The sequence below is a fragment of the Ornithorhynchus anatinus genome, chromosome 1 (assembly GCF_004115215.2).
Source record: "Ornithorhynchus anatinus isolate Pmale09 chromosome 1, mOrnAna1.pri.v4, whole genome shotgun sequence".
NCBI lineage: Eukaryota > Metazoa > Chordata > Mammalia > Monotremata > Ornithorhynchidae > Ornithorhynchus > Ornithorhynchus anatinus.
The window spans coordinates 19,911,903-20,055,234 of record NC_041728.1 but is presented as its reverse complement, the minus strand read 5'-3'; the positions used below and the strand labels follow the sequence as shown (position 1 = coordinate 20,055,234).

General features: G+C 43.6%; 1 long non-coding RNA gene across 1 annotated transcript; it reads left to right on the top strand.

The window, feature by feature from the left end:
* The first annotated feature begins 34,921 nt into the window (after positions 1 to 34,921).
* On the top strand, positions 34,922 to 108,174 carry LOC103165033. The gene is made up of 3 exons (XR_484425.3): positions 34,922 to 35,040; positions 35,579 to 35,706; positions 107,724 to 108,174. It is a non-coding gene; the product is annotated as an uncharacterized LOC103165033 (long non-coding RNA).
* The last annotated feature ends 35,158 nt before the right edge of the window (positions 108,175 to 143,332 follow it).

Sequence of the window (143,332 nt, the reverse complement as noted above, 5' to 3'; positions counted from 1 at the left end):
GAATAGAACCCACTTTCTAGAGAGAAATTCCATCCATCAATTCCCCTATCATTGAAATGTTCTAGGCAGACCATGGATCTCGACTACAATGTAGCCGTGAGCAAAAAGCAGTCTGGGAATTTCAGAAAGAATGAATCACTGCAAACACATCTGGTCATGTTCCTCATTAGAACTACCAAGTGAGTGGACAGATGGACTTGTGATAGAAGATGGAGCTCTAGCAGCCAATGAAAGCTTAGGTATAAAGTTAATTTAAGCAGGCCTGAATGGAGAGATTGTCACGTGACCAAGAAGATGGCACCAGAAAGTTGTGGAGGATGGGGAGGAGGGCAGTGGCTAATGAAGGGCATCGAGGACAGGTGTGAGGTGCCGTGTTATTTAATGACTTGGTAAATGGCTGAGGGAAGGGAACAGGAAGTGACTGAACCAGTTGCTGGGTGGTGTCGTATGGGATGCGAAAATAAAAGTGAATTCAAAGCAAAGGAAATCCAGTTTGAAAAGGCTCATCCTAGCCAAGAGCCATCCCTCTGCAGGAAAGGAGCCAGAGGGAGAGAGTGATGAATAGCAAAAAAGGTAGAACTACAGCACTGAGACCATCCCTTATCTTCCCAAGTGCCACAGTAGCAGAGGAAAGAAGATGGATGGGTCGGGGAAGTGGGGGTAGTAGAGAAATGAAGGAGAAATCCAAAAGAGGAAGCTACTGGATGACTACCTTTATGATAAAAATTAGGCAGTCTAGTGTATGATTTTGAATTGGAAGTGAATACAAATTAATTTATGCATATCTTAAGAATATACACATGAAGGAAGGAAAATACATGGTAAAAGAGGCCTGTGTAGAACGTAGGAAAGAAAAAAATTCGAGAAATAATCTTGGCAGTGGCACTGCCAGTTTGTGAAGCAGTTTAATATGCACTATTTGTGGCTTTTTTTTTTCTGAGAATTTGAAGGTAGTCAGGGTCAGATATTTTTTGTATTTATTTAAAACTCCTTTATCAGTTAGACCAACATATAATAGTCAATATTTTTTCCTGAGAAGTTAGTTCTAACAAGTCAGGTGAGAAGGTAGCCTACCAAATGTTCATTCTTTTAGGATTTGCGGCTGGGTCAAGCCTGGTCATCATCCAGCTTTCTATGTTCTTGTTCTCTCTCTGTTTCCACTATTGGTAAACAATTTTTTGTCTGAGTCTTCCGTGACAATGTGAGCTCCTTAAGGACAAGGAATTAGTGTTTTGTTTCTTTCAGGACTCTCTTAAATGCTAAGTCCTGAGAAGCAGTGTGACCTAGTGGATAGCATGGCCTTGGGAGTCAAATGGATCCATGTTCTAATTCTGATATCACCACAGCATGGCCTAGTGGCAAGAGCATGGGCTTGGGAGTCAGAGGAGGTGGGTTCTAAACCCAGCTCTGCCACTTGTCTGCTATGTGACCTTGAGCAAGTCACTTCACTTCTCTGTACCTCAGTTACCTCATCTGTAAAATGAGGATTAAGACTGTGAGCCCCATGTGGGACAACCTGATTGCCTTGTATCTACCCCAGTGCTTAGAACAGTGCTTGATACATAGTAAGTACTTAACAAATAACATTATTATAATTACTAAATATACAGGTCTGCTGTGTGACCTTGGGAAAGTCACTTTATTTCACTGGGCCTCAGTTCCCGTATCTGTAAAATGGAGATTACAAATTCCATGACTATGAACTCCATGTGGGACAGGGGCTGTGTCCAACCTGATTTGCTTGTATCCACCCCAGCACTTCATACAGTACACAGTAAGTGCTTAACAAATACCAAAATTATTATTATTACTATGCTTGCCCGCGATTGACTGATAAAGCTTTCCGAAGATCAATTCGACATTCCTACCACCATTCTAAAATGAAACTTGAGGTCAAAGCCTCAGGCTGCATCTGTTTCCCCAGGTGGCTCCACCACAGCCACCCCACAATAGTAGTCATGCCCCTGCCCATCATTCTATCTGGGCTCTCAGTGCAGAGTGGTGCCATGTTCTTCAGTTTCCAAAGCCCTCCGATTCCTAGATGAGACTTTAGTAGGAGAAGGTCAATGTTTCAAAGGGAAAGAGTATTTTCCCATAGAAAAGGCAAGCTATTTTGCCAATTCTTTCAAAGCAGATCTCTTCATAACATAGCCGGGTAGGTTAATATGTGTGCTATTGATTGGGCACTGTGGGGCCTGCATAGTTGATCACTCCATAGATCCGGGGATGAGGAGGGGAAGTTTTGGGTTGAATTCAGCCTGACCAAGAACTCTGGTCCTGGCTGGGGATTTCGACAGGCATTTGGTAAACTAGAGATAGCGTCATCTCGGCAGTATAACCAAGGCAACTGATTTATTTTCAGATTTTTTTTTGTCTCATAGTGCCCATTGCCAAGGACTAGGGATCCAAAAAAAAGACATAAACCCAAAATGAAAATGACTAGGCTATCCCAGAAGAAGATGGATTTTCTTTCCTGGCCAAACTAGACTCTCCTTACCCAACTGGGCTGGCCAACTGAAATAAGACGAAAGTTTCTTTTAGGCCAGCACAGTTGGACCTGGAAGAGTAAGGGAAAGTTCACAACACAGCACCAGCAAAAGGAAAATAGCCTGCTTTCCCGAACCTCAGTGCCACATGGGAAATTGCTTGCCTCTAATCTCTGCAGTTGTTTTTATCGACCTTGAGAATGGAAAGGGAGAGCACCAAACACATAGCTTATGGGGATTTTTTAAAAGAAATACTTCAAAGGTAAAGCTTCTGTTTACGGTTTTTATTAGACTACTAGCAATATGGGAACTCGCCATCTCTCAAAGGTTGTACCCTGGACTCTGTGCATGTTCTTTCAATGTACTCACTACCCCTCTGTTTGCCACAGGAGGAGGGGGTGAGAGTGTGGGTGGCTCAGTGCAACCCATCACCACACTTGGAGAAAGAAATCAAGTACATATTCTGCTGGCCATAGGAAATATCCATTTCCCTGTTCTCTCCCCTCCCCAACAACAATCCTCAAACCCTATGTCATGTAGGTAGTCCCATTCTGATCTCTTGTTGATTAAGTGATAGTACATTTTAATAACAATTCTAAAAGGTGCAGTGCTCACTTATATAGGCAAGGGGCTCAATTTTTTGGCTGCTGCTTCTTTGAATCCTATTACGCCTACCTGACAATTAACCTCATCCACCTATCTAGCTGATATTGACCTTTCTGCCCTGGTTGCATTTTTGTGTAACGTTTACCTTCACCTCATTTGACTTTGTGCTCTCCTAAGGACACCTCTAGAAACTCTGTGACAACAACACAACTTCATTGGAGCAAGAATCCTGTCTATAAGCCTCCACTGAAAACATGTATGAGCAACTCTGCTAGTTAATACCCAAATGGAAGCCAGGATCATGGCTATCTCCATACACTGAAGCCATGATCACCTTGACACAGCTGCACTGGATGAGACATGTGAGGAGGATGGACAAAAATAGTAATATACCCAAGAGCTACTTTATGGTGAGCTGAAATTGGCAAGCCTAAAAGCAAGGAAATGTTTTAAGAATACAAGGAAATAGAGCCTTGGATAGCTGAAAACTGGGAGTCATTTAGAGCAGCATGGAGTACTGTAGCCAAGAAAAGAGCAGTTCTTTTTGAAAAGAAGTTTCACAAGGTTCATGAGGCAAAAGCTTCCAGGAGCTGTAAGCAGCAAACATGAGAGCACAACAAAGTCAGTCATTGTGTGTGTATGGTGTGGTCAGGACTGTGGGTTCCATGTTGGCCTTTTCAGAGAGAACCACGCACCCTCTGGTGAATTTCACTGTCAGTGGCATCTTCTTGGAACAAGGACAATCATATACTATAATTTATCTGTCATTCATAAATAGCCAAGACTGGCCCTTGAAAATGATTTGGGGATTGACATCAACTAAGCAAGTAAATCCTCAGGCAGCTCCTCATATATACAACAGAAATGGAAACATTGAGAAGCAGATCAAATTGAGGAACAAGCGTGACCAGTGGCAAGATGATGATGTTGAGAAGTGCCAAGACTTCAGAAAATGGCAGCCACCAGCTGAAGAGCTTCAGTGCAGTCCTTGCAAGGTTCCTATGGCTCTCTACTCTAGCACTGCTAGAAGTACAGAGGGCTTTGTCCTCATTACAAACTGAAGGAATCCAGCACAGGAGGCAGTAACGGTTTTACAACTTTCTGAACAACCCTTCCCCCATCAAGGCTGAAGCCCCTCAAAAGAGAGAAAGAGAAAGTGCTGTATATCTTTTGAGGCTCAATCCTACAACTAAGGATATCACCCCCAGTTAGAGCCATAAAAAATGGCTCTAAGCTTGCAGAAGACTTACTGCGTGGAACTTTGCACCAGTTTTTCCTTGGCATCAGACACACTATGGAGATGCCACTTGTTGTTCAAGATGTTACTCTCATCGCCATCTTCAAGAAAGAAGGTCAGACTTATCTGGACCCTCCATCAATGATAAGATCTTTGCCAGGATCCATCTGGCCTGAAGACTGTTATTAGCCATGCACTCCTGGAACTGCGGAGTGGCTTCAGATGGAGATTTTCTCAAATATGGATGGCTCTGAATATATGTAAATACAGTTGACTAATTCTACCTTATACTTTCCCACCTGTCCTAATTATTCCTTGTTTTCCATCCATGAGTTTCTAATATATTGTCTTGAAAAGCAACTCACAAGCGAGGAGAAACCAAAATGATCACTCACCACTGACTCAGTTATTTGCCGGCCACAAGATACAGGGTCTAAAAATAGAGTTTTAGAGATTCAACTCAAATCTGAGAAATAGAATTTTTCCCATGGGGGTTGGAAACTTCCTTACTAAAGCTGCAAGACTCTATTACCAGTGGAGCTGTGAGGAAAATGGCTTAATGTTATTTAAAGTTTCAAAAAGACTTGACATCCTACCCCCAGACTCCAGTCAAGGGTTTCCTACCCAAACACTGTCTATAGCTTATAGTGGATATCCACTGCAACAACAGGCAGGTTTTTTTAAACCCCATATTTGCATATGGGAATAATCTGTTCAGTTGGAGAATTCATCAAACCCACAAGAATGATGAAACATGAAATCAAATAGTTTGGGAATGGTGTAGGCAGTTTGAAGATGATCTGAAATTCTGTGTGAAAAATGTGAAAAAATAATAATCATGGAATCCCCTCCCGTAGCCTCTCCCACCAAAAAAAACTGACTACACCCCAAAGGATATTTGGTCTTTGACCTCAAATCTAGCATCTCTTTTCCCGGAATTTACAGTGAATGCTGAAATCTTTAACCCGACATTTGACTTCCTAGTGGAAAGCCTGCTGAAATTGCCCATCAGTCTTGACAATGCAGTGACAGTGACTCATAATGTGTGTCCAAATCCTAGAATGTATAAAAAGCTGCTTACATTGGTTTTGTTTAGCTAGACAATAGGTTCAGACATAAAAAGACATCAAAAATGATTTTTAATTGTGCTTCGCATTTGGTTCAATGTGAAGAAAATCCATAAAAGCGACATGATGTTTAGTTCAAAGTAACCCAAAAATGAGCCACTGCAATTTGATGCATAGCCACCTGCCCAGGGCCAAGAAGAAAGCAGCTAGAACTGACTGCTGTACAGTCATTAGACACAAGGGAACTATTGTTAGCTAAAGTTGCACTGGCCAGAGTCCTATTGATTGGAAAAGTCTAGAATCTGTTTGTCTGCAAATCCCCTAAAGAAGATAAATCTTCATTGGTGTATAGTTGGGGAAATGCCTACCTCAGTTTGATTCCTCCTAGAGATAGGATTGGGGAGTAATAAAGGCAAGTTGTAGGCAGTCTTAAGAGTCACCTTAAGTTGTAAGGTGTCTTAAGAGGACTGTATTGGGTGATAGAGTAGAGAAGGAACAAATGTTTAGTCATCCCTCAAATCAACAGCTTTAGCAGCTGGTGGTGAAGCCAGACTTCCATGGGCTGCACGACCACCAAAGATGTTAAGTCTGGCCATGGTTCAGTTAATTTGTGAGCACGAATCCCTGCTCTTCACAACCTTTTCTTATGCTAATGGGCTCCTGTATGGACCTTATTCCTCATGACATGGCTCTCGGTAGTCCTTGATAGGAGTTAAGCAAAGCCTCATTTTCCCAGGTAGTCCTGGTCTAAATAACTGTAATCTTTGACTCATTGGGATCTTCCATTCCTCCCGCATCTTGGATAACAGAGAATGTACTGGACACTGAAAGAACATTGGACAGTGGGCCAAATAGAAACGTAATCCAACCCCCACCTCTCCTTTCTCAAGCTTTTCTTAAATTTTCCTGGGGAACCTATGGTATGTGAGAGAGAAGAAAATAAGGGAGGGGTAGCAGAGTGAGCTTGCCATAGTCAAGTGCTTGTTTTCTCTTCTTGTTGATTTTTTTTATGTTCGTCTCCCCCTTTAAAGTGTAAGATCCCTGAGAGCAGGTAATGTATTATTTCTTTATTTTGCACGTATTTTCTCTAGTACAGGGCACCTTACCAAGTGAGTGCTCAATCAATGCTGCTATAACTACATGAGAGCAATGGCAGAGCCAGTCTGTGGTTTGAGAGAAAAGGTAGTGATGTTACAATATGCTAAGCATTGTACTAAGTGCTGGGAAGAGCCCTGGGTTCTGCTATCTATGAGGAGGGAGGGCAGGCACATAGGGAGAGAGAAAAAACACAGATAAGCTCCCCTAGAACTTGCACAGGTTTTGAGCATAAATGCCCCTATAGATATACTATTTAAATTGGAAAAAAGGACCCATTTGATATATTTCTGAGTTGCGAAGGAAGACCATTTCTTAAATTGTTTGCATTTATTTTATCATTCCAACCCTACAGACAACTCAGTTAGTTTCTTTTTTCAAACATCAGAGACCTATTTAGTGTATAATCTTGCCACCATGTAGCATGGGGCAATTTCATACACTGTCAACCCACTCGAGTATCCATTTCGGACCGTGAAGACTTTTAAAATGTGAAACAGTTTCAGAACTCAGTTTCAGAGCTCAGGGCTCTGTTATAACTGGCACATCAGTTTTGTTTGCAGATTCTAGATGTTTGTATAGGACATTTTTAAAAGGTTTGGAGTTGTTCATGGGATCAGGTATTCAAATCCAGTGGACAGAAGGGGATTCTTTTTATGAGCCTTTCATAGTTTATATGTGTGCTCTCAACTGAAAGCCCCGTGGGCCTTTATCGAAGATATGTTAAAACTCTTCAAAGGAGTATCAAGGGAAGAGCACTTGGCTTCACAGGGTTGAGGCACAGATGCTGGAACAGGTGCTTCTAGGCTGCCAGGTTGGTACTGACAAGAAGCTTCACGGCTAACAGGGGGTTGCTGGATGATCAGAGTGTCCCTCTCTTGCCCCTCCCTCGAGGGGATCCACCCTTCCCCAGATTTCCTTCGCCAGGCTGGTCTGTCTGCTTCCATTTCCCCACAACTGTCCACAACTCTATCCCACATTACTTGAGGCTCTGATTTATCGGGACCTTCATATGTGTCTGCTCTCCCTGCATGCATCTTCTCCGCCTTTCCATCTAACTGTGTAGCAGCTGCTTGGAGACGCTGCTTTCATCATCCATTTCCACCGATGCCTTGCCCCCGTGAACCTGAGTTGCAGGAAGCTTTGCGTTAATGCTCATGGACCGACTCATTCTAGATGCTGCCACTGCTGGAGAACCTGCCTTGCCCTATGATGTTGACTGTGGCTCTTGGGTGATATCGACTGTTGTTACCCGTTGTTGGGTAGGGATTGTCTTGATCTGTTGCTAAATTGTACTTTCCAAGAGCTTAGGATAGTGCTTTGCACACAGGAAGCATTCAATAAATATGATTGAATGAATGATGAATGTTTTGAGGAAGCTGGGGATACCAAGCCTGCGGGGGACACGGCCGGGCAATTATAAAGGAGGTTGATCACCAGTATGGCTTTGTAGGGCTTTATGACTGTTCAAGCCTTAGTATGCTTGATTGCCATCAATCAATCAATCAATGGTATTTAATGAGGGCTGACTGTGTGCAATGCCCTGCACCAAGCATTTGGAGGAAAATGATACAACAGAGATAGTAGGCCTATTTCCTGCCCACAAATGGCATATACTCTCATCTACATTCTCAGGAATAGTTGTGGAAAAGCGTGGGCCTGGTGGTCAGCAACTCTGGATTCTAATCCCAACTCTGCCACTTGCCTGCTGTCTGTACTTGCGCAAGTCGCTTAACATCTTTGTGCTTCAGTTCCCTCATCTGTAAAATACCTGTTTTCCCTCCCACTTAGACTTTGAGCCCCTTGTGGGATAGGGACTGGAACTGACCTGATTATCTTGTATCTGCGATGCCTGGCTAGGCAAATGTTTATTTTTATTATTATTATCACCGAGTATTGCATTTTCAACACTGGTAGATGTTTTCACTTGCCCATAGCCCGATCTCTCTTGTGCCCAACCAATTTTGGGCTGGCCCCGTGAAATCTTTTCAGAAGAAAGTGAGCTTGGAGGGGGTGGGGCTCTCTGCCAATATCTGGGAATGAATCGGAAGATTTTCAGTGATGCTGTTGCCATTGCTTCTGTCGCTGTCTGTCGGGAGAGGTAGAGAATCCTGTAGGTGGCAGGCTCCAAGCATTGCTTGTAAACTAATTTGTAATTCCAGTAAAATCTTGGCCAGGACTCCCAGTCATTCACTGTGTATCAGCCTTCAACAAACACTTCTAGGTTTGCAGGCTTACAAGCTCAGCGAGGAGCCCATCAGATAAAAGAAGAATGTGGGAAACACCATTGAAATCTTTCCCTCTTTTGGATGGCTGGATTTAGCCTTCAGTAGGTTCAGAAGGTTTAAGAGTGACAACATTTGGGTGCTCACTTCCCACTCCATCCCTGCTGGAGCCTTCCACTAAAGGTTAGCGTGCCTTTGGGTTGCATCCTGCCTCCATTCATTCATTCAGTCGTATTTATTGAGAGCTTTCTAGGTGCAAAGTGCTGTGCTAAGTGCTTGGGAGAGTACAATATAACAACAGACACATTCCTGCCCACAGTGACCTCCAGATATTTCTCTGCTGCATCTGGGCCTTAGCCTGGACCCAGCAAAATGAACGGGCCATCCCCTCTTCCAGCTGGCAAGCTTCTCCCTGTCTCTCTTCTAAATTGCCAGGACCACCTCCGAGAAATCTTTTTTGACTGACACCTCATATTGCCTAACCCATCAGCATTATCCCCAACCCTCTCTTTATCAATCAATCAATGATAGCTATTGAGCATTTACTAGGAGCACTGCTCTAAGTGTTTGGGAGAGATCAATACAAGGGAATAAGCAGACCCCTTCCTTTTTGTGCTCTTTTAATCATTATTTTGTTCTGTATATATTTATCCTTATTTTCCTTTTGAATGGTATTTGTTAAACACTTACTATGTGTCGAATACTGCTCTAAGATCTGAGGTAGAAACAAATTTATCAGGTTGGTCACAGTTCCTGTCTCACATGGAGCTCACAGCAGGACAGAGTAGAATTTAATCCCCACTTTACAGTTGAGGAAGCTGAGGCACAGAGAAGTTAAGTGACTTTCCCAAGATCACACAGCAGACAAGAGGCAGAGCTGGGATTAGAACCTGTGTCCTCTGACTCCCAGGCCCATGTTCTTCACACTAGGCCACGCTGCTTTCAATGCTTGGCCTTATATAATAGAGATTATGAGCCCCTTGGGGGCAGAGACTGTGTATTTTGCTCTGCTGTTTGTCAGCATTAGCCCAAGCACTCAGTACCATGCCTAGCACACTCAGTACAGTACTTGACACTCATTATGTGCTTATTGAAATCTATTATTTGTTATCAGGGAGCATGACAGACCTTTATTGTGTTCCCCAAGAGTCTAATATAGTCCTGGGGATCACAAACGCTTTCACTGTCTTCCTGGTGACCGTCTGGTTCCACAGAGTGATTTCTCAGCGTTTGGAGTTGTCTCCTGGCAGCTGGTTTGCTTATCTGATTCCTTCTGCTTCCCAGAAGTGAGGTTAAATTTAATCTGTCAGATTGGCCCTACAGTTTAGAGGCCAAAGCCTAGATGCTGGTATTGGAGGCGGGCGAGAGTAAGGAGGAAGAGGAGTAGGTGATTGCTTCTACCACTCTGGAGTGCTCCTCGCCTGCCCTGCTGGGCAGTGGGAGGGTTTGGAACCAATTTATGGAGGGAGCCCTGGAGGTGTTCTTCGGTGGGTGTTTGGTGGGGAGGGTGTGGTGGGCACGACAGGGTTTAGTTGAGCATCTCCATCCATTTATCAAATATTTTGTGTCGGTTCAGCAAAACCCAGCATGTGATTTGCTGGGAACATTTCCCCTGGATTTTTAAACATGTGCCTTTGCAGGCAAATTTAATCCATATGTGTCTGATTCATTTACCCCTTAAATCAGGAAAACATTGTTTAAGAATAATTTGTTGGCCAAGAAGTCATCTAACCTTTATAGCAATAAAGAATCCTGTGTGGTTTTTCCAACGGGCAATCAGACCCCCATGCCAGGATGCTCAACCTGTTTCCCTCCGTCCGCCTCCGGGGTTGGAGGTGATTCCCTAACCTGCCAGCTGATGCTTTCCCTGGGTCTTAGGCGGGTCTTGAAGGGAAATAGGAGTCATGCAACTGGTCCGATTTCGAGCCAGGCTTTGATTGTCTTGGCGGGAGTGCCGGGCTGCATATGACTTTACTCCAATCCCTTGCTTCACTGGGTCTACTGTATGGTGCAGGCCTAGATCCCTTAAAGTCCTTCTGGTAAAACTAAATTTAAGGGAAGGGGCCTAGGAAGCCCCAGGGGTTGGAGAACAAAATCTGAACTATAAAAAGCCTGGGATTGGGGCCAGTCAGTCAAACATATTTATTGATCACAGTATTGTGAGCAGAGCACTGTGCTAAGCACTTGGAAGAGTACAATACAACAGACACATTCCCTACCCAGATTGGGGTTACACATAGGTGGTTGTGAAAGGCCTGGGATTGGAGTGACGTGTGTGGTGGTAAAATATACTGTGTTGGTGTGTCAACAATTCTAAAATTACCCCTATGCACTCTTCCATCCTCCAACTCCCCAATTTCCCACTGCTTCCTACTTTCTTCAAAAGCTTACCATTTCACTTTCTTCTAGCTGGCCCAGGAAATCTGATTAAAACATGATTCCCTCCTTCTTCTTACTCACCATCTCTTTCTTTGCCTTCACTTTCTTCCCTTCCACTTACACTTAATAATAGTAATAATATTTCAATTACTACTATTATTACTATTGTATTTGTTAAGCACTTACTATGTGCCCAGCACTGCACTAAACTCTGAGGAGGATACAAGCAAATTGGGTTGGGCACAGTCTCTGTCCCACGTGGGGCTCACAGTCTTAATCCCCATTTTACAGATGAGGTAACTGAGGCACAGGGAAGTAAAGTGACTTACCCAAGGTCACACAGCAGCCATATGGTGGATCAGGGATTAGAACCCATGACCTTCTAATTCCCAGCCCCGTCCTCTATCCATTACACCATGTGGGTCTGCTTTTCATTTTCCTTATGTCCTGTTTCCCTTATCTCCCTCCTTCTTATTTTCCTTTTTTTTAATATCTCCTTTTTGTTTTTTACTTCCTCCTGCGTGCTTTTCCTGACTTTATTATTAGTAGTAGTAGTAATAGTAATAATAATAATCGGTATTTGTTAAGCTGAGGAGCAGTGCTAGTCTTGAGCTGTTACATGACCTTTGTTGATTCATCATCACCATCATGAACATGATCCATATTTGACTGCCTACTGTGTGCAGAGCACCCAAGCATTCGGGAGTACACATTGAAAATAAAAGACCCGGTCCTGCCCTAGAGAAATTTATCACAAACAAGCATCTGTCCCTGATGTTTCTCTGGGTAGAACCACCAGTTGCATACAACTGAATCTGTCACTCACCTAACAGGCATCAGCAGAGTGCCAGCCAAGGAGAATTTTGTTACAGTAATTTGGCAGTGCAGCTATAGGTGGCGGGCTGGGCATCCTCCACCTCATCCAGGCACAAGTATTGTTTGACCAGAAAATAGGTGAGGTGGGTGGAAGGAAGGTCCGTTCTCCTCTGTGTCAGAAGGGTCCACAGTCAGTGCTCTTCTGGGCTCAAGGTGAAGATGTGTTTTTTCCTTCTGCTGTACTTTCCCAAGTGATTAGAGCACTGCATTTCCCCCAGTGGATGCTCAGTAAATACCATTGTACCTATCACTGTCTTAGCTCAATCAGTCAGACTGTAAATACTGTCAATCTGAAAGTCCACTTAGCATTTATGAAAAATTTGCTTTTTCCATTTTTTGGTTTACTTATTTATTCCTCTACTGATATTTCCATACTTTACCACTACTAGCTGAAGCTTTGTGCTCGCTTTCCTGCTCCCACAATTTGTAAATACATTTGGTCTCCTGTAGACATTTTAAGCTCCTCGAGGGGAGGAGCTGTATCTTTTGATGTGATCCAGTTTCTCTAAGGAGGTAGTACAGTGTTGTGCCCAGAATAGGTCCTCAATAAATGCAATAGGTTGACTGAAGCTAGAACAGTGGCAAGATAGAGCAGCTTCTTTGTTTGAACTGCCTTTGTGCCAATTTTTCCCCAGAAGACTGATGCCATGCTCTAGTTGATATTACATGGTATCTCCCTTTTGCATCCTATTCAAAATAGCAGTGCCAAGAAGAATATCTGACTAAGGAGTGATGTAGGGTTCTGGACATCACCAGCATCGGAAAGCTGGCTTCTGCCTCACACAAAATCGAGGGGAAATTTTGAATTTCCTAATGTTTTTGTCTCATCCTTAATTGAACTTGATCCTTGGCTACAGTAAACTTCTTAGGCCTGAGGCATATTCGGTTCAACAGTATTCAAACAACTTTGTCAGATGCAATTGGAAATTAGCCAGATTTCCAAAGATGAAAAATTGGGGAGCAGAGAGAGCAAAAATTAAAGAAGGAAGAATGCCTGTCTCTTCCAGAAAAAATAGCAATCTCCCCAGGAATTGTAAAAAAACAATAAACATCTTTGCCCAGTGAATGAGGCAGTAGGGTTTGACCAGATGTCATACTAATAATAAGAACTCATTATGTTTACAGCAAAGGGGTAGATATAAGATAATCAGATCAGACACAGTCCCTGTCACAAAGGATTTACAGACTAAGCGAGAGGGAAAGCCGGAATTTAATTCATATTTATAGATGAAGAAACTGAGGCACAGAGAAGTTAAGAGACTTTCCCAAGATCACACATTTGGCAAGTGATTAAAACCCTGGTTTCCTGATTCCTAGTCCTGGGCTCTTTCCACTAGGCTACACGGCTTCTCAAGCAGCACTCAGAACCTCAAACCTCCAGTAGTAGCACTTTCAGAAGGGGATGGAGGAAAGGAGAAGAAAGATCACAGGCTCTGTGGGAATAGTCAGGGCAGGAGGAGAGTGATGTGGAAAAAGGTCATGGTAAACCATCTTAGAAGTGCCTGGGAGCTGAAGGTGTACTGGGGAGACTGGGAAGAGGGAGGCTGAAACAGCACAGGGAAAGACTGGCAGCTGGAAGGAGGGAGACAGGAGGAAAGAGAGGAGACAGGGAGGTTGACAGGATAATCCCAGGCATGCCTGATGGGCCTCAGCTAATCTAAAAATGTTTTTCCATTACTAAACTAGCTAGAGGAGAAATGGTAATTAATTCAGGCTGCAGGACAAATTCAGAACCATCCTGTAATTCAGAGAGTTTCCCTCAAGCTTCTAAGAGGTCCAGGGTTTTGACAGCGAGTAGCAGTGGGAGGAGGTTGACCCCCAGGGAGATTCCCAAAGACCCCATAAAAGTGTCCGTAGAGGAGTGTGTGTGGCAAGGTACTTGGGAAGGGCTGAGGAGGGCACAGAGCTGGGGTCCCATTCAGTCATCTTCTCTCTTCTGGAAGCCCGGCCCTGGGTGCCACGGCTTTGGCATGGTGAGGATGATCTGACCTGCTCGGCCAATATAGAGGAGCCCTGTGCCCATTCATTCCTCAACTCAATAACCCCATCTGCCTCCCAGTCATAGAGTTCCATTAGGAAACCCAGACTCCTCTGTCAGCCTCCGGCTCCGATGTCAGTGGCCAAGATCCCAGGGTCAACACGAGCAGGGTCATGCTCGTGTGGTTCCCCTCTGCTAGGCTGCTCCCACTCACTTGGATCCCCTGGCCAAGGATTTGGGACCAATCCAGGTTGGAATCAGGCCATGTAACTCCCCCCTCCAGACCCCATCTCACAGGTTCCAGCTAGAATCTGATCTCATCCTCCCCTACACCCACTGGCACCAGCTAGACATGAAAAGACCAGGCACAAAGAGTGGATTGTTTATAACAAAGAACTGCCAGCCCCCTCACCTTCCCAGAATCCCAGAGCTGGGATTCCCCCAACTCTAACCAAATTGATTTTTAATAATAAAAGTAAATTAAGTCTCAAAACATCAAAAAATGGGGGATATTATTTAAACCTCCACTGTCCTGCTTCACATGCCTCATCTGGCTGGCAAGTGTAGTTTTGAGAACATCTCTCCTTTCTGGAGCATATAAATGATGGAATGGTCCAAGCGGGCATTTGGTCACAGATATCGGCTGGTACAAATTGTGATGTTAAGGCAACGTGAATCAACTTGGAGCATCGGACTCCAGTGACAATCTAGAACTACGCAAGAACCTAATCCTGGTTCGGAGGTGAGGGATAATTCCAGATATCACATTCCAAAACACCTGCCAATTCCATTGACAACAGTGGTGATACTGAAATCAACCCTGGCAGAATTTGGGTGGGATTTGTAAAATCGACATAGATTCTATTTGGCTGTGTAAGGCTTGAGAAAAATGAAATGACATTTTTTGTTTTTAATTGGTATTCTGGGGTTTAACCTAAAGTGACTAGAAATCCCCAGTTTAGGTGGGACAGTCCTAAAAATTGGAGGTCAGTATTACCTCCTATTTTGGGTTCCTCAGAAGATATTTGTTTCCCATAAACATAAAGGAAAAACAGGCATCTGTAATGTGTGCACGCAGCTGGTGGGAGTGGTCCCAGGGAGAGGGAGATGTGTACCACTCCAGCACACATCTCGGGATGGGGTTGCAAGGGAGGAAGCTGCTGCCACCTGTAGCTTTGGGTCACAGGTCTGAGGTAGATTCTGGGAGCTATAGTTGCCAGAACCTCAGCTCCCTAGGCCTTGGGGCCCAGACAGAGACATGGCCCAGCTGGAGCCCGGGTGAACTGGCCCCACTTGAAATGGCTCATCCTGGGCTGTGTCCCCTCAAAGACTTGGCTGAAACTAGCAGAGGATGCAGTAGCAGTGAAAGCAGGTGAATGGAGCTTTCCCCCCTTTCCTATCCCCCTTCCCCTTCTTTTTTCCCCCCATTTCCTCTCCTTTTCCCTCTCTGTTTCCTCCATTTCCCCTTCAACTCCACCCTTTCTCATCTCTCTCCTTCCTTTTCCCACAGTCCACCTCCACTAAATCTGCCCCTTTTCTACCCCCTTAGCTTTTAGTTCCACCTCAGTCCTTCCCAGGACAACCCAGGTCATCTTACTCAACAGGTAATTACAGATGTAATCACCACTGTCAAAGGCTGACAACCCTAATTTGCTGCCAAGTAGTGACTACATTGAGCCCTTAGGGGCTTGCCTGTTTGACCTGGCTCTCAAACACATCCCCTGCTTTGCATGTTATCCTTTTGCTATGGCCTTTGGGCAAGAAAATAGAGGCCAGAGGGTTTCTTTGGGAGACCGACAATGTGAGATTAGCTCCTGGCCAAAAATGGAGTACTTATGGAAAAAGGGGGATGAAAAGAACTCTACTTTGGGAGGCAAAGAAACTCACTGCAAGTAAATGAGAACTAACAAGGAGGGGTCAGGAAGAAGCTGGGTGAGGTTCCCTACCATGTTACTATTGGTATAGTGGTGTTCCTTTTGTCATTTAATGAATCAACCAATGAATACTATTTATTGAGAGCATAATGTTTATAGGACACTATAGCTAATGAGGGTGTTGGAATGCAGTAATCCATTAAGTCAAAGATCTACTTTGCCAGGAAAGACTAGGATGCTGATTCCCCCAGATCAGGTTGGACACTTTCAACTCCACCCTACTTGGTGGAGAGTTTTGGCAGCTGCAGATTTAAACCAATATCACCCAGAGAGGAGGTTCTGACCAGACCATCACTGCCTGGCGGAGTCATGGGGCAGTGGTAATCTTGCATCTCTGTCAACTGGGAAAGAGGGCAAGCCTGGGCCAATAGTATTTAGTGGGGATCTGCTGCCATCATAGAGGTGAGTGCCAAGATCAGGACTGGGGCCTGTTGGCAGAAGGGTCACACATGCTCTTAGGACAGTCACTTGGCACAAACTCCAGTAGCCACGGGTGCCCCCGGGACATGCACAGGATTTTGGAGGGTTGTTTGAGCTATGCTATCTATAGAAGTGTGGTCCGAGGCACCGGGATAGGCCTTAGAGATGCTCCCCCGACTATCCCTAATTCATGTTTTCAAGTGGACGTGGCCAGTGATATTTCTAGCACCAACTGGGGTCCCAGGCTTCTGGCTGGAGATTTGAGCTGAGGGCCAAGGGTTCCCCAGGGTGGTGGGGAGATCATCTTTCCTTGCTCAGGAAGAGCTTACCTAGCAGGAAGCATATGAAATTGGGAGACAGGAGATCCAATTTCTAGTCCCAACTCTGCTGCTGGCCTGCTGTGCTACCTTGATCAAGTCACTTAACCTGTCTGTGCCTCAGTATACTCATCTATAAATGTTTTGGCACAGTAAAAGTTTCTTAAATGCTCTAATCATTAATGCATTTGTTTAACCTTTGTCTTTAGAAAAAAGATTGAAGGGAGAAGTTAGGTTAAAAACCCTACAGCCCCTCACTCTGTGTGATAAATGGTCCTGAGTGCCAAATCATGATTTTATGGATGCTTGCGATCAATGCTTTGGATAAAGCATGAAGGCAGCTCTGGGTGGCAGAACTATGATCGAGTTGGTCCTTGAATTTGGGTCTGCAGCCTGGAAACTGACCAAGCTCCTGCCTGAATTAGCATTAGATCTCTGTCTGCACTAGCAAATCTTCAGGAGAGAGGGGAAACAAAATTGGTTTCAACTTTTGATTCACTTTCTATTCGTTGTACAATTTCCCTCTGTCTGAAAGGTCCTTCCTCTGCTGGAGGGCCCTAGCCAGCCTCTCTCTCATTCTGTAATAGTGTGGCAGCTGCAGGCTTAAACCAGTATCTCACGGAGAGAAGTTTCTGACCCGATCATCACTGCCTGGTGGAGTCATGGGGAAGTGGTAATCCTGCATCTCTGGCAACTGGGAAAGGGGGTGATCCTGGGTCAACAGTATTTAGTGGGAATCTGCTGCCATCATAGAGGTGAGTGTCAAGATCAGGACCGGGGCCTGATATCAGCTAGGGTATTTAGGATGACCTTGTTATCCCCTAGGTCCCTCAACCCTTACCCAAATGCAAACATGCTCACTTGCTCTCTGGAACTCCCCGAAACCTCTCCTTTCCCACAGCACTCTTTGCCAATTTGCTGATTGAAACACTATCCACTCTCACTCTGTGTGCAACCCCAGTTACATGGGTTCTTTCTCTGAAACCCCAGTATGTGACTATGACTGTTCTGACCCAGTGTGTGTGTCTAGATGGACAAGACCTATGTTTTACCAGAGGGGGCTGTCATATGCTCTACTAGTTAAGGCAAAGCTTACTTGATCACTCAGACACTGTCCACTGCAGAGACACATGGAGGGGCTGGTGGGAGACAACTAGGACTAGCTGTCTCCAGGACCTCATTTAGGGAAGTTGGGGCCGTGGGTTGAACCGTGTCATGGAGCCTATTTCACATGACATTGATGATGTCATTACTGTGCCCCCAGGCAGAGGGGCAGCAGAGATGTAGGGAAGTTGGGGGCAGCATTGGGGAAAGGAGACCTGTTTCTGGTCAGGGAGAGGAAGGAGAGAGCAGAAGTTAGGAGACTGGTATTTCCTGACTCCCCTTTCCCTGATCCACCTTATGATTTTCTTTTCCAGAGGTAGCTGTGGGGTGGGGTGAAGATGAAGAGAGATGAGCTGAGTTCCCTTCTCTCCATTTATAATGATGCCCAGCAGGGCATCCAGTGAATAAGCAAGCCACTGGCCAATCCAATACACATGCAAGCAGTTGTCACCCCTCTAATGCTTAAATATCAAGCACACTTTTCATTTCCTATCAGCTTAATGACTTCTCTCAACCAAAGAATCAGTAAGATTCCTCAGAGAAATGAGGAGCTAGGGGCTGTGAGTGATAAACCCCATGATTAGCACTATTTGTGTAATCACCATCCCACACCCCTGAGGGGTTAAAGAAGCTCCTGAGACTGGCAAACTACTCCCTCTTGTTTCCCCTTTCCTTATCATTTAGAGGGCAATATCCCCTTTAGGAGCCAGACAGGTCTAAATAGGCTGCCTTACAGCGGCTGTTTTGAGAAAAACCCTAGTTCCGTAATACCCCCAGCAGAGGCTGTATTGGTAAGGTCAAAAAGGCATATGATTTGTGAGGTCAGCTGAGACCCTGTAAACCCAGGGTTGGGACTTAAATCCTGTGAGCCCCTACTTTAATAATAATAATAATAATGGTGGTATTTGTTAAGCGCTTACTATGAGCAAAGCACTGTTCTAAGTGCTGGGGGATACAAGGTGATCAGGTTGTCCCAAGTGGGGCTCATAGTTTTAATCCCCATTTTACAGATGAGGTAACCGAGGCACAGAGAAGTGAAGTGACTTGCCCAAAGTCACACAGCTGGCAAGTGGCAGATCTGGGATTAGAACCTACGACCTCACACTCCCAAGCCCGGGCTCTTTCCACTGAGACACGCTGCTTCTCAGAACTTTAAGCAGGTTCTGTCTGTCTCTAAGAGTTCCATGTAACCCCCCAGCTTCTATGGAGACCCTTGAGGTAGCGTTGCTGCTTCATTTTCAGGGGATCCTCCCTTCTTATCCAAAGATATCCCATTTTCTCCAGCATCAAGGAAGACTTCATGCTAGTTCCTATTATTCAGGGAATTTCCCCTGGAGCCTGCGTTAGACCTTCAGGAACTGAATTCGGTCTCTGAAAATGACAACCGCTTTCCTGGGCCTCCTCTATGGAGCTGGCACTTTCTGAGGAGAAAGTGCAGGGAGGGAGGAAATTAATCCAAAAGCCTCAAATTGAATTGAAGGGAATGCAAACTTGCCAAAACCCCACCTCAGTTCAGCAACCCAGGATTCCATTATCCTGGCCTGTTCTATAATACAGACATCGGGGCCATTTGTCAAAGGCAGCTGGAGATTCACGAGTAACGTCTGAAGAGGAGAAGAGAGAAAGAAAATAGGTTCATGAGAAGAATATGGAGAAAGCTTGAACTTTTGATGCTCTCTTGTGCGATCTGCACAACGACAGCTAGGAGAAGAAATGTTTCATTCATAATAGTTCATTTCAGCTGCAGTTACAATGGCTCTTTATCATCCTCACAGTGGTGTCATGCAAAGCTAAACACAGACCATTTTGACTCTAGAAAGAAGAAACTAAATTTAACTTGGACTCCTGCAAGTTTCATGTCTGGCTGGCTTGGGTTTCCTACTTAAATAATGCCGCAGAAACTTAACTGCTTGAAGGAACTGGTCTGCTGGATGGATTCTAGTCGACAAGCAGTGGCCTGCAACCTAGCATGAATGGTAGAAGAGCTTTTGGGGATTGGTATCTCCCCTTGCCATGAAACGGCTCTCTCTTCTCGTATGCCCTTGACTGTTTTCACTGGGCCAGTCTTGCTCCCTTTACCTCTCGGATCCTTTATCACTTGGGCTGGTTCACTGGTTTGGACAGAGTTTTCCCCTTGAAGGAGGACTCTTTTGGGATACTTTACTGTTCTTCTCTTAGTGGTCAGTGTTAGCACTTTGCAGACTATGCAGACTAGGGTTAAAGGGTTGGATTTCCCCCATTTTCTGTGCCCTACATGGGAGACCCCTCCCTTCCCATCTATACAGTGCCAGGAGTTACATGGTGCAAGATAGGACATCAGGGCTCAGGTTCAGTGGGAAACCAAGAGATGAGAATTTGTCTCTGAAAATAAATGTCACCCCTGTCCCTGAGACCTAAAGCAACCAAACGTTGTGGGCCTAGTGGAAGGAGCACAGGACTGAGAGCCAGAGGGCCTGGGAACAGATCCCAGTTCCACCACTTGCCTATGTGACCTTCGAGAAGTTACTTAACATCTCTGGGCCTCAGTTGCCTCATCTGTAAAGAGAGAATTAAATACCTTTCTCTCTCCTACTTAGGCTATGAGCACTATCTGATAGACACAGGGACTGTGCCTGACCTGATTATCTTATGCCATATCTACCCCAGTGTTTGGTTGGAACATAGTAAATACTTAACAGATACTACTCAATATTACTATTATTATACATATTCCCATGGAAATGGCTATTCCTGGCCAACAAAACTGATTCTTGACCCCATTCACTCTCCGGGACACCCATGTGCTCACCATCATAGCATCTAGGTGCAAGTAGTGTCCAAGGTTGCCCTAATTGCTCCACTCAGATCTCCTCTCTTTCCTAATCCCCCATCCCCTTCTTCCGTTCCCATTTCCCCTCACCCATTCTTTTCCATCTCCTTTCTATTTCTTCCCCCCAACCTCCCCCACAAAACCTTCTAAAAGCCTTCTATTGGCCCTGTGACCAATCACTTAGGGTGGGAATGGAATTTTAAAATCTGGGAATGTCCCTGATATCTGCCTAATCTACTTGGCTCACCAAAAGATCATTGGTCTGGAACTTGCAGAACTGTACTCTTGAGGGTTCCCCCTTCCTCTTTCACCCCTTTCCCTTACCCTTCTTTCTAGCTTGAGTGTACTTATCTCCTCACCCCTCCTAACTCGATGCCCCTCTGTGATCTGTGGCAAAACAGCAGGTCCTGCTTCTTTTTCCTTGTTGCATGCCAGCTGGCTCTGGCCACCTGCCTCCACTCCAGGTGTTAATTTGATCCACTTTCCCTACCAAACCCCATCATTTCCTAGGCAGGCCTGCTGGAAGCCAAGTCAGATAACAAAGTTTACAATCCTACTTCCCCCTCTCTATGTGTAAGCATACATTGATAATTATAAGAATGATAATTGTGGTATTTGTTAAGCGTTTACTGTGTTCCAGGCACTGAATTAAGTGCTGGAATAGATACAAGATAATTGGGTTGGACACAGTCCCTGTCCCACATTGGGCTCACAGTCTTAAATCCCCATTTTCCAGATAAGGTAACTGAGGCACATAGAAATCAAGTGAAGTCAGAGAAGTCATGTGGTGGAGGCAGGATTAGAAACCAAGTCCTTCTGCTTCCCAGGTCCGAGCCTAATCCCTTAAACCAAGCTGCTTCTCTATCCTCAAAGGCTCACATCATTGGTAAATGGGGTGGTAAAAACACTGGGTGGGGTTGCGGGGATGGTGCATTGATGAAGCTGAATCAGACTGGTATAGCGATTCTGCCAAATCGCCCAACCAAACTCACTCCAAAGACCTGTGGAAAAGCCTCCTGCCAGTTAATGTCTAATGTTCTTTCAGTTTCCCTTGACCCTCAGCCCTGCATCTACATGACGTTATTGCCCATTACTCACCTCTCCACACTAGACACTCCAAACGAGAGAGCTACTGTTCCTAGCCTAGAGTTTTGGGTAGATTGAGGCACTCCTTGCACTCTGTTGTGTGATTGAGAGTCATTCTTCTGCAGCTGAGTAGGTGGGCCTTCTGGCAGTGGGACAAGATGTTATAATTGATCTCTCTGGATTGTAGGCTTTGCGCTATGACTGACTCCACGGCTGGGCCTTCATGACTCAGGTCTAGTATTTGAAAGACATTTTCTGGTTGAAATTTCCTTTGAAGGATGGCAAATCTAACATTAAGCCCCAACTTTGTTTATCAGGATGATGCTGTGCGGATAGTTGGAGCCTGTATCGCTCTTTAGCTTCCTAGAAATCAATTAATCAATGGTACTTGAGTGCGGCTTGTGTGCAGAGCTCTGTATTAAGCACTTGAGAGAGTACAATATAGCAGAGTTGGTAGAAACATTCCCTGCCTACAACACACTGCGTGGTCTCCCAGCTGACTGAGGAAAAACTCATGGGGCTGTTCCACCCTCCCACCCCAAGGGCATTCCCTATGTCTGGGCTGGCTGGGCAGAGGAGATAGGGGAGCCCTGAGCCTCTGACACAGGGTAGGGAATGTGGCTAATGTTATATTGTACTCTCCCGAGCACTTAGTACAGTGTTTTGTACACAGTAAGGGCTCAGTAAATATGACTGAATTAATGAATGAACACACCTGGCCAGCATGGGCTCAGACAGGAAGCACTCTCCTAGGTGAGATCCCACCGCTGAATGAAATATGCCCAGTTCTCCTGTAACGCAGAGGTTGCACTTTTGAAGACCCCACACTCAGAAAAGCTCATATTGTAGGGATCTGATTATCCTGTACCTACCCTAGTGCTTGGCACATAGTGCTTAACAAATACCACAATTCTGATAATCACTCACCCCTCACCTAATGCTGTGCATATGTGTACAACTTATTTTTTGGGCACCGTTTTGCAGCGCACCTAGTTTGGCTTGCGGCATTGGTCCAGCATTCCCTAATACCGCCATTACATTCTACCCAAAACCCATAATGAAAACCCGTGAACTGGCAGCACTGACCAGTACCTGTCTGTAGTAGCTCAGCAGAACACTTTTGAGACCTACCAAGCTGAAATACAGCGACAGGCTTCGATCTTAAATTTTTCTTGTGCTAACTGGATAACCTGTGAGAGATCGCTGGCTCCAGTGACACATAAAGTTCCAATTCAGTCCACAGTTGTTTGATGTAGGGCCTCATCTCTCATCTTGGGGTCAGCCTCTATGTGGGGCCTATTTCTCTGAGCAAAGCTATATCATACTAACATCCAGTCTTGGCATCGAGCAGAAGTACACTTCAGAGAGTAGGCCCAGGCCTGTAAAACAGGGTAAGACACATAAACTGTTCTCAAAATCATGCAGCTGCAAAACTCACCTCTGCCTTTTTGTGTCCACCTCCATCGTTTCTGCCTGACCCCTCATTCTTGCCATCAGTGCCAATGTCAGGATGCAAGTTCTGATCACAGAAATTTGCTGCACAGTTGCCCACCCCAGGGGTTGAATGGAGATGATCTCCCCCTGATTGCTTTTTGAACTGGGCTCTCAAACTTGCTCATTTCAGATGACTGAAAAGAGAGTTACCAACCAGGGTGAAAAAGATCCAAAATAGTGGCTTTTTGACCCAGTGGTTTCTTAAAATCCTCTTCCCTTTGCTGAAATCTCTGCCCTCTTTTTGCCCCCATGCTCAAAGTGAAAAGTTGGCATCTCTAGTTGGTTGTGTCTTTGCTAGCTATTGAGAATTCTGCTGTGGGTTAACATCCCCTCTGGACTCCATGAATAGTGGGTAAAGGGAGAACAATGGTTCAGGTGAGGATATTAATTGCTCTGGCTTAATGCCTTACCTCAATCTAGCTCATACAATACATCTGTTTTCTGTAACTGTAATGCCTCTTGGCTTCGAGCTATAAGTAAACGGAGCCTACAAAAGGTCTGTCTTGTTCATGGGAGGTGTTTTCCTTGGCAGATGGGGGAAGGAGTGTGGGTGGTGAAGGAAGAGCGATGGGGGGGATTAGAGAATGAATAACATTTGATACAGACGAAAGCCCTTTGCCTTGCTGACATGCACAAAGGCCGGTGAGGGGTTCATTCGTATGGATTGGAATTGACCGGATTTGAATCTTCTTTGTTTCTCAGTCTGTTCAGCCCAATCTTTTTGGCCTTCCCTTCTTTGGGTTTGAGGCAATCCTCTTGTTTCTCCAGCTACTGGACTTGCTGGAGCCCAACCTGGGCCAAAGCCAAGCCCAAGGCACCTAGGCTCTGGGGTCTTGCTTTGGCCAGACTAGCCTCTCCCCAAATGTGCACTGCAAGAAATTGGGGGATAACAAGATATACAGGGCCTGGAGACCAGGAAGATCAGCAGGAGGATGTAGAAGAATCAGTGCAGACAAACCTAGTCGCCCCCACTCCCTCTCCCTGCACCAGTGGCACTGAAAAAGTGTCCAGGACCTTGTGGTGTGTGTCAGAGGAAAATTATTGACCTGATCCTTGCCTCCTGTGATGCGCGGAGCCTTTCCCCTCTCTGGGCTCCCATTGTGAAAGCAAAGAGGACTGGGGCAGCCATGTCCAGTGGGAGCTGGTGCTGAGAGGGAAATACATTTCTAACGGTAGCGCTGGCAACCCAGTGGGGACAGCTCCAGTAGTGCTGGCAACCCAGTGGGGACAGCTCCAGTGGAGAAGGACCTCTAGGGGCTTGGGGAGTCTGGGGGTGGGAGGAGTGGCCAGCTGGTAGCCGAAGAAGTAGCCAGGCTCACAGCCTAGGGCCTCACGGAGGAGTAAAATGGAAGAGGCAGGGTAGTGGCTCCTGGGAAACAGAGACAGTAGAGACTGGAGCTGGGACTAGGAGGCACAACCCCTCTTCGGCCTGGTCTGCCACCATCGCCATCCCCGCCCTTCCAACTCTGACTTCCCTGCAGCTCCCGCCATCTGCCAAGACTCATTAGGGATTCTTCCCTCTGCAGGGTCCAATTTCCAGCTGACTTCCAGCTCGGGCAGGAGGAGGCCCCAAAATCCGGTGGACATAAACGGGGGACGGCCCAACTCCTCTAAAGCGCGAAGCTGTCGACACCAGGGGAAGGAGAATGAGGGCGGGAAGGGGAAGAGGAAAGAAAAGGAACAGAAAAATAATTCCCGCACTTGACTTCACTGCAATTCCCAAACCTTTTCATGACACAATTGAATGAGCCTCATTTAGAGGTCGAAGCCTGTATCTTCCTCTTAGGGTGGTCTTCTTGCTCAGGTAAAGCACTGTAGACCACCCGCAGTTCCCACAGCAACCCCTGGGGGTCGCTAGAGAACCGCCGATGGATGGGAAAGGCCATTTTCCTTCCCAGGGCCTTGGAAGATTTTGGGAGCAGGCCCAAAGAGGCCACAAGTTTGCAAGGACTTCTTAGCCAGGTGTATTTTTCAGACCTCAGAATTATGGCGATGGAAAAGGGAAGCTGGGAGCCGGGAGATCTTTAGCAATTATAGTAATTATAATAACAATCATGGTATTTGTTAAGCACTTATTATGTGCCAGGTACCGTACAAAGCATGAGGGTGGATACGAGCACATTGTGTTGGACACAGTCCCTGTTCCACATGGGGCTCACAATCTTAACTCTCATATTAATAATAATGTTGGTGTTTGTTAAGCGCTTACTATGTGCAGCACACTGTTCTAAGCGCTGGAATAGATACAGGGTAATCAGTTTGTCCCACATGAGGCTCACAGTCTTAATCCCCATTTTACAGATGAGGTCACTGAGGCACAGAGAAGTGAAGTGACTTGCCCAAGGTCACATTCATTCATTCATTCAATCTTATTATTGAGCGCTTACTCTGTGCAGACCACTGTATTAAGTGCTTGGAAAGTACAATTTGGCAACAGAGACAGTCCCTACCCAACAACGGGGTCAGTCTAGAAGGAGTGAGACAGACATCAAAACCAGTAAATAGGCATCAGTAGCATTATTTTTTAAAAAAAGAATTATAGATATATACACATCAGTAATAATAAATAGAATAATAATTATAAATGTGTACATACACACATATATATATATATATATACACAAGTGGTCTGGGGTGGGGAGATGGGTAGAGCAAAGGGAGGGAGTCGGGGTGATGGGGAGGATCGGGGAGCAGAGGAAAAGGGGGGCTTAGTTTGGGAAGGCCTCCTGGAGGAGATGAGCTTTCAGTAGGGATTTGAAGGGGGGAAATGTGCTGGTTTGGAGGATGTGAGTAGGCAGGACGTGGGCCAGGGGTCGATGGCGGGACAGGTGCGAATGAGGCCCTTGTTTATCACTCACCAAGTTAAACTGGAATGCCAGGGAGGTGTATTCTTGACCAGCTTTTTGACCAGGGATAGCTTTTTCAATCAGTGTATTTTTCAAGCACCTACTATGTGCAGAGCAGTGAACTAAACCCTCAGGAGAATACAGAACAGTTGGTATACATGATCCCTGCTCTCAAGAAGCTTCGAGTCTAATGGGGGAGACAAACTTCAAAATTTACAGGTTGGGGAAGCAACTGAATATAAGGATATGCACATAAGTCTGTGGGGGAAGGATGGGGGTAGTATCTAAGTGCTTAGCCAGTGGGACTAAGTGCCTGGGAAGTTATCTGACTGCCAGTTGAGTGCTTTAATTGCACTGTAATTGCTATTTCATTTTAAAGGACTGGGGCAGATTTTCTCCCTCCCCGCCCCCCACCATTTAAGTATCTCCCCAATCTCTGTCTTTGTGCTTCGGTGCTAAATTGACCTGGAATCTGACAGTTGTCATACTAAAACCCAGAGAGCACAATTAACCACACCTCCTGTGGAGACTTATTTACATATTTTGCTCCCCTGCTGTTACTTTCCAGCCAAATAGGATATGCAGTCACGGATGTTAAAATGACATGTCATCCTCTCAGAAGCAGTTGTTCCCAGAGTGGAGAGGAGGACATTTTGGCGCAAAGCGGTAGCTTGCGGAAATGAAGAACGCCCCAACCCCTCATTAGATGCTAGGCGGAAAGGATGGGTTCATAGCCTAGGGCACAGAGCCAGGGGATAAGCACTAGGGTTAGACATCAGTCCTCTGTTCACTTTCTCCCAGAGACCTTCTTTTCTGGCTACATTCCTAGAAATCTTGGCATTAACGAGGTATCTCCTCTGGAGGGAAGGAGGTAGAGGGAGTATGGACTTGCAAGTACCTTCCTGAATGATTTTCTGTCCCTTTTTGAAAGAGAGAAATCAAAGTTGCCCTCCGCAGGCTAGGCTGTCAAGTTCTTCCTGATTATTCCACTTTGGTTTTGGTGAAGATATACTGTTTCTGGTTTTATTTAAATCAGGGCATTCCAAGGGTGTTATCTTTCCGGAATTCAATAAAAATGATGCTAGCCCCAAACCATGTACATTCTGTTAACGAGAGTTGGATCAGAGACCGCTGATGTCTGCCCAGCCCTTCATGTGAACTAAGCTGTGGGAATGAAATCCAGCCTCCTGGCCTCCATGCCAGGCTGGCTGTGGGAGGGTTTTCCATTGGGAAGTTTGGGGATGTTAGTTCAGCCTTCAGCAAACCCCATCTAGTTTGGATTTCACCTTTTGGCTTGAAGTCTCGGCTTATCAACAACTGGGTCACCAAGCAAATGACCCAAAGTAATTGCCTGGTGTTCAAGAGCTAAAGAGTACTGAAGAGTGAACCGATTCCATCTTAACTTGGACATTGTGAAGAGTTCAGGTTTCACACTCTCCAGGAAATAGGCTGACTGTATTTATCTTTGTTGGAAACCAGGATATAAAAGTACAATCCTAAACTTGATGACTTGGGGAGGAGGGATGGGACACAGCTTTCTGAAGCATACATATTGTAAGTCCTGAAAGCTCCAGGGCCTAAACTGGGCACCCTTTTGTCTGGATATGAAAGTCCCTAAGTATGCAAGAATAGTTGGGGTTAGGGTAAGGTATGCTGAGTGGTTCAGCTTGGACAGTCCCAATCTCAAGGTGTACTATATTCTTCTAAAGTCACCTGGACATCCTACAAGAGCCCAGGATTGGCTCTACTTTCCTGGTATGGGAGGACAGGCAGCCCAGATTTGAGGCACTGAGAAAGCAAGTGCCAGTGGCAGGGAAAGCCCATTATCTTCTTGCCCTTCCTTTTCAGTTGAAACCACCTTCTTCAAACCCTACCAAACCCTACCAAACTTCTTCTAGTGAGAGAATGTGTATTATTGCAAGCTCTTCACAGGTGACCAACTAGAATTGTGTGTGTATGATAGGGGTGTGAATTGGTGATACTTCAGTAATGTAGCAAAAAGAGCACAGGTTGGAGTCGGAAGACCTGGCTTCTGATTCCAGTTCTACCACGTGCGTGATGTTGTGATCTTGGACCTCAGAACTTCTCAATGTCTCAGTTTCCTTATCTGTAAAATGGGGGTTACCTCCTTGCTCTTCCTCCCCTTCAGAATTTGAGCCCCATACAGGACAGGGACTGAGTTCATTCTTATTACCCCAGTGCTTGGCACACGCTCAGTGCTTAGCAAATGCCACTATTACTTTCTCTCCCTTGTAGTTGGTTTTTCCACAGCAGTGACCCATCAGACCCCAGATCCCAAGAGATTCTTCATCACTCACCACACCTAAACCATGTAAACCTGCATTTGTTCTTTAACTTCAGGCAGCTGGTACCACAAATTTGAAAGAAAGAGACCAGCTCTTAAAGGAGTGTAACATATGCCTTAGAAATGCCGGCCTGGTCTAGCTGTTCATTTTGTAGTCCTCTCTTATACTGCCATAACCACTGACTGCAAATCTCTCTGTGCCCCCAGCACATGGTTCTAATAAACAATTTAGCTAAGTAACTTCCATGTCACAAAATCAAACAGGGATTTATGAACACACTGAGGGAGCGCCCTCAGCCAACTTACCCTGCTGCCAGCATTTTCCGCTCACAGGAAGCAAAGCAAAGGCACTGAGAGAGCTCTTCTTCCTCGAAGACACTGAGGGAAAGTCTTCCCTCTTCACTGAGGCTAGTCAGATTTCCCTTTGGAGAAGATGAGACCCTGGCTGCCGTTGGACTTCCCTTCCCTAGTCTCCATTCCTGCGGAGAGACAGGGCCAGAGTCACTTGAATGCAGGACTGTTATGTGTCAGTCACTCAGTCCTCTCTCAACAGGACTTCTTGGGAAAACGGTACAAAAGGAAAGAAATGAGGGACAGCTCTGAAAGGAGTCTTCAGAAATGGAAATGGGCTCTTTTCTGGATGAGCCAGCTGGGAAGTAAAAGAGAATCCCTAAGGATCATCAAAGGACAAGTTTAGTTTGGGATATACAGGAAAGACTCCTAGGGAATCAACAGAGCTCCCTGGCCTAGCCCGGGCAGGAAGAGGGTAGGTCGGCCAGCCGGGACTCTGCCTAACTTGTTTGGCACAGTACTGCACACACAGGGGCTTGCAAATAAATGACTGCTCTCTGACAGGCCCCTTCACTGGATCTCTAATCCAGGATGCTGCATGTCTTCAGGATCTGGAACTATTTTAGGCATAAAGAGAAGGAGTAGGAAGCCACCTTTGGGTTGATTTTAGGAGAGGGGAAGGGGACACTGTAGTCCCATGAATAGGGTCAGGCAGAACATCCGACTCCTTTTGGCCTCTGCCAAACTTCCTTAATCACCCTGCGGAAATTGGGGGAATGAGCCAAAGTGTGGGTGGGGGAATTAGGGGAGGCTAGGGAATCCAGAATGGTCGGTTTTGCTTTCAGTAACTAATAGATCTCTGTCTTCACTCTGAATGCCTTGGATTGAGTTCATGTGAAGATATGGTGCTCTGGAAGCAAACTGCTTCTTTACCTTATGTGGCAATTCTCTCCTCTTTAAAAAGTCCCTTAGTGTTCAGGGTGAGCAAGAGATTCATTCCCAGTGTAGTTACTCATCAAGACATTGGGGCCTCCTAAAAGTCTGGAATTGGAGGATTCTAACAAAATAATCTGTACTTAATATTGCTTAACCACTGATGCTTGTCTGACCAAAGACAGGATTCTAGTTCTGGCTCTGCTACTTTCATTCATTCATTCACTCAATCATATTTATCAAGTGCTTAGTACAATGCTTTGCACACACTAAGCGCTCAGTAAAAATGATTAATAATTGAGTGCTTATCGTGTGCAGAGCATCATATTGGGTGTTCGGGACAGTACAATATAAGAATAAACAGACACATTCCCTGCCCCCAATGAGGTTGCCTGCTGGGTGACTTTGTGCAAGGCATTTAACTTCCCTATACCTCAATTTTATCCTCTGTAAAATGGGGATAAGAAACCTGCTCTCCCTCCCTATTAGAATATGAGCCCCATATGATATAGAGGGATTGTGTCTGAGTATCTGGCTTCTATCCCAGAGTTTAGCATAGGCTTTGGCATATATACACTTAAATATCATCATTGATTATGATTGTAATTATTATCAGTGGCTATCTGAGACTTTTTTTTAGGTAATTGAGTGAAATGCTGCTGGACTTAATTGGCAAACTTGACCTATCTGAAAATGGGGGTCGGGGGGAGAAAAAGAGAGAGCGAGAGGGAGAAAGAAGGAAAGGGGGGAGAGAGGAGAGATTGCTTTTAAATATTTTAGATGAAATTCCAGAGTGACCTGGTAGTCAGGAAACCTAGGTTCTAGTGCTGGAGCCCCCACCTACCTGCTATTTAATCTTGGGCAAGTCACCTAACTTCCCTATGCTTTAGTTTCCATATCTCTCCCCCTTAGACTATGAAGTCCCTGTGGGATGGAGACTGTTTGACCAAACTATCTTCTATCGTTTAGTACAGTGTTTGGTACAGAGTAAGTGCTTAATTTGTTACTATTTGTAGTACAGTTCTTATTATAATGCACCTTGTCTTTGGGGAGTTGGTTTAGGCATGGCAGTGGTTGTTTCCTTCCAATTGAGCTCTTGTTGTTAGATGCCTAGTATTCCCACAGTTGCTCATTTCATCATGCTACTCACTTTTCCAGAAAGTTGTGTTGGACAGGAAGATAAATATCTTGTCCGAAGCAGCGTGGCTCAGAGGAAAGGGCCTGGGCTTCGGAGTCAGAGGTCATGAGTTTGACTCCCAGCTCTGCCGCTTGTCAGCTGTGTGACTGTGGGCAAGTCACTTAACTTCTCTGTGCCTCAGTTCCCTCATCTGTAAAATGGGGATTAACTGTGAGCCTCACGTGGGACAACCTGATGACCCTGTATCTACCCCAGCACTTAGAACAGTGCTCTGCACATAGTAAGCGCTTAACAAATACCAACATTATTATTATTAGACTCAAACCACACCTCTTCTCTAAGTCATAGGGGCCACTATCCTTGTTCATTCATTTACTCAATCGAAGTTATTGAGCACTTACTGTGTGCAGAGTCCTCCAAGGAGAGAAGAGGTTATGGGGCTCACGTCTTTATGTAATTTTACATTTCAAATTTGTAACGACCTGAAATGAATGGTGGAATCAATGTCAAGATGTCCAATAACCCAGATAAAGCTGGGGCAAAAAGCTGTCATGATGCCAGGAATGACCCTGATCAGAACCAGCCCAAATTTAGTGACATGGAAGTCCTGATTGTTACCAGCCTCCCTGGTTTAGCAAAAAGAGACCTGTCACTTTCCACCAGAGTTCATGCTTCTGTGGAACAGTGAGTGGGGGGAGTGAATTTTGTGGATTTTCAAGCTCCTCACTCCCAGAGAAAGAGCCGTTGTTGCTTTTCAGTGAATCCAAGCAAAATATGTTGGAAAATGAAGCTGGGTATGACTTTTATGTCTCAATGTGTTATTCTTTCTCAACTATGCATTAATATAGCATTCAGGCAATATTGAAATGGTGACCTAATTAAAATGGTTCCCTTAAAAAAATGGTATTTAATTGCTTACCATGTGCCATTCATTCAATTGTATTTACTGAGCACTTTCTAATAATAATGTTGGTATTTGTTAAGCGCTTACTATGTGCCGAGCACCGTTCTAAGCGCTGGGGTAGACACAGGGGAATCAGGTTGTCCCGCGTGGGGCTCACAGTCTTCATCCCCATTTTACAGATGAGGTCACTGAGGCACCGAGAAGTTAAGTGACTTGCCCAAAGTCACACAGCTGACAAGTGGCCGAGCTGGGATTCAAACCCATGACCTCTGACTCCAAAGCCCAGACTCTTTCCATTGAGCCACGCTGCTTCTCTAAAGTGCTCTTAGTTTCTGTGTGCAGAGCACTGTATTCAGCACTTTGGAAAGTACAATTCGGCAACAGATAGAGACAATCTCTACCCAACAATGGGCTCACAGGCACTGTGGTAAGTGTTGGGATAAGAATATTAGGTTGGACACAGTCCATGTTCCACATGGGGCTCCCTGTCCTTATGCCTCATTTTACCCCTGAGATAACTGAGGCAAGAGAAGACTGTGAACTCATTGTGGGCAGGGAATGTGTTACATTGAACACCCCCCCTCTTCTTCCACATTGAACTATGCTACATTGAACTGTGTGCTTTGCACACAGTAAGTGCTCAATAACTATGATTAATAATAAGTTAAATGACTTGCCCAAGGTCACACCGAAGACAAGTGGAGGAGCTGGTAATAGAACCCAGATCCTCTTACTCCCAGAACCTGCCACTTTAGCTGTTTTGTTTTCTGTACATGTACGCAGGAGAGGGCTTTGCCAGCAGCCCTGAGAGGTTGCTGACAAAAACCTCTTTCCTGGGAAGGAGAATTGCCCAAGATGAGAGGCTTGAGAAGCAACGTGGCTCAATGGAAAGAGCACGGGCTGGGGAGTCAGAGGTCATGGGTTCAAATCCCAGCTCTGCCCCTTGTCAGCTGTGTGACTTTGGGCAAGTCACTTAACTTCTCTGGGCCTCAGTTACCCCATCTGTAAAATGGGCATTAAGACTGCAAGCCCCACGTGGGACAACCTGATCACCGTGGATCCTACCCAACGCTTAGAACAGTGCTTTGCACATAGTAAGCGCTTAACAAAATGCCACCGTTGTTAAGCAGCGTGGCTCAGTGTAAAGAGCCCGGGCTTGGGAATCAGAGGTCATGGGTTCGAATCCCCGCTCTGCCGCTTGGCAGCTGTGTGACTTTGGGCAAGTCACTTAACTTCTCCGTGCCTCAGTTACCTCATCTGTAAAATGGGGATTCAACCCCATGTGGGACAACCCGATGACCTTGTATCCCCCCAGCGCTTAGAACAGTGCTTTGCCCATAGTAAGCGCTTAACAAATGCCATCATTGTTGTTATGACCGAGACTTTCCTTTCCTCCTAGCCTTCCTCCCTTTCTTTTTGTCCTTTCTTTCCTCACCCCACGCCCCGCGGTAAAGGCCCGGGGAGGCGGGGAGCAGGCGGCAGCAGCTGCCCGTCCTTTGGGAGGGATTAGCAGGCAGGTGGAAGCCCCTTTAAGGGTCCGATGCCGCTGCCCACCCCCTCCATCCCATAACAGATGCAGCCAGCGCTTTTGTAAGCTCGCTTTTTTGCAGGCTGCGCTTTTGCCAGGTTGGTGTTTTGCAAGCTCGGTTTTTGCAGGCTGCGCTTTCGCAGACTCTCTTCTCCGAAGCCCCCTGTTCTCCGAAAGAATCCCCAAAGGGTAGTCTGCACCGTGGCGGAGATTGCCGTCAGCTGTGTGACCCTGGGCAAGTCACTTCACTTCTCTGTGCCTCGGTTACGTGGGGGGTTGAGACCGTAAGCCCCACGGGGGACAGGTACCGTGTCCAACCTGATTTGCTTCTATCGCTCCTCCGGAGCTTAGTAAGTACCCGGCATAGAATAGGTGCTTAAATAGCACGTGGGATTGGGACCGTGAGACAGGAACCGTGTCCAACCTGATTTGCTTCTATTGCTCCCCCGGCGCTTAGTACAGTGTCCGGCGTAGAGTAGGTGCTTAACAAATAGCATGTGGGATTGGGACCTTGAGCCCCACGTGGGACAGGTACCGTGCCCAACTTCATTTGATTCTATCGCTCCTCTGGCGCTTAGTACAGTGCCCGGCATAGAATAGGTGCTTAACAAATAGCACGTGGGGATTGAGACCGTGAGCCCCACGTGGGACAGGTACCGTGTCCAACCTCATTTGATTCTATCACTCCTCTGGCGCTTAGTACAGTGCCCGGCATAGAGTAAGTGCTTAACAAATAGCACGTGGGGGTTGAGACTGTGAGCCCCACGTGGGACAGGTACCGTGCCCAACCTCATTTGATTCCATCGCTCCTCTGGCGCTTAGTACAGTGCCCGGCATAGAGTATGTGTTTAACAAATAGCACGTGGGATTGGGACCGTGAACCCCACCGGGGACAGGCACCGTGTCCAACCTGATTAGAGAAGCAGCGTGGCTCAGTGGAAAGAGCACGGGCTTTGGAGTCAGAGGTCATGGGTTCGAATCCCTGCTCGGCCACATAGCTGTGTGACTTTGGGCAAGTCACTTAACTTCTCGGTGCCTCAGTTACCTCATCTGTAAAATGGGGATTAAGACTGTGAGCCCCACGTGGGACAACCTGATTCCCCTGTGTCTACCCCAGCGCTTAGAACAGTGCTTGGCACATAATAAGTGCTTAACAAATACCAACATTATTATTAGTACAGTGCCTTGGCATAGAGTAGGTGCTTAACAAATAGCACGTGGGATTGAGACCGTGAGCCCCACGTGGGACGGGTACCGTGTCCAACCTGATTTGCTTCCGTCACTCCCCCAGAGCTTAGTACAGTGCCTGGCATACTTATTATTAGGCTAAGTTCAGGGTTGTTGTTTTAAAACCCAAAACAACAAACAAGCCAAAAAAAAATTGCCGTACTTGGAAAAGTGTGAAGTCGAATAGCATCGGCGTGGTAAAAGGGAGAGGCTTAACCTGTAAACTGCAGAGACCCTCGAATTGGTTGCTCGGTGGAAATTATAGGACAAGACTCCATCCAGAGGCTGGAAATCCACTGGAGATTTGTCAGGAGGGAGAGAGGAGAAAGAGGGCCGGTGAAATGGGGGAAGGAGTAGCCTCCTTTCCTGGCACAGGTGGGGGCGGCCCAGCCCTGCCCTCCTACCCAACGGAGGTGGGAGTTGTGTGGGACCACCTGGGTCCCTTGAACGCAGGGATGCCCACTCTGATCGCCCTCAGACCTCCCACCACAGAGACCTGGAGGGAGGGGAAGGGGAACACCTGTCTTTCCTTGATCAGGAATTCAGCAAGCCCTTAGTACACTGCTCAGCACACAGGGCTCAATAAATATGATGGATAGATTATTTTTCTCCCCCCTTTTTCTTTAGGAGTCCGCGAGTACTTCCCAGCGTAAATTGCAAGTGGTCTCGGCCCCATGGCAAGTCTTGTCATCAGTGGAGAGGTGAAGACCCTGGACTTGTGTTTTTAAAACAACGGAACGCTGCTATTGAGAAAGGTGAAACAAATAATTCTGTTGCCCTGGATTTACTGACAGATTATGGTGGATTTGTGTCCCTTTCCTCTCTCTAGTCTTTGGGGCACAGGGTGGAGGGGTTTTTTCTGAAACAGTGAGCTTCTGGCCAGTTTGTTTAGAAGCTGGGATTGCCTACCCTTCACCCTCTCCTCTCAAATGCAATCTCAAGCCCCTGCTGGCTAATGTTTCTGAAGTGGAGCCTGAGAGCAAATTTAGCCACTGGATAGAGTCTACTAAGTAGTAATGAATAAGATCCAGAAAACCTCGCTGAGACATTCAGCTGTTCCTGCCTTGGGCTTTACCCAGAGCTCGGGTGATCTCTCCTGATAGACACTGCAGCCATATGAAAGGATCCAAGGAATGAGAAAAATTCTGATACTTTCAGAAGGAGAATCAGAAGGGAAAAAGTTGTGGTTCAGGACTATATAGTCACATTTTAAGAACACATGGGAATTGATGTCCTGTTGCTTGTCTATAGCCACCTTTGCCTTTTACTGATTTGGAAAATTTTGTTTCCCAGCTCCTGCCCCGGAGGGAGAATAGGTTTTTCTGGAACCAGGGAAAGCATCAAGAGCCCATTTTCCTATGAGATGGATGTTGAGCAAGAAGATTGGGAGGGATGTCAACCACCTTCTCGCCTGTACCTGAGTAAGTACGATTCCAAGATGGGTGTATTAAACTTCAAGTTTCACATAAATCAGCTGAATTTCCATAAGGTACTTACTTTGTGGGGAAACCCAACTTAGTGGTAACTTTCTCAATATGTTTTCTGGCTTTTTTATTGTAATTCATTCTTCACTTGGTTTCTCTGACACCATTGCTTTATTAAAAAAAAAAAATGGAGAATCCAGAAGGAATTCAGATAAATTCTGTAAAGAAGACGATAGAGCCTGTGTGTTTGATAGCCCAAGTTGGGGTACATCTCACTCACTTCTCATAACTCTCTTGAACATGGTCTGATAAAAGTTGAATCCAGCAGAGTTAAATGGTAGTAACTGTGCTATAAAAAGTATAGTTAAATTCTATCTCCTCAGGGCAGAATAGATTTAAAGGAACAAGGGAAAAATTGGACTGAGAAATTCAGATGTTCTCTTTAAGCAGAAAACAAGGTGTGTTGGAATTTGTCTGCCCAAACTAAGACCTTTACTTTGAATCTATTCTGATTATTGATCAGAGGGTGGGTGCAGGGGTATGAGAGGATGTGCATGGAACAAGAATAAATTCCTTGATTCATGTTCCCTTTGACTTAGAGCTCTGTTAGCAGATGGTCTGAATAATATCTGTGACCTTATTAGACTGTCCAGGGCTGTTTTTGTGGGCATGTGGTAGAGTGGTGGGGTCCAAACTGGCAAGAAAGAGAGCAGACCCAATGTGGATGAGGAGAGGAGGAGAACCTGGAGACAGCTGGCCTGAAAGTTACAGGGGAGAGGTTGAATCTGTTTCTGAAAGAGGGGATCCAACCAGGTGTTGTAATGTTGAGTGATTAAGGGATAGGCCAGCCCACACTCTGCTCTTTGCTTAGAGAACTGTTAGGATTTGGTGACGAGGATAGGCAGGCTTGAACAAGGGGAGTAGGGCAGTGGTGGAGAGAGAGAAGGAAACCAGAAAGGTTGGAAGGGTGGCAGGAAATAGCCTTGGAGGAGGAAGGATCTGGACAGTCTGCTGAAAGGTGGAAAGTAAGAGCACAAGCAATGAGAGTTGAATTAGGATTAGGTCTCTGCACCAGTTTAGAAAGGCCATTTATCCTAATTGGTAAATTAGGATTTCAGCTTTTCAGCTTGGTCCCTTCTCTGTTCAACACTATGACACGGCACACCTTGAAGTTGTTTAGTATTTGTAAATGCTTGGCCGCTAAATAGGTTCTGAAAATTTCTGCAAAGAACAATTTCCTTTGTGGTTTTACGGCACCTTGCGTAACATAAGGTACGTCTCCCGCTGCTTCAGCCTCAATGAATCCGAGTGTTTGTCCCCTCGTTAGTTTCAAATCTAAAATCCTAGGAATGGACTGAAGTACAAACAAGAGTCTCTCCCACAAAGTAATAGAGGATTTAAGAGACAAATTTTGATATTTAATTGTTACTATTTATTTCAATAAAAATGTGTCTGTGGGGTGAGCTCAAGTGATAGGTGGAATTAGTTAGTCCTGCCAGTGGCCACCCTAATTCCTCCTGGTCCAATACTGATATATTGGATTGAAGGGTCCTTCTGAAGCTGGAATGTCCTATGCCCCTCCCATTCCCCCCACCCAGATTCATCTAGCAGGTGACAAGGTGTGGACAAAGGCTGTGCTGGCAGCCCAGGCTTTTGTTAAATTTTTATTCTCCAGCAGGGAGTTTAGGTTGAACAAGTGGGAGCTGCTCCCGTTGTAGAAATCATTGCCACCATCTGAATATCCCGTAAGAATATTTAGTAAAAGGAGAAGGAAACAAGATGGGCTAATGGAAAGAGCACAAGTGTGGGAGTCAGGAGTTGTGGGTTCTAAACCCATCTCTGCCACTTGCCTACTGTGTTAACCTTGGGCGAGGCACTTCTTTGTGCCTCAGTTTCCTCATCCTTAAAATGGGGATTAAATTCTTGCTCTCCCTCCCCTTTAGACTGAGCCCCATGTGAGACGAGGACTGTCATATCTGGTTATTTTATATCTGCCCCAGGGCTTAGCGTGGTGCTTGGCACATAGATTTTAACAACTACCACCATTGTTAGATGACAGTCTCAATTGTCCGAACATGCTAGCTAAACTCCCAAATGAAATCCTCTCTTTGGGTTGGGATGTTTATCATTGAGGAGAACCTCATCAGCAGTCACCTGCTGCTGTTGTCAAGCTGCTGCTTCCCATCTGTGGTCACTGCTTTAAGGAGACTTTAGAACTTGAAAATATCATTCTGAGCCACCCATTTCCACAAAATAAATTTGCCACGATCTCTTGCAAGGGGCAGGCATGCCACTACATCGCCAGGAGAGAAATGCTTTGAAAATGCAGCATTAAGTTTTGCTTGTGGTTGAAAGATGAGCATTCAGAAAAGGGGTGGGATTGTAGGATGTGAGATCTTGAAGCTTGGAGGATAAATGAATGGTTGAGAATTTAAGCTTCTGTACCCCAGACAAAGGAACAGACCAGGGGGAAGGTGGAGGCCACAGAAGACCTATACGTATTGCTACTCCTGTCGAGTTTCTGGTAGATTCAGTTCTGCCAGAATGTGTGGTTTCACTATGCATTTGACATAGACTGTAATGGCAGAATTAGTGAATGTTTTTCCAGTAATTCTCACCTGTTTGGATATAGTGCAATGTAGTGTTGCGGTCCCGCAGTCCTGGAACGCCCCCCCCCCTTCACCTCCGCCAAACTGATTCTCTTCCCCTCTTCAAAACCCTACTTAAAACTCACCTCCTCCAAGAGGCCTTCCCAGACAGAGCTCCCCTTCTCCCTCTACTCCCTCTATCACCCCCCCTTCACTTCTCCGCAGCTAAACCCTGTTTTCCCCCTTTCCCTCTGCTCTTCCCCCTCTCCCTTCCCATCCCCTCAGCACTGTACTCGTCCGCTCAACTGTATATATTTTCATTACCCTATTTATTTTGTTAATGAAATGTACATCGCCTTGATTCAATTTAGTTGCCATTGTTTTTACAAGATGTTCTTCCCCTTGACTCTATTTATTGCCATTGTTCTTGTCTGTCCGTCTCCCCCGATTAGACTGTAAGCCCGTCAAACGGCAGGGACTGTCTCTATCTGTTGCTGACTTGTTCATTCCAAGCGCTTAGTACAGTGCTCTGCGCATAGTAAGCGCTCAATAAATACTATTGAATGTGTTAAATATGTATATGTGTGCCTTGCATTCGACCTAGTATTACACTGTGAGTTTTCTTTAAGGCTGAATTCTGCACGAAGATAACCCCTGTGGTACAGAAATGGGTGTATTCTGGAACGTGAATCGATTGTTCTTGCAAATACAGGTGCTAAGAGCTGAAACTACATGACAAAATAACACCAGAACAGCCTCTCACCGTGTCCCCTCATTGTTTTGTTTCAGGGTCCTGGGCTGTGTTTTTTCAGTCCGGCAGGGTCTACCTTTTTTTGTATTGACCTCAGATTAAGCATTGTGCAGGGTTGAAAACTTGTCAATTTTATTTTAACTGGAAGGAGAGGAAATCGTGGAAAGCCTGATCCAACTTTTTTTCTTGTTCTAGATTACATGGGAAAATTCCTGGGAGTAGTTCTGTATCTCCATTTAATGATGGAATGGTGGTCTCCTTGCTGGGCTTTTATTTTTGGGCTATGCAGTAATTGTGGTTTCCCACACAGTTTATTTTCTCAAGAAACACATATAAAATGTTGATAGTGCTGCAGGGACCCAAATGTTCAGAATAATCTGTCTTGGCTATCTTTTGTGGAAATAGAGGATGCCTTGAGCGTACAGAGCCCTTTCTGAGAAGGCGTATCTTGACCCTATGCCATGTGTTGGGCTCACATCCTGCAGGTGCGTCACAATCACAGTCTGGCCATATTCCCCCAAAAATAAGAATTCCTCACTCAACTAAAGCAATTATATTGTTTCTATTATTGAAAGAGGTGCTTGTTTTAGGATTTAAATTGTTGCAGACAGGTACACTGTATTGCTTTGCCTAGTAGGATGTCATATTGGCAGTTTCAAAGAGGGGGAAAATGGAAAAAGGAAAGCTTATGAGGAGAATGGTTCTTTTTCCGGAACTGTTCAAACAACTAGCAGGTGGAAATAGTAGGTTAAGCTGCTGTAGAACTGTACTTCATTCAGAGAGAATGCAACATTTTAGGCTTCATTTACATGATTCTCCTTTTTCTGTGGGGCAGGGGCTTCCATTTATTATAGCATTTTGCTGGTGCAAGGAAAAGAAAAAATCTTTGAAAAGAACTATAAAAATCCAGCTGTTCCAGAGTCTTTTTTTGAAGACATATGTAGCATCATCTGGGGTCTGGTGATAGGCAGCCTAATAAGCCAGACTTAATAGTCCTATCATGTAGGTGACAGAAATTACTCCTATTCCTTCCTCAATCCTCCCAAGTGTCACTGGAACAGGCAAATTATCATTCCAAAACAGCTGGATGGTAGATACATTGAGTGGTAAGCTATGTAAATATTAAGGGAGATTTCCAACCCCACCATGTCTGCAGTCTCTTTTTTTTTTTTAGCAGCCTATATCTTCATGGATAGAAACCTTTAGAGAAAAATAAATGAAAGCCAAGATTATTCTCTCTTCAGAAAAATCCTCTGTCGAGGAAAATCCTCCCATTTATTTTCATTCATTCATTCAATCGTATTTATTGAGCACTTACTGTGTGCGGAGCACTGTACAAAGTGCTTGGAAAGTACAATTTGGCAACAAATAGAGACAATCCCTACCCAACAATGGGCTTTCTAGTCCCTCTTGGGCCCGTTGGTTTGGGAAAATATAGATGAAGTATCCTGAAGACCATTTTACCTTGGAAATTCAGTGACTTCTACTCCATTAGGTCATTCGACTTCTCTTTTAAAATGCCAAACCATCAATTTTATAGCAAAATAATTCTGAACAGGTTTTTCTCCAAAGACTTTTCTTTTTCCCCATTGGGCTTTGAGGAGTTAGCACACAATGAAGAAATGCACTTGAGTAGTGTATGTAGTGACAAGCAAGCTGAAACTTCACAAACTCTTATTATAGCTCAATTACTCAAAATATTGTACATAATTATGTTCCCTGCCCCTTCTCCAATTCCAAGGAGTTCCAAGGCAAAAATTCAGCAGCTGAGAAAACAATATTTTTGGTAGAGGTTCCTGTGTGGATTGGTTTCTGCTTTATTTGATTGTGGGAAGGAAGATGAGAGGAAAATCTGCCAAAACCTGCATCTGCCAGGAGAATGTTAGACTATTCACAGACTCCTTTTAAACATGAATTTTGCCTGGACTAGTATTTCATAGAATTAAATAGTGGAAAGGACTCCAGTGAGCTCATATGGTCCAATCTCCTGCCTCCTTGGTAACTCTGCCCTAAGTAGCCTTTTCCTCAGTTATTCAGCAGCACAGAGAATTAAGGTTATGAAAAATCCCTGACAAAAAAAACCAACAACAAAAAGCAAACAAACTGATATGGCAGAGCCCAAATGAAAACAGGGAAGAAAAGTAACCCTTCAGCTATGTAGAGTGACAAGTGCCATGAATGGAAAACCTTGCCCAATTAATGTGGAATCTAAACCAGGCAGGGCAGATGGATGTCCCTCCTATTTTTATGAATTTTCAGGGTTGGAGATTCCATAGACTTCTCTATGCTGATCTGGATTCTCTTGCCCTGAAATTTAAGCCCATTTCCTCTTGGTTGTACAGTCCTCTGTGAAAAAAGAATGGATTGGTGCCCTGTGAGTTCCTTTGGAAAACTCATTGGCTCATATGACTTTACTACCTCTGTGGATAGTCTCCAAATCCATGTCTCCAGCCCTGATTTCTCTCCCTCTAAGCAGTCTCTCATTTCCTTCTGCCTTCGAGACGTCTCTCCTTGGATATCCCTCTGTCATCTCAAACTTAACATGACCAAACAGAACTCTTGATTTTCCCACCCAAACCCTCTCCTAATTATATACAATATTTTGAGTTACTGAGCTATAATAAGAGTTTGTGAAGTTTTAGCTTGCTTGTCACTACATACACTACACAAGTGTACATCTTCATTTCTACATTTCTTTCCCTGACTTTCCCATCACTGTAGACAGCTCCACCATCCTTCCCGTCTCACAAGCTGTAACATTGCCGTTATCCTTGACTCCTCTCTCTCATTCAACCCACATATTCAATTCATTACTACAGCCTGTTGGTTTGGCCTTCACGACATCAATGGAGTCTGCCCTTTCCTCTCTATCCAGATTGCTACCATACTAGTCCAAGCACTTATCCTAGCCCACTTTGATTACTGTATCAGCCTCCTTGCTGACCTCCCCGTCTTCTGTCTCTCCCCACTCCAGTCTGTACTTCACTCTGCTGCCCCAAATCATTTTTCTACAAAAACATTCAGGCCATGTTTCCCACTCCTCAAGAACCTCCACTGTAATGCCAACCTACTCACTGTACCTCGATCTAATCTATCCTGCCACCAAACTCTCACCCATGTCCTGCATCTGGCCCTGGTACCTCCTCCCTCTTCATATCCAACAGTCAATGACTCTCTCACCTTTAAAGCCTTTTTGAAGGCACATCTCCTCCACGAGGTTTTCCCTAAGTCCTCTTTTCCTTTTCTTCTACTCCCTTCTGCGTTTCCTTTATTCATCCCCCATCTCAGCCCCATAGTGCTTTATGTACATATCTGTAATTGTATTTATTTACATTAATGTCTGTCTCCCCCTTTAAACTCTAAGCTCACTGTGGGTAGGAAATGTGTCTGTTATATTGTACTGTCCCAAGTGCTTAGTACGGTGCTCTGCACACAGTAAGTGCTCAATAAATACGATTGACTGCTTATGATAACATTACATATTCCGGAAACTAGTTTTTAAATTACCACTTACCTGCTATTTTCTGGGACAAACATCTCAATTCATATAATCTTTTCTCATAGGCCTGTCTCACCAATTCTTAAATTGTTGGGGGTTTTTCCTCCTCTTTTCTGGACTCATTCTAGCTCCTGTACATCTTTCTGTAACACTTGATGACCAAAACAGTACCAGTGTTCTAATACAGGTCCAAAAAAGACTGGATTTAGCAGAAATTCTGCTTCCTGGCTGTTACCTGCCAAGCTTTCACTAATGTCTAACCAAGATACAGGATGGTGTTTCATCACTGGTGTCAGTATGCCTGAAGTTAGCATCACTAAATCCAACAGAGGACAATTTATGACACTAATTCCCAATGTAGATTGGGGCCAACACCTAAGTAAATTATTCTCTGCTCACTTATCTGCCTGAATGGGGCTTCTGCAGGATCACTTATCTTACGCAGTCCTGTCTGTTCATTAAGTATGAGCCCATCTGTTCTTAAAATAAGGGGGTACAGAGGAGTAGAGCAAACTGGGAAGATAGTGGAGGAAACCGACCTCATCCTACCTGCCACAGTTTGGTCTTGGTGCTAGTCTGTGTTGTGAATCTCTTAGGAGGATATCCCTTCCTCAGTCTCTCTCTCACTCTCACTTCTGCATGGCACAGTGGATAGAGCACGGGCCTGGAAGTCAGAGAAGCCTGACTCCACTTAGCTGCTGTGTGACCTTGGGCAAATCACTTTATTTTTCTGTGTCATTTCTCCCATCTGTAAAATGGGGATTGAGACTATGAGCCCCACATGGGACAGGGACTGCGTCCAACCCAATTTGCTTGTATCTACCCCAGCACTAAGTACAGTGCCTCGCACAGAGTAAGCACTTCACAAATACCATATTTCCTCTTATTATTATTATTCATCCATTTTTTACGGTATTTAGTGTTTACTCTGCATTAGACACTATACCAAGCAGTGGTTACTCTACTAAGCGCAGAAGATGTAAATTAGTCAGACTGCCACCAGCCAAACTAGATTTCTCACACATACACAAACTAGTGATTCATTCTGCAAATCAACTGTATTGGATGCTTACTCTACTAAGTGCTTGGGAGAGTACACTTTAAGTTAGTTGGTAGACACTTTCCCAGATGTTTCAGTCCATATTCCTTGCAAATTTTTTTTTTTCCCAAATAAGCTATGAGTATAATAGAATAAAGAAATAGAGAACAATCCTTACCCCATTTTGTCTATCCCCTGCCAAGGGCTGAACAGGCTGACAAGCTTGTGGTAGGTTTTGTTGCTCTTTGTCTCTCTGCTTTGGTCTGAACTCCCTGCAGATTGTTTATGACAGGTGGAAGAAGGTGACTGAAGATTACCTCAGTATTCTGGGATTGAGTTCACCATTTTGATCCAACATCAACCAGTACAGGATTTTCTCAGCACTCCCTACCCGCCAACTCCCACCCCGCAGTAAAGATCAAGTTTCTTTTTCCGTTTCTCATTCTTATTTCAGAGGTGTAGCAATTTTTATAGCTTTCCAGAGCCCCATATTCCCCAAATAAGTGAATAGGAAGATAATCCTGGGTCTGCCACCTGTCTGCTGTGTGACCTGGGGCAAGTCACTTCACTTCTCTGGGCCTCAGTTCCCTCATCTATAAAATGGGGATTGAGATAGCCCCATGTGGGACAGGGACTGTGTCCAACCCGATTTGCTTGTAACCACTCCAGCACTTAGTACAGTGCCTATCACATAGTGCTTATCAACTACCATAGTAATAGTAATAATTATTTTTATTGTTACCAAGGCAGAGCTGAGCATACTGAAGGGTGTATGGGAATATCTAATAATGCCAACTTTGCAGAAGGGCACCGAAATGTACTGGTGGAATCCCATAATATGAAAAGTCAAACTTCTGGACTGTGAAGGGTTTCAGTGCTTGGCTTGAGCACTGGCAGTCAATATTATCCAATAAAGGAATGGGCATGATATGGAATTGTCTTTTTCACTCACAACTCTGCATACAGATTTGCCTGATATTTGTTAATTCTATCAGGCAAATCTGATCAGTCAGAGTCCATCTGGACCATTCTGCTTAAAAAACAACCCCCATCCTTTTTTCTCCCATTTTTACCTGTTCTCCTATATGTTGGACCCTAAACAATGCCTAATTTCTGAATTTTAGAGTGAATGTGTACCTCCATTCCTTGGAACTCAGCCCTGGGGATCCATCAGAAAGAAAACTCTCACTGCCTACTTCTATAAGCGATATCAAGAAATTGGGCCAAAAAAAAAAGAAAAACATCTTTTCAGCATCTAACATTTATCAGTATGCTGCATAAATGGGTTGTAAATGAAGGGTTAGGGTTTTTTTTTTTTGCCTGAATCATTCCAAAAAAGCACCACAACTTGTCACATTTTTTGTCTGTTGACATAACCATTCTCTAGCCAGACTCCATCAGTAAGGATCACTTCAGGATGAAGGTTGAAGTGATGATCTTGGCTATTCAGGCAAAGCAGGCTTTCTCCCCACTCCTGAAATTTCTTGATAATTGCCTTGGTCCTTTTTAGGTTGTGGAAGCCCAAGTAGAATCTGTACAGGTGTGTCAAGGATATTTAGAACTGTTGAAGATGAATGCATAGCTTTTGTAGCACAAGCATTTATTCATCCATATTTGGTACCCTAACAATCTCTGTCTTGAATGACAACTGTCATTGGTAAAATTCTGATGTTTCAGTCCATTGCCCAGAATGTAGTTTCCCTCAATGTGATTGTAAAGCGATCTTTCCCAACACATTATCATGATGGCCAGCATCGATGCTGAACTTCGTTATAGTGTATCATCGCTCAGCACTGTTATCGTTCTGGTATACTGTGATTGAAGGACCAAACATACTGACCCTAAAACCCAAGGAAAATGCTGTCTGCCTGTTCCTCTGGGGGGTTACTCTAACCTCATCCTTCTCCCGGAAATAGCTGAGAATCACTTTTTCTGAAGTGAATTTTGAGGTAAACGTCTGCCCCATTCAGAAGTTGAAGACTGTGCCTAAATCTGGAAAAAGGAAAGACCCTCTGTCTGTCTAGACAGGGCTTTGTCTGCCGTGTGTGTCTGGTCATATGGGCTACTCACTCCGGGAATATTTATTAATCTGTAGGCCCTGAGCCACAGAGAGACAGCCCTATCTGCCCATTAAATTCTCGGAGCTAGCTTTCCGGGTGGTTCATTGAGCCTGCGTGCTGCAGGAGGCCTCCAGCTGACCAGAAGAATTGTTGTTTTCTGATCCAAGACTTGGCTGCCTGCCACCAAAAACACCAGACAGATGTTGGGCCTTTTCTAGGGTCAGGGTTATCAAAGGGTTGCAATGAACAGCCAGACACTCTGCTTTCTTGCCACTTTTCCACTGCTGATTAATAGGAGCAAATAAAATCTCTGGGAGTGCTTGGCGTAGCTGGGCAAAAGACAGGGCTATTATGAATCCCAGCACTTCCGGTGATGAAAAAGCCGTTCAGTATTCCAGAAGGATAGACTGACCAATTTATTTCAGTTTTGTTTGATCTGAGGCCTAGGGGTAGTGATATCTGAGGGCAGGGGGTAATGCCTCCTAAAGATAACAATAGCAAATGCAAACAAGGTGTTCTCTTTTCTACAGTGGTTTCTTATCATGGGATCAAGGCAGAACTCATAGTAGGGAATGTAGTACCCTGACTTTGAAGAAGCATCAAAGTAATTTGTTGGTCTTTGAAGTGGGGAGTTTTCTATAAATTTTTCACATAGACTTGAGGTGCTCTCTACTGAAGAAATAAATTAGGAAAAAGTTGGGTGCTGTTTCCATATTTACTGGTAGACCAGAATTAGTCCTTAAATGTAATCAATCAATCAATAGTATTTTTTGAGCTCTGAATGTGTGCAGAGCACTGTACTGAGCACTTGGGAGAGTACAACAGAGGTGGTAGACATACAAGGAGCTGGTAGTCTATAGGGAGCTTATAGTCTTGAGGGACATATGCAAGTCCAATCTCCTGCTCTCTAAATGCTTTCATTTTTAACCAGAATTAACTTCTATTAGAGCTCCAGATACCGTCTCAGGGCTGAGGAGAAACACTATGGGAACATAGGAATGACTTAATGACATACCAGTACTGGCCTTCAGGCTCCCAGGACTTTTTGCCACCACATGAATCTTAAATTTGGCTCTGGTGAGCCTAGGTAGCGCTGGGGCAAGAATGGATAGGTTGTTATGTCAACAGAGAAGTGTTTTTTTTCCTCTATTCTTTCTGCACAGTTGGTGATGTAGAGCTAGATAGGAATAATGCATGCTGGGAGTCACATATGGAATGACATTTCATATACAAGGTTGCATTTGTTGGTTGAGGAAAAAGTTAATGGCTGACATTTAAGTCTCAATTTCTGGAGATTGCCTCTTCAGGATGCAACTGCCCTTAAATCGAAACACAAGATATTTTTCTCCTTATTAACTTCTTTTCCCTTTTCTTCCATTTATGATGCTGTTGTTCAAGGGCTAGCCACAGCTCTCCTGCTTCTCCTTGATCTTTTCAAACACTGCACCCAGAGAAGTAGTGCGTCTGTTTTGGATGCTTCACATCTCCTTCCCTTCCACTTGGAATTTCATCCCTTCTCTCATCCATTAATCAGTGAACGGTAGTTCAGTCAGTGGTATTTGTTGAGCACTTATTGTGTGCAGAGAATTGTACTAAGTACTTGGGAGAGCACGCTACAACAGAGTTGGTAGACATAGGCTCTGCCCAGAAAAGCTTACAGTTTAGAGGGGTAGACAGACATTGTCTTATGTTGTCGGGTCAACTCTGACCCGTAGTGACTCCCCAGACACATCTCTCCCAGAATGCCCCACCTCCATCTGCACTTGTTCTGGTAGTGTATCCATAGAGTTTTCTTGGTAAAAATATGGAAGTGGTTTTCACTGCCTCCTCCCATGCAGTAAACTTGAGTCTCTGCCCTCGACTATCTCCCATGCTGCTGCTGCTGCTCAGCACAGGTGTCATGTACAAAAGTGCTGTGGGGCTGAGGGCAGGATGAATACCAAGTGATCAAAGCATATGGATCCAAGTGTATAGATGATGCAGAAGGGAGATGGAGTAGGGGATAGGGCTTAATCTGGGAAGACCTTTTGGAGGAAATGTGGTTTTAATAAGGCTTTGAAGGTGGGGAAAGTGTCCTCCTTCTGGCCTGGAACTCCCTCCCTCTCTCCTCAAATCTCCCAGACAATTATTTTTCCCCACTTTGAAGTCTTACTGAATGTACTTCTCTGAGAGGCCTTTTCTGACTAAGATCCCCTTTCCTCTTCTCCCACTCCCTTCTGTGTCACCCTAGTTGCTCCCTTTATTCAACCCCCTTCCCTGCCCTCAGCACTTATGTACATATCTGTAATTTATTTATATTTATATTAATTGAGATGAATCAAGAACAATGTTGGTTATGAACCTGTGAGAGAAAGTGTTGGTGGCTTTTTCTACAGTGATAGGGAGGACAGAGATTGGGTGGGAAGGTGGGGTTTGTTTTGGCTATGCTTAGTTTGAGGTGCTCCCTGAAGAGGCTTGCTTTCTGCAATCTTTCGACAAAAATCTCTCAGGGAACAATTGCTTCACTGCCCTTGGCTGAAACCAGTAAAGCTTTGGTCTCTGAAACCTCTGAGACTTTTCCCACTAGGATGTTTCTGCCTGTTTAGAGTTGTTTAGTTGGGCTCTAAGTCCTGTCAGTACCACTAAGCTGTCCTTCGACTCAGACATGGTCAGCCGTGGTTTTGGGGATTATTTTTCTTTTCTTTAATCTCCCATTACATTATAACACTTGTATGAAGTGTGGATTTTAACACACAAGGGGTCAAAGCGTCTAACATCTTTCCTGATCCTACCCAAGCAGGTCATTGTGGAGGGAGTCTGTCTGGTTCTGGTCAGGTTCATCTGGTCAAGGAAGGACACGAGAGTGAGCTACAGATTATGTCATTGTGACGTGGTTTGGAAAACAGTCATGATGTGTAATGTGGCTCTGCCCTTCCCCTGCTCTTTCCAGAATTGGATTAAAAACCTATCTGTAACTGTAAACTGTTGAGTCACAGGTTTGCGGGCAGATTTCTATAACTCAGGGGAGCCTTATCTTTTGGTGGGGGTATGTTGTCTGCTGCAGTATGGCCGAATTTGGTCTCAGAGTTTGATGTTTACAGAAGGAGTTAGTTTCCTTTCCTGTGAACTCCCGTCCAGCAGCAAGTTGACTGGGCTTTCTTAAGGATGTGTGTTGCAGAGAATGCCTGGGGGGGAGAAGGAAAGATTTGAATGGGGGAAACCAAAATAAGGAGAAGCTAACTGGACATTCCTTGAGCTGGAAGCTCCTGTTGCCATGGTTCTGCTGGCAACTGGGCTTAATGGCTTAGTGGAAAGACCACTGGGCTTGGGTGTCAGAGGTCATGGGTTCTAATCCCAGCTCCGCCACTTATCAGCTGTGTGATTTTGGGCAAGTCACTTAACTTCTCTGTGCCTCAGTGACCACAACTGTAAAATGGGGATTAATACTGTAAGCCCCATGTGGGACAACCTGACTATCTTGTATCTACCCCAGCACTTAGAACAGTGCTTGGCACATAGTAAGCACTTAACAAATATCATCATTATTATTATTACTATTAAGATTTACTCATGGAAAAGGTCCGGTATTGCTGGGGTAACTGTTACTTCACTGGTTCAAGATCTTATATCCTGCCGTGACTACTACGTTAGCAAGCGGTCAGTCAATAGCATTGATTAATTGATGATTATTGATGTTAGAACTTAATCAACGGTGAGATTCAAAAGATCAGTTACTGTTCAGACTGTAAGCTTGTTGAGGGCAGGGAATGTGTTACATTTTATATTGTACTCTCCCAAGTGCTTAGTATAGTGCTCTGCACACTAAGCATGCAATAAATATGATTGACTTGACTGTTTCCCACTCTAGTCTGTGGATTCATTTAATCGTACTTCTTGAGCGCTTAGTGTGTACAGAGCACTGTACTAAGCACTTGTCCTCGTGGGCAGGGATTTCTGTAACTCTTTTGTATCGTACTTTCCCAAGCACTTAATACAGTTCTTGGTACACAGTAAATGCTTAATAAATACCCTTGACTGATTAATGGAATGTATTTTTTGAGAGCCTACTGTGTGCAAGGTATTGTACTAAATGCATGGGTATAATAGTCCCCAGGAAATGGCAATCTGAGGGAAGAGACAGATATTAATTTACAAATAGGGGGAAGAAGAGGAAGGGAAGATAGATCTGTAATGATTAAGTGCTTAAATAGTAGAGTATGTAAGTTGATAGGTCCAGAAGCACTTCAGTGGGTGTTAGTGCATAAAGAAAAATGAATATAGGAAGGCTACCTGGTGGGATTTCAGGAAGACTTTGAAGATGGGAAAACTGAGATGGGGTGGTTTTGAAGGGGGATGGAGTTCCAGGCAGGCAGAAGGGCATGAGTGATTTTTTTTTCCAGTGGAAAATTCCTATAAAATAATATGGGCCAGCCTGGGCAGAGTGGGTCAGCTTCTAGCCTAACAAGGACCGCTATGTCGATAAATCACCCAGCTAACAAGTAGACTAACTGAAATGAAGTAAATGAGATGATTATCCAAGAGCAGAAATGTAGCTTGAGATATTAGAAAAGAAACTAAGATGTGAAAAGGTCAAGTTATAAAAATACTAAGAAAGTGAATCAGATCTGGGGGAATATATTGGAATTTAAACAAATGAAAGCAAAGTAGAGAAAGATTGAAAGATAGAAATAAAAGTAATAGGCAGCTTGGGAAGGTAGTAAACAAACCATGGGAAAGTGATTTTTATTTTTGGTTACTGTGGCAGAATGATGAGACTAATGAAAATAATAAAAGGGGGAGTTAACATACCATGAATATATAAAAAAAAATCCCAGCATACATTTGCTTATGAATCCCTTCTTTTCAAGTGAACTCAGATAGGGTAGGAGTTTACCCCTAATTTGGGATCACAACTTTTGTCACTGATAAATAATTTCTTTTTGTGGTATTCCTGGATCTCTCTTGGATCTCAGAGAGTACCCTTACCCCAACCATGAACCTGCTGGCCTGAAGTTCCTATGCCTCCTGGATTCTCCCTGGTCTTAACTAAAAGGGAGAATCATTCTTCCTTCAGGTGCCTTGGAAGATCCTGTAGAGGGGTGACTTTTGGGTCCTTTCTGACAGCACACCAAGCCGAAGCCCTTACCTATAATGCCGCGGTGGCGCTGGGTAATGAAGAAGAATGCTTCTCCTTTCTTTGCCCTTTCCCTCTCTAGTGCACAAACAAGCTCAGACTCTCCAGCCCCTTTGCCCAGAGGGAGACAGACATGCTTTTGAGGTGCTCTGGCATCTAGGCAAGGTCAATTTTTATAAGTATCTCTGGTAAGAAAGTTTGTAAACATCTGTCAGGTTCTGCCACTGAATGAATGGCCATGCTCTGGCAGAAGGGCATAAAAGGATGTGCATGGTCTCCTTCCTCAAGGCCATTACAGAAATTTTCAGCAACTAACATCCCTTAGGTACTAAATGATACTATAAAACACATTTCTGCTATCATGCAAATACCTTTTCCTTATCGAGGCACTAAAATCTGCCAATCAAGTTCTCATGTATCAAGGAGAACTATTACTTTGTTTCCCCATGATGCTTTAAAAGTGGGATCCCATCCTCAGTAATGTTCCACATTGTACATACATAAAAACTGTCCTTTGCTGGAGGGATGAATTTGCCACTTGCAAGGACTCTTGCTGTTTTCTCTGGGCCTCCTAATAATCCAAAGCTTCTGCTTGAGGAGAGCAATCTCTCTTCCGAAAGCCATACCTAAGCCTAGTTTGTCTGCTGTAGTTGTTTCCCAACTGTTGTTGGGCTTTGGCGTGTGTCTTTTAAAATATGCATTTTAGGCTAAATCTCTATCCTAATCTACAGATGGAATTTACCCTTGTAGATTCCCAAAGCTACCCCTCCAGCCTCCACCTCTCTCCTCTGCAGCCTTCAGGACATCTCTACTTGGATTTGCAGCCAACACCTCAGACTTAACTTGTCCCAAACAGAACTCCGATTCTTCTCACACAAAGCCCATAACTTTCCCATCAGTGTAGACAGCACCACATCCTCCCTCTCACAAATTTATAACCTTGGTGCTGTTCTCGACTCAACTCTCCTTCAAACCACTTATTCAATCTGTCATCAGATTCTGTCAGTTCAACATTCACAACATTGCTAAAATCTGCCCTTTCCTCTTCATCTAAACTGCTGCCGTATTAATCCAAGCACGTATCCTATCCTGCCTTGACTACTGCATCAGCCTCCCTGTTAACCTTCTTGCCTCCTATGTCTCCCCACTCCAGTCCATACTTCACTCTGCTGCCCAGATCATTTTTCTGCAGAGCCGTTCCATCCATGTTTCCTCACACCTCAAGAACCTCAATGGTTGCCCATCCACCTCCAACAGGAACTCCTTAACATAGGCTTTAAAGCATTCAATCACCTTATCCCCTCCAACCTTAGCTCCATGATTTCCTACTAAAATGCAGACTGCCCACTTTGCTCCTCTAATGCCAACCTACTCAGACTACCTCAATCTCGTCTATCTCATCACCGACCTCTCACCCATATCCTATCCCTGCCCTGGAACCCCCTCCCTCTTCATATCCACAGTCGAAACATCTCCTCCAAGAGGCCTTCCCTGATTAACCCCTTATTTCCTTTTTTTAAAAAAATATATTTGTTAAATGCTTAGTATTTGCCTGGCACTCTATTAAGCGTTGAGTGTATTTGCCTGGCACTCTATTAAGTGTTGGGTAAATACAGGCTAATTAGGTGGACACAGTCCATGTCCTACCTGTGGCTCATGGTCTTAATCCCCATTTTGCAGATGAGGTAACTGAGGCAGAGAGAAGTTAAGTGACTTGCCCAAAGTCACACAGCTGATAAGTGGTGGAGCTGCGATTTAGAACCCATGACCTCTGACTCCCAAGCCCGGGCTCTTTCCACTGAGCTATGCTGCTTCTCTATTGGTTAGAATTGGTAAGAATTATTGGTAAGATTGGTTAGGGCTCGCCAGATCTTGTTCATGAAAAAACAGGTTGTGTGCATGAATGTGGGTTCACAACAGGTGAGTAACTGTGGTTCAAGTCTTCTTTAATCTGGGGTAGTATCATTTATTGGCTGTGGACTTGGTGAGCTGCAGTGTACTAGGTGCTTGGGAAGCACAAAATAAAGAGATTCTTGGAAAGGCTTGAGGATGTCCAAAAGCATACAAGCCTCTGAGAGTTTAGGTAAATTGCATAAGGTTGGAAAAAAGCTGATAAATAAGGGTGAAGTGGAGAAAGTTGTATGATTAAATAGGAGCCACAAAGTTAAAATAAGAGATCATTGGCTAATAATAAGGAAAAGCTTTTTTGACATTTTGAGGACCTTTAAAATCTGAATTAGTCTTCCAGGAAAGTGGAAGAACACAGCATTTTGGATTGCAGAAACCTGGATGGAGAGTCTACATGTACTCCACAGTACCCAATCCTGAACTGGCAGGCAGTAAACTCGACCTTTATGATGTTTCATCGCAGCATCTCTATGCCTGTGGGCGTGTACTTAAAGATTGTGCTGAGTTGTGAGACCAGTTAGCCTGGGACAATTTTCCTCCCATAAAAGTATTCTCCTTCTCTAATTTCAGGTTGATTGAAAAAACATTGGCAAAAATGCAAGGACTGTAAAGGGAGGAAGGACTTGGATGGAGCATTGAGTAGTGAAGGTGCTGACGATACAGGGAAGGTTTCCATAGGAGTTCAAGGAAATGCAGTCTAGGAGATTGAGTTAATCCTAGTTCATATTAGGGGGTGGATGATGGGGAAAATTGACAGCAAGAGAGATCATTGCTGCAGCACCCAGTCTAAATTAGGGACACTGGAATGGAGGGGTAGTTGGGAAGTCAAAATTCTCTTACTGTAAAGATTGGAAATTCCATGGGCCCTGAAGGTTAGGGAGTTTTTTAGAGAAGCCCAGGTGCTTATCCTATCCTGCCTTGACTTATCTCCTTGCCTCCCATCTCTCCTCACTCCAGTCTTTATTCTACTTGGCTGCCCAGATCTTTTTTTTTAAAGTTCAGTCCATGTTTCTCCACTCCTCAAGAACCTCCAGTGATTGTCCATCCACCTCCACATCAAACAGAAACTCCTTACCATTGGTTTTAAAGCACTCAGTCATCTTGCCCCCTCCTTTACTTGATTTGTTACAAAAACCCAGCCCACACACTTCACTCAACACTAAGCTACGCACTGTACCCCAACTCGCGTATCTTTCTGCTGACCCCTCGTCCACATCCTGACTCTTGCCTGGAATTCCTTCCCCCTTCATATCTGATAGACCACCACTATCCCCACCTGCAAAGTCTAATTAAAATCACATCTCCTCCAAGAGGTCCTCCCTATGCCCTTATTTCCTTCACTCCTTCTTTCTTCTGCATCACTCTTGCATTCATACCCTTTATTTGCCTCATGTTCAACCCCACAGAACTAACTAATGTTTATCTCCACAATTTATTTTAATGTCTCTCTCCATCTAGACTGTAAATTCCCTGTGGGAAGGGAACATGCCTACCAACTCTGTTATAATGCAGCGTGGCTCAGTGGAAAGAGCCCGGGCTTTGGAGTCAGAGGTCATGAGTTCAAATCCCGGCTCTGCCACTTGCCAGCTGTGTGACTGTGGGCAAGTCGCTTCACTTCTCTGTGCCTCAGTTACCTCATCTGTAAAATGGGGATGAAGTCTGTGAGCCCCACGTGGGACAACCTGATTCCCCTGTGTCTACCCCAGCGCTTAGAACAGTGCTCTGCACATAGTAAGCGCTTAACAAATACCATCATTTTTTTTTATATTGTATTCCCCCAAGTCCTTAGTTCAGTGCTGTGCACACAGGAAGTGCTCAATAAATACAATTGATGGATTGAAGTGTTAGGCTTGAAAGTTTGCAAATTACCTGTAAATTGAGTGCGTTCTTAATAGCTCAGATTATGGGTTCAGGGTTCCCAAAGTCTTCCAACCCACTTGTTCAGCAAACTACAGCTCTGCCTTCTGTGATCCGGCTGGCCTTTGTGACCCAGGCTGACTGTTAGGTTGCAGGGCTTGGGCTAAGTGTCTGCTCAGTGGTCCTGTTTTGTTTTTTTTTATTTTATTTTATGGTATTTGTCAAGCACTGTTCCAAGTGCTGGGGTACATACAAGTTAATAGGGTTGGACACACATGGGACTCCCAGTCAAGATAAGAGGGAGAACAGGCTTTGGCTCAGTACACTGCCCCTGGGCTCACCACAGAGACCTGGTGGATGCTGCAACTTGTGAACAACCCAGCTACTCCCACAGAGACAGCATCGGCCCTCTCCTCTACAGCTACTCTGGGTGCGAAGAGGAGATCACAATTCAGATTAACCTTCTGACCTTCCTTAGTTTCGGTGAGGAGATCCTGAGGATTTCGGAGATGTTGAATCATGCCCTCCAACTGTGACATGGGCACTGAGTTGAATACTTTGCGATTTCTTCCAGCTTAACTTTGGACATGCACTAAAGAGAGAGTTTGCTCCATGAGTATCTAAAACTGGAATTTTCTAGGTGAACTGGATGGTCAGGCCAAATGAGAAGAGGTCCTTGGGCTGAAGGTGGCCCAGAATAAATCTCCAAGATTAGGGTTTGGTTTGGGGTGGTGGTCAGTTCTCCCTGCCTGGTTGGGCTGATAAGAAAAGGCCTGGCCCAAGGCTGCCAACTGTCTGAAGCAGAGTGGACTTTGAGTTGGGGCCCCAATCCCAAGATCCATTTCTGGTTTAGAAAGAATCCCACCCCTTCCCTTCACTTCACTCCGCTTCTCAGTTCATCATGGGGTGGTTCTGTGAGCTATACAGCATGAAGGGCCCTGATTGGAGGGAAACTGCCTGAGCCAAACTCACTGCTGGATTGAAGTTTATTTGACTTTTGGGCTTGCTGTGCTCAGTGCATTCCCACAAACCTGGGACATCCCATAGTCTCAGTTGTCCATCCAGTGAAATACGGTGCCCCAAATGGACATTCTCTGTGAGACCTGGTCCATCTGGCTTTGAACAAAAGCATGATGGTGATAGGGAGCCAGGTTCTGTGGAAAAGCAAGTTCAGGTCAGAGTATCAGGAAAAATTTGCAGTAGCAAAGCAGAATAAAGGCTCTTGGTTCTTCTGGTGCTTTCACTAGTTGATCTTGCCTAGAACTTTGATTCATCAGATTTAATCTCCACCATTTTAATATCTCTGCATCCAGTTGGTGATGCCCGTGTCGTGTGTGTGTGTGCGTGTGTGTACGTGCTTAATGTTTGTTTTATCTCTGATGATTTCTGTTTTTCTCTCCTGGACCACAAACCCAGGGATTAGTGATATGTTCTGGTGCCACGTCCCTGAATAGATATTCTAATTTCCCTTCTGATTTTTGTCTGATTGTGGCCTGCAGTTGTTTCTTAGGAGCAGCAGCAAGATGGAGAGACAGATAAATGTCCTTTGCAGGGACAGCCTTTTGGCTCAAAAATGATGTGGCCGTTCCTGTCTCCATACAACTTCCTCCATTACCGCAACCCTGTAGGGCAGTTTTATCTGGGTATTCATTTCACCTCTGAACTTGTGCACCTGTGTGGTGGACCAGGCTGTGTATCAGAATCATCGGAAAGATGGTGTTAAAATGAACAGGGTCATCTGGGGAAGAGTGTGAGGCATTGAGACAGGCTTTTGCAGGGCAGTAAAAAAATGTTTGGAGGCATGAGAATTGTCTGAAGCCACCTGCAACATTTCAGAAATCTTACTGTCCTCCCTGAATCTGAGTTTCTTGGGGAAAGATTTGATATGATGTGAAATTTTAATTTGGTTTTCTAGAAATAACATTTCTTCATCATTTCTTCTTGGAAACAGAATGCTAAATGTTTTTCTCATTTATAATAATGATGGTATTTCGTTCAGCACGTTCACTATGTTAAGTGCTGGGGTAAATACAAGATAATGTGATATGATTCAGTTCCTTTTCCATATTGGGCTCATAAATAAATGGGGGAGTAAAAAACAGATATTTTATCTCCATTTTGTCATCTAGGGAACTGAGGCATAGAGAAGTTCAGTGACATGCCCAAATTCACACAGCATGCAAGTGGCAGGGGCGGGATGGGAACCCAGGCCTCCTGAATACAAGACCTGTTCTCTATTCACTAGACCATGCTGTGGATTATTTTATCCACTGGTATTTATTGTGATTAAGGAAGTGAGGGGAAGCGATTAAAGAGAGATGGGTAGTTGTCAGAGATGACTTGAAGATAGAAATTCTCTTTAAGAAGGTTTCATTGTTCCAATCTTGCAGTGTTGGAAATAGGAAATACATATTTTTATGGTATTAATCAAGTACTTACTATGTCCCAGACACTGTACAAAGTGCTGAGGGTAGATACAAAATAATCAGATCGGACCCAGTCTCTGTTCGACATTAGTGTCTTAATCCCATTCTACAGATGAGGTAACTGAGGCAAAGAGAAGTTGTGACCTGTCCAAGGTTACACAGCAGACAAGTGGTATAATGGATAGAGCAAGGGCCTGGGAGTCAGAAGGTCATGGGTTCTAATCCCGGCTCCACCACCTGTCTTCTGCGCGACCTTGGGCAAGTCACTTCACTTCTCTGTGCCTCAGTTACCTCATCTGTAAAATGGGGATTGAGATTGTGAGCCCCACGTGGGGCTGTGTCCAACTCAATTTGCTTGTATCCACCTCAGTGCTTAGTATAGTGCCTGGCACATAGTAAGCATTGAACAAATACCATAGTTATTTTTATTAAGTGACAGAGCTGGGATCAGCTGTGAAGCAGCGTGGCTTAGTGGAAAGAGCCCGGGCTTGGGAGTCAGAAGGTCATGGGTTCTAATTCCGGCTCCGCCGCTTGTCAGCAGTGTGACCTTGGGCAAGTCACTTAACTTCTCTGAGCCTCAGTTACCTGATTTGTAAAATGGGGATGAAGACTGTGCGCCCCTCGTGGGACAACCTAATTCCCTTGTATCTACCCAAGGTCTTAGAACAGTGCTTGGCACTCAGTAAGTGCTTAACAAATACCAACACTATTGTTATTATTACTATCAAAATGCCGGTCTTCTGATTCCCAGGCTCATGCTCTTTCCACTAGGCCATTCTGCTTCTCCATTTTGTTAAGATTGAAGATTGTTAAGGCTTCCCAATTTCATGTATTAACAGTGGTCAGTTGAGTCACTTTGGAGATACAGGCTACTCCTGGTTGCAGTGAGATGTTGGTGTGTCAGTTCCGGGCTGAGAGATGGTATCACCGGTACAGCAGCATCTGCACTTATACTCTGGCTGGCGGTCTTGTTCTGGGTGGGCTAATATGGGAGGGTGGATTTGTGCAAGTCATCAGCACTTACCCTTCTTCTGTCCTGACCTTTCTTCTGCATCTTGAGAGGATTTTTCCATTCCACTCCCCGAGCCCTTCTGAAAACCACCATCCATAACATTTCATCTATAATTTCCAAGCATTCCAGCTAGGAGGATTACTTATCCACTATGATTGCCTAGGACTAAATTAGAGAGAGTCCCAGCTGTTAACTGCAGAAGCACAATATTTTCCATTTTAATTTGGAGCCGATTAAATGCCTGCTTCAGGATGGGAAGCTGCATGAGAGATATCAAGCAGCTGTTCTTGACTTGTGAGGACAGCAAGAGAGGGGATAGGTTTAAATGACTTTCTGAAAGATCTTCCTCCCTGTCAGAGGGGTGAAAATTCAAGGACTTTTTGCCAAGGGAGGTTGTAGGGGCTCCTTCTTTGAAGTTATTTAATACCTCACCTTTCTGGATTGATTTGAACATAGCTCTGTCTGAGAGCAGGACAAGGGCAAGTTGACTTCTTGAAAGCCCTTCAGCCACATGATCCAACAGAACTGTGGAGCTGGGCTCCAGTAGATTGCCAAGGAGGCTGGCTGACAGGCAGGCTGCAGGTGGGAGGAACATGCTAGATTGCAAGCTATTGAAGAAAAGGATTGTGTCTACCAACTTTGTTGTGTTTCATGCTCCCAAGTGCTCAATTTAGTTCTCTTGCACACAGTAAAAGCTTAATAAACACCACTGACCATTGATCAACCCCATTCCTCTCAATCCAAACTGCTACCTCAGTAGTTCAAACATTTATCGTACCTTCCTTGAGTACTTTATCAGCCTCCTCCTGACCTCCTGCCTCTCATTTTTCTACAAAAACGTTCAGTCCATGTTTCCCCACTCCTCAAGAACCTCCAGTGGTTGCCCATCCACCTCCACATCAAACAGAAACTCCTTACTGTCAGCTTTAAAGTACTCAACCATCTTGCCCCCACCTACCTCACCTTGCTACTCTCCTACTTCAACCCAGTCTGCACACTTTACTCTTCTAATTCTAATCTACTCGCTGTACCTCGAGCTCTTCTATTTTTCCACTGACCTCTCACCCTCTTCCTGCCGCTGGCCTGGAATGCCCTCCCTCTTCATATCCGACAGACAATTATTCTCTCCCTCTTCAGAGCCTTATTGAAGGCACAACACCTCCAAGAGGCCTTCCCTGACTAATCCCTCTTTTCCTTTTCTCCCACTCCCTTTTGCGTAGCCCTGACTTGCTCTCTTTATTCATTCCCCATCCCAGCCCCAAGGCATGTGCCTATCCACAATTTAATATCAAGTCTGTTTCCCCATCTAGACTGTAAGCTCGTTGTGAGCAGGCAATGTGTCTGCTACATTGTTATATTGTTCTCTCCCCAGAGTTTAGTACATACTCTGTACACAGTAAGTGCTTAATAAATAAAAGTGATAGATTGATTTGATCTGGAAAACATGTATTCCACTATGCTCAACTTGTAATTGAGGTGACAGTCCTCAAAAGCCCCACCTAGAAGGCAGACCCCTTTTTCTACTGACTGGATACAAGTGACTAACTCAGATCCCTCCAGTCCATCCCCAACCTCACTATCCAAAGTATTTCTTGAGTTCCTTTATGCAGAACTCCTCCAGAACTGAGGTCATTCTGTTGTATTTTCCCAAGCATTTAATATGGTGCACTGCCCTTCCCAGATGCTCAATAAAAACCATTACTACTATCTTGGTCCCTTTCCTTGAAGAGCATACAATTGAATGTCCGCTGCTAAGGGATAGATGGCCACAACTAAGTCATTTTATTTCCTGGCTCACTAATTTTCACACCCTTCAGCCTTCTCTCCTGAGTTTAAAGCTTTCATATGGTGCTTTTCTTTTGCAAAATGCAGTTTAGTTCACAGAGAGCCTTCCTAGCTAGTTGGTACTATCACTCTGATTTTACAGAAGAAGAAACTGAGTCAAAAGAAAGGAAATAGTTCTCTCTCAGTCACTCAACTAATCTGGGACCAAAAAGCATTTGCATTCAGTTTTTCTGGCCTCTCATACTGATGCTCTGTTCATGAATACATGCAACTCCTGATAAATATCTATCCCTGGTCAGAGAAATGATCTCTTTGCATTTGATTAAATCAGTTGTTGCCACACTTTCTCAGTTTGAGGGTCTTTTCCAAGAGATTTTAGGGGTGTATGTGTGGAGTGCCTGGAGGAAGAGAGAGTTTTCATCGCCGTGTGTTTCCGTCTACCTATGATCCTGTGCTCGGCTGCTAAAACATTTCCTTTAAAAGTAATGTCTGCTCAAAACCAGTTTTTAGGTTAGTCATGTATACTCTTTACTTCCTTAGAATATAATCAATTCTCCTGTGCTGCTCAGGATACTGGCAAATAAGCTTCATTCATTTAGAAGCCCCAAATCCAAACTCTATGCATCTACTGGAAGCTAGAAGATGAGACACTGCATTTATTCATTCATCCAACCATATTTATTGATTGCTTACTGTGTGCAAAACATTGAACTAAGCACTTGGGGAGTACAATATAACAATGAATAGACACATTCCCTACTCAGAGGCATCACTCTTCGAAGTGCCTTTCATCTTTCTGAGGAATCTTTGGCCTAGTTTGGATCATGCCTGTATTTCTCTCATCTGGTTTTTTTTTCCTCTTTTAAGCTTTGATCTGAGATTTGGTGTGTCCCACAGTTTAATTATTGCTGTTACCTAGGCTGATCTTTCTTGTCCCATGATTGAGCTGAGCTCTGGTGTGAACTGTTTGGGATCAGAGAAGGTTACATATCAGGGTTAGGACAGTGTGTGAGGATGTGTGAATGTCCAACCTTCAAAGGCTGTAGGCAATAACAGGGTTTGTTTTCTGGTCACATTTAATCAATCATTCAATGGTATTTATTGAGAGCTTACTATATACAGAGCACTGTACTAAGTTCTTGGGAAAGTATGATGCAATAGAATTGGCACACATGTTCCCTGTCCATGAGAATAATTAATAAGTATGGTATTTGTTAGGCACTTACTATGTGCCAAGCACTGATCTAAGTGCTGGGGTAGATACAAGGCAATCAGGTTGGACACAGTTGCTGTCATTCATTCATTCATTCAATTGTATTTATTGAGCGCTTACTGTGTGCAGAGCACTGTACTAAGCGCTTGGAAAGTACAATTTGGCAACAGAGGCAATCTCTACCCCACAACGGGCTCACAGTCTAACAATCCCTATTTCACAGATGAGGTAACTGAGGCACAGAGAAGTTAAATGACTTGTTCAAGGTCACACAGCAGACAAGCAGCAGACCTGAGGTTAGAACCCTCAACCTCTGACTTCCAAGCCCATGCTCTTGCCACTAGGCCATCCTGTTTCTCTACTAGCTAGCCATTAAAGTGAATTAATAAGTAATTTATAATTTTTAAGATATGTACATAAGTGCTGGGGGCTTGGGGGTGGAGTGAATATCAAATGTCCAAAGATCAAGATCCAAAGGCATTGACACACACAGGCCTCTTTTCCCACTCCCTTCTCTCTTCTCCCACTCCCTTCTGTGCTGCTCTTACTTGCTCCTTCATTCATCCTTCTTCCCATCCCCACAGCACATACGGATATATCTCTAATGTATTTATTTATTAATTTATATTAATGTCTGTCTCCCCTTCTAGACTGTGAGCTCGTTGTGGGCAGGAATGAGTCTATATGTTGTTACGCTGTACTCTCCCAGGCATTTATTACAATGCATCACAAACTGTAAGCACTCAGCAAATATGACTGAATGAAGGAATGGAAGTTAGAAGGACCTTCGTTCTAATCCCGGTTGTTCCTCTTGTTTGCTGTGTGACCTTGAGCAAGTCACTTCGCTTCTTGGTATCTCAGGTAGCTCATCTTGAAAATAGGGATTAACATTTTGAGTCACATATGAGATACGGACTGTGTCCAACCTGATTAGCTTGTATCTACCCCAGCACTTAGTACAGTGTCTGGCACATGGTAAGCACTTTATAAATACCATTTAAAAAAATTGGTCAGCCTCAACATCTGTTGCAGAATATGCCAAGGAACAACTCAGGCATTTTTAAAGGAGAATTTCCCACCACTAACTGGGCACAATCAGCATCAAAATCTCGTCTATTTTGGAGTCACTGAACTCCCTGGGCTTGCTCCACTTCTGAGTTGCATTTCACCCTGAACTTTCCAGCAAACAGTCAGTTCACTGCAGAAGAAGGATGGCTTTACTCAGCCATTATGTGGGGGCCACAGACCTGGATAGAATAACAGTTTGGTGTCTTAATGAACAGTATTGGTATTAAGTGGCCTAAAAATCTGGGTGCCTTCCAGAAATCACTTATGGATCAAAATGATCTTTGGGATGCAGGACCCATCTATCAACCTACACTGGTTATTGGGTGATCTTGGCAATATGTTGGAGACACTGAGGAGCCAGTTAAAATTGCCTCTGCTGCTGTGAGGTAATATAAAGACCGTAGTTGAACCTCAGCCCTTCAGTCAGTTCCACAAAAATAGATTATTAAGCAAAAAAGCACTAAACAAAGTACAATTTCCTTTAGGAAATAATGTAAAGCGTATTGTGTTCCCAAGATCCAGAAAATTGACCATAGCAATATTTCTGCTAAACCGACGTCCTTTAAGCTAGATTGAAATGGATTCTAATCACTCTTTCAAGTCAGTGAAAATACTTCAGAGGGACAGAGGAAGGATGGGCACAGGCCAAGGTAAGCATGGAAATGGTGAGAAGTGAGAAAGCACTGTAACCAATACAGACAGTTAAAGTTCAAGAGCACTGAAAGAAGAGCTTTATAAAAATAGTGGGTGGCTGCATAAGTAGAATCTCTGAAGTAGCCCGCCACGTTGTCCAACACTTGTAATTTTTTGCAGTGCAGATATTTTACTGCAGCAATTGCACGTCTGGACCTCTAATCCCTCAAGGGTTTATGTGCATGAGGTGCTAATCTTACGTAATGTCAAATTGGAGTCTAATGAATAGCCACAATTTTCACATTTATTTTCTCCCATCTACCATTCCTTTGTAGACTGGAATGAAATAATCATCCAAGTGTCCCCAAGGCACTCAAGCAAAGGATATCAGGAGAGTAAACAAATTATGGTAATTAAATCAAATAAATGAATGGCCCATAGGAAAGCCACAGGGTTCATTGGATTGGTAATGGACCACAGAATTGTTTCTTCTCCCTCTGAGATTACTGGTTCATGCACAGTTGGTAGTAGTTAATGTTTGACTCTGGGGTCAGTGGTGTGGAATGATGTGTGGTGAGGGACCCAGTGGGTTGGGCTCTATGTAACAATCCTGGTGTGGCAGCTGGAACTAATTGGTTCCATTGTCACTGGAGGTGCTGCTTCACTTTACCATCCTCCACAGGTGGGGTTTGCTGTTGTTTGAGGAAGAGTGTGAGAAAACTCGCATCATCGCCTGTTTCTGCACAACCACTGTTCTTTATTTTCACTGTGGCTGCTATTTATGAGCTCAGTGAAAGTTTGGAAAGTATAAAGTGCCTTGGAATCATTTATTAATGAATCTAACTACAGGGACAAATAGAGATCCCTCAGGCCATCGATTCAGCACATGGAATTCATTTTAAAGACAAAAAATAATAACTTTACATGGTGGTAGCCAATATTCATACATCTTAGGTATTTCATTCAACATGACTATTGGGCAGAAGGTTGATTGAGCACCTGCTTGTGTTGGTAGTTGGTTGGAATCCAATTTGCAGTAAGTCACTTGTTTACTGCCTAGGTTAACAATTTGTAAGTTCCTGGCAGACAAAATGTAGGACTGTAGCCACTTGTCACCATTGTCATTTTTAGGAAAGTATCATTATTATGCTTTCCGTCTGCCATTAGTCAGCACCCGGGCAAATGCCTGAACTTGTAATTGTGTGACCAAATTTTACCCTATTTATTTAAGAGTCCAAGCAAATGATGGGGGTTCCTGGTGGGGAACTATGCTGGCAGCATGGAAGAGGGTACCATGAAAGAGAAAACTTGAGAGAGCCAACCCAGAAGAGCTTGTGAGAAGAGATGCCAGGGACACCATTTCCTGGGTCAAGTAGTCTTCTCTCAGCTCTCCAAAGTGAAATTTCGTTCTGGTTCTCCTTATCATTCATTCATTCATTCAATAGTATTTATTGAGCGCTTATTATGTGCAGAGCACTGTACTAAGTGCTTGGAATGTCCAAATCGGTAACAGATAGAGACAGTCGCTGCCCTTTGACGGGCTTACAGTCCCCTCGGGGGAAATGGACAGACAAGAACAATAGCAATAAATAGAATCTAGGGGATGAACATCTCATTAAAACAATAGCAAATAAATAGAATTAAGGCGATGTACATTTCATTAACAAAATAAATAGGGTAATGAAAATATATACAGTTGAGCAGACGAGTACAGTGCTGAGGGGATGGGAAGGGAGAGGGGAAGGAGCAGAGGGAAATGGGGGGAAAGACAGTTTAGCTGAGAGAGGTGAAGGGGGGTAGTAGAGGGAGTAGAGGGAGAAGGGGAGCTCAGTCTGGGAAGGCCTCTTGGAGGAGGTGAGCTGTAAGTAGGGTTTTGAAGAGGGGAAGAGAATGAGTTTGGCAGAGGTGAGGAGGGAGGGCATTCCAGGACCGCGGGAGGACGTGACCCAGGGATCGACGGCGGGATAGGCGAGAACGGGGGACAGTGAGGAGGTGGGCAGCAGAGGCGCGGAGCATGCAGCGTACCCTCCCTTCAAACCTTGCTTGGGCCAACTCCCTCTCCAACTTATAATAATAATGAGAATTGCGGTACTTGTTAAGCACTTTCTATGGGCAAAGCCCTATAGTAAATCCAGGGGTAGATACAGCACAGTCAGGTTAGACACAGTTCCTGTCCCACATTCTAAGAGAAAGGAGAACAGGTATTGAATCCCCATTTTGCAGCTGAGGAAACTGAGGCCCAGAAATGTTAATTGACTTACCCAAGGTCATGCATGATGCAAGTGGCAAAGCCAGGATTCAAACCATGGCTCAGTGGAAAGAGCGCGGGTTTGGGAGTCAGAAGTCATGGGCTCTAATCCCAGCTCTGCCACTTATCAGCTGTGTGACTGTGGGCAAGTCACTTAACTTCTCTGTGCCTCAGTTACCTCATCTGCAAAATGGGGATTAAGACTGTGAGCTCCACGTGGGACAACCTAATCACCTTGTACCCCCCCAGTGCTTAGAACAGTGCTTTTCACATAGTAAGTGCTTAACAAATTCCACCATTATCATTATTATTATTAAACCCAGGCCCTGACTCCCAGTTTTATGCTCTTTCCACTAGGCAATCCTGCTTTCCCACTTCCTGAAAGCTGGTGTGGAGGCAGTACAGAATGTTGATTGGCTGATGACTCTTAAGACATAGAGTTTTTGTTTTTGTTTAATATAACCAGTATCCTTACTGATGGACTAGTCTCAGTCCTGAGATTTCATGCAGGCCAGTCTGGTTTTCAATTAGCCTGTTCCCTTATGCCTCAGTGCCTCATGTCTGGAATTTTAATTTTAAGGGTCTAGTATATTTGCATCTTGGCTCCTGCCATTGAATTCCATGGACAGGAAGTGACTTCCACGTTTGTGGGGCCGTATGGGGATCAGGGTTTGGGTGGAATTGAAAAGATCGTGTTTGGATGGAGTCGTCATGGTAGGCACATGTGACATACTAGTGAATCCATATGTCATCACATGCATCTTGGGACTTGGAGTGTTGTTGCTGACCGCTCTATTCTCTGCTACATTTCCCTTCCAATTCAAGCTCCTGGGGACTCCCAAAGCCAGTAGATTGGCAGAAATGGAATTTGGTTAGGATGGAGGTTGCTTGGGTCACAGGTGGCAGCCATAGAGAGCTTCACAGAGTGAATTGCCAATGACAGCTAGCAAAATCAGCATTCTGACATGTAAGTAGTCAAAGTAGGACATGAGCCTGGTATGTGCATGTGTGTGTGGGGGGGTCGGGGGGAAGGATGGAGGTGGGAGAGGGCTAGAAGAGACATATAGAGGGGATTGAGGGGGTGCCCAAATGGATCTGTACAGTAACCTCTGGTGTTTTATGTGTGAATCAGATGAAACACTGATCCCTTAAGCTGCTTAGAAAAGCAGCGTGGCTCAGTGGAAAGAGCACGGGCTTGGGAGTCAGAGGTCATGGGTTCGAATCCCGGCTCTGCCATCTCTCAGCTGTGTGACTGTGGGCAAGTCACTTAACTTCTCTGTGCCTCAGTTACCTCATCTGTAAAATGGGGATTAAGACTGTGAGCCTCGCATGGGACAACGTGATTACCCTGTATCTACTCCAGTGCTTAGCACAGTGCTCTGCATATAGTAAGAGCTCACAAATACCAACATTATTATTATTATTATTATTATTAATAAGAATTCATGATGCTATGTTGATAGTTTTCGGCACAATGGCAGTCATTGGCTACCAAGTTAATTGCTCAAACAGCACTAACCTATTTTCATAGGCAAGTGGTACCTAAGGGAAAAATAACACACTCTGAGGCAACTTTTCCAACACGTGCTCTTTAATATTCCCCCCTGAGTGAGAAGAGTAACCTTTTGATGAACAAATGTTCTTTTACCTTCAGCTTTCAAAAGCTGTTAAAGCTGGAGCAAACCTACATGAATGGTGCATGAGCTTCCTCTCTTTCTCAGGGCACTCTCTACACTCTCTCTATTGCCATTTTCTTTTGAATTCTTCTGATAAGGGGGTTGGAGTCTCTGTAAATCGGAATAGATTTTTAATGATCTGAGTTGACTGAATAAACAGTGTTTTCTACTCTGAGGACTGTTGGCTTTCAGAGGGAAGACTGCTGGGACTGACATATTATCGCTGAATGAGTTTCCTGAAATCCTTTTAAGTCCACGGGGTTCCACTGCTAATCTTGTGGAGTCTCTTGTTTACCTCCCATTCCACCTGACTGTCTCAGTTAAATGGGGTGATCTCATCTGACCTCTGGTAAGGCCCTGAGGGTCTTCTATGATTTTGCTCAACAAGGTTTAAAGATTTCAAGAACAGGGAGAACCCTAATAGCCACAGTAACCACCAGAGGACAGCAGTAGTTCTCAGGAAAAATAGAAGACATCTATTGAGCAGAAGTTTTCTATTTTTTTTACGATATTAGGCTATATATATATATATATTTCAAGAAGCATGATTTTGGCCACATGTCCTATTAGCTTTGGCTAGGGATACTGCACATTTTCCCAGAGAAATAAAAAAAAAAATGGACCCAGCCATGCTTAAAAACTTTAAGATGTTATTGTTTCCATGTGGAATTCTCTGAGAGCTTGACTATCCTTATTCCCTGGTGGCGTATAGCCTCTGTAGAGGGAAACTGGGCTCTTTAGAGCCATTTCTGTGCTCTTTCAACCCGATAGTAGGCCTCAGTAAGGTTGATGTGGGGGGCAGGGGAGACATCTTCAAATTCATAGGGCTGCCCCAAGCATTTTAAAGGAACAGCTGAAACTTAATAGCAACTCTCCTACAATAGGTGGAACATTCAGAGATTTGGGGATCCTGTCACCTGACAAATGACTGATGGGACTATTGAAAATTCCACAGGTGATGGGTGGACCCACCAATACTTAGCTTCTTCTGGTCAACTCCAGAACTGCTGGAACTTCCACAGTGTCAACAGCCCCTCCCCACAACCCCCTCAGCCTCCTTCCATCTTTCCCCCTCTCCCTCCACCTCTCCCTTTCTCTCTCTCTCTCTTTCTCTTTCTCTCCCCCCACCCCCACCACCACTTTCTTTCTCTATCCCTCTCTTTGTTTTTCTATTCTGTTTTTTTGGCTTGGAAGTCCTGGCCCCACCCTACCTGGAGCTTCCCCAAAGTCAGCCATCTCACTTAGGTTCTGCTCACCTCACCACTATCTGGTGTATGGCCAGCCATGCAGATTAGCAAATCAGTTGCCTTAGTACTGTCTGACACTGAGCATGGCCCAAGACAAAACCAAATGCAAAATATAATCTGCATTTCTCTGAGACTACTGAAGCTCATTTCCATCAGATATACTAATATATGTCATTGGTATGAGAAAGGTGCCCGCAAACTTAGTTGGCTGGGTTCAAATTCATCAGCCAAACTGTTACATAGCTATGTACACCTATTTAGCTTTAAAGCCAAAGTTGGAAAATTGCATTTGTTTTGCTCATCTTTTATTGCTCCTGTTTAATGTTCTTATTCCTGTCATTGTAAACATCAGTGTTCTTAATCATCATTAGCATCATCAGTATTTATTGGGTGCTTAAATACTCTGGATCCTTTGTTTAAATAAGTATTTCCATCCCCACTTGACAGAATTCCTGTCACTATCACCCAAAGTCATTCAAAATTTAACTTTTCTGGTGAGGGCTTTGTTTTTCTATTTCTAATTCTATTAAAGCACTAATTTATATACATATCCACTTCTTCCTCCTGTCAGAAAATTATTTCTATATCTGTTTCTCCTGCCACATTTTAATCTCCCTGAGGGCAGGAATTGGGTGCATTAATTCCAGGGTACTCTCTCAAGTGTTTAATACAGTTCTCCGCCCACAGAAAGCATTCAGTACATATTACTGACTGTGTTTGCTAGTTGGAATTAAGATTTTGCCAGAAATATCATTGACTAAGATAATGTCTTTAAATTCCTCTTCTGGAGATGTCTCAGTCCCCTCTCCATAAATCCCATTCATCCAGGGTTACTCACCACAAAGGGCCTGGTATAATGAGAGAGAAATCTAAAGAGAGCTTTAAAAGTCAAGGTAGGCAAAAGTGAATATGTATTGCCTGGAAGAGAGAGGTCAAGATACCGTGGTCTCTGGAAGTTTGTTGGATTATTCTCTTGTCAGCAACTTCCAGGATTAAGAAAGGTGAAGTGAGTCACTTAAAGTCACTATGATTCATTGATGGAGCCAGGGAAAGAATCCAGGTCTTCTGACTCTGTGAATTAGACTTTTGTTTCATACACTGGACAATGCTTTCATATGAATATGCAAGTATAGTTTTGTTTTTCCCCCTGTAGCAAATGAACATTTGCAGGGTGCATATGTTTTATCAATGGGGGAATTATAGAAACTTTTCCCTAGGTTGGAGGATGACCTCTAACCACAGATTCATTAATAACATTGGTGCAAAGTGTGCATTCTTATGTATTTTTAAAGGGTTGTAGAATGTAGATCTAACTTCTAAGAATAGGTCCATTGTTTTCCAAGGGAGACACTGTCACTTCTGAGGATGGGTAACAATCAAATCTGGCCAGGGGAATAATACCAATATTTGTGAAGGGAGGCTTTCTCTCTTTTAAATTGAAGATTTGGATAAGATTTTGGGGAGTCACCCCTGTTCTTTCTGGGTTAGAGACTCCTTTTGATACAGACCATCTAGAGCTTTGCGGAATGATGGGCTTTTGATGCAGGAAATGGCGCTAGCCCCAAATGAATTGTTCCTGTATACTTGTGTAAATTCTTATTAATGCATGGATCATTGACCCTAATGGGCCATAACTTCTACTCTTGTAGGACTGCTCAGATCTTCTAGGTCACTGCTGGAATGTGTGCTCAGTGAGTCTGTGTGATGCCAAGAGGCTCAGGCAAATTATATTGATTAGTTCTCTCCCTTTCAGAAACAGTGCCTCAGCTTTTTAAAACCAAATAATGGGCCCACATCCCATCTTTTTGGAAATACACTGATTAATTGGGAGGTTTCCTAACATGCCATAAAGTTGTCCAGAATTAACAAGACCATTTGACATTTTACAAACTGCAAGCTTGTTTCAAGCCAGGTGAAATGTAATAAGGAGTTTAACGTTTTGGCACTTTTAGAAGTGGAAGAAATTTTTTCCGGTTATTTTTCAGATATGACAAACAGCTCTCTGTTTTCTGGTGTCCTGAGATTTGATAGGCTTTATTTAATTGTGAAATTATTTTTTAACCCTTTAGGAAGGTTGCTCTGGTAATGCACTTATTTGGATGATGGTCCAATCCTCACTGTCAGGAAATTCTTTGTTGCAATTTACATCCCTCATCATGAGTCATCCAGACCCACTCTTATCTTGTGTCATTTCCTCATAGAATGGAGGGCTCCAATTGGCTCCAGTGACCAGCCCAGACTGTGGCCATGTTACGGGAGCTGATAAGTCATCGTGCTATGGGAGAGTGCCACCTAACATTGTAATATTACAGGACTCAATCAACTGCACTGGAGCCTCAGAACTTTGAACTCTGAATCTCAGAATGATCGACTGCTAGGGTCCCACTTTGATGGGAAGGTCTTTTTCACTCCATCCCATTTGGAACACTCCACTCCTTTCACCTCTAAGGTCAGAGAAAGAATGGGGTCCTGGATCAGTCAATGCAGCCGAATCAATGCAGCCCCAATTACCTGTGAGGCCTAGTGGAAAGAGCCTGAGCCTGGGAATCAGAGGACTTGAGTTCTAATCCCAGCCCCCCATTTGTCTGCTTTGTCATCTCAGACAAGTCATTTCGCTTCTCTGAGTTTCCACATCTGTAAAATGGAGATTGAGGCTGTGAGCCGTATGTGGGACTGGGACTCTGTCCAACGTGATTATCTTGTGCATACCCCAGTGCTTAGTACAGTGTTTGTTACGTGGTAAGTGTTTAACAAATACTGTAATTATCATTATTATTACTATTGTAGGGTAGAGAGATTGTGGAGGGAGATGTTTTGGAATTATAGTATGGGGTGATTTTGCTATTCAAAGATGGTTCAGCAATCAGTATCCTTGACTATCCAAGTTTAAAATAAGCCTCTAAAGGGCCAACACTTGGTCAGTCGACATCATAGGGTCATTAATCAACAGCTTTGTGAATCTCAACTTTGGAAATGTTTTGTCGCGGCCCCAAGGAATGAATAACTGAAGCACTGCTCTACCAGAGTGGAGTGATTTTTCCACTTCCAGTCCCTTCCCCAAGAACTAGAGGGTTAACTGAGGAAAATTTCCGTGTCTTCCCTTTTTCTCCCACCTCCACTCCTTTCCTGGGAGAACTGGCCCATCTGGCCAGGTTTTGTTTTGTGTTATATTTAGAACTGCTAGTAGTTGGTGCTCTCTAAATTTCTATGTATTTTGGTCAGGACCAGAATAGCAATGGTTCTCTGTTGCCAAAGCTCTAAAGCAGTCATTTTCAATTCATTAATTCAATCATATTAATTGAGGGCTTACTTTGTGCAGAATACTATACTAAGCTCTTGGGAGAGTACAATACAACAAAAACCAGACACATTCCCTGCCCACCACAAGCTTAGGCTAGAAGAGGGGAGACAGACATCAATACAAATAACTAAGTTAAAGATATGTACCTAAGTGCTGTGGGGCTGGGATGGGGGAAAAACAAAGGGAGCAAGTCAGGGAGATGCAGAAGGGAGTGGGAGACAAGTAAAGGAGGGACTTAGTCTGAGAAGGCTGATGGAGGAGATATGCCTTCAATAAGGCTTTGAAGAGGGGAGAATAATTGCCTGTTGCCTTTGAGGAGGGAGGGCATTCTAGGTCAGAGACAAGATGTGAGCCAGAGGTTACTGATGAGATAGGTTAGATTTGAGTCACAGCGAGAAGGTTAGCACTAAAGGAACGGAGTGTGTGGGGTCGACTGGAGAAGGAGAGCAGTGAGGTGAGGTAGGAGGGGGCAAGGTGGTGGAATGCTTTAGAGCCAATGTTGAGTTTTTGTTTTATGTGGAGGTGGCTGGGCAACCATTGGAGTTTTTTTGAGGAACAGGATGACATGTCCTGAATGCTTTTGTAGAAAAATGATCCAGGCAGTAGAGTGAAGTGTGGACTGGAATATCTTAATCCTCAGCCTTTTGGTTAGGTGAATAGGGAAATGAAAGCTCACCGTTGTAGCAAGGCCACTGAGTTACCTTGGTGGTCAAGGTTTTATTTGGTACAATGAAGTGGGTCATTTCAGTGACCCTGCATACATGCATAATTCTCAGACATGAGAACTAGTTCTCTTATGGGTCTTGTACCTTGAAAATACAATTGAAGCATTTCAGTAATGGTGAGAACCTGGCAAGTTGACCTTTATAAACATTTTGAACTATTTTTGGTTTCATGTGGGTAGAAACCCTGATGTTGAATGCCAAACCTTTATCCACATGTATTAATGCTCAAAGCAGAAGTCCAGACCCTGTAGATATCCAGGGGACATTTGAAGAGCCAGATCTACAATTTCCTTTTTCAATTAGCAGTGCCAGAGAATGAGTGATTGAGGACCTTGAAATTGAGATAAGAATCTGTGCCTCAATTAAGTGAGTGCTGGGGGATCAGAAGCCATTCAGCCATGATTTAGGCTGATTTCATGTTAAACTATCACTGCAGATGTGAATGTTCCCTGTCAGAACCCTCCCGGACCTCTTTGTAATGGTTTTGGTACATCCAAGCAACTTCTGACCTAGACCGTGAATATCAACATCACCAATGGAGATGACAGGAAAAGGTAAAAGTCTGTCAGAGCTCTTTAAATAGTCTTAGCTGCTCCCTCTCTCTCTCTCATCCTTCTGATGGTGAAAGGTGTGACTGTACAAACAGGTGTGCTAACAACAGCTCCTGCTGTCCTGCTGTGCCTAAGGACTATCCTTAGTAGAAGAAGCATTTGTTTTTCCTGGTGCTGCGTGAATTCTGCTTTCATGAAATCAAGATATTTTTTAAACTTCTGTGAAAAAACAATTCTTTGTGGCTGATATCCTCTTTTCAGTGGCTCTAAGCAGATGCTCAAATATCTGGTTCTTCTCCATATCACTGAGAGGAGGCCTCGAGGCAGGTGTACTGACTCTTCCCCAAGACTCTCATTCCTGATCCATAGGCAGTTCTAAGGACACTCCTCAAAGAAATGGATGTGGCAGCATAGCGAAGGTTAAACTCCACCTCTGCTTAGCAGTCGTGACCAAAATCTATCCCCACAGTTTCCTCAGATGTTCTGCAGATTCTGCCCCAATAATAATAAACTGTATTGTTAAGCACTTACTATGGTGCCAGGCACTGTACTAAGAGCTGGGATAGATACAAGCAAATAGGGTTGGACTCAGTCTCTGTCCAAAAAGAGCTCACAGTCTTAATCCTCATTTTACAGATGTGGTAACTGAGGTACAGAGAAGTGAAGTGACATTCCCAAGGTTACACAGCAGATACGTGGCAGAGAGAGATTTCATATCCAGATCCTCCGAACTCTCAGGCTCAGGCTATATCTACTAGGCCATGTGCTTCTCTACAGCTTGGGCTGTCAGGCATAATCCTCTCCTTGTCGTCGTTCCCCCACCCTCCAGGTCCCCTCCTTCCCTCACATGATCCCTCTTCACCCAACACTTCCTAGACTTTCCCATCCAGGGTTCAAGTGTAGATAAATTAGCCATTGGCCTGAAAAGAGACTAAAAGTCAAATGGGGAAAAAAGTGGCTTCCTACCTTCAGGAAACTCCCTGGTGCTAAAATCCTCTTCTCCTGGAGATGCTGATCTGGAGGATTTACCATCTATGCCTTGGGTGAGCAGGTGCTCTGGTAGAGGGAATCGTAAGTAAGGGTTAAAATGGAATGGGAGAGATGCTTCTTGGCCTTTTTTCTCCATTAACTCACTCCAAGGTGAGCCGCTGTTTTCTATTAGTCTGCACCTGCGCCTTCCTCCCAGCCAACGTGCAAAGCTGCCTGGGACGCAGAGCAATTGATTGGCTTCTCCCCTTGGACACTTACTGACTCACTGCTGCCAGAAGAGTTTTGCCTCCCCCAGCCTAGAATCTGATGATTCAGAACCTCCTGCAGGAGATGGATTCACAGAACTGTAAGGCTAAAAATATGTAAGCTTTCGGGCTTGGGTTCGGACTCTATAGGAACAGATATGGAGATGAAGCATATACTGTAAATAACGTGGGAATTTCTACTCCAGGAGTCTGGCCCTCTCTTCCCTCCCCAAGTCCTTGACTTCCTATTTCTTTCTTCCTCTCCCTCTCCCAGTTTGAGGGAGGCTGGGAGGGTTTCTCCTCACTCTTGATCTAATATCTTTTCGTGGTCTTCACTTGTAGGCCAGGGGAGGGAGGAGGAAGAATAAAATGTGGCTTGAGTCTAGGTCTGGCTTGCCATGAATGACCTTTGGGTTCCCTTCTTGCCCCTGTGCCAATAAAAGTGGTGACTGGCTAGTAACTAAGCAGTGTCTTTGGTATCTTACTCCTGCTGCCAGTCACCGGCAGTTGAAGGAGGAACAGGTCAGCCTTGAGTTAATTCCCAAACCAAGGTGCTGTTGACTGTAAGTGATTCCTGTAGCCTGTAAACTTCTTGTGATCAGAGATCGGATCTACCAACTTCCTGTATTGTACTTTTTTAAGTGCTTAGTACAGTGTTCTGTTATGGGCAGGGAACCTGTCGGCTAATTTTGTTTTATTGTACTCTTCCGAGTTCTTAGAACAGTACTCTGCACACAGTAAGCACTCAATAAAAAATAATAATAGTAATGAAATAATAGAGAAGCAGCATTGCGTAGTGGTTAGAGCATGGACCTGGGAATCAGAAGGTTGTGGGTTCTAATCCTGGCTCCTCCACTTCTCTGCTGTGTGACCTTAGACAAGTCACTTCACTGCTCTGTGCCTCAATTACCTCATCTGTAAAATGGGGATTGAGTTTGTGAGTCCCACATGGGACAGGGACTGTGTCCAACCTGATTTGCTTGTATCCACCCCAATGTTTAGTATAGTGCTTGGGACATAGTGCTTAACAAATACCGTAATTATTAATAAATAGCATTGATTGAAGTCACCGTCACTTTGGGTCAACATACTGTGCCCCACCAATCACATCTTTCTAATACATCTGTCTCTGAAGTAAGTGGCATTATGGGTGTAGAAATGCTGTGACCAGCACAGAGTGGGTGTAGTCAGGATAGAAAGGCCTGAATTGCTTCTGGGGCTGCTAATAATAACAATGGCTATGGTTTTTTGTTAAACATTTACTATGCTCCAAGCACTGTACCGAGTGCAGGGGTAGATATATAATAACCAGGCCAGACACAGTCCCTGTTTTACATTGGGCTCACAATATAAGTAGGAGTGGGGAACAGATATTTAACTCCCATTTTACGGTAAGGAAATTGAGGTACAAAGAAGTTGAGTCACTTGCCTATGATCACATAGGCAATTGGCTAAATTGGGATTGGAACCCAGATCCTCTGACTCCAAAGCCTGCGCTCTTTCTACTAGGTGACACCGCTCCTCAGAAGCAGGAAGAGAAAAACACATTTACTCCCATTGGGTAGGGTCCTTGTGAGTGTTTGCTTGAAACTGGGTACCAGGTCTGAGGTCCAAACAGCAGAGCCTCAGAGCATTTCTGCCTACCAGCTGACCCTTGCTTTCATCCCCAATGACCACTCCTGGCAAAGGTGGGCTTCCTGCTGCTGTTGTCCATTTCCCTCGCCTCATAGCAGAACTGCCTCCCAGCAGAAATCCCAGACTCCGGTCGCAGCAGTTTCTGGCGGTGGCAGAGTGGAGGAGCTGGTGGCATCATTCATCGACTGAGTGACCATCGGTTAGCTCTGCCCATATCTAGTTGTAAGTTGTTAATTTCTACTGGAAAACTCATGTAGACGGCCAATCGGACAGTTGATTATTGACTTCTATTGGACCACCCTTACGGATCAAATTAACCACCTCATTATTTTTCATGGGTATAGCTGACCCATATTCCTCAAATTCCGGGTGTAAACACACCCTACCTGACTTCTAGACTCTTCATAGCTCTCACAACTTTGTAGAACCCAGGACCTTTGCTCTCCAGTAAAACTGGACTGGAGCTAAGCCTCCTGGTGTAGCTGCTACTTCTTTGAGACTGCTGAGGTGGCCATGACTCCAGTCTTCAACTGGTCTGTCCCTTTTCCCAAATTTTCCATCACTGTAGACAACGTCACCACCCTCCCTGTTTCACAAGCCTGTAACCTTGGCATTATCCCCAACTCATCTCTTGCATTCAAACTGCAAATTCAGTCTTTCACCAAGTCCTGTGGGTTCTGCTTTTATAATATCTCTAGAATTCACTCCCCTTTTCTCCATCCAAACTGCTACCACATTTGTCCAAACACCATATTCCATCTTTATTACTGCATAAAGTCTCTTCTCTGACCTCATATTTCCAGTCTCTTCCCCACTCTCATCCATACTTCACTGTACTGCCTGGATCACTGTTCTTAAAAATTTATTTTGCACACATCTCCTGTGGTTGCTCAACCATCTCAGCATTGAACAGAAATCCCTTTCAAGCTGGTTGGCTTTAAAGCATCCAGTCATCTCTCTCCCTCCTAATCTGCCATTACAGCCCAGCCCTCACACTTTGCTCCTCTAATACCAACCTGCTCACTATACCTCTATCTAATCTGTCTTTCTGCCAATGCATGGCCTGGAACTCCCTTTTCCTCCATATCCAGTAGACCACCACTCTCTGTATCTTCAAAGCCCTACTAAATTCAGATCTCTTTCAGGTAGTCTTCTCTGGCTAACCTCTATATTCCCCACCCTTTTTGCCCTTCCAGGATGCCGCCTCTAAAGCACTTGGATACTCATCCCTCCCCACAGCATCTATGTACATAGCCTTATACAGTACTTCTTCCCCTCTCTATAATTTTAATGTCTGCCTCCCCCACTGAATTGTAAACTCCTTGAGTGCAGGAATTGTGTCTATGGTTTCAGAGAAACTGAGAGGCCTAGTGGACAGAGCCCAGGCTTAGGAGTCAGAGGACCTAAGTTCTAATACTGGCTCTGCCACATGCCTGTTGTGTGACCTTGGACAAGTCACTTAATTTCTCTGTGCCTTAGTTTCCTCATCTTTAAATGGGGAGAAAATACCCCTATTCAGGCTGTGAACTCCCTGTCAGACAGGGACTGTGTCTGACCTGATTAATTTGAATCTACCCCAGCGCTTAGAACGGTGCTAACCATAATAAATACTTAACAAATATCATCAAGACTGTGATCCCATTGTTGGGCAAGGATTGTCTCTATCTGTTGCTGAATTGTACATTCCAAGCGCTTAGTACAGTAATCTGCACACAGTAAACACTCAATAAATGCGACTGAATGAACTCTATTGTATTTTACTCTCCCAAGAACTTAGAACAGTGCTCTGCATTTAGTACTCAATAAAATTGATTGATCAATAGACTATGGCACTGGGCATCTTTATGGCCAGTATTTTTGTCTTCAGGACTCAGCCTCCTTCTTCTTTGGATCCTGCCATCGAGTTCCATGGCTTGGAAGCGGTGCCCATGTTCGGAGGGAGATGTAATGGTTCTGGATCCAGGGAGAGTGAGAGGTCTCCCTGGAGAAGTGTTTCAGGTTCAGCTGGACTTCCCTAAACTAATGTGCATGTGATCCCTGTGCTACACCGCCTGCCTAGCAAAATGCATGCTACAGCACCAGAACTTGGGTGTCTGTTATCGCCAGAAGTTGTCACTGGCCACTGTACAAACCACTCTAGGAGAGAGCTGGACAGATAATCTTGGGCTGTACCTTCCCTAAATCCCTCTCCTCAATTGCCAGAACCAGATAATCCACTGTGCTAGGAACTGGCCACTTTGACTTAAGAAAACCCACCACCAGCCAATTTGTTAGCACCATAGATTAGAGTTTTTTGCCTTTATAAGCATGAAGGTGGGGGAAAAGGGAGAGAGAAAGAAAGAAGCAGGCGTATTCTGAGTTTATCCGGACAAACACCAGATGAATGAAGACCCCATGAGCTTTTAGAGTAACTCCATGTCCAAGGACATGGGGGCACGTAATAGGTGTTGGATGGTGAGTGAAGCATAAAGGAGGTCTCAATTTTCCCCGGCTTTTTATCCTTGAGAGATTGTGCTTTTGACATGTGGAAACATGGAGGGCAGAGAGAATGTTTCGACTTTGGCTGTTTCACCTGACTGGGGTAATGTGGGATTTGAAGTTGTGCTGACTTTCCCCTCCAGATTGTTAGTGTTGTGGATATGCAATCTTGATCCCTCTTCTGAGAGGCAAATCTCCATAAGAAACATTTTCCCATTCCATCTTTCCATCTGTTCAGCACTATCCCTATAGAGAGAAACTGCAAAACAGCCAGTTGGGCAAAAAATCAAATCATTACTAAGCTACAGGCTAAAATTTGAGAAGCTGTAGCAGCTTCAGGAAAGATATTCTCATAGCAGCCCCTAAGAATGAGCATTTAATAAAACCAGAGACTCATGTCACTGGGATCATAGGGAGTACTAGAGAGAGTCCAAAGACTACAGAAGAGTTGGACATTTTGAAATAAGCAAGGCCACTAAACTTGCTGAAATTAAGTCGAAATTGACTGAAAATGTCAGTGATGAAATGTCCTTGAATCTAGAGCAGTTATTCAGTAAGCACTTAGTACGGATTAACTCTGGAAACTGACACAATAATGAATTAGAAGCAGTGCTGACTTGCAGCATTTGCATTCTAAAGGGGAAGTCACCATGCAACAGTTTAAAGTTTAGAACTTTATTACCAACCCAAACAGTAAGAACAGTAATTGAGAATTTCTTAAATTGTGAACCTCTTGAGGGCTAAGGATCATGCCTAATTCCCACATGTTTATGCAATCAATCATATCTATTGAGTGCTTACTATGTGCAGAGCTTTGTACTGAGTAAGCACTTGGGAGAGTACAATGCAGCAGAGTTGTCAAGCATTTTCCCTTACCACTTCAGCATACAGTCTTTCCTTCCCAGTACGGTGCTCTGTACAGAGTAAGCACTTAATAAATACTTCTCCTACTTCCATTAGTGACTGTCATAGCTTCATGTTTTACTTTCAAAAGTTGCCTTCATTTTCACCAAGTAGGCAAGGTAAAGTAATGGTATTTGGCAGATATGTGCCTGGTGGTCTTGAAAACCCACATTAACCCCAGAGCCATTGTGTTTCAGATCCTACTGAACTTTGGAACTCTGGAACATGTGGTAAATGTTGAAGTACAAGAAAAAATATAAATTCTGGACATAAAGGCATTTGATGCCTTATTAATACTGGGGACAGACTAGACGAAAACCAGACTGATCTAAAACTGGACAACAGAATACCCTACTTGTGCCTAACCTTCACTCCACCATTCACAATACACTCCACCATTCACAGTTTTTTCTGCTAATTGGTCCTTCTTGTTTCAGCTAAAGCTTCCTTCTCCATCTTCCATTTTAGCGATAATACCCTTCTCCTGAAGTACAATAAGGTAGCTTCCTGTTGTCATGTGTATCAAGACTAAACAGTCCCATCTTCTTCCCTCTCCTAGAAAGCCCCAGTGTATTTAGTCTCCCCTAATCTCTCCGTCTCTTCCCCACTTCCCTACTTCATTCTTCTTCAGTAGGTTTCTTACACCTCCTTCTACTCAATGATCCCACTCCATGCTTTTCACTTTTACATCATAACTCATGCCTGAAACTACTGGCCTCTTCTTCTGGCCAAGGTTCCATGCCATCCTTAGTTTTAAGACCTCTTGAATTTCATCTCCACCAAGAAGCTCTGCCTTACTAATTGGGAGTCAAGGCAGAGGTTGTCTTTCTCCCCATATCTTCTTGAACATGCACCTTCTGGCTCTTTTAAGGTCCTCTCCACTGCAGAAATGTCACCAGGACCTAATAATAATAATGTTGGTATTTGTTAAGCGCTTACTATGTGCCGAGCACTGTTCTAAGCACTGGGGTAGACATAGGGGAATCAGGTTGTCCCACGTGGGGCTCACAGTCTTAATCCCCATTTTACAGATGAGGGAACTGAGGCACAGAGAAGTTAAGTGACTTGCCCACAGTCACACAGCCGACAAGTGGCAGAGCTGGGATTCGAACTCATGAGCCCTGACTCCAAAGCCCATGCTCTTTCCACTGAGCCACGCTGCTTCTCATGACCTGCTCATGAGATAATTATTAAATGTCCTAGTTATCCTGTGCATCCATTTGATATAATTGGAGTTGTAGTTGTGTTTATTTCTATACACATGAGCTTATTTTTACTTCTAGTGTATATTCCCGAATTCCTGATTCAGTGCTCTGGAACAACAGCTTAATATATGTTTTGATGATAAAGATCATATGAATAAATCAGTTATTTTAGATTGCAAACTCCATGAGAGCAGGGAATGAGTCTTGATCTTCTTCTGGACCCCCTTTAGCAGCTCATAATCGTCTCATCTCTGATCCCCGTGGGTTCTTGATAAATGTGCAGTTGTAGTCTGATTGGCAGATTCTCGAGGGTCCCAGGGTCATGGATTTATTATTTTGAAACGTTTTTCAGGATACATTTTCAGTTGCTTCTTAGAGAAAACTCTCTTCATTTCAGCACTTGGCTATTCAGGAATTGAATGGGAATCTCCCAATGGGAGTGAAGAATTTAGTGTGTTTTGGCTCATCTAAATGGTGCATAGTTCAAACCTATCTTATTGTAGTAGTCTTCACTTACACAACTTTCTGGAATTTTCAAAAAAAAAAATTCTATGTTTGAACTCCTGTGTAGAACACAAAGCAACACTGCAGTTTGCTGATTGTGCTCTCTTTCGAGTGAAAGTCTCAGAAATTGTTTCTCAAGAATTTGTGGTTCATGTTAGAAATTTGAGAGTAAAAAACAATGTTCTTTAGAAAATAACTTCTTCCTCAGCCCCCCAAAGTATGAAGACACTCATTTTGATTTCATTTTTTCTCACAGCCTGCCCAGACATTTCACATTTCCGATGACCCAAAATGGTGCAGAAAGATTTGTGGAATTCTATTTCTGTAAGGTTAACCTTTTGGCGGTCATGGTAGTAAATATTCGTCCCCATTAGCTTTTCGATGCCATTTAAGTAAGCAACAGTAAAAAGTCACCGGAAATGAACATACTGCTTAGTGGGGAGGGTGGTGCCTCGTCGGCAGTAGATAGATTCCTTCGATGGTTTCCTCAAAAGAATCAAATCTAGCTCACAATACCCAGTGAAATACTGGCCCTGTAGCACTAATGTCAGCATCCTCCTTTCTTACCAAAATGGAGGGAACCTAGATGAATTAGTAATGAATTAGCATTAGAATTGGGTTTTTTGTACACCAAAATTCTCTATGGGAGAATTAAATTGTTAGATTTTATGCTCTTTGAAGGCAGGGACTGTTTCTTTAGCTTCTGTTGTATTCTCTGGTACACTTAGTATGGGAGGTGTACAATTCGAGGCCCCATAGGTGACTTCTGATTTCATTATGTCACACTATATATAGCAAGGAGTGATGATGCTGTTATTCTGCGCTTTAGTCAATCAGTGGTATTTATTGAACACGTTGTGCAGAGCACTCTATTAAGCACTTGGGAGAGTACAGTACTACAGACTTATCAGACACGTTTTCTGCCCACAGCAACTTGCCTGAAGTCATAAAGTAGGCAAGTGGCAGAGCTGGGATTACCTGTATATGACCAGAGAGTACAGAAATACAGAACGGGGACATTTCTTTATTGCTCCAGAGCTCACAAAATGGGCCCTTCTCCATTATTTCCTCCTCCTCAATCAACCCCAAAACTCTTTAGTCTAACTGACCTAAAGGGGCCGCTGTAATCTGTGTACAGAAGAGTTTGGGGGAAAGGGGCCAAAGTTTTGCTCAACCAGCACCGGTTCTCAGATGGGGTCTGTTCTGCTTGGGTGGTGTCAGGGTTGTCCCTAGGGGAGGGTGAAGGGGGTCATTTGGTCTCTGCACATTAGGGTCTCATTCATACCCATATGAGATCAATTGTATATATTGAGCACTGACTGTAATGCAGAGCACTGTACTCAATGCTTGGGAGAGTACAGTGTAACAGAGTTGGTAGACATGTCCCCTGGCAACAACCAGCTTACAGTCTAGAGAGGGCAGAGAGGCAGAGCCGTGCAGTCCAGGGCACAGTGGTCGATGTGGAAGGCATGGAACCAAGTGCCTCACAGATCTGATGTAGGGGGCAGTCAGATTGATGAACCGAACCTTCGCACCACCTTCAGGGTTCTGCCCTGTAGCTCCATGTTCCTGCTGTTCATATCTGAGAGCGGTCCTCGGCGGGGAAGAGCTGATTCCACAAATGGAGGATTTGCTGAAGAAAGGTCTTTGTTCACTCTCTGTTTTCACCTGCGTCTTACATACATCCCTTGAACAGAATTCTTCAGAATTGAGAAATTTGGAAAGGTGGAGACGTGTCCAGGAACAAATTTGAGGAACGATGGCTTTTGGGCTGTTGGGAATTAAACAAATCAAGACTTTTAAAAAGGGAGTTCTTCCTTTTCCAAAAGCCACTCTCCTCTTGCCATTTAGGAGATTAAAATCTTTTCTGTTTTTTTTTTGATTGACAGTATTTGATTAGTGGAGGGTAATCACTGGCTTTTCTGACTCCTGATCTGACTTGTAATTCATCGCACGTGCTGGGAGAAATCTGGATGGAAAGTACGATGAGCACGATTTCTAAACAGGAACATGGGAGCCCCGGGGAAGAGCTTAAAGCCAGAAAAGCACCATCAAATCTGGCCTTTGAAAGCTTGAGAACTTAAACTCCAGCTATATTTCATCACCTTCACCTGACAAATCCATTTCCAGGCTCTCCCCCATGATCACGCTCCCTGCTGAGCTGATTGATTCTGCTTTTTTCCCTTGTTGATGTTGGCAGTTACTGTCATTTTTTAACCACTACCTTCTTTGGGGAATTTCTGCCAGGACTGTTCGAGGGGTTTCCCCCTGTTTCCTAAATTTCAAAACCCTGTTTTTGAATTAGCTAATGTCTCCAACAGCTGATTGGCAACCATCTATGCCTTTCCTTCCAGGATCACATACCCCCCTGGAAGACCATTCCCTTGATGATGTCCTATAGCTTAACTCCAGCCAACAGGCCACACTGAGCTCATGAAAACGCTCATTGTCACGGTACTTTCTCCGTCCTTCCTTTGCCGCCTTCCCTCAACCTCAGCCCTCACAGCTTGTCTCAATGACTGGCCTTGGTTTTCCCCACCCCAGTAGTCCTTTTGTTTAAGATTCAAGGATCACTTACTGCACCACAGTCAGAGAACTCTTGGTTGGCAGGCAAGATCCTTTCAACCGAAGATCATTATGGCTATGCGTCTTTGTTTATAGTTTGTCCTTCCACCCTGAAAATTGTCACTGCTTCCTAGCTCAACTGTCTAATCTTAAAACACTGAAGGGAGGCAGTGAGGCCTAGTGGAAAGAACATGGGACTGGGAGACAGGAGATTTGGGAGTGTTCTGTTCTCCACACTATTGCTGGCCTATTTGTGTGTGTGTGCATGTGTGTGTTTTTCCTTGGGCAAGTCACTTAACCCCTCTTGCCCCTCAGGTTCCTCATCTGTAGAATGGGTAGAGGATGCCTGCTCCCCCTACCATTTAGATTGTGAGCCCCATGTGAGGCAGTGACTGGGTGATCTGATTAACTTATACCTACCCCAGCACTTAGCACAGTGCTTGGCATCAAATAAGTTCTTAATAAATGCCTGCTCTTCTAGGTGTATTCAATTCATTTCTTTTTATGTTCTCTTTTTCTCCCCTTGCCAAGATGTTTGGGAAGTTTTCCAGATTAAAAGGAAAAAAAAGCAACAATAAGGTCTCTTCCTTCCAGTAAGGTTGATTAAAGTCTGGAATAGGTTAGTGAGAATTTTTTTTTAGATGCAATGTGATATGGAGCAGATTCAGGGCTCTACTCCAAACTTACTAGGTGCCTCCAGTAGCATCACTAGATTGTAAAAGTGATTTGAAAATAGGAATTATGCCCACCAATTCTGAAGTACATAGTATAGTGCTCTGCACTCTGTAGGCCTTCAGTAGCATGATATATGTGGTGATCTGAACCCTGGGTTACTGGCATGTTTCCTGCTCAGACAGATGGATAGAGTCCAAACTGCTCCCACCCTGATACAAACTCTGGTCTTGCCTTGATTAGACAATAAAATTAGCCTTCGTGCTGGTCTCCCAGCCTCCAGCATCTACCCGTTCCAGTCTCTAGTGCATGCTGCTGCCTGAATTGTCTTACTGAAACGTTGTTCAGCCCACATCTCTCCTCTCCTCCTCGAAACCTTCCACTGGCTTCCTGAGTTGATTAATATCAAACAAAATCTTCCCAGTCAGTTAGCGTCAAGGGTCTTCATATCTGGCTCCACCATACGTATCTGCTCTTTGCATGTGCTATTCCTGAAGTTATTGACTTCACTTCTCCTAAACCAATTTTATGTCCTTTTAGTTGCTCCTCACTCTCAACTTTCTCTCTCTCTCTCTCTCTCTCTCTCCCCTCTGCCCCCTCACTCATGGTTTTCCCCACCTTGGAACTCCCTCCCCACATCAGATGGACAATAGTTCTCTCCATATTCATGTCCTGCTCAAATTCCCAACTCTTCCAACAAACTTTCATCGATTAATTATCCAGCACTCTGGGCCTTATCATTCCTTTAGCCAATTTGAGTACTTACAAACTAATTTACACCTTCTTTAGCACTTACGTTTGCTCACTTCATTTATTTTGTCATCTTCAGTGGTAAATATGTTTCTGTTAGTCTTCCTTTTATAGTGCAAGCCCCTTATTAGCAGGGACTGTATCACTTATTCATTTTGTTCTTCACAAATGTCTAATACAGTGAACATCCCCTGAGGAGGGTGCTCAGTAAATGCTGCTGTTACTACTATTCCTTAAAATGGATCCTCATTCCTCTCCAAAAATAGTAGAAACATCTAAACATGAGCTTTTAAGGTACTCAATCAGCTCTCTCCCCCTTACTCATCCTCACTCCTCTCCCACTTCACCACAGTTTGCATGCATTGTTTTTCTCAAGCCAACCTACTCTCTTTGCCTTTTTCTCATCTCTCTCATCGCTGAACACCCTCGCTTCTGGCTGGAACTCCCTCCACCTTCTCATCCAGCAGATCACTCCTCTCCCCAGCTTCAAGCCTTTCTGAAATAGGTTCCATATCAAGGGTGTCATCTTAGTGAGTTTGCAGGTGTAACTGTTTTGTGTATGTGTGTGTTAGTGTTCCTGTGACAGAGTGAGAACCATCTTTTAAATGGGTATATACTCTCTAGTTCTTAGTAATTTTCTTTCTCCATCTCCCCTTGACTAAGCCTTGATGTTGGTCCAGTAGAAAGAGTTTGGCTCTGGAAATTAAGAGAGCTAGAGTCTAAACTCAATTCATCCTGTTGGGATGATGACATTCGAGGTGAAAGTTTCTGACTGAAGAATCACCTAGGATTTTGTGTGAGGTGGACAGGCTCAGCAGAAATTCTGAAAAATAGCTTGGTCTAGTGGGCAGCAGAGACCAGTGTGGCCCCCAAGATAAACACACATTGGGTGCTGAATGAGGTTCATTAACCTCAATTAATCAATGACAGAGCACAGTACTAAGTACTTGAAAGAGTGCAAGCTAAGAGTTGGTAGATGTGTTTCCTGGACATAGAGTATAAGGATATCAACCGAAGTGCTGCAGGGCATAGTGAGTGTCAAAGTGCTTAAGGGGTACACAGCCAAGCACATAGTTGACACAGGATGGAGGGTGAATAGGGAAAATGAGGGCTTAGGGAAGGCCTCTTGGAGGAGATGTGATTTTGGGGGGAGGGTTTTGAAGGTGGGGAGAGTGGTGGACTATAAGATTTGAAGCCAGGGCAGGAGGTGGGGGTGGATTAGGCCAGAGTATTGGTGTCGAGAAGGATGAGATTGAGGTATAGTGAGTAGGTTAATGTTAGAGGAGGAATGAAGTGTGCAGACTGGGTTGTAGATGGAGATCAGCAAGGATGGGGAGAGCTGATTAAGTGCCTTAAGCCATTGATCAAGAGTTTCTGTTTGATACAGAGCTGGAACATCACTGTGTGCTGCAGTCACTTTGTGGGTCCTGTGCACCAAAAACTTCTGTGTGCCCCGCACAGCGTGCCACACCTCAGCCTGCCTACTTGCTGGTGAGGTAGAGAACGGTGAGAACATGACTGGCAGGGGCAAGGGAGCGTGAGTGATGATTTGGAAGCCACTAGCACTCATATTTCCTGTGCACAGATTCTTGGTCCTGAGGTCTCAAGACCGAAGCCTGTCCGTTGTTCTTGTTGCCTGTTCCCGCCCCTCTGTGTCTGGGTCCATCTCTCTGCTCTTTGTTTCTCTGTCTCTGACCATTTCATTTTCCCTCTTTCCTTCTCCTGTTGTTTTTTCCTGCCTTTTTCTCCCCAGGGATGCTTAGACCTTTACACTACACCCCATTCAATTCTGAGCTTTGGAAAATCTGGACACCTTTATTTTAGATCTGAAGGTGGTTGAGACATGAAGTTATCAGTAGTTTGAAGTTACTGTTTTGTGTGCGTCTGTGTGCGTGCGCATGCGGGCTTTCAAATAAATGGTCATGAAAATGAAAAATCCCAGAGATTCCCTTTGCCTTTCATTGACATTTGAGCAGCGTGGCTCAGTGGAAAGAGCACGGCCTTTGGAGTCAGAGGGCATGGGTTCAAAGCCCGGCTCTGCCACTTGTCAGCTGTGTGACTGTGGGCAAGTCACTTAACTTCTCTGTGCCTCAGTTCCCTCATCTGTAAAATGGGGGTTAAGACTGTGAGCCCCACGTGGGACAACCTGATTCCCCTGTGTCTACCCCAGCGCTTAGAACAGTGCTCTGCACATAGTAAGCGCTTAACAAATACCAACATTATTATTATTTGAGTTCATGACTCTTTCAGTATGAAAAATAAAAGTACGACCGATATCTTTGCAGAAGTAGAAACAGGTTCTTGGGAAGAAGTGTTCAGAACAGAAGCTTTTAATTTGCGTCAGAAACAGACCAAAGGAAGAGGTTGATTTATGGCCATGTCTTTGAAACCATATTATATCCTATTATTTGCACTAAAACTCAGTTGGAGGAATCACTGTGAAGAAAAGTCCCATAAAAATGAAAGGTACTAAAGATTTTCAAGAGTACTAATTCACTGGATTTCTCCAAAGGTGGTTAGTTTTACCATTTGGTGTGCAGCAACTCAGCAGATCTTTATAGATTATGTAGCTAACTGGTGATAAGTAATCTCAGGGTAATTTTACCTTGATTTTTTTTTGCCTTTGTTTTGCTTTCCCATGTTTAGACACAGAAATGCTGATTACAAAAGGGCTCCTTGGACTTTCATTTGGTTTTGTTTTAGCGAAACCAACTTCATTCTGATGTGACCTTTTTAATGTTGAGATGCTGTTTCCTCTATGTGCCTTTGTGTGTCATACCGTCCATCTGTGTTATATTAGCTAGAAAGACGAAGATTTTTGGCTGCATATCTGTGGGAGCTTTCAGTGCTATTCCTTGAGAGAAAGGGAAGATTTCAATATATGAATTCTGGGTAAGGTGGCCATGCTCCCAGTTTTCAGTTTGTCCATTCTCTGTTCAGTACGATGTGGCACTAGGAATCTTTATGCTCTAATTTTGAGCTTCCAGCCCTAACTCCCACTGGCGAATTCCATAATAATCATGATAATGATAATGGTAATAGTTAAGTGCTTACTGTGTGCCAAGCACTGTACTGCACTGGGGTGGATACAAGCAAATCAGGTTGGACTCAGTCCCCATCCCACAGGGGGCTCACAGTCTCAACCCCCCGTTTTACCGATGAGGTAACTGAGGCACAGAGACGTGACTTGTCCAAGGTCACACAGCAGACAGAGTCGGAATTAGAGCCCATGTCCTTCAGATTTCCAGGCCCATGCTCTATCCCCGAAACCATGCTGCTCCTCAGAGGCAGCACCCATGTTTACCACAGGAAAAGGGAGGGCTATGGAGCAAGTCGGGCAGGGCAGGGAGCTACGAGAAGGAGTCTAGAATTTACCATGGAAAAATTATAGATTTGAGTGGCCACCAATAGTACACATTGCTTAGGAGGCAATCCCAGACTACTACTGCATGTGATGTCACATTGCATCTGGGTATCTGGTATCCATGAGGGTTTTTGGTGTCCACCTCACTCTGGGCAGCAGAAGAGTTTCTCTTGCCCATCCTAAATCTCTGGTACTGCAAAAAATGTCACTTGTGGCACAGATTCGGCATCATCAATCAATTCATCTATGTTGTTTGAGTACTTACTATGTTCAGAGCACTGTACTAAGTGCTTGGCAGAGTACAACATAATAAATTTGGTAGACACAGTGCCTGTTCTAGGGGAGTTTTCAATCTAGTGGAATTGATGGTAATGATGCTGCCTCACATATGGATTGAAAGATGGTTTTGTTCTGTTATATAATCAAAATAATAGTATTTGTTTATATTGTGCCAAGAACTATATTAAGCACTGGGGTGGATACAAGATATTCAATCTAAGTAAGAGGGAGAACATATATTTCATCCCCATTTACAGATGAGGAAACTGAGGCACAGAGAAATTAGTGACTTGCCCAAGGACACCTAGCAGGCAAATGGCAAACCCAGATCCTCAGACTCCTAGTCCCGTGCTCTTTCCCCTGGTCACACTGCCTCAGGATCAGGAGACTATGCAGAGAAATTACAGTGCTAGTGGTTTTCACAGTGCCACTTGCCCTTTGTCGTCGCTGCCCGTCATGTTCTTTCTTGGGCACTGTGAGTGCAACGAGGGAGGAGGCAGGCAGGAGCGCAGCATGTTGCAAAGTGGCGGTGTACTACAGGCAGAATCAGGGCTAGAACCCAGATGTCCTGATTCCCATGGTAGTGTTCTTTCCACTGGACCAAAAATGAACTTATATTTCTCCCCGCAAAGTCTAGAAGGGGCTGCAGCCTCAAGATTCATTAGCCTTTGCCTTCAGAAACCATGTGGGGTTCCCTGGCAGATTTCCAAATCCAGATCCAAAGTAAAGCTTGGGTCCGAGTAACGATGACTGAATGATGAAGAGGACATCCAGCTGAACAAAGCGTTCGGCTCCTGAGTCGTCCCTGAGGGATTGTCCCCAGAGTGGACCGAACGTCCTCACGGGCAGTGTGCATCCCAGAAAATGTGGCCCACACAGCTTCGAGCATGAGGGCTGTGGTAGAGATATTCATCTCCAAAGAACGTGATGCTTTGTCAGTAAGACAGGGCAGGCCTTGAGAGCCAGGCAATTGCTGATCTGGCAGATGGTTACATGTTCTGAATGACTAATGAGCAAGTTTTCAAAACCATCTGCAGGAGAGCCTGCTGGTCTCCTTCAGGCTAACAGCATTTGTTTTGAGGTTTTTCAGAGGACTGGAAAAGAAACCACAAAGAGATCACAGTTCATGTGCTCTCACTTTTGGGGCGTTCTTTCAATGGGCATTTTATCGCCTGTGTGTGTGAGCGATTGCAGGGCTTTTGTCGAATGATAAGTGTTCAAGATACACAGGTAGTGTTTTCCTGACCATAATCTCTTGGTCTCTCAAAAACATGAGCTAATCTATCAACCCATCAGTTATATTTATTGAGCTCTTACTATGTGCAGAGCACTGTACTAAGTGCTTGGGAGAGTACAATATAGTAGAGTTGGCAGTGTGGGTTATTGGCCAGAAGCTCTTTGTAGACCTGGAACATGAAATTTTCTCCCCATCCAAAGGGGTCATGCTTGCAACTTGTGTGCACAACAGATCTCATCTGGAGGAATAAATTAATTTCTGGCTCCTCCCCGGAAGCTGCAGGCGGTGGTGTTGACTGGGGTGGCGTATTAGCTTACTGGAGCCCAGAATGAGCCCACCAACTCATTTCGTTGGGGCACCAGATGGTAATTACCTTCCAACTGAGGTATGTGGGAATCTCATAAATTGGCCTAGGGGTGAAACTCCCCTACAGTCCTCCAGCTTTATCCCTTTTCTGTGCTTATATTTTCATAAAATCCAAAAGAAGAGAAATGCTTTGAAAACATTCAAACTGTATGAACAACTGTCAAACTGTATGAACAGCAAGTAAAACAGTTCTTTAGAAATCTGCTGAACCATTTTTGTATATTTGTTAAGCACTTACTATGTGTCAAACACTGTTCTACGTGCTGGGGTAGGCACGAGTGAATTAGGTTGGACACAGTCCCTGTATAAGGGGGAGGGACAATAGAGAAGTTAAGTGACTTGCCCAAGGTCACACATCAAGCATTTGGCAGAGCTGGGATTAGAATCCGGGTCTTCTGATTCCCAGGCCCGGTCTCTTTCCACTAGACCATGCTGCTTCTTTTCTCATCTGAGTCTCCGGACCAGGACTCGTGTTATTCATAACGGGAGTGTCCATTATTCATAATCTCATATGAAAATAATTATAATTGTAGTATTTGTAAAGTTCTTACTACATAGCAAGCACTGTGCTAAGTGTTGGGGTAGAGATAGGGTAATCAGTTTGAGCACAGTTCCTGTCCCACATGGGGCTCCCAGTCTAAGTAGAAGGGATTTTACAGATGAAGAAACTGAGGCACAGAGAAATTAAGTGACTTGCCCAAGACCACACAGCAGGCAAGTGGCAGAGTTGTGATTAGAAACTGATGTCACATAGAGTTTTCTTTACTAGGATCATTTTCTCGACTGGATGAGAGGAGGATCCAGGAGATGGCATTTTTGCAGAGTAGTTCAGTATGTCAGTAAAATAATTAAGATCAGGACATTGGTGGGAGGTAGTGGGGCAAATCCCAATTGAGTTTCGTAAGGGAAGCATTTTAGTTGGAAGGTGGGTAGAAATGTTATTTAGGCTCAAAGGAGAGAGGCCACAGTGACTTTGATTCCCTAGTTGTGTATCATTTTATGTTTGTCTCCATTAGACTGTAGGTTCCTTATGGGCAGGGAACACATCATTTCATTATCCTTTACTTCCTATACACTTAGTATAGTTGCTCCCACTCCCAATGAGGAGTAGCGTGGCTCAGTGGAAAGAGCATGGGCTTTGGAGTCAGGGCTCATGAGTTCGAATCCCAGCTCTGCCACTTGTCGGCTGTGTGACTGTGGGCAAGTCACTTAACTTCTCTGTGCCTCAGTTCCCTCATCTGTAAAATGGGGATTAAGACTGTGAGCCCCACGAGGGACAACCTGATTCCCCTATGTCTACCCCAGCGCTTAGAACAGTGCTCGGCACATAGTAAGCCCTTAACAAATACCAACATTATTATTATTATTAGCGTAGAGAAGATAAACACCACAACTTGCTCTAAATCAGGAGCCTTAAATCCTAATCCCTACTAGGAGGGCTCAAACACGACCTCCAGTCCAGGCATAGAGCAAACCATGGATAAAGTGGTCCGCAGAACGAGCGATCTACATATTGAGCACGGGCCACTTACACGGGCGGGATTTTAACACATCCTTTCCTTTGCATCAGGTCACCTCTGGCTGACAAAGGCAGGTCTTCTTGGCCATCCCAAAAATGCTCCCACGGGAGCAACTCCACATTAGTCCCCGTGCTGTCGATTAGGTTCCGGGGCCTCTCGTTGGTGGTGAAGAATGAAGTTGACATCCTTCGTTCTCCATTGGTCTCCATTCATCGCTCTTAGTCCCTCCTCCAACGGCCCGTTAATCTCTGCCTCCTGGTCGTATCTGCTGTTTTAGAGCCATGTGGCCTAGGGAGGGGGGAGCCCCCTCTCTGTGCTGTGGGGTCTCCCTTGGGCTATGGGGAAACAAGGCAACTTGAAGCTCCCTCCCCTCACCTCTGTAGATCTCAACCCAGACCGTGGTTTGGGGCCAGGGCGAGGAAGGAACAGTGATGAAGAACGTTTTGCCTTTAGTTGGGGTTCTGTGAGCTCACCTCTCTGCCCCAGAGTGCAAATCTGAGGAGGGGAAGGGTAACAGTAGTGTATCGCACCAATTGGACTCTCAATTGCAGCTACTAATATTTCAAACAAAGAACGGGGGTGAAAGATGAGAGTCAAGCACACTTTTACCGCTGGAAGGAATTTGGTGACAGCAGTTAATCAACCCTTGATATTTATTGAGCATATACTATGTGCAGAGCACTGCACTAAGCACTTGGGAGAGTGCAATGCGAAAGAGTAGTTAGGCATAACCCCTCCCCACAAGGAGCGTACAGACTGGAGGGGGAGACGGCCATTAAAATAAATTATTGCTATGTACTTAAGTGCTATGGGGCTGAGGAGGGATGAATATCAGCTCACGTGCATAGGCAATGTAGAAGGGAGGTCTTAAGGAAGTGAGGGCTTAGTTGAGGAAGATCTGTTGGAATAGATGTGATTTTAGTGTGCCACTCATCTGCTATGTGACCTTGGGCAAGTCACATAACTTCTCTGGGCCTTAGTTCCCCTATATGTAAAATGAGGATTAAGACTGTGAACCCTATGTGGGGCAAAGACTGTGTCCAATCTGACTATACTATATCTATTCCAGCACTTAGAACAGTATCTGACACATAGTAAACATTTAACAAATACCATAATTATTATTATGGGGAGAGTGTTGGTTTGTCAGATATGAAGGGGAAGGGAGCTCCAAGCAGGAATGAGTCAGCGGCAAGAGGAAGAAGATCAAAATGCAAGAGAGTAAGTTGGCGTTAGAAGTGTGAAGTGTGTGGACTGGATTGTAGAAGGAAGTCAGTGAGGGAAGTTTGGAAGGAGAAAGCTGATTGAGTGCATTAAAGCTGATGGTAAGGAGTTTCTGTCTGAAGCAGAGATAAAAGGGCATACACTGGAGCATTTCTCTTTGGCTCATCAATGGAGAGAGAAAATGCTCCAGTGGATGCTCATCTATCTCTGCTTCAGACAGAAATGTATGAGCTGATACACAGCAACATCTTCAGACTGATTGCCAACCCATCACAACTTTGCTGTGTGCTTCATGAGAAAGGAATAGATGATAAAAGGAAACCCAAAGAAGTAACATTGGAGGGCTGAAATGGGATCACTGTGAATGGTGTGGACTGAAGAAATGTTTTAAAGGCCCATTAGAGCACAACTTCAAATGTGGTAGCATAAGAGCGGGCAGCTGGAAAATAGCAATTCCACACAATCCCTGCCCACAAGGGATTTACAGTCTACAGTGGGTGGAGGGGGTGCTAAGAAACACCTCCCATATTCACAGGGAGCTGGGAGAGAAACACAATGGCTCTGGAGCAAATGCTAAAGTCTGGTATCCCTCTGGAAAAACACTCTATGTTCAGGTGACGTCTGTGCACTTCTGCAAATTGTTTCGGCGTAAGGCCTGTGAAATCATGTGGGTCTTCCTATCCAGTATTCTCTAGGGCCATCAGTGGCCACCCTACTGGAGGCGAAGGACATCTCTGAGGGATACGGGGGAAGGCAAGTGGTCAAAAAGGGGCATAGTACTTTCTTCAGAAACTAGACTCAGTTTATTTTCAGGACTCTAGATGTAATAGGAGTTGGCAATTCTGGAAGAAAAACAAATTTTGATACAGCACAGATTTACCTTTGCTCACGATTCATCTTCATTTCCTGAAAATCTCCCCAGAATTCCCTGCTGCTTAGACTTATGATTCCCAAGATGGAGGTATGAAGGCCCATTCCGTATGATCAATTAGAAGAATGTAGCTGGAGTCCTTTTAATTCTATTTCAAAAAACACACGTCTTCAAAATGAAAAGGGAAAATCTGTCAGAAATTGTAGAACAAATCCTTCCACAACTTTTTTTCCCCAACAGTTTTTCAAAAAGAGACTTTTCAGAATATTAATTGACAGTGTTTTAAAAACCATTAACTTATGCTCTTTTTAGGTGGCTGCTGGAGCAAACAGCAGAAAGGCCACTGGCCACGCATTATTGGGTGGTTAATAGAGTGGAGGGTCAATAGGTCAGTTGGTCCTCATCTTGATGTTTCAGGAAGCAGCTGAAATGGTGATAATAGGCTGGTAGTGAAAGCGCAGTCTGCCATGTAGCACTGCTTGATCATTTGCAAACCTTAATTGGAGAAGGGGCTTAAATGAACTTGAATGGTTAAAAGGAAATTGCCAATAATTTCAAGCCTGGAGCACACCCATCCATGACCTGATTCTACCTTGGCTGAATGTGTAGGGAACAGACCTGCCTTCTGCTGCCGTCTCTGCAGGGGTGTGTAATTCTTGTCTTGTTGTATGCCGTTGAGTCATTTCTTACCCATAGCAACACCATGGACACATCTCTCCCAGAATTCCCCACTCTCCATCTGCCATCATCTGGTAGTGTATCCATAGAGTTTTCTTGGTAAAAATCCAGGAGTGGTTTACCATTGCAGCCTTCCGCACGGTAAACTCGAGTCTCCGCCCTCGACTGTCTCTCGTGCCACTGTTGCCCAGCATGGGTGAGTTTTCACTTGTAGTAGATTGCCTTCCACTCACTAGCCACTGCCCAAACTAGCACTGGAATGGGTAGGTGTCTGCTTGACTCTCTGTCCCATAGCCGAGACTGGTGAAATACTGGAAACTCTCCAGGCGTGACCCTGAGAGGGTGTGTGTGTAATAGGCTGTGGATATCTGAGCAAGACACCAGCAATGGCACAGCTTCTGCTATGCGGTTTCATTTCTTTGGGCCAGGGAATCAGTCCTTGCTTCCTTCTTTGTGGTCAGTTAAATTTTGATTGATCAAATTAGATTTCCAGGTTGTAGTGGAGAAAACTGGAAGTCGAAGTGGCGATAGCGCTTTTCGGAGAGGATTGCCAATCTGGTCTGATCACCTTGGACAGTGTGTTGTTTTCTGTGTCCGCTGCTCTGGGTTGCAGTCTCAGTGAGTGACATTTTTCAGACACAGTTGATTTCACAACCACTCAACCAGCTTTCATCAGTTATATGTATGAACTTCAGCTTTTATTACCGTGGTCCTGTTGAACTTTATTCTACAGTGAACAGTGATTGATCATCTGTAGTCCTGTGACATTTGAATGGATGATCACGGTCTGGATGGTCACAGAGCACAGATATGAAGCACATGTGGCTGCTTTGAAGTTGCCCCCAGTGGCTTTTCCAAGGTTTCAGAGAAGAGGGCTTGTAGTCCTTGAGTTAGTTACTCTTCTTGAGTTTTCTCCTAGCAGAGAGGGCAGCATTAAGTTCTGACCACATCTGGATTTCAGTATGGGAACTTTGACCATATAACTCAAGTCATTGGACCACCTACAACTTGAGGGCTTCTGGTATGGAATTTCAACATCCTGTTCCCCACTTCCCCCAGCAATTGGAGAATGGCTTCCTTCAATGGAGGTTTTGGTTAAATTTCTGGTGTCTCATTATTCCCTATAATGAGACATTTCTCTCTCCCTTGATAGATATGACTTTTTTTAATAACATTTTGGGTCAGATTTTAAGGAGGGAGAGGCATGGCCTAGTGGATAGAGCATGGGCCTGGAAGTCAAGAAGAGCTGTGTTCTAATTCCACCTATGTCACTTGTCTCCTGTATGACCTTGGGCAAGTCACTCAACTTTTCAGTGCTTCAGTAACCTCACCTGGAAAACGCAGATTAAGACTGTGAGCCCCATATGGGACATGGATTGTGTCCAACCTGAGTATGTTGTATCTGCCCCAGTGCTTAGAGCAGTGTCTGGTACATAGCGATTAATAAATAACCATTTAAAAAAACAAAAAAGTGAGTTTCTCAGTTTCTGATTGTGAAGTCAGCCTTGTATGGGCAGGATAAGGATTGAGAATTATGACCTCTGAGAAACTCTCTCTAACCTGGTCATCACACCTCCAAATTATCTGCCACTTATTTCTGACTATGGTGGGGAACAGGGTCACATGGAAACTTACAGTGAAACTTCTGGTGTATTTCTGACTTTACCTGACTTTTGCAGACCCAAATATTGAGGTGAATAAAATAAGAGTCTGAGCTTTAGTGGACCTGTCAGAGCAACCTGTGGAGATTCTGCACAGCAGTTAACTCTCTCAAGACTCCTCTCATTTCAGTGAATCCCCCTTAGCCCTCAGGGAATCCATGCACAGCAGTTAACTCTCTTAAGACTCATCTTCTTGTAGGGTACCCATTGTTCACTCATTAGTCCTCAGGGAATCCGTGTTCCAATTTTATCAAATGAAAAATATTGCATTTTGTTTTCTAGATGGGTTCTAATCCTGGCTCCACCACTAGTCTGTTGTGTGACCTTGGGCAAGGCCTCTTCACTTCTCTGTGCCTCAGTTACTTCATCTGTAAAATGGGGATTGAGACTGTGAGCCCCACATGGTACAGGGACTGTGCCCAACCTAATTTGCTTGTATCCACCCCAGCACTTAGTACAGTGCCTGGCACATAGTAAGCGCTTAAATAATAATGATAATAATAATAGTAATGATGGTATTTGTTAAGCGCTATGTGCCAAGCACTCATCTAAGCACTGGGGTAGATACAAGGTAATCAGGATGTCCCACGTGGGGCTCACAGTCTTAATCCCCATTTTCCAGATGAGGAAACTGAGGCACAGAGAAGTTAAGTGACTTGCCCAAAGTCACACAGCCAAGTGGCAGAGCTGGGATTAGAATTTACGACCTCTGACTCCCAAGCCCATGCTCTTTCCACTAAGCCATGCTGCTTCTCAATACCATAATTATTATTACTTTAGGATCCTCCTTTCCCCAAGTCATAGTACCAGTAGTTCCAGTATTTATGAAGCACCTTTTGAAACCTGTTCCCTTTACAAAGTTCTTGGGAAATACGATAGAAGCAAAAGACGCATTGTCTATCCACAAGTAGCTTACACTGTAAAGGGAGAGACTGGTTTAGCCACATTGACTATGCATATATACAGGGAAACTAAGGATGGGCATAAATAAATGACTACTGAAAAGAATCTATCACTAATAATTGGTTGAGGAAATAGTGTAGTAGGAGGAGAGGTTGGAGAAGGGCTTTGAAGATGGAGAGGCCTGAGGGCTGGAGAGTATATCGGGAAAGAAGGTCTCAGGCACACGTACACACACACACACGCACACACACACACACACACACCCCTCCCCCGCCCCCCTTCATATTTGAAGGATGCACTAATGAGCACACATGTGACTGAAAAGGCCAATGCAGGACCCACAGACCCAGCCTCACTGCGAATGCAAGAAGATTGTCCATTGTCTGATCAGGCTTAGTGTTCTTTTGTTCTCATTTTTCTCTTGTCTCTCATTCCTTATGAAGCTAGTGCTTTAAAAAAGCCACTCCTTTCCTAACAGTACATAATACTGGCCTATCAGCAGTTGACACCCAGTTTTCAGCTGGGATGTGGCGCTATCTGAGGCTTTGTTTTATTGTGTTCTTAAAACATTTCTTCTAACCCCCAGGCTTTCAGTTTCCCAACATCAGCTCGCCACAGTGCAGTTGTTTGAATATCTTACTGGCACTTTTTCTTGTCACGTCTCCCACCCAGTGTAGCTGTGTTAAGGTGAGCGTAGCTTTGATGCTAAAGGCGGGGAAGCCAATTAGAAAGCTGATGGACCCTGAGCTCGTTGTGGGCGGGAATGTGTCTTGTTATACTCTCCTCTCCCAAGAGTGTAGAACATTGGTTTGCACACAGTAAGCATTCAATGAATATGATCGAATGAATGAATGACAGTATCATCCAGTCTTGATATGAAGAGTGCCGAAACCAAAGTAAAGACTGCAGAGATGCAAAAGAAAAGGCAGATCCACAAAATGCTTTTGAGGAAAAAAGTCATGCATGGACATGGATGTGTGGGCAGTGTCCAGGGTTCTAGTTGCTGTTGTTGTTATGCCTATATTTAGTAACATTTAGTAGTATATTGTGCTCCTCCCTAACAGTATTGGGTCAGGCCTTCATGAAGGGCAGGCTTTTGCACTGCGATGAAGCTGAATATTTGGCAGTGTCATGATGGTGTGGCCGTGTCAATCCTGGCTCTCCTTTTTGGAGTGGCCTTAATCCACTTCTCAACTGTTTTAGCGTAGCATGAGTGGACTATGCCCCCCCCCCCCACTACCAAGGCAGGTAAAGCCTATAATGATATGATTTGGGGACTGGGGACACATCAGGGTCCTACCCAAGCCATGCCATGCAGGTGACCCTGAACAAAAACACTAACCCACATCTCCATGTTGACAAATGTTTTAGGAAGGAAGAAACCAATGGGTTTGGAAGCCAGTGGGTGTGTCTGAGGAGGAGAACCAGGTTCATGAATGATGTGTTTAGGAAATGTTCCCATAGAGTTTTAGAATGCAAGTCTTTATGCCTGAGAAAGCCTGGCTTATGTTCCTTCAGGAGCTTTAAGGAAGAGAGCTGAGTGCCCTGGTTGGCTGCCAGTTTGGGAAAAATGGCTGCAACAAAGCTTGGGGAGAATTTAATCAGTTAATTTCTGGAAGCAGATAAATTTTAGTGGTGACTTCTAGCCCAGAATCTTGGATAGTGCACTTCCATCCCCCATCTGTGCATAGAGAAACCATCCATTGAGAAGGCAGTCACCTCAGATCAACCAATTGTGTTTATTGAGAGCTTACTGTGTGCAAAGCACTGTACTAAGTGCTTGGGAAAAGACAATATAAATGTTCTGAAATGTGATCACCCAGAGGCAAAAAAAAAACAGTGGGTCAGGAGACCTATGTTTAAAACCAAAAAATGAGAACAGCCCTGAATGAAGGATTATGAAGCCACAATTGATCCCACAGTGTGGGCACAGACTCTAGGAAAAGTCCCGCTCTATAGCTGCTCCAGGAAATTACTGCACCATCTCTCATGGAAGGGGACTTATTTTGTTGCTCAGCGAGGATGAATGAGAGTTTAAAATCCATGCATTTCAGGTGTGACACAGCTTTGTAAGTAACTAATCACCTTTGAAGATGAAGCATGAGACTTAAGAGTTCATTTCTGAAATATGTGGTAGGAAATTAATGTCTTCTTATAAAGTGGGCTGCAGCTAATTTACATGAATTATTATAAGCCACTGAGAGTGGGTATTAAAGTTTACCTCAATTCCAATGTGAAATCCACTAGTCAGTCCTCAGCATGTGGTTTTAATCTCTATTTGATGGTTATTACTTTAGAATTGATAAAGCAAGGCTTTCTTATTTCCCTTTAGGTACTGAGAAAGCATTCATATTTAGACAGCGCATGCATCTCTGCTTTCTTAAGTCTTAAATAATAAGCTCTGAGGCTTGTATTGGCCGGGGTGGGGGGGAAGAGGGGAGGCAGGTGAAATGTGGATTAGATTCCTTTAATGACCTTATAACCAGGCTGATTTTCAGAGGTTTGTAACTTTCTTGGAAAATAATCACAAGATTGGAACTTAAACACTGGATTTTGGGATCAAAGAGATCTTTTTTCCCCAAAAATTGGAAAATAAGAGAAGGCTAGACAATCTCTCCTCTAACTACTAGGAGTCCAACATTTAGGTTTTGGCTTTCATATTATTCTCCCTTCAGTTATAAAACTTTCTGGTTTTTTTTTCCCCGAGACTGCGAGCTACTTGTCTTCAATCCAGAATATCAATGTGATAATTACTGAGTCTTACTGTGTGCAGAGCACTGTATTAAGCACTAGGGAAAGCAAACTACAATAGAGTTGGTAGGCACAATCTCTGCCTACGTGGGACTTACAGTCTACAGAGGAGACAGGTATTAAAAAAAATTTCAGAGAGGGCAAATAGAGTATAAGGATATTTACATAAATTCTGTGGGTTTGGGGTGAGTATCCAAGTGCTTATGGAGTACACGGCTAAATGCATAGGCAGCCCAGAAGGAAAAGCAGATAGGGGAAATAAAGACTTAATCAGGGAAGGTCTCTTGGAAGAGGTGTGATTTTAGGAGGGTTTTGAAGGTGATTAGAGGGGTAGGATACGAAGGAGGGAGGAAATTCCAGACCAAACGGAGGATGCGGGCAAGGAGTTGGCTCTCAGTCAAGATCGAGATACAGAGAATAGATGGGCATTAGAAAAGTTGTGTTGTAACAGGAGATCAGTGAGCTAAGATAGAAGGGAGAGAGATGGTTGAGTGCCTTAAACCCGATGGTAAGGAGTTTCTGTTTGATGCAGAAGTGGATGGATTATTGGAGTCTTTTGTGGAGTGGGGAGATGGGGACTGAATGGTTTTTCAGAAAAATGATCTGGGAAGCAGATTGAAGTAGGGCTGTGGGAGGGAAGGACAGGAGGCAGAGAGGTCAGTAAAGAGGCTGATGCAGTAGTCAAAGTGGGATATAAATGCTTAGGCCAGTGTGGTGGTAGTTTGGTTGGAGAGAGAAAGGCAGATTCTAGAAATGTTATGAAGGTAGACCCAACAGGAATCTGTGACAGATTGAATGGGTTGGTTGAATGAGAGAGATGAGTTGAGGATAATGCTAAGATTGCAGGCTTGTGAGATGCAATTTGGTGGTGCTCTGAGCTGGAGAAGTAGATTAGGGAATCATCCATGTAGAGATGGTAGTTGAAGCCATGTGGTCGGTTACAGCCGAGGGAATGTAGACATTATATGAAGTCATTCTCTAGTCAGTACATGAAGTCACTAAAGAGAAATGATTCCCTCTCAAGGGTTGTGCCTTTTGGAGTAGTGCTTGGCCATCTTGATTTAAAGGCTGTGACATTAGAAGACCTGAATAGGCCTTTTCTACTAAGGGCTCTTTTTGAATTACAAGTTCATGTTTGGTCTACTCTACTAATAGAACTGGTTTCCAAAAAAAGGTTTTGCTTAAACCATGCCCTCTATGGCAAATAAAAGAATGCACTGCTCCCTGAATGGATTTTATGATATACCCAGCACAGTCCAACCACAGACCTTCTGGAACATTAGGTCCCTTGAGGTAGCCTGTGAACCCTGTGGCCTTTCTGCTTTTTTACTTGTTTTGATCATTGTCAAGAGGCTACAGGTCACAAAGCACTGACTGAGTGTTGGAAAAAATTTCAAGGATAGTACTTCAGACCCTAGCCCTAGCCCGCGGGTGACTTGACTAGGGGACTTGACTAGAGGGCAGTGTCAGACATGCAGGGTTAGCATAGCTGGGTAAATTTCAATATAAAGCAACAACATCTCAAAAGAACAACAACAGGAAACCAGAGCTACAAGGGAATAGTCCCCAGGCTTTTTACTGCTCCCTGAAGTGCTGTGCCCAGTCTAGACCACCGCAACCTTCCCAACATCCCAAATCTTCAGAAAGTAGGGTTTCATTGCTAAAGTGTAGGGTTTCATTGCTAAAGTCTGCCCTTTCCTGTCCATCCAAACTGCTGATCCAAGCACTTATCCTATCATGCCTTGCCTACCATATCTGCCTCCTCACTGACCATGCGGCCCCCTGTCCCTCTCCACTCCAGCCTATTTTTCACTCTGCTGCATGGATCATTTATCAACAGAAATGTTCAGTCCATGCCTCCAATGGTTGCCCATCCACCTCTGCATCAAACAGAAACTCCTCACCTTTAAGGCTTTAAGGCACTCATCAGCTGGCCCCATCCTAGCTCACCTCACTTGTCTCCTACTATAACCCAGCTCCTACACTCTGCTCCTCTAGCCCCAGTTTACTCACCGTTCCTCATTCTCATCTGTCTCACCACCAACCCCTTTCCCACGTCCGTCCTCTAACCTAAAACTCCCTCCTCGCCCTTATCCACTGAACCACCACTCTGTCCACCTTTAAATCATTATTTAGATCACTTCTCCAAGAGGCCTTCCCCGATTAAGCTCTTTTAACCCCGACTCACTCTTCCTTCTGCATCATCTGTGCACTTGAATCTGTGACCTTTGACAACTTAATATTCTTCCCATCCCCAACCCCACAGCACTTATGTACATATCTTTAAATTATATAAGTTGATTATTCATATCAATGTCTGTCTCCCCCTCTAGGCTGTTAGGTCATTATGGGCAGGGAAAGTATTTGCTAATTCCATTGTACTCTCTTAAGCACTTAGTACAGGGCTCTGCACATGGTAAGTGCTCAATTAATACACCAATTGATTTCATCTCCCCTCTGCCCCCCCATCCCTCCTCTCACTGGGATGCAATGGTGGGTGCCATGGCATTGGAGGCTCACAGAGCCTGTGACCCCTGAGCAGCCGTGGCCCAGGGGCAGAGGTCCTGGGCTGACTGGGGAAACAGCATGGCCTAGTGGAAAGAGCACAGGTCTGGGAATCAGGACATGTATTCTAATCCTGGATCTGCCACATGTCTGCTGTGTGACCCTGGGCAAGTCACTTAATTCCTCTTGCCTGTTACCTCATCTGTAAAATGGGAATTAAGACTGTGAACCCCATGAGGGGCAGGGGCCCTGTCCAATCCAGTTACCTTGTATCTACCCTGGTACTTATAACAGTGCTTGGCACATATTAAACACTTAAGAAACACCACAATTATTTTGTCTTTCATCCACCATCTCCTAGAATTTCATGTTTTTTATTCCTTTAGTTCCAGCACTTTGTCTCCCAACCCCATCCTAAAAATGGCATTAAGGTCAGTTAATGGGATTGAAACTTTCTGCTTCTTTCTTGGTTTGGAAGTGGCAATAGGAGAGTCAGACAGGTGTTCCATGATGTTTCTGTGCCTCAGAGAACTTGGTAAAGAGTTAGAAATGCAAGAACCAGAGCCACCAGGTCTTTAAGCCAAATATTTTCATAATGGACCCTTCCCCTCATAGGTGATTCAAAAGATTCTAAGCTCCTTGAGAGTAAGGGTAGTGTTTACCAACAATCTTGTGCTCTCCCAGGCAGTTAGTGCAATGGTCTGCACACGATAAGCCCCCTGCACACATTAAAGCGTTCAATAAATACGATTGAATGAGAATTGGTTGGTTCCTACCCCATTCCCACTGGGGGAGTGCCTTTTTAGCCTCCCTATCAATGAACCTCACCACCAAACTCAAAAGTTTGTATTTTGGCAATATGAACTACTACTTGCCAAATAAAGGATTGAGCGCAATATAAAAAATCAAGAAAACACTGAACCTTAATGAAATTGTAACTGTGGTTCTCCCCTATTTTGAATGTTTAGGGCTTGAGCTACACAAAAGCACATAAAATCATTACTCTGTTTTGGCTAAGAAAACTTTATCAGCCCCTGACCTTACTTCCTCTCAAAATAATGGAAGATTTGTCTTAAAGTCGTGGGAAAGGTCATTTTATTGCTATATTGATATATGGAAGTTGTCTCCCTGCAGCCCCCCTTTCTTTTTTTAAAATGGCATTTGTTAGGTATAGACTATATGCCAGTCACTGTACTGGCACTGGGATAGATGCAAGCGAATCAGGTTGGACACAATACCTGCCCCACGTGGGGCTTACAGTCTAAATCCCCATTTTACTGATGAGGTATCTGAGGCAGAGAGAAGTTAAGTGATTTGCTCAAGGTCCCCAGCAGACAACTGGCAGAACTGGGATTAGAACTCAGGTTTTCTGACTCCCATGTCAGTGCTCTTTACTAGTTCATGCTGCTTCTCCCCCTGAATTGGAAGGTAATCCTTCGATTTTTCAGGATAAAGTTTATGAGAGGAAGAATGATTTAATTGAATGATTTAATTTCTAAAGTTCATTTTGATAACTGAAGAACTACTGCAAATGCAACCCCTACCCCAATTTGAAAATAAAACCAACACAACTAATTTATGGACATCTGTTGATTTTGCCTGTTAATGGAGGGGTTTGGGAAACTAGCCTCCAAGATTTCAAAGACACTTGGATCTTTAACACTGGTGTGTTTATCCCTCTTCCTCTTCTATCTGGTGCTGGGAATTGCAGGTCACTACAAAGGAATCTTCAGCCACCAAAATGGATTAAGTGACTGGCCTCTCACGGCAGCTTGGCCATTCCAGATATGACAACCGTAGTTCATTGTTAACCAGTGGTTGAGTCATGTTCTAAAATAGGCCATGCACAATAGTTAAACTGATTACAGTCCTTAATAACGGGTAAGAGAAAAAGAAAGCATCCAAAGAGAGAAGGGGGGAACATAAAGGAAGGAAACCCTTAGGGTGAGAACCTGGCTTTTCTTTCTTTTACAGCAATATTGTGCTAATCTCCGGTCACAGATTCCTATTTTCTTTCTTTTCTTGGGCTCACACATTATGGTAATACTAAAGAACCTTAAATTATTTCTCTGGAATAAATTTCTTCTCTATTTGCAGATCACAGTCATGGTGTTAGCAAGCTTTATTAAATTAGGAGTAGCAACTAATAAAAGGACTCAGTTCCATAAGGTATATACTATCTTCCTTTTACAGTGGATGATTGAGAGCGCCAAAGAGACAGAAAAGCCTTCTCTCTTAACCCATGGAACCCTTTTCTCTCCCTTTAATGTTGAAAAGAGGATGGAGGTTGGGTTTTGAGAAATTCATATATTGGTGTTTGCTACTGCAGAAAAAGTATTTGCTGCCAGGATAGCTGCTACCCATGAACAAAGCACCTGCACAAGGAAATAAATTACTGTGAAGCAATTAGTATTCCATTTTTGCCAACTGAAATTCAAAATTTTTAACCCATTTTAGGATTTTAAGGTCTGACAACTCTAAAATATGCATGGGAAGCAATTTTTCCCTTTGTTGTCAGGCTGTGTTCTACAGCAGATACCTGTAGTTTTTCCCTAAAAGAAAATAGTTGGCATTAGTCTCTAAGTTTCTTAAAAGGCAACTCTTCCACAGCTTGGAATAACAAATATGCAAGGTAAGCCAAATTATTTTCAGTCTAGAATTTTTTGTTTCCTGGTCAGAATCCCCTATTTCCCTAGAAAACCAGTTTGAATGGAGATGAGGCAGTGATCAGTGTAAGAGTTGTTAGTAGAATTTGATGAGGGTAACATTTCCTCTTTTGGTTCACTACGTCAGAAGGTTAGCTATCTCTCTTCTCCTGTACTGCATCAGTGGTATGTTGCCGAGACTCTACAGTGACTATTGGATCTACAACTCCGTTATAGTGTACTCTCCTAAGTGCTCAGCACACATTAAGCGCTTAATAAATATGACTGATACCGTGGTGCAGTGTTCTGAGTTTCTGCCAGAAAAACTACCTATGAGACTTCCAGGGTCCAGATTACCTTTTGGGGAATCTTCATCACACAGAAAGAAAATTCTCTTTATGGCTTTTTTTTTTTTGAATGTTTGGGAAGCTGCTCCATATCTGCCAACAAATAGCACTTGGCAGAGGAAACTGAATCTGATGATGGGGAAAGCATAATACCTGCTATGGAGGTAGATGCCTGCCGAAGGCACATTCTGAGGGACTCAAAAACCCAACAAAATGGGATGTCTTCCATTAGTACAGCAAAATTCCATACGCTAGCCGGGGAATGCTAAGAGCAGTTGGGAGTCTTTAAGCCCAGTGCCTTCAAAGTGGTTTTTGGAATCTCTCCTTCGTGCAGATATCACCAAGAAAATCCAAGCAATAATCAGTGATGAGCATGAAGATACTTATAGCTAGTTAGGGCTTTTGAAGCAGCGTGGTTCAGTGGAAAGAGCACGGGCTTTGGAGTCAGAGGTCATGGGTTCAAATTCTGGCCCAGCCACTTGTCAGCTGTGTGACTTTGGGCAAGTCACTTAACTTCTCAGTGCCTCAGTTACCTCATCTGTAAAATGGGGATTAAGACTGTGAGCCCCACGTGGGACAACCTGATTCCCCTGTGTCAACCCCGGCGCTTAGAACAGTGCTCGGCACATAGTAAGCGCTTAACAAATACCAACATTATTATTATTATTTCTTTCAGAAGATCTCCAATCTGTACATGGAACATCTGCAGCTGACCCTCAAAATTAATAATGCTGCTTGGGCTAAAATTCTACTTGAAGGTCATGCTGAAGTGGGTTTTAAGAGACAAAATTGGGGAATATTCAACTTTAGCAGCTGCTCTAGCTAATTTGGCTGCTTGGGGATTGCCTCACTTCAGTCAAGGTCAAGGCAATTTCCACAAAAGCTGGAGTAAGTGGGAACATGGTCTGGAGCTAAGGAAAAGGAAGCAGGAGTTAAGAATTTTATATTTTTTATTCAGACTGTGACTGTGTTGAGGTTGGTCTGGGCTCGAATCTGGAAGTCATCTCTAAACTGTAAGCTTGTTATGGGCAGGGAATATCTCGGCTAATTCTGTTGTACTGTATTCTCCCAAGTGCCTAGTGAAGAAAGTAAATGCTCAGTATGATTGATTGATCTGGTTGGGCCCTGAAAATACAGCCCAGGCAGGACCCTCTTATATAGTTCTCCCCATGCACTTTATATGAGAAAAGAAGCACCTGTTGAGTGTACCACTTGAATTCTGGACCGAAGGACTAGAAGACTTTATTTTATTGTTTGAAGGCTAAAATTATCTCCCTTAAAAGCTACTTAAATAGCTCACAAAGGAATAAGCACCTTTAAAGGGAAAGGAAAAGTTTATATCGAGGTTTCCCCTTTAAGAGGTCTTGTATGTATTGAATAAGTGGTATTGTAAACCTTTAGACTTATCTCTCTCCCTCTCTCTGTTCTCACATCTCCTACCTTCAAGACATCCCTACTTGGATGTCTTCCCGTCACCTCAAACTTAACTTGTCCAAAACAGAGCTCCTTATCTTTCCAGCCAAACCCTGTCCTCCCCATGACTTTCCTGTTACTGTAGATGGCACCACCATCCTTCCTGGCTCACTACCCTGTAATCTTGGCATCATCCTTGACTCCTCTCTTTCATTCAAACCACATATTCAATCCTTCACTATATCCTGCCAGTCCCACCCACACCATCACTAAAATCCCTCTTTCCTATCCATCCAAACTGCTCCCACATTAATACAGTCAGTCATCCTATCCCGCCTGGATTACTGCATCAGCCTCCTTGCTCTTCTCCCAGCCTCCTATTTCTCCCCACTCCAGCCCTTACTTCACTCTGCTGCCTGGATCATTTTTCTTAAAAATTGTTCAGGATATATCACCCCGCTTCACAAAAACTCCAGTGGTTGACCATTCACCTCCAGATCAAGCAAAAACTCCTCACCATTGCCTTTAAAGCAAATTTGCCTCTCCTACCTCACCTCACTTCTCTCCTTCAACAGCCCAGCCCACACACTTCACTTCTCTAACGCTAACCTTTTCTCTGTGCCTCTATCTCGCCTGTCTTGCCGTTAATTCCTAGCCCACATCCTTCCTCTGGCCTGGAATGGTCTCCCTCCTCAAATCTAACAGATGATTACTCTCCCCCACTTCAAAGCCTTATTGAAGGCACATTTCCTCTAAGAGACCTTCCCAGACTAAGCCCCACTTTTCCTCATCTCCCACTCCCTTCTGCATCGCCCCAACTTGCTCCCTTTGCTCTTCCCACCTCCCAGCTGCACAGCACTTATGTACATATCAGTTGTGTCTCTACCTGCCACAGCCTAAAGCTGTAAGCTCATTTGGGCAGGGAATGTGTCTGTTTATTGTTGCACTGTACTCTTCCAAGTGCTTAGTACAGTGCTCTGCACACAGTAAGTGTTTAATAAATACAATTGAAAGAATGAATGAATTTCTGACAGCCCATATTTTAAGTATGTTTCCGTTGGTCATTAATCTTTCTAAGCTTTGAGAGGGCTTTTCAGTTTATTTTGTAAGACTTCAAAGTACCTTAATTCCTGGGTCAGATAATTTTCTTCCAGCTGTGACTTGAAGTGGGGAAAAAGTGTTGGGTTTGGGTTTTTTTTGGTTGGTGAGAATAAATGGTGAATTATTTTGGTGTGATCAGTGACAGCCTCTTAAGAATTGTGAAGTAATTACATGGTCATGGGGTAAATTGTACCAGGTAAATAACCAGCAGAGGCCTGAGTGGTTAAGCAAGGTTGGAAAGACTAGACTGTGTATGTGCATGCATAAATGAGCTCCGTTAACTAGAAGACTTAAAATCTATCCAATCCAGGGGAATTAAGGGACTTGTAAAAAGAGAAGTGTGCTTATTGTTCATTGAAGACTTTAGATAATTTGGACATTTCAGAATGTTTGAATTTGTGTTTTCAATTGGCACTTCCATCTCCAGAAGCTGTCCCTCTTTCCTTGTTTTGTTGTGGGTTGATTGGAAACATGCCCCTAAATGCATTTTCTTTCTCTGAAGGAGGAAGAGGAGTATGTTGAACAGACCCTCACATACCACCTGGAAAGTGTGCAATTCTGGACTACCACTAGACGGACTCTTCCAGGTAGGAGACAGCATTGAAGGAACTGAAGCCAGTGGGCCCAAGTGATGGAAATGGGCTGTATTGGTTTTTTAGTGGCCTGTTTTCTAACATCATCATCTTGCTGGATAGTTTCTTAAAAATACTTTCCTCCCATTGAGCTGTAAATTGACAATAAGTACAAATTCAAAATCTACAAGGTTGTGGTTCAAGAGTCCTGAAGACAGATGGGTAAATGTTGTTTATGGTGTGTTCCATTCTTGCAGAAAAAAGTAAACCTATTAGGTAACTTTTTCACTGCACTTAAATGAGACAATTCCCACCCATTCATGTCCAGAAGAATGGAGAGGAAGTTTTTTATCCGCCCTACCATATGTATATTTAAACCTATTCTTCCCTGCTCTCTCTGCTCAGCGAGGTAAAAGGGCAAGGAGAACCTATCCAATGTTTCTAATGTACTTTATCTAAATCACAAATGCAAACAAAGAGTAAATACCCTCTATCATAAAATGAGTTGCAATGACACTGGAAGGATAAACTGTATGACAAGAATTCTTCCCCATGCTCAAAATTAGGATAGAGGAGATATGTAGCAGGAGAGGTGCTCATACTCGTAAATTAAGCAGTGCTAAGGACTACTTCTGTGTCCTTCAAGAAGTGTAACAAAGGAATGACTGTTTATGGGGTTGCATTGTGGAATGGATGATTGGCAGTAGGTTGTCTTTTCAGTAACACCTGCACATAGCGATAAGATCTCATTCTTAAGTACTGTGCAATATTCAATGCATGCAAATGTGGAGCTCTGTACATTAGGGTAGAAGGATTAGGCAGAGGATGACTTATGGCAAGACTGCTTGTCTAGAGCAGTGCTTTTCAGTGTTTGCCTTCAGTAAAACCTGTTAGAGGTAGGCAAGAAGGAAATGGGTAAGGAAGAAAAGAATTGGAGAAAGAGGTATCCTCTCATGCTCATCCTTGAGGAAAATATTCAGATGTAATACTGTTGGGCTCTGGTAAAGTGAGAGCACCGGGAAGGAATGGAAGTCTTCATTTAGGTTAACTGTCTATAAAAAAATTTGTATCTTTGCAGCAACATGAGAACAGATTTCCTCAGCTGAGCACAGTGGAGCCAGTCAGGAGACAGAGGATAGCTTGTGATCTGATATAGATGACCAGGAAAAATTGGCTTTGGTCATGATGAATCAGGAAGTGACTGAACTATAAACACTGGGGATTATAAATAGAATAATGGGCCATATGGCTCAGTTTACTCTGAGACCCTTAAGCTGTCCCTGCTGAAATCCTGACCTACAACAACAGTTCTCTGACCCTTTCTCAGGTGGTTTTATTCACTGGAAAAGTGCACTGGCCGATTGGGCCAACAACTCTCCAGGCTGCTAATGTAGAAGCAGAGAGGGGCCTATGAGTCAGATTTCATAAAGCTACTTTCCCTGTCATCTACCTTCCCTCCACAGAAGCTGCTAATAGTGATGTGCATTCTTAGCGAATCCTCCCACTAAGAAATGGAAGGCTCTTGTGAAAGTGTTGGGTGGTACTGGTGGATGCCTCAAACAGTAGAGAAAGCTGTCCTCCCTCACTACCACAATTCCAGGGATGAGTACACCCCCTCGGTTAGCAGACTTTTGATCTGGTCACAAGTAGAACACTGAACTCCTTATCTCTCCTCCCCAGTCCTTTCCCTGTGCTGACATTCTCATCACTGTTTATACCACAACCCTCCCCTTCTCACGTGGCTGCAACCTTGGTATTATCTAGGTCACCTCTTGTCTTTCAGCCTCAATATTCAAACTTATCCCTACTGCCTCAGCTTCCTTACTAACTTCTCTGTTACCAGTTTGTCCATTCTTTATCAAATTCTTCACTGCTCTCCAGAACATTTCTCTAAAAGAGCATTCTGCAAATGTCTCCCCACTCCTTACAAATTTTCAGTGGTTTTCCATCTCTCTCCACATCAAGTAGAAACTCCTAATGAACAGCTTTTTGGCACTCAATCAGCTGTCCTCCCTCTGCCTAGTAATAATACGAAGAAGATAGAAGAAGAATTGTGGTATTTAAATGCTACTTTGTACCAAACAGTATACGAAGTTCTGGGATAGATATGAGCTAATAATAATAATGTTGGTATTTGTTAAGCGCTTACTATGTGCCGAGCACTGTTCTAAGCGCTGGGGTAGACATAGGGGAATCGGGTTGTCCCACGTGGGGCTCACAGTCTTAATCCCCATTTTACAGATGAGGGAACTGAGGCACAGAGAAGTTAAGTGACTTGCCCACAGTCACACAGCCGACAAGTGGCAGATCTGGGATTTGAACTCATGAGCCCTGACTCCAAAGACCATGCTCTTTCCACTGAGCCACGCTGCTTCTCCAATCAAGTCAGACACAGAATCTGTCCCTCATGGGACTCATAATTCAAATAGATGGGAGAATGAGTATCAAATCCACATTTTTAAGATGAGTAAACAGAGGTACAGAGAAATTAAGTTACTTGCCTAGGTCACATAGTACCCAAGGGGTGGATTTGGTATTACAACTCAGGTCTCTTGCCTTCTAGTCCTGTGTTCTTCCTAGTGTAGGACATGCTTCTTCTTGCTTGCCTCTCACTATGTCCCAGCTCATATATTTTGCTCCTCTCCAGTTATCCTATTTAATCACTCTGTCACAGCTGATTCCTTCTCCCAACTTCTCTTTCGTCTGGAACTCCCTCCCTCTGTACATCTGGCAGACCAGGATTGGATTACTCCAAGAGAATTGGGACACCTTCCTCATCACTGCCTTTTGACTCTTTTCTAGAGGGAGAAGCATTGCAGGAAAAGAGTAGCCAGTCATCTGGTTTTGTACTGGACACTTTGGATTTCAACTGACTTGCTCCCTGTCCAGTGCTGGTAGGGAAACAGATTCACGTCAGTTTTTTAATTTAATTTAATTTTTTAGTGCCAAGCCTCCCCCCACTGTAGCTCCTGCTATTGAGTTCTGTAGTTTGAACATAGCACCAGAGTTTAGCAGGATCTGATTGGGGTAACCCAGAGGCTGTGGAGAAAGGTGTGGGGGAGTTCAGGGGTTTGTTTCTCCAGGGAAAAGCTGTAGGGTCACGTGAAATCGATGCAGTTCCTCAAAATTTTATTTGTAACATCGTATGTATCATCCTGGGGCCCAGTGTGATGCATGTGGCATCATACAGTTGTAGTAGTGCTAATTAAGGGCTTGCTGTGTACAAAGCACTTTGCTAAACACTGGGAAAATGGCTGTGTGAAAATTAGACAAGACTGATATTCAGAGGGCCATCAGCGGCCAGCCTGTGCAGGGAGCAGCAGTTCATCTACTCTAACTTTCCCCTAGTGATGTCATTCCTTTTTTCCTAATTCTCAGAAACCTGACACCACAGACTGCCCCTCAAAGCCTGAAATTCAGAGCATTTTTCCAGCCTGCAGTTTGAAAGTAAGCAGCCCTGTGGATTGGTACTGGAAAGATGGGTAACGGAAGATCCTTACAGTTCTAGCAACTATGGTCTCTGGGAGAAAAATAGCCTCCTATTTATCACCAGAATCCTAATGTATCCCATTCTCTAACTGTTCAGTCTTGTTTTTCTGCCAAAAAACCTAAAAAGCTGTTGGAAATTAGTGTAAGTGAATCTCCAACATGAAGAGTGCTCCATACATGGTGTGTTTGGAGATGTAGCCAAGGAGATGAGCTCTGGGAATGGGCTGGCTTTCAGTGGCTGAAGTCATTTAATCTTTGTTCCCTATCCACAAAATGCGGCAAAGACATTGGCTCTTTCATGGGCTTTTGTCTCTGCATTTTCATGGGGTTTAGTATTGTTTATTTACTGGATTTGGATTCATTTGTGGGCTTTTGTGATGTAAATGGAATGTCAGTATCTGCCAAAAGCATCCTTTGCACTATCTGGAGACATTTCATAAGTCTTCCTTAAGAGGTCCAGGATGGATTGAAGAAGGGAGATTACATTCAAACTGCAGGTTGGGAAAATACTACTCAGATTGGTCCCAGGACTAATCGAAGGTTCAGTGGACACAGAAAATTTCTCAATTCTATATGTAAATTGCACTTTTGTTGAAATTTCACTCCTTAAACTTTCCCTATTCTTTCTTTTGGCCTCTCTTCAGTGCTACCCTATAGAAAGATGGCTTGAAAAAAAGTTCTCTCTTTTTAGGGTGGTTCTTCTATTTCTGAAAAACCTTTACTCATGCAGGTTGATGTCACATTGACAGAGAGCACAGAGCCAGGTTCATTCTCTTCTACTTAGTTCACAGGGAAGGGAAGGGTAACTTTGGCATCTGAGTTCACCTCTCTAATCTTGGGAGAAGTCCTTCCTGCCTACCAGACCTTGTCAGTCCATGGTGCCAGTAGCTGAAGTCCCAAGAACCCAAGTTGGAACAGGATATGTGGATGGTAAACTGGCCAACCTTAGTGGGCCCCTTGACTGGCTCAAAGCTATCCTTGAGCCAAACTAGTTCCTCAAGGAACTTCCATTCTAATGGAGGGGACAGAGTGACACAGATGATATACACTCTGTTCTGCCACATGACAAGTTTTCACTTTGCATTTTGGATGGACTGTTGTTTGGAGACAACATGGGGATTAAGGAACATCAGTCCAACTGGGTGCACCGAAGTGTCAGAAGAAATGGTTTGTAAGCTTGCACGTGATACAGCACAAGGTGAGTAGTGCAATGTGAGTTTTCCTTAACCTCCTTTTTATGGGCCACCGAAGGATACAGTGGGAACAAAAGGGAAAACAGGAATGATTGGTTAGAACAGTGCTTGACACATAGTAAGCACTCAACAAATACCATTATTATTAGTAGTAGTAATAATAAGCAGAATGACGCCATAAATGAATGAAAGAGTATCCTGCCATAAATGATGGGCAGGCCATAATCCAGTCGCAGAGATGTCAGGAATTCTGTTGTACTCTCCCAAGTGCTTAGTACAGTACTCTCTTCCACTTGGCCCCAGTTGCTCTCCAGGAGAGGGAGGAGGTGGGGAGTGCATGAGTACCATCCGTCCCCAGGAGTCCTGTGGGGCAGTGGCTGTCTCTACAGCTTTAATGACTGCCATACAGAAATCGACATGGAGATGAGGCTTCCTTAGAACAAGTGGCAGGCAGGTCCTGGGATCCAGTTCACTGTTTGATCCACAGAGAGAGGTGACTCTCTTGACCCTGGAGGGCGGAGGTGCAGGGTCAGCTGAGAGGAGAGGTGGGAAGCCACAGGGCGACCAGGGCAGACATGAGGGCAAGCCCCCACGGGTTGGCAGTCTTGCCTGGGACTATCCCCAACCGACTTTGTGCTTGAGGGATTTGTGTCTGACTGCACCTTTGGCATGGCCCTGTGAGTGCTTTCTTCTTCTTGCATAAGTTAATTGCTGGTATCCAGTAGAGCAAAATTGTGGTTTAACCCTGTTTTCTTGGGGGTTTTGGTTTGGGACTTATTTCAGTACCTATCTCAACATCTGGATTTTAGGGGAAGGAAAAAATATCCTTGTAAATTGTTTGATAATGTCCATTGTTTCCTGATCCCTTGAAAAATTCTTAGATATATGTGGGAAAGAGGCTTAAGGAGAAAAGCCTATATTCAGAAAATGGATACTATAATTGAAAAGCTGGTTAATAATAGATGGTCGTTTGGCAAGCTGGGTTTTCTTGCTTTGTCAGCTTATGAATAAGCTATCATTTAGCGGGCACCCCAATCTGGTGGGCTAGACAGTATGTGTATGAGAAAGAGAGAGAGAAAGAGAGAGACTGTGTATGTACCCTAAGATGTGGAGTGCTGCAGGACCGTTATTTTCAGAAACTGTGGTTATCCTGGGGAACAGACAGGGCATTCTCTCTGTCAGAAACAGATGGAGACCCAGTAGGTGAACCCTGTCCTTTGGTTCTCTGTTCACATTGTGCTGTGGATTGGATCATGCACAGTTTATCTTAAATTTTGGTTGGGTGCTGGCTGGGTGATTCTTTTAAACTTTGTATTTTCCATTCCAGTCACGTGGAAATCTGGGTACCGTGGGGCCAGGTTTGTGAGCACGTTTCCTCAAACACACAAAGAGTAGGTAAGGCCGAACTACAACAGAAATGCCATTAGGAGGTCCAGAAACATTTAGGACTGGGGTTGTGGAGGTGGTCTGTCTCTTTAGGGTTGACTACTGGGGGTAAAATGCCTGAGAAGCTTTTTCCTCTGCCCTGTGGATCCTCCTCTCCAATTCCTTGCAGGAAGGTGGCATTAATTCAAAATAGGGCACTGAAGCTAGCTCAACTGCAGGGGGCCCCTGTATGAGTATACTACCATGGCCAGGGTATTCTGGTGAATTCTCATGGAAATGTTATCCAACTTTGGCTTCAGTGACTGTCCTCTCCTCCATCTCCTCTTATCTGTCTGGCTGTTCATTCTCAGTCTCCTTTGAGGGCTCCTCCTCTGCGTCCCACCCCCTAACTGTGGGGATCCCCAAGGATCAGTTTTGGGTCCCCTTCTGTAGTCCATTTACACCACTCCCTTGGAGAACTCATTCACTCCCATGGCTTCAACTACCACCTCTATGCAGATGACACACTAATCTACATATCATGCCCTGATCTCTCTCCTTCTCCCCATTCTTGCATCTCCTCCTGCTTTCAAGGCATCTCTACTTGGATGTCCTGCCATCACCTCAAACTTAACATGTCCAAAACAGAACTCCTTGTCTTCCCACCCAGACCCTAACCTCCTCTTGACTTTCCCATCACTGTACCACCACCACCCTTCTTGTCTCAGAAGCCCGTAACCTTGGCGTTCTCCCTGACTCCTCTCTCTGATTCAACCCACATATTCAATCTGTCACCAAATCCTGTTGGTCAAACTCCTCACCATTGGCTTTAAAGCAGTTCATCACCTTGCCCACTCCTACCTCACCTCGCTTCTCTCCTTCTACAACCCAGCCCTCACACTTTGCTCCTCTAGTGCTAACCTCACTGTGCCTCCGTCTCTCCTGTCTCACCGTGGACCCCTAGTGCACTTCCTGCCTCCGGCCTGGAACACCCTCCCTCCTCAAATCCGACAATTACTCTTCCCCATCCCCCCCTTCGCCCCACAGCCTTACTGAAGGTACAGCTCCTCCAAGAGTCCTTCCCGGAATTAGCCCCACTTTTCCTCATCTCTCACTCCCTTATGCATCACCCTAACTTACTCCCTTTGCTCTTCCCCCATCCCAGCCCCACAGTACTTATGTACGGCACTTCTATACATATCTGTAATTTTATTTGTATTGATGTCTATCTCCATCCCTCTAGACTGTAAGCTCATTGTCGGCAGGGAATGTCACTGTATATTGTTGTAATGTGCTCTCCCAAGTGCTTAGTATAGTGCTCTGCGCACAGTAAACACTCAATAAATATGATTGAATGAATGTATGAATGAAAGGATGAATATGGAACTAGGAGCCAGTAGGTGGTATTCACACCCCTGACCCAAATCCATCATCTGTCAAAAATAATAACAATAACAATAATTTTTACCTTTGTTTAACATTTGCTATATGCAAAGCTCTGTATTAAAGTGTCAGGATAGATGCAAAGTAAGCATATTGGACCCACTTCCTGTGCCACATGGGGCCCACAGCTTTAACACCCCCATTTTACAAATGAGGTAACTGAGGCACAGACACTAAGTGACTCGCCCATGATCACACTCCATACAAGTGGCAGCGAAAAAGCAGCATAGACTAGTAGATGGAGCACTTGGCTGTGTGATCTCAGAAAAGTCACTTTGCTTGTCCGTGCCCCAATTACCTCATGTGTAAAATGGGGATTAAGACTCTGAGCCCCATATGGGCCATGGACTACGCCAACCTGATTAGCTTGTATCTACCCCGGTGCTTAGTAGAGTGCCTGGCACATAGTAAGTGCTTAACAAATACCATTAAAAAAAAGTGGAAAAGCTGGGGTTAGAATCTAGGTTTTTCTGACTACCAGTCCTGTGCCCTTTCCACTAGGTCACACTACTTTTCTCCTAGAAAGGTTTTTTAAACCAGAGATCAGATGAACTTGGGCTTCTTCTGACCCCGGGGAGGGCAGAGGTCAATGTATCAGTCCCTGAGACATGTCACATCCTTGCCATTTCCCTGGGGAATAAAATGAGGTTAAAGGTCATGTGTGAAACCTCAGCCCTCTGGTAACCACAATGGGGAAGATGTCAGACTTTCCTTTTGAAGGGGGCAGCAAGTATATAATACTTCTACATTAAATGCTGATTTTGAGGATTGTGATTAGATGCATATCCAATATTTCTTGTTGAGTACTGTATTTTTGAATTGACAGTCTGTCTTCTTTCTGGCCAAGAACCAGATTTCAGGAAAGCGCTGCTTTCTAATTTGTCCTCCGCAGCACTATCTGTCTCTGCTCAGAAGCACTGTGGTTTTTCCCTTTAGAAGTGTAATGCTTGACTGGGTTTGAAGTAGTCCATTGGGGTTATTTAGCTCCAAGCCAGAACGGTACCACTGGAATACAGCTTCTGCCAAAACTCAACGTGCCTAGATGCAAGGAACTTTGAGCCATGAAAAGACATTTACATTGTGAGTAACCATTTTATGGACTGAATGATTTTCTGGAGCGCTTGGACTGGTATATAATTGAAAGGTTTTTCTTCCCAAAATAGGATTATTTCCTTGCTTGATTCCCTGATTGATGTAATATTTCAACAAAAACCAGTTCAACAAAAACAATCATTTGGAACCAGATCATCTCCTTGATTTTATTTAAAAGACTGTGGTGGCAATTCCTGGAAACTTGTCTTAACTTGGCCCAACATTTGGTTTAGAATTGATACCCCATCTATTTACAGGGTGTTTCCCCACTGTCGTGAATGCTTTAGGCCACTCCACGTGGCCTTGGCGTTCATCCTTTCCTTCTGATTACTCTTCACTTTTAAAGGTCAGCGTGTCGTGTCGGAGAGGTCTGCTCATTCTCCCAGCAATCGGTTGCATCCAAGGTCTTTGAGCACAGAGCTCTCTCCCAGGGGGAGGAGGGGTCAAGAGTACATAACTGTGGGTAGAAGGACTCTGGAAAGATGTCTTCTGTGTCTGCACCTAGGCTTTTCTCAGTCAATCAATGGTATGTAATGGGCAGTTACTATGTACAGAACACTGAACGAAGCACTTGGAAGAATCCAGTACAATGGAGTTGGTAGACACATTCCCTCCCCACAGTGAGTTTACAGTCTAAAGGGAGAGACGGATATTAAAGTAGATTATGGATATATACTTAAGTGCTCTGGGGCTGAGGATTGGGGGATTATCAAGTTCTTAAAGTACATAAGCAATGCAGAAGGGAGAGGGATTAGGGGAAATGAGGGATTAGTCGGGTAAAGCCTCTTAAAGATATGAATTTAGTAGGATTTTAAAGGTGAGGAGAGCAGTGGTCCGTTGTATCTGACTGTGGGCTGGGAATGTGTCTCATATATAAGCCCTCTCCCAAGTGCTTACTATAGTGCTCTGCATATAGTGAGCACTCAATAAATATGTTAGATTGATGAAGGGGGGGGAGTTTTAGGCCAGAAGGAGGACGTGGGCAGCGGTCTGCGGTGAAATAGATGAGATTAAGGTAAAGTAAATAGGTGGACTTTGGAGGAGCTAAGTGTGTGGGCGGAGAGGGAAGGTAGGCGGGTCAGGTACTGCCTCTTTCTTGCTCATTGCCTATTTCACAGGGACTATTTTGCACTGTCCACGTGCCAGTGGATCTATTTGTCTTCAAAAGAACGCGATATCCATGGTGACTTTCAAAAAATGAATCAACAGAGCTAATGCTGAGCTCAAACTCTCTGTGCCTCACTTCAGAGCATACTGAACATATCTAGTGAAAACGGGCACCAGAGAGATACATCTTGTGCCATCTCTTCCAGACTGCATGCTCCTTGTACGGGGTAGGGAACATGTCTACCAGCTCCATTGTGTAATTTTTTTGTGGGGGTTTTATGGTGTTTGTTAAGCACTTACCATTTATCAGACACTGTTCTAAACTCTGGGGTAGATATGAGGTAATCAGGTGGGACACACTCCATATCCCACATGGGACTCATAATCCCAATTCCCATTTTACACATAAAGTAACTGAGGCACAGGGAAGTTAAGTGACTTGCCCAAGGTCACACAATAGACAAGTGGCACAGCTGGGAATAGAACTCAGGTCCTTCTGACTTCCAAGCCCCTGCTCTATCAGGCCTCGCAAGTTCCTACCTAGTACAGTGTTTGGTACACAATAAGGGCTCAAAAAATACCAATTATTGCTTGAATGAATGATTCCCTAAAACCCCACCAGCCTATTGGACAATTTCTTTGCTAAAGTTAAAAACACATAACAGTCAACAGTTAACACTTCTACTTCTTCAGCCTCCTAAAAAGATCCTTAATCGTAGTGCAACTTCTCATTTATGTAATGCTATGACGTTTGCTTTGAATTAATTTAATAAGTATTATTAAATTTAATGGTATCATTACAATATATAGCATGTGAAGAAATTTCTTGTGACTCCAGAGTTTCTGAAATGGATCCTAATTTATAATATATTGGTCTTTGCAAAAAAGGCCCCCGAGTTACAACAGGGTTTTGTTCCTTGAAAATTTGATTGTATTGCAAAAAGATTATATCAAGGACTCGATATAATATACATGATATATACATGAACCATACATTTTTTGATCTTATCATTTGGTGAATATTCCATGAAAATAAATGTATTGGGCATGATTTTTGTGGCAGTCATCGGTTCATGAATTGCCAAAGCAAATCCTTCAGCCTCAGCAAAAATAGTTTATAGTGGTAGAAGTCATGCAGCTCTTTTAGTTTCCATATTTGAATTTTCTCTTGATTAGTGTGTAGATTTGTTCCTGGGTCATACCCAATGTTCTTCAGCTTTAGTGATGTGGAACAGTTTCCTGAGTCTAGACAGATAACCCAGAGCCCATCATTTGCACATCTTCACACACTGGGTGGTAAACATATGGAATACATTACCCTTGGAAGCTGTGCAAGCAGAAAATACCAGTAGGTTCCAGAGAAAAGAGATTCATAGTCCAAAGTTCCATGTTGGATGGCTAGTCGGGGGACAACCAGGAATGTTAGCTGGTCCATCCTTTACCACTAGGATGAATGCTAAGAAAGAAAACTATCACACTCTTTCCAAGATCTTATGACCAATGCCCAATTCAGAATATTAGACTAGATCTAGACTAGACTAGATCTGACCTTGCAGTGGCAATTTGTTCTTAGGTTTTTTATGAAGTTGCAGTTTGAATTATTTTTCCCTAGATTCACTGCTTTCATGTTGCCAGCATGGACGACACATCGTCTACCACTTTTTATCCCTCCCAGCCTGAAGCATTCTCCCTGCCCCAGCCCAGAGGGGTTAGTCACCTGCAGATTTGGTGATTTTTGTACACATTCCTGTTCTAAAGGATATTAGCACTGACTCCTGAGGAACTCTACTACTTTACCCAATTTACACTTCTCATATCTAGTTTCTGAAACTATTCCCAGGATTTGTACTCTTTCCATGCCATTTGTCTGCATATATTTTCAAAATGGTGTTATCAATCTAGAAATTCTGATACAGGTTGAAGTATGAGAAACTATTACGATGTACTTGTTCATTGTTAAACAGGGCATCAACTCCATAGCTGAGGCCTTTAATAATAACTTTAATGGAAGAAAACATTCATTATAAAACTGCTATTTTTAATCTTCAATTGTTATGTCCTTCCAATCACTTGGTCGAGAAATAGGACGATAGTGATGTGGTTTTGTGTGTGGTGTTCAGCAGAGGAGGAGTGTTGGATGCCTCTTTTCTTTCATCAGTCCATATGGGCTGGTGTCTGAAATTAATGTCTTGCCAATTGCGTCCTGACAATACGCTAAACATACTACACAAAAAGGCCTACTTCTGAGGAGGCTAACCAAGCCAAAGACATGGTATTCCTTTTTAATGCTGAAGGGAAGTTTCCTATTACAGGAAAAGTCCTTCCCTGTTCATAGTTACACATAATAGTACTCAACATTAATGCCTGCTGGTTAAATTTAGGGTGCTGAAGAGGCCCCACCAAGCATATTATCTGGCTCTAGGTCCATAACATTTCCACTAGAGTGGAGTTTCTTTCCTTATAAATTCTAGGTGATCAGGATTCTAAAGTTCTGAAGCAGACATCAAAAGTGATAGCCTTGTTGATATCATGATCATTATTATTATTATCAGTATTTGTTAAGCATTTACTAATTTTCAAGTATGGTTCGAAGCACTGGTGTAGATCCAAGTTAATCAGTTCAGACAGTCTGTATCCCATATGGGCCTCATAGCTAACTAGGAGGGAGAATAAGTGTTTACTCCTCATTTTACAGTTGAGGAATCTGAGGCTCAGTGAAGTTAAGTGATTTGCCTAGGGTCATACAGCGAGCAATGGGTAGAGCCATGATTAAAACCCATGTCTGCTGACTCTCAGGTCCATACTCTTCCCCTTAGACCTGTGCTTTTTCCTTGAAATGATCTTGTTCTGTTGAATGAACTCCAAATTAAGTAATCAATCACTGATATTTACTGAGTGCTTATTGTGTGCATAGCACTGTATTAAGCCTTTGGGAGAGTACAATACAGTGGAGTTGACAGAAGGATCCTCACCTACAAGGAGTTATTCAATTTTTGCAGTCACAGTTTCAATGAGAGATTTTGTTAGAAGTATCAGTTTCTATTTCCTTCCATTGTTTTGCCTCTCCTTCCTAGGTGGCTGCATCTCTTCCACTTGCCTTTTTCTCCCATTGCTTTGTCTACCTGGCTTCACAATTAGGTGGGCCTTGAGCTCTGCTACTCGAGTTTGCTGAAGAGTTAGCTGAATGGATAGGGTGTGGCTCTATTCTTTCCTGTTATTGTACTGTCCCAAGTACATTAGTGCAGTGGTCTGCACACAGTAAGCATTCAATAAATATGATTCATTGACCAATCTTAGGGCTGGGGTGCCTACAGTGTTATTTCCATCTTCCCTGGGGCAGGATGAGGAGTAGATTGAAGGGAGGCGTAGAACATAAACTCTGTATGTGTCTACCAACTCCACTGTAGTGTACTCTCCCAAGCATTTGTACAGTTGTGCTCTGCGGACAATAAATGCACAATCAATAGCATTGACTGATAGATTCTGCAGCCAACACTACTCCTCTCCACTCCATAAATTAGGGGACGGGTCCATGGATCCTTGGGAATTTGTCCCGGTTACTCCTTGGAGAGGCTGCCGATTTCATCTAGTAGAAACATTCGACATCCCTGAGGCAAGAAAAAATTTGGTGACCCCCTTTCTTGGGGATTGTAGGGGAAAACTTTGATGCACAGTAAAGTCATTTTTGAAAATTGAGCCAATTCAAAAGTTTCAGACTTGTAAATTTGTATGCTCCTAACTAGGGTATGATTTAGTTATCACTAATTTTGTAGTCCATATTTGATGCTTACAAAGTGACTTAGTTTTTAAAAATGATTTCAACTTATTTCATTAATTAAGAAAAATTCAGGTTACTCCCAGAGCTGTTAACTCCTCACCAACTGAACATCTAGTCATACGTCATGAATGGACCATGTAGTTAAGAGTTTTATCAAATCATTCATCAGCCTGTCAGTGTTTTGATTGCTGCTATGCAGCCTACCTTCTTGCTGTCTGAGAAACTCCATAAGATACAAAAAAAAAGAATGCCTTACTATTTGGCTCAGTGAATGCCAACAGTTGGAAAACTAACCTATTATTAATTCATTTTTATTCAGGCTGGTAAGACAGTGAAGTGTCTTTACAATTTTCTCCCAAGTAACCTTCCCTTTCATTTGTGCTTTAGGGTCTCAGGCACAAAGCCCATGATCCCACTCCCACAAAACATTTCTCCTAACTATAATCTTCAAAAACCTCGATTGGCCCAAAAATGCTATAGAGGCGTTTCACGGCTGAATTCATGGTTCAGTTCAAATTTCAGCAGAGAGAAAAGGTTAAGGGGCCAGGTCTGGAAGAGAGAGAGTGGGAGTGAGAAAAAATTTGCATTTCTCGACACTTTTGTTGAAGAAGACAGAAAAAGTTCTATTCATAAATTTAATCCATTAGAGTAAGATGCAGCATCATCTTTCAGGTTAGTGAGACTGGATATATATGTTTCTTGCAGTAGAGGAAACAAAGTGATCAAAGAAGGGTATCTTTGAAGAAAATGATCAGGAATTCCATTGGAATAAGGGATGGTTGTATGTGTATTGTATGTCTGGGGCTTCTAAGTTTGTATTCTGAATTGTGTACTCTGTGAGATTGGAACATGATCTGAGGCATGTCATCCCCCTAGACTCTGCTTGAACTACTAAAGAAATTATGGCATTAAAGGGGGAACAGGTGTTTGTTCTTGATGTCCCAAGTGCCTCGCTCTCCAAATTTCCCTTTTCCTTCTCATTGCCTCTCTTTGGCCTGTTTTTCTCTTCATTCTATCCCTAGGTGCCCCTCCAAAATATTTTCACTTGGGCTGACAGAGCTGGCATGTTGAGTATCTGGACAATAAGCTGCTCCTTGGTCTGGTATTGCTTTCCATAGAAAACATTTCCTTTCCCTGAGCAAGCCAAGGAATTGCCTTGATAGAGAGAAAGCTGGGGGAAGGAGCAGATGAGATTGGAAGCATTAGCAATTGCTGTTTTAAATTTGACTATGGGCCTGGGGTGGGAGGAGGAGGGCTGGATGACCCTCCTGGTAGAGAAGTGGCTGCTCATCTGCTCCTAGTTTGGAACAACTTCATAAAATGTTTATGAAATAAGGGATTCTTATGGGAAAGAGTGAGGGATCTTCTCACACTCTCATTGCAGGTCTAGGTCAGGGAATCTCTGGGAAGTCTGGCTTGGCCCCCAAGATATCCTCTGCCTGGGGCTCACAGTGTTGGGCAGGGCTGGACCTGATTCTGATGTTTGGGGTCATCTCTGTGTCAATTGGAAACTCAGTGTATTATGGCTGTGAGCCCCCTTTGTGGGACAGGAAAGCTATCCGATCTAAGCATGTTGTATTTACCCCAATAATAATACCAGTGGTATTTGTTAAGCATTTACTATTTGCCAAGCACTGTGTTAAGTGCTGTTTAGATATGGTTAGCACAATGTTTGGCATGTAGTAGGTGTTTATCAAATGCTATCCAGGAAGGTTCCACCCTAGGACATGGCCAAGCATTTAGCTAATGTAGTTTTTACAATATTTCACCTAGTAGTATAGGCACGGAAAGAAAATACTAATTTTTTTTGGCCCCAGATGAATTTTGAATGCGCGTTATTGGGATCTTTAGGGCCTGCCAAAATGCAAAACTGAACATCCATTTCCTTGGAAGTTGTTTCCAAAGCTAATTGACGATGATGTTAATTTAAAAATGTTAGTGTTTTTAATCCAAAGATCATTAAAGACCTGACTTTCATTATATGGGAATAAGCATCGCTGTCCTTTTTTTTCCCCCCTTTCTCCTTGGAAAATTCTAGGCTCAGAAATAAGTTGAATTACTGCAGGGTTTACAGTGAGCTGGCAGGAAATCTAGTCCAGCAATCTGGCTTCAAGACCCTGTGGTGCGACTGCTACACTGCTTTTGGAGGAAGGGTGGTAAGAAAGGATGAGGGTTGAAAGAAGATTATCTATTTACCTGTTTGGTTTCAAAAAACAAACTCGTAAGAAAGACAGTTTGTGTCCCGGGGCATTCCTTAATTGTTAAAGAGTAAGATGATATCATTTCCATTTGGCTTTCAGATTGATGTGGGTCACTAGGCCTGTAGAGCCAGGACTTCTTTATCTTCACTTGTCACTCTAAAGCTCTGGAAAAGGCTTTTCAGGTGATGTCCTCATTTTGCATTGTAAGGCGGCAACTTAGACTCAGTGGGGGTAGATTTACCTTGGCAGATTAGTTGGAGAGAAGTTAACTTTTTTTTTCATATTTGCAACCAATTATACTACAATAAATGGCAGACTATTCCACAGTGACCAGGCCTGGTTCTGAGCCAGTCATAACAGCTCTTAATGCTTTCCATGTTCCTGACTTAGGAATGTCCAGAAAAGATGACTGAATGCTAAAGGCAGCCACCAGAGACACAGCGGCAGACAGAGAGGACATCGGTAACAGATCAGGTAGTCCCTGAGGAAACAGAAATTATTCTAAAGCCAGGGAGCTTGAGAAAACTTGGCAAATTGTATCATCAAAAACCTCCTTGTATTGAGGGCATTGGGAAGCATGGTCAAATTGCTAACTTTGTGGGTTTTTTTAGACAGCTCTCTAAAGATTTCAGAAGCAATTTGGTCTGTGCCAGATATCGCAAGCTGGCAGCTCTGCTGCCCCATGCTTCCTCCCCTTACTTCTCTGACCTCAACCTGAACTTTCCTTGTCTACCTTTATTGATGTGGCAGGTAGGAAGTTTTAGTTGTAAAAGCAAGGACCTGGGAGTCAGGAGCCCCAGGTTCTAGGCCCAGTTTCGCTATTGGCCTGCAGGGGAGACCTTGGATAAGTCATTTAATCACTCTGGGCTTCAGTTTCAGTGAACCTGTTACCCCTCCTACTTAGGCTGTGAGCCTCATGTGGGACAGAGACTATGTCTAACCTGATTACCTAAAGAAATAATCATTTTTATTAGTATTATCATTACTATCATATTATTATAACTATCAAGATTTCTGCTTTCTTTACCTCTTAGATTGCAAGCCTTGTGTGGGACTTGGATGGTCTGGCCTTGAATCTTCCCCAGGGCTAAGCACATGACTCTGGCACAGAGTAAACACTTAATGAATGACATTATTCTGTTTACATGACAAAGTATCATCATCAGTGGTATTTATTGAAAACTTTCTATGTGCAGAGCACTGTACTAAATGCTTAGAAGAGTACAATATGTCAGACATTAACTATATGACCCAATACTGAGATGCTTAATAAATACTATTATTATCATTATTATAAGGGCTGGGAGAGGCTTTTGGGCAAAGACAGTATGCAGTTCAGCTTGGGATTAATTGATTTTTTAAAAAAATTCTCTATTTTATACCTGCCATATCTAAGGTCTTTCATTTGCTTCCTTGTGCACATGCTATTAAATGTTACCATTGCTTTTACAACATTCCTCTTAGTCATCAAAGCCATAAAGCATTTAGTTAGCTGCATCTGTGAGTCCTTGGAATCATGGGAATAGAGCACTGTAACATTGGAAGTGACAACTCACAGAACCAAGGCACTTAGTACCTCTGGAATTAGGGAACTTGGAACCAATTGGTCTTTGTTCCCCAGAGGACTACTGAAGAAAGATCCCAGGAAAGAATGCCCAAGATCTGAGTAATCCTGGAATGCCTGAACTGCTGATGACACTTTGGCATTTAAATAATTGCATCTGCTGCAGAAAGACAAATTTTTCTTGGTGTGGCCTAGAGGAGTCGCTAACAAGGATTTTGGCAAAATATGTTGTGAAAGCACCTGCTGTGGCAAAACTGAGTGTACACTACTTACATAGTCATTTATTCATCTTTCCATACTTTGGCTATTAGTAGCTATATCTCCTATTCCTCCCTCTGCTTTAATGGTTCATAAATAATTTTGTTTCTGCCTATGTCCCCCCAAATATTGTAAGCTCTTTAAGGGAAGGAGCCACAGGTACTTCAGTCGTACCCCTCTAAAAGGCTTAGTGCATGCCTCTTCACTCAGCTGCTCAAAAATACTAGTGGTATGAATAGTGATTTTTTTTTCTGCCTGTCCTTCTTGCAGGCACTCAATTTCAGCTTCCCATACAGTTCCTATTTGGGAATCCGGTCAGCCATCCCTTATACAAGCTCCCTCCAGCGAGCCCATGGTGCAGCCATCTTCCCTTCTAGCCTGGTGCTCTGGCTACAATGTGGGCTCAGAGGTGGTATGGTTGGTTGGATCTACTATGAAAAGTGTTCAGGAATACAGGAAATGGAGGTTATCTTTGCAGTGTGCAATCTTCAGTCAACATCTAAATGTCCTGAGATGGGTCACCATAGGTTTTCTGTCTGCTGGAGCCTGTGCTCTTGGAGTGAATATTCAAGAATCCCTGGCCAGGTTTATGGATTGCTGTACAGAATTGGCATTTACCTTGAGATGATGTAGACTGAAGAATCAATGAGTGGTATGCATTGAGCACTTAATGTGTGCAGAACATTGTATTAAGCATCTGGGAGAGCGCAATACAATAAAATTGATAGGTATGATCCCTGCCCACAAGGAGCTTACAGACTAGAGGAGGAGACAGGCATTAAAATAAATTATAGTTAGGGGAAATGATGGCGTTGAGGACATGTGCACTTATGGTGAATATCTAGTGGGTTTGTAGCAGCCTGCAAAATAAAATTTTAGCCACTGTCAAAGATGTTCCTGGGCAGCATAGGCCTGGAAGCTAGCAATGAATTTAGTTACCTCATGATGAATCATGAATAGGCAAAGAAGTAAGACAAGGGAATGACGAAGGCCAATATGTCTTTAATGAGAAGAGGTGTCATGCAGGACATGAATTTGGCATCAATCTCCAGGCCAATACTAGGACTACTGGAAAGCAGTGTTAGCGCACCTTGTCCTTCCCAGCATCACACCTGGCTTCTTGAACAGGTGTTTCAACATCACCCAGGTGCAAGAGGTGGGAGAATTGAGCTGACCTCATACTTTTGGTTATCCACCATTTCACTTTCTTGTTCTGGCAGCTCCTTGCCAATCCCAAAAAACTGTGTGGGTGTGTAGGTGACACTTTCATTTCAGGAGTGAGTAAAGCTCTTATTTAAATTTAGCCCAGTAACCCAAACTGCTCCTAGTTGCTGACTCAGCATTTCCATCGCTCCCCTTTGAGCACTGTTCAAAGCGCTGGGGTAGTTAATCAGGTCAGACAGAGTTTCTGTGCTATTTGAATCCCCATTTTACAGATGAGGAACATGTACTTTTCAAGTGCTTAGTACAGTGCTCTGCACACAGTAAGCGCTTCATAAATATGATTTAATGAATGAATGAATGACACAGAAAAATTGTGACTTGCCCAAGGTCACACTGTAAGCAACTAGCAGAGCATGGCTTCCCAGGACAATACTCTTTACACTAGCCCATGCTGCCTCTTGTGGATTTCCCCAAGGAAGTTCCCTTCTCCTTTCCCAGCTAGCCATGCAATCTGTTCTGTGAGTGTGGGCAATATAAGTGGAAATGTATTGGGTGCTATTTAATTTTAATCTGTCCATCTATGGTATTTAAGTGCCTACTGTTTACAGAACCCAGTAGTCCCTCTCTCTGGTCTACCTCCTTCCCCTCCCCTCAACACTTGTGTATATTTGCACATGTTTATTACTCTAGTTTATTAATGATGTGTATATATCTATGATTCTATTTAACTATTTTGATGGTATTGATGCCTCTCCACTTGTTTTGTTGTGTTCTGTTGTCTGTCTCCCCCTTCTAGACTGTGAGCCAGTTGTTGGCTAGGGTTTGTCTCTATCTGTTGCCGAATTGTACTTTCCAAGCACAGTGCTTTGCACACAGTAAGCGCTCAATAAATACACCTGAATGACTGTATAGTAAGTGCTAGAGAGAGTACAATAGAATTAGTAAACATTATCTCTGCCCTCAAAGAGCCTATAATTTAAAAATATCGTAACAATATGAACATATGTGTCTACGGGAGCTGGACATGTAACTTGAGAGGAGATATAAACTAGAGAGGCTTTAACTTGGGATAGCAACTGGAATTCACTTGTGACAGTATTTCCCAGCCACCACGGTACCTTTCCTGCCCTCTCACACCCACCAGTCCTTTGAGCCCCTCTCCCTCCCACCCATCCCTTGCAAACACCTGGACGAACATAACAGGTATTTTATGTAAGAAAATGTAGCCCTGTTCATCCCCTAGAAATGAAAAAATAATCCAGTTAATGGAGTTTCCATCAAGCTAAATGGTAAAAAAAAAAAAAAAAACCCAAAACAAAACTGGTTTTTTCAAGGTTTTTATAGATGATTAAACCTAGCAGAGACAAAGACCCTTTTTGTTGCCAGTCATTTGATTGCTGTTTCTCAACACATGTTCTATTTAGGGCAATTTAATGATGTAAGTCGTTGTGGACCATTTTATTACCAGCAAATATATTGGCAGGAGAAGTGTTTCAAGCATTTGCTGCATCTTACTAAAGATATTCACCTGGGCGGCAGGTGAGAATTCCATTACAGGGACAAGGAGATGGAAACAGGTTTGGAGAAAGTCAGAATCTCCCTGATAGGATTCCCTAAACTTTGTCTAAAAAGTTGGACCCTTCATGATTTGTAAAATTTGGAAGTGCCTGAATTGAGCAGAAAGAAGATCGTTGGATTGCATAGGAAGCAAATACTTGAGGTGGATTTTTCTGGGGATTTTCACATCCAGATGAGTAAGCCGATTCCCTTGAGAGGTCTTCCAACCAATTTGGCTTGGATATGCTAGGTTAAATCAACATTTTAACTTCTAAAATCTGAACCTTTAGATCCTTATCTACATCAAACTCATGAACCTTTGGGAACTCTGCCTGTCTTCCCCCCCATTAATTTGTGAACTCTTTGGGGACAAGGAACGTGTATCTTCCTTCTTTGATACTGGCATAAGACTGTAGTACAGTGCTTTGCATTCAGATGTTTAATAAATACCACTGATTGATTGCCTGGAGTCCTTTCGGTATATTGGGAACTGACTTCACTTGAGTGAATGGGTTTTGGGCAAGCTGTCCAATTCCCCTATGTTTCTAAAACTTTCCATGAACCACTGAAGGTCAAAAGGCTGCAAAGGTGAGCCTGCAGGAAAAGGTTTACTGAAAATCCACTAATCAAACTGTGTAGGTCAACTGAGCCATCCTTCCTCCCAGTAGTCTTCTTTTCAGCTGTATTGAGTGGAGTTATCTTCACAGCTCCTGCTGTGTTGTGTAATGTCTTGCTAGTTTCCAGCAGCTACCGTATTTCCCTTATGGTGTAACTCTTTGTCCATCCTCGGCACTGCAACCCCTGGCTAAGGATCTTTCCGGTTTAAAGGTGAACAATAAAAAATAAAGGATTATTACCTTTTTATAAACAGCAGGGAATGATCAGCCAACTGACCATCTGCCCTTTACCTCAAGGAACTTGTTTAATAACTCGGAGAGCTAAGCATGCAGCAAATCCCAGCAAAAATCCACCAAGTCAAAAATAAATCCCCAAACAAACATGAATGTTATAAACCATTTTTATGAGATGTGCATTTCTGTTCAGGGTTCACCCTCCCCAAACCCGCTTCCAATATGGCAGTTTTGCTTCGAAGTACCATAAAAAATGCATTTGTTTTAGTGGAGAGAATGACTGTATTTCAATGATGTTATTTTCTTTGTTCACCATCCAGGCCATTACTATAATTTTCCAGCCTAGTCATGGCTGGGTGAGCTAAAATTTTTCAGGCGGTATTTAGGGTGGCTTGCCTCCATGTAAGAAACACACTGGTAATATCATAAATTTTTGTAGTTATTGGAGCTATTTTCAGTGTGTAAATACAGAAGTGCAGGATGAATTTTCCTTTGGGTGTTTTTAGCGGGGTGACCAGGCAAAATATTGATTCCAAAATATCCATTGACTAGCCACTCAGCACATGATAGAGTAAGGTGACCGAAAGCATCTTCTGAAAACTGTTGAAAGTGAGAGCCCAGGAAACCAATTGTCTCTCCTCTCTAGAGATCAGGAAATGACAGCTAAATAGACATTTTCTAGTTTTAAAGTTGATTTTTAAAATCCTAATCTTTGATTTATGCCTAATTGTTGTTTGTGATGCTTTCTGCATTTGTGTGTGGTAATTTGGGACCCACAGTCTGAGAGATTCATACAGAGGGCCTGGCTTAAAAACATCCAAGAAATATAAATGCAAAACACTTGACGGCTATATTTGCCCACGGACCCACACTGCTCTCTCCAGATGAAATTTCTTCCAATTCCATACCCTTTCTAGGGGGCCAGAGTCAATTTAGCAAATTTATTGAAAATTCTTCACAGCCAGACATCCCTTCTAAAGGAATTGGGTTACATCAGTTGATGTAATTAACTCAGATTGCTTGAGTGATACAGCTCCCAAAGGCAGGAACACATCTGCACAGCATGCATGCTTTCCCTTCTGTCCAGCGGTTCTGGTGGTTTTGGATTTGGAAGGTGGAGTGGCGGCAGGATGATATGTTGAAAGGTAATATTCACCAGAGTCATGTACTGAAAATGTTTTGAGTGGCATTTGGTTCTCTTTAAATCACTATTGTAGAAAAGACATATCCATATCCAGTTAGAAGTTAAACTTGATTAAAATGGAACAATATTGGATTCATTAATATAGCTTTCTTCTCCTCTTTGAGGGTCTGGCAAGCACCATGGTACTCTAAGGAAACTGATCTTTTCCCCTTATGCTTGCAGGTAGGTGGTGGTTCTTTAGCTTTTAGAGAAGCAGCATGGCACAGTGGAAAGAGAATAGACCTCGGAGTTAGAGGACCTGAGTGCTAATCTCAGTTTCTCCACTTTCTGCGCTGTGACCTTGGGGAAGTCACTTCACTTCTCTGTGCCTAAGTTTCTTCATCTATAAAATGGAGATTAAGACTGTGAGCCCTGTGTGGGACAGGGATTGTGTCTAACCTGATCAGCTTCTACCTACCCCCGGTGCTTAGTACAGTGCCTAGCACAGAGGAAGCACTTAAAAATACCACAATTATTATTATTAGCTTTTTAAAACATATGGTGGTTGTATTCCAGAATGCTAGAATTCAGAATTGTTAGATTGAGCTGATGTGGGTGGGGTCTTTTTCTGTGAAACTACATTCTTGTCTTCAGATTGTCCCAGGAATCTTCCTGATTGAGAGCTGTGCCATCTGATTGATAGACCGTACTTGGGAATGTACATAACGACTTTTCAAAATCTACTATTTAAGATCTTATCATCTTATCCAGTACTTCCATCTCTAAATCCTTCCAAGTCTGTCTTCCCTACTAGGCTGTAAACTCCATGAAGTCATGATTTGGGTCTTCTAATTCTATTGCTCTCTCACTGCTTGGTACAGTGTTCTGCATACAGTTCATACACAAGAAGTACTCTGGATTGCTGATTTTTACTGCCAATCTACCTGTATTCTCTGAAATGTCCCCTAGGGTAGTGTAGTTTGTGGGAAGGGGGCAATTCCTGAAATGCTAATGTAATGCCTTGGACATTCTAGGAGATAGGACTAATGGTGTATGACTTCAAAAATGTTCATCTCTATGCTGAAATCATAAAAGCATGGTCCATGCTATGCGGGGCAAACCAGTGATCAATTCTACCCACTATTCTGATGTCGATGAGTATTATATTCAGTATTTATTAAGCATTACTATTTACTGAACAGTGTACTAAGTCCTAGAAACCCCCACACAAAATATATAGAGATGATTGTGACTACTTTTCAGAGTTGACCCACTGCTTTTGCCTGACTAGCAATTTAGCATCAGATTTCAGGCTTAACTAAAGGTCTACTGATCTTTGGTGCTGTCCACATTGTTCTATGGATAGAAGTCTAGATGTATCAAAACTGGTCCCTTAAGTATTTCCACCAGTGTCACATGACTCAATTTCAACAATAAAGTACAAGGCTGAGTCACAAACACCAGCCTCCTGGAACACAGACAATCTACTTTTGAACATAGGCTGTCTTAAACACAATTTCCTGGATGGAACATGTAAGGAGATTGCAGAATACCCTATCAGTTGTTCTCTCTGTAAGCTGAAAGAGGGCAACTAAAAGCTAACATTCATTACATTAAGTACCTATGATTGTGCAAGGGGTTCAGGTCTGATGAATATGTTTGAAGGTTGGACAGCATTAAGGAGCCTGTTGCAGTAATTTTGCCAGGAATTGATGAAGACACAAACCACAATTGCAGATGTAAGGGTGGAGAGGAAAATACAAACTCATGAAATGATAGGGAGGAAGAAACAAAATTCTCTTGGAGAATCAGTGCCAAGGGATTTACAGGTCAGGCAGTATTCCATGAGATTCCTGGACCTCAAAAGAGCCAATCATTTTGATCAGTCGTACAGATCTTAAAACTGTCAATGTATTGTGTTACATAGATAGCATATTATCAGAAAGAAAAAACAAGGAGCAGGAGTCTGAATCTTGAAAAACAATCAGAGTGGAATATTTTGAGCACTTACTGTGTGCAGAACCCTGTACTTAGCACTTGGGAAAGTACAATACAACAGAATTGGTAAACATAATCCCTGTCCACAAAGATCTTACAGTCTAGAGGGGGAGACAGGAATCAAATTAGATATGGGAAATGAGAGAGTATAAGGATATGTCCATAATTGCTGTTGAGTTGGGGATGTGGTGAATTTAATGCTTAAAGGGTACAGATCCAAGGCAGCAGAGAATAGGGGAAATGAGGGTGTATTCAGGGAAGGCCTCATGGAGAAGATGTGATTTTAAGTAAGGCTTTGAAGGTGGGGAGGGTGGTGACTTGTTGGAAATGAAAAGGGAGGAAGTTCTAGGCCAGAGGGTGGATGTGGGTAAGGGTTTGGCAGTGAGACAGATGAGATTGAGGTACGGTCAGTTGGTTGGAATCGGTTGGTGGGAGGACAACAAGGTTAAGTAATCAATCAAGAGTATTTATTGAGCACTTACTATCTGCAGAGCACTGTACTAAGCGCTTGAAAGAGTACAGTTTACCAGAGTTGGTAGACATGTTCCCTGCCCACAGTGAGTCTACAATCCAGAGGGGGAGACAGTAACGTAAATAAAATTTTGGAGGGGGAGAGCTGATTGAGTGCCTTTAAGCCAACGATAAGGAGTTCCTGTTTGATGCGGAGATGAATAGGCAACCACTGGAGGTTTTGAGGAATGGGGAGACGTGGATTGAACAGTTTTTTAGAAAAATGATCCGGGCAGTAGTGTGAAGTGTAGACCAGAGTTGGAGAGACACAGGAGTTCGAGAGTTCAGCCTGTTGTCTGATGCAGTAGTGAAGATGGGATGTGATAAGTTCTTGGATCAGCATGGCAGCAGTTTCTAGGAATGTTGTGAAGGTAGAACTGATAGGATTTCATGACAGATCAAATAAGTGGATTGAATAAAAGGGATGTCAAAGATAATGCCAAGGTTACAGGCTTATGAAGGAGGCAGAATGGTGGTGTTATCTACATTATTGGGAAAGTCTCAGGAAGGACAAGTTTTGGGAAGGAAAACCAGCCCGTTCTCTGGGAGGCTGACACACTTAGTTATCCAAAGCAGCTCCAGCAAGACCAATCATAGGTTCTACCAAATTACGAGAGAGCCACTAAGCACAGGCCGGTTTTCACTGTGGTCAGAGTAATCAGTCAGTAGTATTTACTTAGCACTTACTGTGTCAAGAGCACTGTACTAAGTGTTTGGGAAAGTACATTTGTTAAGAGACACAATCCCTACTCTCAAGGGGCATATAGTCTAATGAAAATACTGCCAGTTTCAGCCAAACTCCAAACCCAGAGGGCAATTCTTTCAGCCGCTGCCAATTGTAAGGTAGCAGAGTAGATGAGTCACACTAGGTTGAAGGAGAGATTGAAGGGTTCTGTGAGGATTTGATGTATTTATCCACTCTGCCTGGGTGCTAAAAATGATCCAGTTAAAATGTTTTGAGAATTTTGACACTCTTAGTTATGGTATTAAGTGCTTCTTATATGTTAAGCACTTGAGTAGGTATGAGATAACTAGATTGGAAACATTGCCTCACCAGGGGCTCAGGATAAGTAGCAGGGACAGCAGATTCTAATTTGATAGATAAATGAACGGAGGCACAGTGATGTTAACTAGTGCATGGTCACTGATCAGGTCGGTGGCAGAGCTGGAACTAGAGCTTGGGTCTCTTGACTTCCGGTCCCATGCTCTTTCCCCTAGGACACACAACCTTCCAATTTCTTGAAAAACCTCTCATAAGAAATATGTTAACACTGTGAATCCCCTAACTTTTTTCCTTTCAAATATTGCTGTTATAAAGATATCACCTTTTGTTCTCTTTAGTAGTTATGTTATCATCTGATATTCTCAACTCTCTTGTCCGAGTCCCACGTTTTTTGTTCATGAAGCCTTCAGCTGTATTCTGAGTTTAAATCTTGATTAAGTCAAAACAGACATGACATTTGAAGGCTGTGTGGTAACATTTGCCATAAATGGTTTAGAAAAGTTTATCATTCTTCAGTGCCAGACTAGGATTGTGGTTCTGTTGGCAGAGATGGCTGTTCCATTTCCTTAAAGTAGTAAGAAAAGTTAACTTGACAAGACAGAAATTGGTTATTAGTGCCCAATCTAAATTCCATTCTTCAATAATGCAGATATGGTTTCCCATGGTCTTCCATCACTGATTCCAATAGTTTGGCCCAGAGACTCACAAAGCAGCTTTGAAAATGAAAAACATGCTTTCTAGTTTGGTTTACTTGTCATTCATTGTTTCGAATGAAATCCAGCATAGGCTTTATCCTCACTACTGTGTATTTTTTTTGTTGCGACCATGTGCTCAGATTGCAAGCGACCAAGACCTGTTTGAGAATCCTGAGTAGAATTGCTGAAATCACTTGGCTCTGATTTTGATAGTTGCACCCCCCAAACTTTAGTGTGCCAGAATCGTGCAAGTGTTAGGTAGAATTGTAGACGATGAAGTGATGGAATAGAACCAGGGTCTAAAAACCCACAGGGGCCTGAGTAACGTGGTTTGCCATAAACAGCCCAGTAAGGTCACTCCTAAAGGGATCTCACAAAATAGGCCAGTCCCAGCCTTGTTGAGGAAATAGGAAGAAAGGCTCTTCATCTGGATCCTTATTCTTGCTGTGTTTCTTCCAACTGTTTTCTCGGGTGCATTTTTGGACCTCATTTGTAGCTCCAATTTTCAGAGATACCGCTGTCCTCTTTCTGTGTGTATAAGAACTGAAAGGCAGGGGAGTACAGCTAGTTTTTGGATAGCGGAGGGGTTGTGTTCCTGAAGAAGCACACGTTCAAGAAAAGTTGTAATGTAATACTCGTGTCTTGATCGATGCCAGGCACGTGCACAGCTCAGTTTCTTCTGACCCAGCCTTATTAGAAAGCAGCGTGGCTCAGTGGAAAGAGCATGGGCTTTGGAGTCAGGGCTCACGAGTTCGAATCCCAGCTCTGCCACTTGTCGGCTGTGTGACTGTGGGCAAGTCACTTAACTTCTCTGTGCCTCAGTTCCCTCATCTGTAAAATGGGGATTAAGACTGTGAGCCCCACGAGGGACAACCTGATTCCCCTATGTCTACCCCAGCGCTTAGAACAGTGCTCGGCACATAGTAAGCGCTTAACAAATACCAACATTATTAAAATCACGTCTCCTCCAAGAGTCCTTCCCCAACTAAGCCCTCATCTTCCCTACCCTCTCTCCCGTCTGCATCACCCTTGTACTTGAATTTGTACCCTTTATTCAACCCCTCTGGGCTTTATGTACATACCTGTAATTGAATCTAATGTCTGTCTCCCCCTTTAGACTCTAAGCACCTTGTGGGCAGGGAATATGTGTATCCAACTCTGTTATATTGTATTCTCCCAATCACTTACTACAGTCCTCTGCACACAGATTGATAGTAAATGCTCAATAAATTCAATTGATTGATTGACCCGACCTCATGATTGCAATGGACAGACACTGCTATGGGAAAAACTCCCTCCAAGAGCTTACTAGAGTCCTGTCCTATATGCAAAAAGAAAATGGGAGTTATAATGGAGCTGGTTTTAATTCTATTGCTGTATATGGACCAGGAAGGGGAATAGCTCACTTTAACATCCTTATCCACCATGCTGAAGTCTGCAGAGGCCTTACTGAGTATGCAGATGAGCAGTCCTTTCGAGGTGATTATACCCTTCCAGTGCACAAATTTCAAGTATATCCATCTTTGTCAGTATAGAAACCCTTCACTTTGCCATCCTAGAAATAGCATTTATCTGGATTAGGGTCACTGCAGAGGTGTTCAGTGGCATTCACTTCCATGTTAGGTTAAAGATTGTTTCTATGCTAGCAAAGTGTGAAATATAGGGCTTTTTAAAAATAGACATAGGACTGGTACTGTGGTACCTTCTACAGTGGCAGAATGGACTATTTCCATGCTTGAGAACACACAATATAAGCGGTCATAAAAAACACACCTCCATCATCATCCACTCATTTCCCAGGGTTTGTGGTCAACCTATCCCAGTAATTATAACTAGAGTACGGATCTTCAGGTTTAAAAACAATTCTAATTTGAGGGGTATCTTTGGATTTTATAAATGGGTAAAAAATAAGTTTTGAATTTCGAGTTGTATTTTAGCTTTCATTTTCATGATTCTCAGGCTACATTTGCATGGATAGTATTGCTTTGTAAAGATGATTTCCTTCTGGCCCTGCAAAAGATGCAAATGGCTAAATGTTCAATAATGCGTTGACCAGATGGTGTACTGGAGACTTTCCTCACTTTACAGTTTCAGACTCTCTGTCTATCCAAAAATGAGCAACATCCAAATATTAGTTTTGTGGAGAGTGAGTCTTATAATGGAGTGAAAAGAATGAGAGTCTGCACATGAGAAGCAAATTCTGAACATGTCAGTAACCCAAGAAAACTTCAGATTCTTTAAAGAAAAAGAACTGTTAAGACCTTTTTAAATGTCCATACTTTCCAGATATTGCATTCCAAAATTCATATTTCCAGAGGAGGTACTAACAATTGAGCACATAAGTGGGTAAGCCAAACAACAGACACGTGGCGGAGACAGGATTAGAACCCAGGTCTTTCTGACTACTGTGGTCTATCAATTAGGCCACGTTGCTTCATAAGATTTAGAACCTTAGAGCTAACTGAAGCAAACATCAACAGTAGACCACGCTGGAGCTGGTATGAGACAGCACTGCAGGGGATAGTGACAAAATATGGAATGTTTTGTAGGGGATTTTCGAAAGAATACACTGGGAGAATATTAAGGTGGATTCATGATTCAAGTTCATTCTTGAGTGAAATTATTAAAAACTTAAAATAATGTTTCAGTATTTTGGACATCAACCCTGAAATTCTATAAAGCAGATTAAATTGGGTAAATCCCTTAAAATGTGTATCCTAATTAGATCTTAGCAGTTTTACATAGGCTTGTGATCGCTTCATCCTCTATTTTTGGCAAAAGCCACTGACGGCTTAGGAAGTGAGTCTTTAACAAATTATCCAGTCCAAGCAAAAGAGAGCTACAGATAAACTGACAATGAAATGAGCTAATCCAGGACTGACTCTGAATGGGCCGTGAATAATTTTTGAGTGGATTTTTGTGACTAGAAACATCCCGTTTTGTTCTAAATCCATTTGGGCCAAATCTACTCCTCAGTGCCACACCAAAGTTATCTAAATACACAAGAGAGGAAATTGTTTGTCAGCCACAGGCCAAAGTCTGGCTTCAGGGCTCCCTATGGAGCCAACTCTGATATCCAGCCTGTGGTGGACAGACAGATACATTCCATGTTCTTTCACTTGCCCCTCAGGCCCGTCTCATACCTATTCCAGGGTGGTCTTCTGATGATGTTTGGTTCTATCTCTAAAGTTCTAATACTTACGAAGGCAGGTCTGCTGTGTGACCTTGGGTAAGTCACTTAACTTTTCTGTGGCTCAGTTCTCATGCGAGACAGGGACTGTGTCCAACCTGATTAACTTGTATCTACCCCAGCGCTTAGTACAGTGCCTGGTAATAATAATAATAGCGCTGAGATACATGGTAATCAGGTTGTCCCACGTGGGTCTCACAGTCTGAATCCTCATTTTACAGATGAGGTAACTGAGGCACAGAGAAGTTAAGTGGCCCAAAGTCACTCATCTGACAAGTGGCGGAGCAGGGATTAGAACCCCCAACCTCTGACACCCAAACCTGGGCACTTTCCACTGAGCCAGCACTTAATAAATGCTGTAAAACATGAATTCAGTGTTCATAACCCACTCTTGCCCATTGTTCTGATTCAGAAGAATGCAATATTCATTGAACCTAATCATTCTAGTCCTGAACTGGAGCCTAGTGCTAAGCCAGGAGCCTGGGAATCAGAGGACTTGAGCTCTACTTCTGGGTTTTCCACTTGTCTGCTGCGTGATCTTGGGCAAATCACTTCTCTGTGCCTCCTGTACATCATCTGTAAAATGGAGGTTAAATCTTACTCCCTCCTACTTAGACTGTGAACCCGTGTGGGATAGATACTATGTCCAACCTGATTATCTTCTATCTATTCCAGTGCTTAGCAAAGTTCAACTCATATCCTCAGCATTTGTGTACATTTGTATATGATTCATGCATGTAATTATTTATTCAGCTGTTTCATCCAAGCTAGATTGTGTGGTCCTTGAGGGAAGAAATCTTATCTCCCTACTATATTTTACGCTCCTAAATGATTAGTACAGTGATCTGCTCAGAGTAAATGATCAATAAATACTCTCAATTGGAAATAGTATTTATTTAGCATTCACTGAGGACTCACTACACTGAACTAAGTGAATGGGAGAGCATAACAGGAGACATGCATTCTTTGTCCTCTAGGAGTTTACACCTCAAAGTGGAGGTTGAGATACTTAAAAACACTGACCACAAGAGTATTCAAAATGATCAAATATACAATTAAATAAACGTGTATGCGCAAATCTTGAGGGAGAATAAGAGTAAACATCTAAATCCTGGAAATTACTAGGGTTTGTATAGTTTAGGATGTTGGGATTAATTGGGAAGTCTTGTTGGATCCATTGGGAGCCTTAGGAGGGGTTTGAATACTGGGAGAGCTGTAGTCTGTCGAATCTGGGGAGGAAGGGAGTCCCAGTGTGAGGGGGCAGTTTTGATTCCTGAAGAATATTGATTTTCTTTTTTAAAAAATGATCTCTGGAGCTGCTAGAAAAAGAGAAAACCCAACAGAGGAAGAGACAAAGCCAAGATAGTTGCAAACAATTGCTCCATTGGTATTTTCAGAACAGGTCATACCACAATTTGTTAGTATAGTTCTAACGACAGGGCAAGCTTAACATTCTGATAAAGCAGACACAAAGCAGTTGCATAACTGGAAACAGTTATATTTGCTCTCTTAATATGTATTCTATTCTCAATATTCCTGCAAAGTGCTTAGAACAGAAACTTTCATTTATGTTTTTAAGAGGTTAAGGATCTTTTGGAGGAATGCAAACAAAAAAGGATTAACTGAAAAGTCTATTTCAAAGGCACATCATATTAAGACATCATCCAGGACCATTCAGCAGAATTGCCGTTAGTATCTGACGTAATTTGGGAAGGCAGCTAGATGGGGCCCCTGAATTTTAATACTTATAATCCATCACTTCCAGGAACAAGGAATATGAATGTGTAAAGTCCGTGAGGAATGGAACCCTAAACTGTAAGTTTTTGAGAAGCAACATTGCCTAGTGAAAAGAGCACAGGCCTGGTAGTCAGAAGACCTAGGTTTCAACCCCGGCTCTGCCACATGCCTGCTGTGTGAACTTGGACAAGTCACTTAACTTCCCTGTGCTTTAGTTCCCTCATCTGTAAAATGGGGATTAAGACTGTGAGCCCCACGTGGGACATAGACTGTGTCCAACCTGATTACCTTGTACCTACCCCCCAGTGTTTAGTACAGTGCCTGGTACATAGTAAGTGTTTAACAATTACCATTATTGGACAGAAGTACAGTAATAAATAAAAACAAAAAGAATACCCAATTTGTAGTCACAAAAAATGTAGTCATATTCCATTTGACCAGTTTTTAGACACTCAGAAATATCTCAGGAATAAAGTTGGCTTTCAAGATGTGTCTGACCTGTATTGAGTTCCTGCTAAATGTAACACACTGTACTAAGCACTTGTAAAGTACAAGAGAAACACAAGACAGTTCCCTCCTTAAAGGAGCAAATACTTTAATGGGAAGAAGAACATAGATATATTTTCAAACAAGCAGAATAAATGCAAATATACCCAAGTGCAGTAGATGGACATGAATACAGGAGGGCACAAGGTGGCTGAAAGGTTGATAAGAGATAGACAGTACTGACTAAATCAGATGATGAAAATTAGTCATGGTCACCAGATATTCCAATTTTTCCCTCATAATTTAACTATTCTATTGATATGACTTCTGGAGTTAATATTCCAGCCTTAACTAAGGTGCACCACTGTCTCTAGTTGTGGAAGGAGCATGGCTAATAGAAGGCGTACTGGCCTGGAAGTCAAAGGATCTGGGTTCTAATCCCAGCTCCACCACTTACCTGCAATGTCACTTTGGACAAGTCACTTAACTTTCTTGTGCCCCAGTTCCTTCATCTGCAGATTCAGCATTTGTTATCTCTGCTCCCTCCTACTTAGAATATGAGCCCTGTATGGGACCTGATTATCTTGTATCTATCCCAGTGTTTAGTAGAGTGCTTGGCACATAGGAAGCACAATTATTATTACTATTATTATGTGAGAGAGCAACCAGGACCACATTATTCTATATGGAAAGACTTTTGTCTGAAATTATATTCTGATTGTTCTGCAAAGAATTTGGGAAGCATTAGCATGCGGGAGTGCTGTAGGAAAAGTATATGTGAAAGGTCTTCTAGTCCAACAGCACCAATCGTGTTTTGTTTTGTTCTTTTTTTAAAAAAAACAAAAACATTGTGTACATTTGTGCGGCCAAAGCTCCGTGTGAGATCGCTTGATTACATTGAGAATTTGCCAGATTTCTAAATACCAAGCGCAGCAATTTTGAAACACTAAATGTGCTTATTAGAGTTGCCATACTAAAGTGCATAGCATAGTCTAGCAAAGTTTTTGCAGATAGGCTTTCTGGAAAGTAAAGGAAAGACAACGCTTATTATACTTGTAACTAGAGTTTGCATTTACTATAATGTTTAAGAAAAGCCATTTTTATTTTCTGAATGTCACTATGTGCAGAAGAGTGAAAAGCAGGCCTTAATTTGTGGGGACCATGGTCCATGAGAAGAGCCACTATCTGACTTATATAAACTTGCACAAAAATCCCATATACCCTCTCAGGTAGTCATCCAAAAGAGCTTATTCCACTTTTCCTATCTCAGCTTTTCTCCAATCGAGAGTCAGAGACCATCTGGTACTGGAGACTAAAGACTTCTAGCTCTAACCCCTCTGAAAATAGGGAGAGTGCTGGTCTATTGGATATGGAGGAGGAAATCCCAGGCAGGAGGGAGGGCATGATTGGGTCAAAGTCCTACTAAATCATATCTACTTCAGGAAGTCTTCCTTAAAGAAACGGCTCACGTCTCCATCCTATTTTCCCCACACGTCTGCATCACTTGGAGTCTTTACCATCAAAGCACTTTGATATACACCTCCCTCCCTACCAATAGCACTTATGTACATACTGGGCTTCCCCGCCCCCACCCTCGACACACACACATGGACGCACTTGTATTTTAATCTTTGTCTCTCCTGCTATATTGTAAGCTCCTTGAGGACAGGGTTCTTGTCTACTTACTCTGTTGTGCTCTCTCAAGGGCTTAGTATAATGCTCTGTACAAGGCAGGTACTCCCTGAATACACTCATTGATTGATAGGGATCCAGATGCCCGGAATGTTAGCTTCTTTTCCAGTACAGATCAAGCACTGGTCTGAGTAATCCTTCCCCAAAACTGGTTTCTTCATCTCCGGTTTTGCACCGGAGCAGTTCACTTTTCAACACCCCAAATTCACATACACTGGGCTGGATTCATAGGATTGGGTTGAGGAAAAAAGGTCAAACAAATGACACCACAATCAGGAAGAACTGTAGTCATGGGCCTAGGCCTATGGTGTACTTTAGCTGTATCAGAGAAGGGTTACGGTATGTGGTTTCTGATAATTGCCAGTGGAAACCAAAGTGACACAGTAAATGTGTGGTTTTGCCTTTAGGATATGTTTTCCAGTGGATTGTTTTGGCTTTACAGCACTGTACTATATTTTGGCATACAGCGTGCCTGTCAGCAGTGATCTCTCTGGCTCTGATCCACCAGGTTCCACCTATGGCAGCTCCCAGTTCATCGGTGTCCAGCCATGCAGGCAGGTTATAACCTTTGGCCCGCTGCACCCCTGAGACCAGCAGTGTGGACCTGGGCTGAGCTCGGCATTTGGAAAGCCACCACCGGTGGATGTGACTGCTGCACTTCTACGGTTGAAAATGCCCTTCGCTTTTCACTGGCCACCGGCATGCCTCCCCTTACAAGAGGTATTAACAGCCCACAGGTCAACATGATTGCCCTTCCCTGGTGTTGGCATTACCGTACCTCAGTTTCCTCATGTGGAAAATAGGGTTTAAAATCCTGTTCCTATTTAAGCCTGTGAGAGGGGACATGTCCAACCTCATTATTGTATATCTATCCCAATGTTTAGTGCTTGGCACATGGTAAATGCCAAACAAATACATTGTTATTAATAGTAGTAGTAATATTACCAATATCCAATTACCATTATTATGTGGTAAATCATTGACTCCTTCGCTTTTAGAGAGGCATTAACTTTTTCAAGTCTTGAAGAGGAACATTTAGTGCATTAGTAAAGCAGTTTTCTGGAGAGTAAGCTTAAAGTACTTTGGGATATCTTTGATTTATAAAGTATACTGAAGTCATGTTCCATTAAATACCATCTTATAAATACTAAACTGTATACAGATGGGCCAGTGAAAGAGTTTTTCCCAAATGTAAGAGGTTTTTCTACAGTTTTCTTTTGACTAAAACAGATTCTGGGGGGTCCAAGTAGTTTGAGGGTGGGTTTTCCAGGAGTGGGGCTTGGAGACAGGAAAAGGCAGGGAGTATAAGGGTGGCTAGAGAGAGGGGGCAGGAGAGGAAGTAGAAAGGGGAGACAGAGAGGAGTGGGAGAATGGGAGAGAAAAGAAGAGAGAGAAGGGAGCAGTAAAAGAAGGGATAAATGAACATGCACTAACCTAGCCACCACCATCCACCTCCACTGTTGTCTGTTCCGCATCCTGCCCCGTCCTGGGTTAAACCACTGCCCCCTCCGGGACTCAATCACTGTCTCCTCCTGGGCTATAGAAGCCAGCCAGTTGTCGTTGAACTGGCTCTTCTTGATCGGGTATTCAGTCCCTGAAAGACCCCTAACACTACTACGGTCTCTAGAAGTATTTGTTCCATGGTTAGTTCAGGACTTTTTGGCCACTTGAAAAAGGGAGTGACATCTTTTAAGTCGTTGCTTGTGTTGTGGGTTGGGGAAAGCTTTTCTAAATAAATTAGCTACCTTGGGAGCAGAGGGTTTTCAGAAAGGGCTTTGGGCAGGGGAAGCAGAGTGGCCTAGTGGAAAGAGTATGGGCCTGGGAGTCAGAGTACCTGGATTCCAGTGCTGGCTCTGCCACTTGTCTGCCATGTGACTTTGGGCACATCATTCAATTCTCTGTGCCTCAGTTACCTTATCTGTAAAATGAGGATTAAGACTTTGAGCCCTAGTGGAACAGGGACTGTGTCCAACCAAATTATCCTGTTTTCAGTCATTCAGTTCATTGTCGTAATTATTGAGTGCTTCCTGTGTGGAGATCACT